The following is a 144179-nucleotide window of genomic DNA, read 5'->3' on the forward strand; positions in this document are numbered from 1 at the left end:
CGGTCTATGGACTTGTCCTTTAGGAATCTATCTAACCCCTTTTTAAACTCCGTCAAGCTAACCGCCCGTACCACGTTCTCCGGCAATGAATTCCAGAGTCTAATTACACGTTGGGTGAAGAAAAATTTTCTCCAATTCGTTTTAAATTTACCACACTGTAGCTTCAACTCATGCCCTCTAGTCCTAGTATTTTTGGATAGCGTGAACAGTCGCTTCACATCCACCCGATCCATTCCACTCATTATTTTATACACTTCTATCATATCTCCCCTCAGCCGTCTCTTCTCCAAGCTGAAAAGCCCTAGCCTTCTCAGCCTCTCTTCATAGGAAAGTCGTCCCATCCCCACTATCATTTTCGTCGCCCTTCGCTGTACCTTTTCCAATTCTACTATATCTTTTTTGAGATACGGAGACCAGTACTGAACACAATACTCCAGGTGCGGTCGCACCATGGAGCGATACAACGGCATTATAACATCCGCACACCTGGACTCCATACCCTTCTTAATAACACCCAACATTCTATTCGCTTTCCTAGCCGCAGCAGCACACTGAGCAGAAGGTTTCAGCGTATCATCGACGACGACACCCAGATCCCTTTCTTGATCCGTAACTCCTAACGCGGAACCTTGCAAGACGTAGCTATAATTCGGGTTCCTCTTACCCACATGCATCACTTTGCACTTGTCAACATTGAACTTCATCTGCCACTTGCACGCCCATTCTCCCAGTCTCGCAAGGTCCTCCTGTAATCGTTCACATTCCTCCTGCGACTTGACGACCCTGAATAATTTTGTGTCATCGGCGAATTTAATTACCTCACTAGTTATTCCCATCTCTAGGTCATTTATAAATACATTAAAAAGCAACGGACCCAGCACAGACCCCTGCGGGACCCCACTAACTACCCTCCTCCACTGAGAATACTGGCCACGCAATCCTACTCTCTGCTTCCTATCTTTCAACCAGTTCTTAATCCATAATAATACCCTACCTCCGATTCCATGACTCTGCAATTTCTTCAGGAGTCTTTCGTGCGGCACTTTGTCAAACGCCTTCTGAAAATCCAGATATACAATATCAACCGGCTCCCCATTGTCCACATGTTTGCTTACCCCCTCAAAAAAATGCATTAGATTGGTGAGGCAAGACTTCCCTTCACTAAATCCGTGCTGACTTTGTCTCATCAGTCCATGTTTTTGTATATGCTCTGCAATTTTATTCTTAATAATAGCCTCCACCATCTTGCCCGGCACCGACGTCAGACTCACCGGTCTATAATTTCCCGGATCTCCTCTGGAACCTTTCTTAAAAATCGGAGTAACATTGGCTACCCTCCAGTCTTCCGGTATTACACTCGATTTTAGGGACAGATTGCATATTTCTAACAGTAGCTCCGCAAGTTCATTTTTTAGTTCTATTAATACTCTGGGATGAATACCATCAGGTCCCGGTGATTTACTACTCTTCAGCTTGCTGAACTGACCCATTACATCCTCCAAGGTTACAGAGAATTTGTTTAGTTTCTCCGACTCCCCCGCTTCAAATATTCTTTCCGGCACCGGTGTCCCCCCCAAATCCTCCTCGGTGAAGACCGAAGCAAAGAATTCATTTAATTTCTCCGCTACGGCTTTGTCCTCCTTGATCGCCCCTTTAACACCATTTTCGTCCAGCGGCCCAACCGACTCTTTGGCCGGTTTCCTGCTTTTAATGTATCTAAAAAGTTTTTACTATGTATTTTTGCTTCCAACGCTAATTTCTTCTCAAAGTCCTTTTTTGCCCTCCTTATCTCCGCTTTGCATTTGGCTTGGCATTCCTTATGATCTATCCTGTTACTTTCAGTTGGTTCTCTTCTCCACTTTCTGAAGGATTGTTTTTTGGCTCTAATGATTTCCTTTATCTTACTGTTTAGCCACGCCGGCTGACGTTTAGTCTTTTTTCCCTTTTTTCTAATACGTGGAATATATTTGTCCTGAACCTCCAGGATGGTGTTTTTAAACAGCATCCACGCCTGATGCAAGTTTTTTACTCTGCGAGCTGCTCCTTTCAGTCTTTTTTTCACCATTTTTCTCATTTTGTCGTAATCACCCTTTCTATAGTTAAACGCTAGCGTACTTGATTTCCTAGTTTCACTTCCTTCAATGCCAATATCAAAACCGATCATATTATGATCACTGTTATCAAGCGGCCCTCGTATCGTTACCCCCTGCACTAGATCATGAGCACCACTAAGGACTAAGTCTAGTATTTTTCCTTCTCTTGTCGGCTCCTGAACTAGCTGTTCCATGAAGCTGTCCTTGATTTCATCAAGAAATCTTATGTCCCTTGCGTGTACAGATGTTACATTACCCCAGTCTATATGCGGGTAATTGAAATCCCCCATTATTATTGTGTTGCCCAGTTTGTTTGCGTCCCTGATTTCCTTTAACATTTCCGCATCCGTCTGTTCGTCCTGGCCAGGCGGACGGTAGTACACTCCTATCACTATCCTTTTCCCCTTTGCACATGGAATTTCAATCCACAGTGATTCCAAGGAGTGTTTTGCTTCCTGCAGAATTTTCAATCTATTTGATTCAAGGCTCTCGTTAATATACAATGCTACCCCTCCACCATGGGCCATGGGTTGGATAAGACTGCCTTACATGGTAAGACTGCCCCCCCCCCCCCCCCCGGTACATCCCAGGATTTACTGCATGGGGTAGGGCACCACCATTTTGAAGATGGCAGTGCTGGAGGCAGGAGCAAGTGGGCCTTGCTCCTGCCTCTTTTGAGGTATGGGTCTGGGGGGCTCAGGTGGGCTTGGGGAAGGGTTAAGGGGTGCCTGTAGACACCAGGCATTTTTCTCTTTTAAAATTGGGGATAGGGTGTGGTCAAGGTGGGGGAGGGAGCCCACTGGACCACCAGAGGTATTTTTGTACTGTTGACAGCTAGAGGATGTCATCGCATTGGGTCCTGTTCAGGAGAAGGATGGAGGGAGGTCACTAGACTCGAGGTAGAATGGTCAGGTTGGATGCTGCTAAACACCCACTCCTCTCAACCAACCCTTGTAGGCTGCCCTATACCTGGTGCAGTTTCCCTGCACAATTGGGAATTTTTTTTTTTTTTAGCATGGCTGCAGGATAGTTATTAACTGCCATTAACATGCATTTAAATGCGGTCTGTGGTAAGGGTTTCCATGCGAGTTAACACTCTAAAACCCTTCCTGCATTGCTATCCCATGGTAAAACTATATTACACCCACTTTAACTGCATAGGAAGTTTTCTGTATGGGCTCCTCACTGTCTCTCAAGATGACGTAATAAGGTGAAAGTCCCTGCTTATTAAGTAAAGTGCTGTCTCTGTTTCCCTTTGCAACTTGTTCTTGAGTATCTGAGAACAAATGTATTCTGTAAAACTAAGGACACCAATTTTACTGGGGAACTTTAAGAAGTGTCTATGTAATCATTCAAACACATGGTCATTTCCTGTATTGGTCATTTAAGGTTCCTAGAAGTCTCCTACCCAGGCAATGGGAATAGCCATGGTGAGCCTGGGTGGGCTCAGGCCCACCCGATAGCAGCGCACCTCTGATGCGAGTGGCGGGGATCCCTATGCCCTGCCAGCCGAAAACTCCCAACAACTCTTCATGCTATGTACCTTTTAAATAGCAGATCTTTGCTGGCAGCAAGCAGCGACTGATACACAGTACTTGTGCTCTCCCCACAGCCTTCCCTCTGATGAATTCCTGCCTATGTGGAAACATGAAGTGGTGTCAAAGAATAGGCTGTGGGACCAGCTCGAGCAATGTGTATCAGTCACTGCATGCTGCTGGTGAAGAAGATCTGCTATTTAAAAGGTAGGGGGGAGCAGACCGTATGGCATGCATGTTGGTGGGAGAGCATGAAACCAAATCACCTGTGGGGCAGTGGCAGAGTTCTGCCCACCCACCTTGGGCCCAGGCACACCCAAAATTGGGTGTCTGGCTACACCCTTGGATCAGGCTGAGTGAGTGCTGGTTCTACTTTGATTGTATTCAGTGGGGATAATACCAGGCTTTTCTTAGCCTGTCCCTGATGCTTGGGAGCCATCTGGAAGCCCTATGTTCATTCCATCTGGACATCTGCTCTGACATTGCTTCCAAGCAGTTTCAGTAGTGAACTATACTGTCAAACAGTCCTGGCCTTATTAGTATGGATAATCTCACTACACCAGAAATTTCATCAAGAATCTAGGCCCAAGTTTTACCCTGCCTTTTTGATATTGTTGCCTGGCTGTCCCACTACCATCTGAAACAGAATATGGCCAAGACTGAACTTCTATTGTCCCCTAACCCCCTCCATTACCTTCCTCCATTCTTTATGTGGATAACACTGTCATCCTCCTTGTCTCCTTAGCTCCTATCCTTGAAATAATCTTCAACTTCTCTCTCTTTCTCTGCACCTATCTAACAGACTGTTAAAACCTGTCATTGCTTTGTATCTGAACACACTATCAAAACTCTTATCTGCATTCTCATCACCTCTTGCTTAGACTACTGCAACCTGCTCCTCCGAGATCTACCACTGAACCATCTCTCTCCCTTCAATCTATTCAAAATTCTGCTGCATCATTTACGCAGATGATGTTACAATCTACATCCCCTTCAGACATGACCTGAAAGAAATAACCAATAAAATGAACGATGGCCTGAACATTATGGACTCCTGGGCAAACGCATTCCAACTGAAACTGAACACTGAAAAACCACTGCCTCATCCTCACTTCTCAACATAACAAATACAAACCCACAACTATAACTACCCCAGGACACACCCTCCCTACCTCAGACCGCTTGAAAATACTCAGTGTCACACTCAACTGCAATCTTACTCTCGAGAGCCAAGTAAACTCTGTAATAAAGATAATATTCTATGCAATGTGGAAACTCAAACGACTAAGACCTTTCTCCCAAGGGAAACCTTTTGAAACCTAATACAATCAATGGTCCTAAGCAGTGGCGTTCCTGGGGGGGGGGGGGGTGCAGTCCGCCCCGGGTGCATGCCGCTGGGGGGGGGGGGGGGGTGCCGCGCGCGCCTGTCCTTCCTTCGTTCCATGCTCCCTCTGCCCCGGAACAGGTTGCAGAGGGAGCATGGCACGAAGGAAGGACAGGCACTCGTGGCACCCCCCCCCCCCAGCGGCGTGCACCCGGGGGGGGGGGGGTCGCATCAGCGATCCGCCCTGGGTGTCAGCCCCCCAAGGAACGCCACTGGTCCTAAGTCATGCAGATTATTGTAACAGAATCTACATGGGATGCAAAGAACAACTAACAAAAAAACTCCAGACCGCCCAAAATACAGCAGCCAGGTTGATATTCAGCAAAACACGCTTCGAAAGTTTCAAACCCCTTCGAGAAAAATTGCATTGGCTCCCAATCAAAGAACGGATCATCTTCAAAATCATATATGGCATAGTCCCAGGATACATGACAGACCTTATAGACCTACCAACAAGAAACAGAGTCGGGTCTGCAAGATCATACCTAAACCTACACTACCCAAATTGCAAAGGACTGAAATACAAAACAACCTACGCATCCGGCTTCTCCTACATAAGCGTACAACTATGGAATGGCCTCCCAAAAGCTGTGAAAACAATCTATGCCACCTGAACTTCAGGAAATCAATAAAAACCAACCTCTTCAAAAAGGCCTACCCCAACGACCCTACATAAACCTCTTCACCCAAAACCCAGCATGCCTAATGATCGTACTGGACAACACACAACCTTCATCCCTTCTGACCCTCCACATATACCTCATTCGATCACTATACAACCTGGAGAAGTGGCCCACATGTGTGTGACTTGGCATGTCTGCAAATAGGAGAAGTATTTATTGTGGTACATAAGATAATAAAATCATAGGGCTGATATTCCTGGATAAGTCCCGCTGAATATCCAACCAGACAGACCGCCTCAGCAATGTCCAGGTAGTGCTGGGGAGTCTGAGGGTGGAGCTAGGAGTTAGCCAATTAGTAGTGATTTTCAGTCCGCTAATCAGATAAAGTTAGGACAGTAAAAAGAATGCCCAGACTTTATCCAGGTAGTACCTGGGGTCTGGTCTGAATAACACCAGTACCTGGAAAAGACGTGGCTGTTTTATGCTCTGGATATTCAGTGCTGGTATCCAACGTTTAAAAAGCCCATGGCGGCCGATGTTTAAAAAACAAATACTGACCACCGCAGGCTGAATATTGTCCTAATAATATAAAGCCACTGTTAAAACTGACTAAACATCTACTTACCTGTGTGCACAGTGCAATCTCCCTCTCTTCAAATGCATTTGAATCACTTTCTAAAGAGTTTTGTGGATTGTGAGCACTCATACAGAAAGTCTGAGGTGCCAGACAGCAGGTCTGCTATCAACCAGCAGAGGGCACAGAGGAGCCACTGATTCCAGGCTCTGGCTCTTCAGTACCCTACATTCTCCCAGTGGCTGAAGCTCCTGCCAGTTGTTCAACGAGTTATAAAAAAATATATAAAGGGGGGAAAAAACCCACAAAAGACAATATCAAACAACAAATAGGGGTAGTGTAAATGTGGTAACAAAAACAGCTAATGAGTGCTCAAACAACACTCGACATTCAATGCTAATATAACTGCTACTATAGCTACATCCTTATGGTAGTTTATTTATATTGATACAAACACTAAATATATGTAGAACAAGGAGGCATCGGATGGTTAAAAATGTGAGCTATCTGTCCTCTTATAGCTCCAGCTATTCCAGATCCAAGCTCCTTAGGACTTCATCAATCATTTGCCTCACCATATCATATTTATTTTCACCTTTCTTTAATAAAACACACACTTACTAAAAAGCAAAAATGCTGTTGCAAACCAAATTCTTGAAACACCACAAAGACAGCAAAGAGTCAACAATATAAAGCAAAATCTGAAAACCTTGGGGATCTTAATTGATCAGAGGAGTAGCCTAGTGGTTAGTGCAGTGGACTTTGATCCTGGGAAACTGAGATTGATTCCCACTGCAGCTCCTTATGACTCCGGGCAAGTCACTTAACCCTCCATTGCCCCTGGTACAAAATAAGTACCTGACTATATGTAAACTGCTTTGAATGTAGTTGCAAAAACCTCAGAAAGGTGCTATATCAAGTCCCCTTTCCCTTCCCTTTTGATTGCCAGATTTCCAACCTAGTCTCAAATGTCTTTAATTCATTGTGGAAACTTAAAAGATTAAGACCTTTCTTTTCAAGAGCAGTCTTTTGCACTTTAGTTCAGTCGTTAGTCTTAACTAAATTTGACTATTGCAATTCAATTTATGCAGGTATTAAGCGGAGTCTCCTAAGAAAACTACAAACTGCACAAAACATGGCTGCCCGCCTTATATATAGATTGCAGCATTATGTTAAAGCATCTCTTCTTATTGGTTACCTATCAATGAAAGAATTTCATTTAAGCTCTGTGTTCTTGTTCATCAGATTCTTTATGGTATCTTACCATCTTATATGATAGATCTCATTAAGTTATCACCACAAAATTCCACCTCATCATCTAGAGAATATCTCATATTACATTTCCCAAGTTGTAAAAACTTTAACCTACAAAACTATCCATAATGCTAATTTTTCTTACCAAAGTACCAAACTCTGGAACTCATTACCCAAATATATATCAGACACTCCATCAATAATATGTCGTTTAGAAGTTTACTTAGTCCATTTCTTTAGATCTATGTTCAGCTAATTTGAATTTTTTTTTAAGTAGTTGCATTCTTGTATTAGTATTGTCTTGTAATGCTTCTTTTTAATTTGTTATGTAAACCGCATAAAATCTGAGCTTTTGGGAAAATGCGGGGTAGAAATGTCAATCTATATAATAAAAATCACACTCAACGTTCTGAAGACACTGACGTCACTGAAGCCAAGCCACTGACGTCACTTCCTGAATGAAGGGTTCGTGGTGGTGAAGCCACCGAAATCACCAAGTCTCTGGGCCCCGCCCTCGTGTCAAACGTGATGACGTTGAGGGCGGAGCAATGGCATCACACATCGAGGGCGGAGCAATGGCGTCAGTGGCTTCAGAACGAAGGTGAGGAAGGTGCGTTGACAAGGTGCGGAGCAATGGCGTCAGTGGCTTCACAACGATGAAGGGGTAGGGAGGGGGGGTTGGGGAGGAAAACCTTGCTAGCGCCCGTTTCATTTGCTCCAGAAACGGGCCTTTTTTACTAGTAAATAAATAAAAGCAAGAAAGTGACTACTTAGCTTATCCATATGTGTGCAGTATAGCACTGTGAAGCTCATTGCACAGATAAGTTAAGTAGTCACTTTCTTGCTTTTGCGTTAAATTGTTGACTTTTTGCTGACTTCTTGGTGTGTCAAGAATTTGATCTACAACAGCATTTTTGCGGATCTGTGAAGCCTCTTCTTTCTGGTACCTACCAAAGCAGTTTACATGTATTATATGCAGGTACTTTCTCTGTCCCTAGTGGGCTCACAATCTAAGTTTTAGAATTGTAACCATGGATGCTCTATACAGGTGATGCTAGCCTTCCTGATACTAGGGTGAGGACTCTGATAGATCAGCAGTATACCATTTAATAGAATCAGAATTATTGTATTGTAATTATTGTAATAATAATACTAGGACTAGGGGGCATGCAATGAAGCTACAATGTAGTAAATTTAAAACAAATCGGAGAAACTTTTTCTTCACTCAACGTGTAATTAAACTCTGGAATTCGTTGCCAGAGAATGTGGTAATAGCGTTTAGCTTAACAGAGTTTAAAACATGTTTGGATAGCTTCCAAAAGAAAAAGTCCATAGACCATTATTAAATGGACTTGGGGAAAATCCACTATTTCTGGGATAAGCAGTATAGAATGTTTTGCACTTTTTTGGGATCTTGCCAGGTATTTATGACCTGGATTGGCCACTGTTTGAAACACGATGCTGGGCTTGATGGACCTTTGGTCTTTCCCAGTATGGCAATACTTATGTTCTTATGTAATTCTGTGAATCAGGACAATCTTTTATAGTAGCCCAGTGGTTAGTGCAGCAGGCTTTAATCATGGAGAACTAGGTTCTATTCCCACTGCAGCTCCTTGTGACTCTGGTCATGTCACTTAACCCTCCATTACCCCAGGTACAAAATAAGTACCTCTATATAATGTATAAACAGCTTTGATTGTAACTACAGAAAGGCAGTATATTAAGTCTTAACCCCTTATCAGTTCTTGCCTGTAGTGTCAATTCTTCTGATATTGCCACTGTCTCCAAGAGATCTGGGATAGAAATTATTCCACACTCTACCAGTACCTTCTTATTTTTATTTATGTATGTAGGGACTTTTCTGGATCTTCAAAGCGTGTACATTATTTTGGAAAATTACCCCAGGAATGCTGCACATGCCATTTGAAGCACATTGTTGTTCTGTGAAAATTGTGCAAATGCACTTGAATTTTTAAAAAGTATGCACAGAATAATCCCCCTTCCTAACCCTGTCCTCAGGGATACCTCATCTCCAGGAATGTATATTTGTTTCATATTGCTTTCTAAACAAAATAATAGGAAATCCTTTGAAATTGTATCTGTTTCCCATATTGTTAATATTGCACAATATTGATCAATAGGTATATGCTATTGAGGGATAACCACATGAAAATTATTTTTTTGTAAAAATCCCACAAATGATATGGGAAGCTAAACAAAATGAACATTCTTTTTCACTGTGAGCAGATCTACATGCATGCAGCTGGGGACAAGGTGGCGGCTTGAACGGGCGTGAGGCAGGCAGCTCCTTGGTTTACTCTTGTTTTGTGGGACCAACATGGTGAAATGCAAGGGGAAGAGCTGTACTTACCCAGCAGAACCATCTGTTTCCCCGGGCTTGACCCAGCAGACATTAAAGAGCTTCATGTGTCTGCTTGCAGAACAAGTATCTCGGGAGCCGAAGCTTGCTGGAGGAGCTACTCCAAGCACTTTGAGGCTGAGTCCTGAGAACTGCGTGACTCCACCTCAACCCGGAAGTATTTCCCCTGTACTGGCTCTGGTGAGAGTCTTGGATGCCGATGGCGCTTCCAGTTCTCTTCTTGAGGCTGGGAGAACGTTCAGTTGTTGGGAGACCGCCAGACCAAGTATAACCAAGTGTGTCTGCAGGGGAGGTAGAGGGTAACCCCAGTGTGTCATCAGGGGATGCTAGGAGACCTGGGCCATCTGGTGCTGGTTTTAGAATGCTATCTAGGTTGAAGAAGAAACCTGGAAACATAACATTGGAGAAAATGTGGGAAGTGGTATGTGGCTTGAAAAGGTCTTTGAAGATTCGTCTAGACTCTGTTTTTGTCTGTTCCTGAGCAGGTTCTTACATATATTAAGCAAAGTGGGGACTCTGTTACTGGTTTAGATAAAAGGCTTAAAGAAATTGAGAAATAAGTGGGTGACACTTGTGAAGGATGATATGAGCATTCATCATAAATTGGAAGCCTTGGAAAATTATGATCGTAGGTTGAATTTGAGATTTATAAATGTCTCTATATCACCAGTTTTCTCTCCTTTGGAGATGATTAAGAAATCCCCACTGATAATTTACCACCAGTTAAGAAGGCTTTTTATACTGACTCAGGAACTCCAGGGATTAAAGGTGCAACAGGTCCTAAAGCAGAAGCCAGTTTTGATCTTACAGACTTCGGATCCGGTTGTAAGAAAGGTGACTTTAATAGCTACCTTTGCCCTCGAATATGACCGTAATTGGATTCTTTGATTGTATTTTTGATTTAAAGGTGTTGAGTTTCTGGGACAAAATGTGTTAATATTTCCTGACCTTTGCTGAGCTACTCAGATGCAATGAAGAGCTTTTTTAGCAATGAAGTCTCAACTGGTGGCCTTGGGAGGGACTTTTTTCCTTCAATTTCCATGTCAATGTATGGAAATATTTGCTGATAAAAACCATGAGGTTCTTTTACTAAGGTGTGCTGAAAAATGGCCTGTACTGGTGTAGACGGGTGTAATGGACACGCGCAGGTCCATTTTTCAGCCCACATGCAAAAAAGGCCTCTTTTTTGGGGGGTTGAAAATGGACGTGCGGCAAAATAAAAATTGGTGCACGTCCATTTTGGGCCTGAGACCTTACCGCCAGGGGCGTAGCCAGACACCCAATTTTGGGTGGGCCTGGGCCCAAGATCGGTGGGCAGAAGAACCCCACCCAGTCCTACAGGTGATTTGGTCTCTCCTTCTCTTGCCTGCATGCCATATGGTTTCAAACATCCCTCCTCTCCCGCATACCTTTTAAATAGCAGATTTTCACTGGCAGTGAGAAGCAACTAATACACACTGGTCATGTTGGCCCTACAGCCTTCCCACTGCTGCAACTTCCTGTTTCCGCATAGGCGGGAATACGTCAGAGGGAAGGCTATGGGGCCGGTGTGCGCAGTAAGTAGCAGTTGCTGCAGGTGAAGATCTGTTATTTATAAGGTATGCAGGAGGGACAGTTGGGAGTTTTCAGCTAGTGGAGCTTTGGAATCCCTGCCCACCACATCATAGATGTGCTACTACTGGGTGGGCCTAGGCCCACCCAGGCTCACCCTTGGCTACGCCACTGCTTACCGCTACCCGTTGACTTCACATTAAAGCCTCACGTGTTAACCGGGCGGTAATTGTCAGTGCGCATACACTGCTGATTACCGTCCGGTTAGTGCCATGTGCCAGAAATTTTCTGGCACATGTAGTGGATGCGCGTTAACAAATTAAATTACCATCCGGGCCTTATGGTAGCCAGGTGGTAGTTTCAAATTGGAGTGCATTGGGCGCGCGTAGGTGCCTACGCGGCTTAGTAAAAGGGCCCCTATATTTTTTCTGAGCCCAGAACTTTTGAAAAATTTTATAACATCCATACATGCATGCTGCTTTTCCAAAGGAGTGGCTGTGTTAGTCTAGTCCTAGGGACACACCTAGCCAGTCAGGTTTTCAGGATATCCACAATGAATAAAGCGGCTATGCAGTAGGGCTGTATGTGTATTCTTTTACCAGCATATTGGGTCGGCAGTTTTGGAAAAGCCCACTTCTACAGGTAAAGTACTGTTTCTTCCCCACACTCTTAGCTCCCCTTTTACCCTCCCTATTATATATGAATTACAGAGGTGAAACAATGATTCATAATCATGAATTCACAACTTAATAAATATACATATCTGTTCTCCTCATAACAACACATATGTCCATGGGTTCCTAGATAACTCTAGGCTGAAGTAGTCTTGCTTTTGGTCAGATCCACTCCATATGCTTGTAGATTGTTTTTTTTCCCTATGAAATCCTGTTCCTGCTGACATGGATTGGAACTATTTGTCACAGATAAACCAAGCTACAGGCAGCAGACCAAGACATCAGAAAATGGCAGGAGTGTGCAGGTCATTAAAATCATGTGATGTTGCTGCTAAAATCTGTCTTACAAAAGTTCAGTTAGATGTGGAAAAATCTCTCTGTTTTTGCACCTGTCCTAGGGATGCTGTTCCCCACTGGTTCAATTCGGTGCTGTAAAAAATGCATTTTCTAGTAATAACCATAAGCAATTCACAATTCAGGCAGAATCGCTGATAAGAAGATTAATTTAATGTATGCAGCTCAGAGAGCTCCTGACAGAAATCTCATTATTAATTCAGTTGCTGTACTATTTTTGGCTCATCCCAGTAAATCCTCCGCTAACCTGTGGCTCCTAGGTTATCTGAGCTCCTTGGTGCCAGCTCTGGAGTGCTCAGAATGGAATGAGGGAGATGCTTGGATTCTTCACTTCCCACTAGGGCTTGCAGAAATCATTTTTCTCAAGCGTGGCAGTGCCTGTAAGCTTGCTGAGGTGTGTATATTAATTCATGCATCCTGGAGTCCTTGCAGGCTCGGGGCTGAGGGTTTGAATTTTCAGCAAGGCATAAGAATAATTTGAAAGCCCACACAGGACAAGGCATGTTTCAAGCATAAGGTACCTGTGTATTATACTGGGCTTGAAAATAAATGAATTACAGGAAATATAAGAACATAAGTATTGCCATACTGGGAGGTCCATCAAGCCCAGCATCCTGTTTCCAACAGTGGCCAATCCAGATCACAAATACCAGGCAAGATCCCAAAGTACAAAACATTCTATACTGATTATCCCAGAAATAGTGGATTTTCCCCAAGTCCATTTAATAATGGTCTATGGACTTTTACTTTAGGAAGCCGTCCAAACCTTTCTAAAACTCTGCTAAGCTAATTGCCTCTACCACATTCTCTGGCAACGAATTCCAGAGTCCAATTACACGTCGAGTGAAGAAAAACCTTTTCCGATTCATTTTAAATTTACTACATTGTAGCTTTATCGCATGCCCCCTAGTCCTAGTATTTTCGGAAAGCGTAAACAGACGCTTCACATCTACCCGTTCCACTCCACTCATTATCTTATAGACCTCTATCATATCTCCCCTCAGCCGCCTTTTCTCCAAGCTTAAGAGCCCTAGGCACTTCAGCCTTTCCTCATAGAGAAGTCGTTCCATCTCCTTTATCATTTTCGTTGCCCTTCTCTGCACCTTTTCTAATTCCACTATGTCTTTTTTGAGATACGGCGACCAGAATTGAACACAATATTCGAGGTGCGTTCACACCATGGTGCGATACAAAGGCATTATAGCATCCTCATTTTTGTTTTCCATTCCTTTCCTAATAATACCTAACATTCTATTTGCTTTCTTAGCCGCAGCAGCACACTGAGCAGAAGGTTTCAACGTATCATCAACGACGACATCTAGGTCCCTTTCTTGGTCCGTGACTCCTAACGTGGAACCTTGCATGATATGAGTGTGTGTGTGCATTTAGGCACAGTAAAACAGGGGCATACAGGCCATGCCAGAGATGCCATGTTACCTAGTTCCAGGCTGGAGATTTTGGACAATCTTGCTTATGAACTTACATCCCAAAGCAGTGTGGGATTTGTAGTGCCTGATGCTGCCCATTGAAATCAGTGCTGCAAGTCCCATAATGCAACATTGTAACTTCTCCTAAACCTGCTAATGGTAAGCCACATTGAACCAAAACTTGTTTTTGGATAATTGTGGGATATAAGAATGGATAAAATAAATAAAAATAAAAAGGATGGGATGCTTAGAAATCCAGGACCATTCCAAAATCTCCAGCCTGGAACTGGGTAACTTGGCATCTCTGCTATGCATGGACCTTTTAGAAATGCAAATCCAGCGCCTATTTTTATGTGGACAAATTTGGCCATGCTCTTAAGGCCCAATTTTTGATGACTAAAAATTCAATCACCTGCCTACATCTGACTTCCACAGTTCTTTTTCCTTTTGCATGGACAACAAATAACTAATACTTGAAAATGCATCCACCATGACGCACATCCATTTTCAGCATACCCATAATGAATACCCATGAGATACATTTGCATGCACTGCCCCCATTGTATGCTAATCTATCTCATGCATATTCATTGAGGATATCTTGAAAAGCAGACTGGCTTGGTGTGCCCTGAGGACTGGGTTAAGAACCCTTGCTCTAGACCAGGGGTTCTCAACCCAGTCCTGGGGATACACCTAGCCAGTGAGGTTTTCAGGATACCCAAATGAATTTGCATGAGATAGATCTGCATACAATGGGGGCAGTGATTGCAAATTTACCTCATGGATATTCCTTATGGGTATCCTGAAAACCTGACTGGCTGAGTATGTCCTGAGGACTGGGTTGAGAACCCCTGGTCTAGAGGGATGTGCCTCATGGTGGGTAAATTTGCCAGGTTTGCCAAGATATCCAGTTCGAGGGTGGAAACTTTTTTTTGCCAGTGTTGGGTTTGAACTCACAGCCCAAAACAGGAACATACTTGTAGTCCCTGATTCTACCCATTGAGATCAGTGCTGCAAGTCCCAGAACACATCAGGAAGGGGGTTGTCAGAAATCCAGGACTGGCCTAAAATTTCCCTCCTGGCAACGTGGCAGCTCTGCGTGCAGAGAGGAACCTCAAACCATTTGTGTTCTTTTAGTCTGAGAGACTGCAATGCTGTACTGAACCTAACTCTGGCATTAGAGGCAATTAGCGCTTCGCGCCAGCGTTAAGCTGAGCAGAATGTTCAGAGGGCTGTACTGCCACTGAGAATGTGCACATCAACGATGTGTGCAGTTTGTATTATAATGTATTCAAACCCCTCCCCCCAGTGGAGAAATAGCACGCAGAAAAATTATTAAATTATTGCCAGGTTCAGGGGTTTGTTGAGAGGATTTCCTCAAGATTGAAACATTTGATTGCCGGTTGTGCCTGTTTTTCTGTGCTTAAATATGAGCTTTTAAAAATTTGAATTTTTGAAAAGTATATTTAAGGGTGCAGAAGGCCAGCAACAATATGTACTTGCACTTCCTGTTTTGCCTGAGCAGGTGCACAAGAGTTGTAAAATTGCCAATTCAATGGTAAACTCGCGGAATCGGGCTATTTCTCACTCCTCCGTGTTTTGGTTGTTGGTTTTTTTTTTTTTTTGAAAGCCCGCGGGTCACAGCTTTTTGGGCTATTTTTCATAAGTGTTGGGCGATTTTTTCATTGTCGCATCTGCGAGTTGGTTGCTTCTTAACTGCTTGCCTTCCTACTGTTCCTAATTGAACCAATGAGGTGAGATCTGACCCTATTTAAAATGCTGCCCATGCGTGCCTTTTTTTTTTTCTTTTTCCCTCGACTCTAAACTCTCTCTGAGATTGACTGATGTGGCCTGCGCCCTGTGGTGGCCGAACTTCTCAGCTGGAGTTGAGGTAACTGCCAGGCCTGAAGCAGGAGACAGACATCGGTTATGGACAGTGTTGACTCTGGTGGCGCATCTCCTCCTGTTCTGCTTTCTGAGTCAGAGAGCAGATCATCAGGACAGGGGGACCTGCAGCCACCACCAGACAGGAGGAAGCAGAAGACAGTGCAGTGAGTGACCCCTGGAGGGGGAGGGAGCCCAGCCATGTCATGCTTCATAGCTGGTATCATTTTTATTTAATCTTACTTATATTTTCAAACATGCCAGCTTGTGCAGCACATGGATGTACACAGAGGAAGTATAATAATCAGGGCTTTTTTTGAGAGGGTACTTGGGGGTACTGAGTACCAGCAACTTTTCCATTGTCTGCTAAAATTGATCCATGGTCCCCAAGTTCTAATGAAAGAACTCAAGCTCTACACACCAATTCTGCCTTGTCATGGATTCTGTGACTGGTTGCAGGGGTCCTGGCTATTGTGGGGTGGGTTTCTCAGTGATCGCTCACATTTGAGTACCAGCACCTTTTTTGCTAGAAAAAAAAAAAACACACTGATAATAATGGAATAACTTTTCATAGGTAGAGTAATAATTTGTTATAAATTGCAATCAGTGTGTCATTTGGAGGGGCTGGTTATAGGGACACCCTACCATACACTGTATTCGTGAAGAGATTTTCTCCTGGTAAAGGGGCACTAAAACAGACATCATGTTATGCGAATCAGTGTTTATATTTATTTACTCATTTTTATCCCACATTAAACATGATTTAGGTTGAAACCTGGGAGCATATAAGATCTTATTTTCCTGTGCCTAGATCAAAAGAGAGAGATGGTTCGTAGTGGGAACTTGCTCCTTTTGTTTTGTGGGTGGATGGATTATGAATTTGTGCTAATTATGATTATGCTGCTGATTGTGCTAATTATGCTGATGGTGATTACAATTACAATATTAATATTAATATTCACCTTATTCATATTAATATTGTACTATTTTTGGACTACTTTTGAGTTGGAAAAATTTTCACCATCTGGCAACCCTGAAGAGCTGCACTTACCCCGAAACTCTTGTGTTCATGCACCAGGCACTTTCCTCCCCCTTAACTTTCCAATGCTCAACGCTAACAACAGGCATATAATTTGCATGCTATATAGTGTTGATCATATGGACGGGTTTGTTTTCTGTGCTGTTCCCGTGGTATTTCTCTGAGATCGGTCCCCCATTTAGCAGTGCCAGAGCTGGCAAGGTGAAAATCGTTGGTTTAGAAGAACTACAATGTGTGATCTGGAGGTGTGGGGCATAAAGCAGAAATGAAAGAGGCTGAACCACCATTTCTGGCTGGACGCCTTGCAGTGCGGTACTGATTATGTCTATGCTGACTCATTGGTTTCCCTGATGTATCACTGCAGACATGCTAAATCTACTCTTTTCCTTAGGATTCTTCAGAGCATCTCCTGGACTGACCTGTACAGCAGCAGCTCTGATCTATTGCTGAACAGAGACTCCTTAAAAGGCAGTAAATGACATCTGTCCAAGAAGAGAACAGGAGGAGAGCCAGAAGCCAGCCCTACTCACACACAAAAAGATCACACACAGTGTGATACCTCTGGGGGATGTATGCAGCAATCCAGGGCCCTGCCTCCACACTTGTGCAGTACTCTTAAAGCAGGACTCAGTTCAGAACAGAAAAAGATTTAATGCCAACTCCCTCCTCAAACAAAACAAAATCCTCTCGCTATTGGGGAAACAGTTCCAATTATCCACACCATCCCCTTGGTTTGGTAGCAAAGTTCTGCTTTCCCTTATTTACTCGGGCTTATCTTTAGCCCAGTTCCCCTCAGTCTTCAGCACAGTTCAGTTCTACTTTTAGCAGAATTTCACCCAGCATTTAGCCAAGTGCAGTTCAGTCTTTTAGCCAAAATTCAGTTCCACAAAAACAAACCCTCCCAAAAGTAAGAGAAAAAAATTATATGAACTAGGAACATCATACCTTTCCTTCTCCAGCACTTCCACCAGCTTTGTCCCAAGCAAGCTGGTAGCACACCTCCCTCTACACAGTACAAACCAGGGGCGTAGCCAGACACCCAATTTTGGGTGGGCCTGGGCCCAAGATGGGTGGGCAGAAGAACCTCGTCCCGTCCCACAGGTGATTTGGTCTCTCCTTCTCTCGCCTGCATGCCATATGGTCTCTCAAACATCCCCCCTCTCCCGTATACCTTTTAAATAGCAGATTTTCACCAGCAGCGAGCAGCAACTAATACACACTGCTCATGCTGGCCCCACACACTTCCCTCTGATGCAGCTTCCTGTTTCCGCCTAGGCAGAAACACATCAGAGGGAGGCTGTGGGGCCGGTGTGAACAGTATGTATGTCACTGCTCACTGCAGGCGAAGACCTGCTACTTACAAGGTATGCAGGAGGGACACTTGTTGGGAGTTTTTGGCTGGTGGGGCTTGGGGATCCCTGCCAGCTACATCATAGGTATGCTGCTACTGGGTGGGCCTGGGCCCACCCAAGCCCACCCTTGGCTACGCCACTGGTACAAACACCTGTGGCCTCCCACGTGCTCTTGTGCTGGAGAGGTTAACCTTGAGTATTTTCCCAGTCCATACTGGCTGGCTGTCTCCTCTTGAGCTAGCACTTCAGCCAGCATATCCAGCTGCTCCTCCTCCTCCTTGTAATCCACCAGTTCCAGCAACTCAGCTTCCTCCTCTCAGCCTTGCTCTCTCCCCTCCCCCTGCTTCAGAGCCTTCAGAAAATCGCCCCGCCTCCCTTCACAGCTGGCAGGAATCTGGTATTGATTACGTAGCCATGGGAACTGGGCATCCTCATAGCTCTTCCTCCCCCTACTGGTAACTGGGGAAAATAGCTCCCTATTCCCTGGGCTGCCTTCCCTGCCGCTTTTGCTGAGAATCCCTCCTGAGTTTTTTGGACCGCCCCTTTCTCCCCATCCCCCAGGGAATTCTGGACATTGTAGTTTTTGGATGTCCTGCTCTTTGCTATATCCCTGCTTACCTGCCTTATCACAACAGAAAGATTTTAGTAGAGTAGCGTGTTGGCACCTCAGTCACAGGTGAGGGTAGTGGACCTTAGCACTTCCTTTAAAAAGTAGGTGGCTCTTATTCAGGATAACTTTCAGGCAGGACAGGGTGACCCTCAGGAAGTGGTTTTGCTGGAAGGAACTATACCAGGGGCTGAATGAATACATGAATTTATCTCACCAAATTGCATTTGATCAAGACTGGCTTTAATTGACATATCATGCAAAGATGGAACTTTTCCCATGTAAGGAAAGGCTAAAGAGGTTAGGGCTCTTCAGCTTGGAAAAGAGATGGCTGAGGGGAAATATGATTGAGGTCTATAAAATCCTGAGTGGTGTAGAATGAGTAGAAGTGAATCGATTTTTTATTCTTTCAAAAAGTACAAAGACTAGGAAACACTCAATGAAGTTATATGGAAATACTTTTGAAACAAATAGGAGGAAATATTTTTTCACTCAACGATTAGTTAAGCTCTGCAACTCTTTGCCAGAAAACGTAGTGACAGCGGTTAGTGTATCTGGGTTTACAAAAGGTTTGGACAAGTTCCTGGAGAAAAAGTCCATGGTCTGCTATTGAAACAGACATGCAGAAGCCACTGCTTGCCCTGGAATATTACTATTTGGGTTTCTGCCAGGTACTTGTTACCTAGATTGGCCACTTTTGGAAACAGGATACTGGGCTAGATGTACCATTGGTCTGACTCAGTATGGCTATTCTTATGATCTTATGATTATACTAATCTGTAGATCAAACCTCAATGAAATGTTTTTTACACACTAGTTTTTTGCGCAGGTGGGCTTAAATGTACTTTGCAGTCTTGTAAGTCTATATTTTGCTGTTTGGGACCTACGTCAATGGGTCTTTTTATTTATTTATTGGGATTTGTTAACCGCCTTTATGAAGAGATTCACCCAAGGCGGTATACAGCAGGTACAGTTTAACATAAAACTTACAATTTTGTTAACAGAATATCAATAGTAAAATAACCAAGAATAAACATAAATATAATGGAGGTAGACTTGAAAAACAGTAAATTGAAACCTAATAACAGAACTACCGTGAAATAGTATAAAAATATACATATTTAACAGCAGTGGAATGTTAAAGGGATGCTCAGAGATGGTGGTTCCTTTATTGGGGAAGATTGTAACTCTTTGCTGCAGCCTTGCCTTCCACCTAGCTTAAAACAAGGGACAGGAACAAGACATTGTACGTAAGTATTGCCATACTGGGAAAGACCAAAGGTCCATCAAGCCCAGCATCCTGTTTCCAATCACAAGTACCTGGCAAGATCCCAAAAAAGTACAAAACATTCTATACTGCTTATCCCAGAAATAGTGGATTTTCTCCAAATCCATTTAATAAGGGTCTATGGACTTTTACTTTAGGAAGCCGTCCAAACCTTTTAAAAACTCTGCTAACTGCCTCTACCACATTCTCTGGCAACGAATTCCAGAGTCCAATTACACGTCGAGTGAAGAAAAATCTTCTCCGATTCGTTTTAAATTTACTACATTGTAGCTTCATCGCATGCCCCCTAGTCCTAGTATTTTCGGAAAGCATAAACAGACGCTTCACATCTACCCGTTCCACTCCACTCATTATTTTATAGACCTCTATCATATCTCCCCTCAGCCGCCTTTTCTCCAAGCTGAAGAGCCCTAGCCACCAGTAGCACCACACCTATGATGTGGCTGACAGGGATCCCCAAGCCCCACCAGCCAAAAACTCCCAACAACTGTCCCTCCTGCATACCTTGTAAATAGCAGATCTTCGCCTGCAGCCAGCAACAATTGATACATACTGCTTGCACCAGCCCCACAGCCTTCCCTCTGATGTATTCCCACCTAGGCGGAAACAGGAAGTTGCATCAGAGGGAAGACTGTGGGGCCAACATGAGCAGTGTGTATTAGTTGCTGCTCGTTGCTGGTGAAAATCTGCTATTTAAAAGGTATGTGGGGGAAGGGGGATGTTTGAGAGACCATATGGCATGCAGGCAAAAGAGGGAGAGACAAAATCACTTGTGGGACAGGGCGAGGCTCTTCTGCCCACCCATCTTGGGCCCAGGCCCATCCAAAATTAGGTGTCTCCCTGGGAGGAATAAACGAAGCAGGAAAGGAAGGCCTGCCGGGGGTGTCAAGGGAAAGAGCTGTGGGAGTGAGTCTGGTTTCCATGTTGGGGCTTTCAGTGGGAGCCGCAGTTTATGGGGGGGGGGGGGGATGTGTATCCCTATTGCTGCTATACAGCCTGAGCCCCTGGTGGCCCCACAGAATCTCTCCTGGGAGGCTGTGTGCACTTGTCGAGCTTCCCTTTTCTGGAGCTGGAGTCCGGTTTTCATTTGTTGTCAGCAAGGCCTGCCATGAAGCCTCAGCTCTTGGACTGGCTTAGTTGGATTTATTACTTTTTATTCCACTTTGGTAATAACAAATAGTATAACAACACTGCCTACAATCCAAAAGCACATAATCTAAAAAAACATTAATTAAAACATATTGCTAAAACAGCCAAGTTTTAAAAATGCTTTCTATAACTAAAATAAGAAGCAGCATTCTGCAATTCATCTGGCAAAGAGTTCCAGAACAAAGCTCTTTTCCTTGTTGTTCAAAGCTTGATTGCATTGAAACCAGGTAGCTGAAGACAGCTTCTTTGGAACAAACGCAGCCCTTTTCGGAATTACTTTGTCAATTTATTAGAAAAGAATATAGGAAAATTCAAATGAAATGGTTTGAACACTAAGCACAGTGTTTTAAAAGTAATTCTAGCATCGACTGGGAGGTCATGTAATTGACAGAGAACAGGCATAATTCTTTTAGGTCCCAGTTATCATCCTAGCTGCTGTATTTTGCACCAACTACAAGCAATGCAGGCTGGTCTTACTCAAGCCATTAAAAAGAGATTTGCTGTAATCCAGCCTGCTAGTAACGAATGCATGAACTGCACCTGTTTTCAGCAAATAGCATTTAGTCATGACTGGTTTTAGTTGGCCTATGATGTAACTTGCTCCATGTGACCCTGGGCAAGTTATTTAGCTCTCCATTGCCCCAGGTACCATAAGAACCAACTTCTTAAAATGATTGGGGATGCTAAACCCAGTGGAAATCACCCCTCCTTGGACACAAATAATTTGCTCAATATTAGGGGCATTCAAGCACCCACAGAGCTGGCTCGTCTGCCAGGTACATACTACTTAGATTGTGAGCCTATTAGGGACAGTACTAGTACTTGTTAACTGCTGTTTGCCTATGTGAAGGCTCAGCGTTATATCAAAGGTGTTAAATAAATAAATTATGATTTTATCAATCTGTAGATCAAACTTCAATGCCTTGTTGCAATGAAAACTTAAAGAAGCAAAATCATTCAGCATCAATACAGGCTTGCCACAAATTTCAGGATACATTCGTAAGACCCGCTGATTATGGGAAAGCCACATAGATTATTGCAACTCTTTATATGCTGGTTTACATTTAACAACCCTTAAATGCTTTCAACTTTGCTCAATCCATCATCGCTAAACTTGTCCATAACACCCATCATTTCAAATGTCACACCTTATCTGATCTCTGAACACTGGCTCCCTCTCTCAGCCAGAATTGAATTCAGAATCCTGGTCTTTAAGGGCCTGACCCTGACTGCACTTGATTACCTTTCCAATCTCCTAATCCCTTACAATCCTTAGCAATCTGTGCGATCAGTCACAACAAGCCCTTCTCTCCCTTAATCAGATACATCTGGATTCAACTTGCTATTCTATGTTCAGTCGATTGCCTTTAGAATTCTCTTCTTGTGGACATCAGGTCTGTACCTGGTTATCCAACCAAACTTAGTCACCACCTTACTCCATTCACTCACTACTTTTGTCCTCTATCTCTTCTACTTTTCCTCTATTTTTTTAAAGGCTATTTTAATTGTAAAGGGTAACGGGTCATGGATTTGATATACTGCTTTTCTGTGGGTACAACCAAAGTGGTTTACATATATTATATGCAGGTAGTTTTTCTATACCTAGTGGGCTTTTTTTTGTACCTGGGGCAACAGAGTTAAGTGACTTCTCCAAGGTCTCAGCTGTAGTGGGAATCAAAACCCATGTTCCCAAAGTTCTCTCAGTCCACTACACTAACCATTAGGCTACTCCACTTTTGTGCGACGAGCGGTGTATCAAGGTGTATGTAATAAAATAGTGACTGTTAGGGGGTAGTTTTATAAAGTAGGTGCTAAATCCTCACTTTAACTGTTTTTTTCCCCCCAGGGTGCAAACTCCTCTGCTTCCTGCTTGCAAAGGGAGAAGCTGGGGCCAAAGGCAGGGAGTGCACCTTAATATACAGTCTGCCAGCCTGTTGTTAGTTGCTGATCCGCCTGTCAGGAAGAAAGGTTGTCCTTTTAAATGTGGTAATGTGTGATGCCTTATAATCTGTGGGTTGTATTAGTGGCCACCCTAGAACCAGGGTGAATACCTGCTACAGGCATGACTACTGTTAATTCTGTTGCTATGAGGACCACTTACCTTGGTGGGAGCCAGCTGCACAAGGACACAAGTGGCAGTCTTCAGGTCCAAGCAAGCAGCACAGCACATGGAGACACCAGACCACCTTTTTACAAGCTACCTGGAAGGACAAATACCCTGTTGCTCTCACTCCATGCAATGTTATACTTTTAACTCATATGAAGGAGGGAGTGTACTGAACAACGGTTTTCTATATTTTATAGAGCAATTATATATATTTTTAAAACTATTTTTGTTATAAGGTGTTTCCAAATTTACAATCTACAGCTCTCAGTGCTCAATAAGCCATTTTTGTTAGATGAGGGCACCAAATCCTCTTCCTTTCCAAAAATCAAACTGTGATTCTTGTTCCCCGTTGAGGCACTGGCCAGGCAGGCTTCCCTCTGCTGCGTTCCGCCAGTAAGGAAACAGGAAATGATGTCAGTGAGGGCAGGATATTATAAAGGAAAATTTGCATGGCTGGCACAGGCAGAGAAAATGAACTTGCTGCAGCTGCCTCTGAGGTACACTGAGGAGAGGGGGTAGAAACAGGGGCAGATACCCGGCTGCTGGTGGAGAAGGAGAGAGCGGTGCTGATGCTGGGTGGGCCTGTGACCACCCATAGCTATGCCACTGGTATGGTCCATCTAGTCTGCCCAACAAGATACATCACATCATCCCATATGAATGAGTTTAACATATGCATACTTGAGCTTGATCTGTCCTTGCCATTTTCAAGGCACAGACTGTAGAAGTCTACCCAGCACTGGTCTTATTCCCCAACTACTACAGTTGCTGTTGAAGCCCCATTCCAGCCCATCTAGATCTGTCTAGCCATAATTGGGACACAGACCACAGAAGTTTACCCAGCTCTGTCCTTATTTCCTAGTTACTGGAGTTGCTGACTAAATGCCACCAAGTTTGGTTTCAAAACATTCTCTTTCCATATAGGAATCTTTTTGTGGTATTTGTAGTTCTTGATTCTACCCACTGAAATCAGTGCCGCATATCCCCTAATGCACCATGAAGGGGGTTGTCAAAAAATCCAGGACTGGCCTAGAATCTCCCTCCTGGAAACTGTTTACTTGGCAGGTCTGACATTTAAACATTCACCATAAGAGATATAGAGTTCAATGAAGAGAAATATTCCTGAAGGAAAAGGAAAATAACACTCCTAATTCACGAGCTCAAAAGAAGCCCCGATACAGATTCTAAATCAATCAAATAAAGAGAGACAGGGGGGAAGGATATTCCATCACACCCAATTTTCTAGGTACTAGATAAAAACACAGTTCTCATTTACTCTTACAATCTGGGAGCAAAGCAGTCTTCACCACTCTCCCCCACCCCACCATATGCTCCCGCTCATGTGCTAATACACTGCAGAAACGTGAGATTGGTACAACTAGTGGCGAGAGTTAAGCTGCCCTTTCGCATGGTTACGTTTGGCATAGGGATGCACCGCACAAGGTCAGGCTTCCAAATAAGGGAACTTTTCCCTTTTTTCTAGTCTGGGCAGAGACTACTAAATAAAGGGAATATTCAGTACATACCGCACTATGCAGGGTCAGGCACCACCATTTTGGAAGATGGCAGCAGAGAGGCAGGAGTGAGAGAGCATTGCTTCTGCCTCTTCAAGGTACTCTGGGGCAGTGCCAGTAGACACCAAATATTTTTTAGGGGATTAGGGAGTCTAGGTTCGTAGGATTGGGGATTTCTTGGGGGGGAGGGGGGGGGGGGAGGCAACCCCTTGCAAAGCAACAGGTATATTTTTTTTTAATGTCTCCCTTCCTGTCACTGCTCACACACTGACAGGAAAGCAGACTCTTCTGTACTAAATGGCTGCATATTACCACCGTGATGTGTTCTGTTTTTCAATGCGGCGGTTATTTGCATGTCATTAGTTTACTGCATTGGACAGCAAAACTTCTGCGTTAGATTCATGTTTGAAGCCATATGTTTGCCCATGGCTCTAACTCGCTAATGAGCTACACTGTAGCTTCTGTCCTTTGGAGGAACTGGCAAACAGTAGGATGAGACACAAATCAGGCACCATGCCTCCCCCTCAAGAGGATGAATGAGGAAAGGGGAACAAGGTATATAATATACCTTGCTGGTCCAACTGACATTTCTCAGCCTATTCAAGCTGAAGCAAAGAGGATCTCTGCTCTTCAATACATAGTAAAAGTAAAGCTAGAGAAGGCTAAATTCAGTGGATTAGAAACAGGAGTCTCTTTATCTAGTCTCTGCTGAGGCCACACCTGGCCCTGCTCGGAGGGAACTGAATGTATGCTCCAACAGTAATCTCTGCTGACTAACAAGCAGTATCTCTTAATACTTAGTTCATCTGAAAAATACTCAAGGTGTACCAAGCGATCCCAAACTATAGCCTGCAGACCTTGATTAGCTTTCCATGATTTTCCTGCCCGTGGTTGAAGTCTTACTTTCATGTGTGGCAGTGGTGAAGACAGCAAGACTGGAGGGGTCCAGATCCCACTAGCTGAAGCAGCAAATGGTACCACAGCATAGCAGCAAATTCAGCAAACTCCAAGGGGTGTTCACTCACCTTCAAACATTCTCATGTGTCTCCCCCCCCCCCCCCCCCCCCACCGGTTTGAAATGCTCTAAACTTTGAGGACCTGGACCTGTCCAATGAAGGGGTGGGGGGTCATTCACCTTCAGACATTCTCACATGCCCCACCCCCAGGTTTGAAATGCCCTGTAACTTTGGGGACCTGTGGCATAAAGTAAAATTTTACATAACATAAATAGACCTACATCTGTCTGGGACCGACTCCTCTTCTAAGCCACCCACAGAACATATTGGGGATGGGGAAAGAGAGAGGAAATTCACAAATTAAAGACATTTTAAAAAGGGATTTGTTTTGTTGATAGCTGAGGAGGCTCAATGGCGACACCTAGTGGCCACATCAGACTTATGATTCATGTTAACAGGGTTCTGGGAAGAGTCATGATTTTTGGCCCCTGGGTGAGGACTGTATTTGTGGCAGCCTTAGTCAGCAGGGACCATATAAATATACAACAAAATCCCCAGGCAGTTGTGAATAAAGGTCCCAACAGAGGCTGGATCCAACTGAGCTGAAGGACAAAGGAGAAGGGGGAAACCACCAGGCCAAAAAACATAGTACTGCTAACAGTTACCAGCTAGAAGGTATCTGTTTGCTGACTGGAAGCTCTGGGTTGCATAGTCTTTTGGATGGATTGTTTCACAGCACATGAAGAGGCTCTTACTAGAAGCCATTTCTTTCTGCTCTAGTTTCCCCACCACCATTCAGTCACTTGATTCACACTTACCAGAAGAATCATAAAATATTTTAAGCTAGCAGGATACGCTACTTTCAGTACCATTTCTTTTTAAGGGGCTCTTTTACTAAGCTGTGGCAAGAATTGGCTTTAGTGTCTTTCCCGCTTGCTAAGGCCATTTTTATCATGGCCATAAAAAACCCCCGTCTTCTATTTCTTTCATTTATGGCTGTGTGCTAATATTACCATTCATGCATGGCCACTGGGACCTATTAAGGAGGTGGTAAGGGCTCCTGCATTAACCGTGTGCTAACCAATTACGCACAGTAACGCAGAACTGCTAACTGGTTAGTGCAGGAATGCCCACTCTCCACCCCTGTATATGTATTAGCCCATTGTTAGTGCATGCCCATCCCAAAACTAGCACAGAAGGCATTAATGCATCCCGTGTTAGGCTTTTTTGAGGCATTAGGCACATGTCAGCACCTAATGTAGCTTAGTAAAAGGACCCCTAAAAATATACTTCACATTTTTCTCTCTCTTTCTTTTGTTGTAACATAGTAAATGACGGCAGATAAAGACCTGTACGGTCCATCCAGTCTGCCCAACGTTTTGGTATATCAAAGTAAACACGTAGGTCCAAGTAGGATGCTGGGAACAGAAGGGGTTCTGACACCACAGTCCAGTGCTAACATAAAATATATTATTAGAAACAGCAGCAAGAATAAAGAAATCCTCAAAATGCAAACACACTTTTCGTATAAATATAAAGAAACCAACAGCTTTTAGGGAGAATTCTCCACTGGCAAAGTTTTGCATGTTGCAGTCATTTCTACAATGCTGATGACCAAAAAGTAACTTCATGTTGGGGAGATTTCAGCTTGGTCTTGCTGTTCCAGCTCCTGTTCCAAAACATTCTAGCCCCTGTCACCCTGCTAACGCTGAGAGAACAGATGCCAACAACTGGAAGCTCTTAAGAAGGACATATACGGTAAGGAAGGAGGGACATGGCATCTCCTACAGGCACTGGAACAGGGGAGCTTTTTAAAAGGAGCAAACTTGAAAAATACATCATAGTTTCAGATTAAGAGGGAGGATGAGTAGCTGTACTCCAAACGCAAGGTGACAAGAGGCAGGGCAATGGCATGGAGGGAAGAACAGACAAGGCCAAGAGTGGAATGAAATCTCAGAATAGCCAGACTGGATCCCAATCCTGTGGACAGCTGACATTTAAAACCTGCCTCGGAAAATCTCCATAACTGTGCTCCAATAAAGGGCAGAGGGCAAAATATGTAACTGTCTCAGGGAGCATTTGTGTCACCAGGACAAAGCTGCAGCTCCCACGGAAAGGGCCAACCAAATGAAGAGGAAAGTATGGGGGGGGGGGGGGGGGGGACCAACAACACAACCCAAAAACTCCAGCATGGAGGAGATGTGAGAAAAATGGATTGTCTGACCTTCAAAGTCATTTTTTTTCTGTTTCTTATTTTTTTCTTCTTTTGTAGCACCCGTACAATAAAACTGTACCATTTACAATAATAATAAAAAAAATATCAGTTCAAAAAAAGAAGTTAAAGTGTCACCATATTTACTTCTTAAACACATTGCTAGTCTTCTGACAAAGGGGCTTCTCACTCCTTTCTGAAGATGACTTGCTTATTCTCTCTCTCGCTGTTAGAATGCCTTCAAAATTAGTATTTTTGCTTACAAAAGTAAAAAATAATGGAAGAGGGGCAACGAGGCCCCATTCCACTTCGTCTCTCCCAGCATGCAATGCTCCCGATACCCAGCATTCTCCGGTGACAGGGTTTTTTTGCAACCAAAGCATTTCCATGCTCCATAAGGTAGCTCCGCCTCTCCAAGTTCTGTGTGTGATGCAGCAAAGGAGATTCTGGGAATCTCAGCTCTCAGCCACAATCTCTGCCTGAGGGGAAAGAGTAGGTGGGGAAAGGGGAAGGGGGGGGAGGAGGGGAGACTAGATGGTGATGAACAAAACTATTATCAACAGATACTTTATCCTTTGGAGGAAATCTGGCACCTCTCTACCCTGTCCCCACCCCTTTTGTGTTTCTTAATGATCCTTCTTTACAGAGAGGGTGAAAAGCTAGTCCTTTCCCCTCCCAAACCCAGCTGACACAGTTCTCACCCTCTTTATGCACAGAAAGAGCACTGACACACCCCTGTAGCTGCCAACTTCACAACTGCAGGATACCTCAACACTACCTCAAACTCTGTGGCTGCAACTTCTGGCTGCCACTGTTACCCTATCTGTTCTGCACTTGTTTGGGGGAAGCTAAGAAAACCCCCTTTTTCTCTTAATCACTTCTTTTTTGCCTCCTGCATGCTGACTTCCTTCAGCTCTCTGGGCACAAAAGTCTGTCTCCATTAGCTGGGAGGAGAAATTGGGTGTATAGTGGGTAAGGTGGTGAGCCAGACTGCCATTGTGCTTCTGTTTTCCTGAGACTCACTATGCCACCAGGAGGCACTCAATAATTATTAGGCAGACACCGTGGAAAAGGAAGATGAGCACAGACAATTCAACAGGGCAGAGCAGGCGAGAAATGTGGTTCAGTTTCGGAAGGGGGTGGCGACATTACAGGATGAAAAAGGGAGAGAGTGAGAGAGCAAGCAGCATGTTTTCCCTGCACAGTAAATCCCAGCTTTGGCCAGCACAGTCCCACCTCTCCAAGAGGATTCACTCTTTTGAGACCCTACATGGGGCCTACACATCCTGTCAGCAGGGGCACTGACCTAGTATAGGGTAGAGGGCACTTTCCTTCCCCTCAGTGCCTCTGCTACTTTCTTCCTCCTCCTCTGATACAGAAGTTCAGACAAAATTTAACTCTTCAGAGGACGCTTCCTGGAGAGTCGAAGACAAGATGCAGTAGTAGCTTCCTCAGGCCTCACATGCACAGCTGCCTGTATCACAAGGCTCCTTAGATCACCTCCAGCATAGACTGTGTGCATCTCTGTCTCTTCACGTCTTCTTCACCAGTCAATGACAAGTCAATGTGAAAAGGTGGAGAGAGAATTAAAGTAAGGAAAGACTCCAGTCACCACTGCTGGCGTTTGTAAGGCTGCCTCCCATTGGTCCACATTATTGCCTCATGATGCAGTCAGATGCAGCAGGTGCCAACCTGAAGTCCGTTCCCCCGTCAGCTGCTGTCAGCATGGAACTCCACATCTGACCCCAGAAGCTTCAGCAGCTCCGGTTCATATCTCACCAGCTCCACAGTCTCTCCACCTTCCTGTGGCCACAACTCGAGGCCCTCGGGCTGGGACAGCAGCTGGCTCGAGGACACCTGTCGATAGAACTCCTTCTTAGACAAGCTGGCAATTTCAAACTGGGGGAAGCGTGCCTGGAATATCCGGGAAGAAATTTTCAGCCTCTTGAGGACATCAGAGAACAGGAACCAGTTAGTAGGCCTGCAGAAATGGATTAAGAAACAGTTATTTTTGTGGAAAACATACACAAAATATAATCCCTTGGCGAACCCCTCATTCTTTTTTTTTAAATGTTATTTATTCAAAGGCAAGTCAATACAATGCAACAAAAAACATCAAGATGCCATGTACATGCTATAATGCTTACCTTATATAATCATCATAGTTTAATATTCCCTCCCCCCTCCCCAAGCAGACTTTAATGTCCACAGTAAAGTCAAGGTCATGTAGACCTACATAAGGACAGAAAAAAAAGTAAACAAACTTGGGAATATAGTCTAAGAGGTATGGATAGCTGCCCTCCAAGTCCTATAGATATCCCATATATTATGATAAGATATAATACGACTATGTTTACAAGCCCACCCCACATTCTCAATTATTTTGTTTACAATGTTATAAGACACACGAACAGGTCTCGGCCTCACTCCTGTTCTCTCAGATCCACAAACTGCACCATCTAGAAAGCATACCTATTACCTCACAAGGCTAAGTATACAACACCCATGGATATTATTCTTAGAAAACTAAATAATTTCATGAAAAGTAGAGGTATTCATGACAATGGTGATTAACCAGGGTAGGTTACTATGACAACCACAAAAAGGTTGAACTCAGAAAAATTTGGTTTACTTAATCCTGTGTTATTATTTTCAGCTTCCAAAGCCTTCCTTGTTTTCTTCACTGCTGGCATGACAAACACTTCACATGCAGCATCTGATAAAATGACCTTCCAACACTACTGCATATTCAAGCCCTCAATTTCCTTCTGCCCCGAATCCTCCAATAGTTCTACTACTGCCGTTTCAGAATTCCACAGGCTGTTTTGTACAACTGACTTTTAAGATAGTAAATGGCTGATTTAAATTTTCCTTACATTTGGTGAGTTTCTAAGTGGGAATGAAAAAAGGCAAATGCTTGAGACTTCCTATACCCCAAACCATGCCTGAGGAAGATGTGGCCTACCTAATATGTCTGCCACTGAAGGACTCGGTCCCAGAGGCCATTTCCTGCCTGGACCTCTGCCAGCTAGACAGACCTCGAACACTGGTCATGCAAATACAACAAGAAAAAGCACAGGCTAAAAGTGTCCCAGTCTTTCCCAGAATTCATGAACTGTGTGTACTATATGTTACAATTCTCAAGAAAGAGAAGGTACTGTGTGGTCGACAGCAGTGTCATGAATGTTTGGAAAGGACTCAGAATGAATGAATCCTTTAATGGAATATGACAGCGGTTCCCAATTGTGCACGGCGACATCCTGGTGCACTACAACGAATTCTCAGGGGTGCTGCTGTCACACAAACTGGTACTGCTCCGCCCAATCCACTGTCTGCCTCCTCTCTGTCCCTGCACACCCATCCCTGCTGCTTCTCTAGATGAGCACCGACAGCCGGAACAGCAAAACAAGCTGCAGCCATGAGGCGCCAGACTCTTCATACATGAGGCTGATGATTCTGCCCCCTCGAACGTCACTTCCTGTTCCGGAGCACAGCTGGTAGCTGCGTATACGGAGAGTCTGGTCCTGCCTGGCTGCAGCTCATCTACAAAAGCAGCAGTGGCAGGGATGGGTGTGTGAGGGGAGGAGGGACAGAGAGGAGGCAGACGCTGGACTGAAGGGAGAGACAGAGAGGGGGCTTAGGCTGGATGGAAGGGGACGCGCGAGGAAGGGCAGAGGCTGGATGAAAGTGGCGAGAAAGGGAGGGATGGAACGGAGAGGGAAGAAGGACTGCGTATGCCTTGTAGCGCTATAGAAATGATAAGTAGTAGTAATGAGAGAGAGGAGAGCAAACGCTGGATGGAAAGAGGAGAGGAGGAGGGCAGATGCTGGATGGAAGGGGGAGAGAAGGAGGGCAGACGCTGGATGGAAGAGGGGAGAGAAGGAGGGCATGCAAGTGTTGGTGGCTGAAGCATGCTACTGATTTGCAAGCGCAAGCAACATACAGCTTGGACCTCAGGCAGTGGACCTCTTCAGCTAGTGAGACTTGGGCATCCCCAACAGCAAAGGTAGGACTCAATGCTGCCGGGGGTGGGGCCTGGGGTGGGGTGGGGGAGACTTGAGAAGAAACATGTAGCCTAGGTGTGCTGTGACCCAAGAAAGTTTGGGAACCACTGGAATATGACAAAATACGCAATTTGCTTATATTGAGATATTATCCATATCAAAGATACAATACTAACTTCTTATGCAACAACACAAACCAGCTGACCTTAACTTGAAATCCAGATTAAAAATGCACCAAAACTGAGCAAATGACAGATAAAGACCATACAGCCTATCCAGTCTGCTCATCCATACTAACCGCTAAGCTCTACCATTCTCCCTTACAGATCCTCTGTGTCTGTCCAATGCTTTCTTGAATTCAGATATAATTCTTGACTCCAGCAGAAGTTCCACAGAGAGGCTGTTCTAAGTATCCAGCACCCTTTCCATAAAGAAATATTTCATTGTATTACTCCTGAGTCTGTCTCCTTTTACCTTAATCCTATGCCCCCTCATTCCAAAGTTTTCTTTCAATTGAGACTCGCCTCCTGTACATTTATGCCATGGAGGTATTTAAATGCCTCTATCATATCTCCCCCTCTCTCACTTTTCTTCGAAAGTATATGTATTGAGATCTTTAAGTGCCCCCATATGCTTCATGATGAAGACAACTAACCATTTTAGGAGCCACCCTCTGGACTAACGCCATCCTGGTTACATCATTTTGAAGGTGCAGTCTCCAGAACCGTAAACAGTACACATCACAGGCTTATACTATCATCTCCTTTTTTCTGCTGGCTGTTCCTCTCCCTGTGTACCCAAGTATCTTTCTGGCTTTTGCATTTGCCTGTTCTACCTGTTTAACCATCTTAAGGTCATACTGGAGTCCTGCCCCTCTTTCAGGCATAGAAGTACTTCATCCCCTAAACCAGTCCTTAGGGACACCCAGCTAGTCAGGTTTTCAGGATATCCACATTGAATATGCATGAGGTAGATTTGCATACCAAGGAGGCAGTGCATGCAAATCTATCTCATGCATATTCAGTGTAGATATTCTTAAAACCTGACTGGCTGGTTGTGCCCTGAGGACTTGGTTGAGAAGCACCAGTGGCGTAGGTACATGGGGCCAGGGCCCCCGTAGATTTCACCCTGGACCCCCCTGCCGACGACCCGCCCGACTCCCCTCCCGCCACCAACCCGCCGTCGCCTGCCTTTGCTGGCGGGGGACCCCAACCCCCGCCAGCCGAGGTCCTCTTCTTCTCGCAAAAGGCTTCCTTCTGTTTCTGACATCCTGCACGTTGTACGTGGGATCCCCCGCCAGCAAAGGTAGGCGACGGCGGGTTGACGGCGGGGGGGTCGAGAGGGTCGGCGGCAAGGGGGGGGCTAAAATGTGCCCCCTCACCTCGGGCTCTGGATCCCCCCTCCCACCGGTCTGGCTACGCCCGAGAAGCACAGCCCTAAACTGTACCACTCCCTCACGGTTTTGCAGTCGAAATGCATGATTGTGAATTTTGCCAAAATTCTAGACCATTCTTCAAGCTTTGCTAGACCCCCCCTTATATTATTCATACCTTCTAGGGTGTCTACCCTATTGCAGATTTTGGTATCATCAGTAAAAAGTCAAACATTTCCCAATAGTCCTTCCACAAATCTAAGTAAATGATAAAGGTCAAGAAACCAGTATGCACTGACTTTTAATCTCTCTCCACTTCCTCTCCCATTGATAGAATGATCCTTAAAACAATGTGCATCTGTTAATCCCCTTTCACAACCTCTGGCCTGCGACTGAAGCTGACCTCATCCTTAGTATCAGGGTCCTAATGATTCTTACTTTCTCCTGTTCTTTGGCTCCTGTTAGTTATTCAGTTAACTATATGGTAGACATGGAAAGCAGCCACAAAATATCCAGCAGCACTCTCGCATCATACGTTGAGAAAGAGAATGCTGTTTGAATTGAGACAGGCTAACCTCAGGTAGTTCTGGTTCCACAGAGACATGCTACTCACCAGCGAGATACAGAGACTTGGATGTTATAACAGGGTAGAAAAGGTTTGTCTGAGAATTCAAACAAAAAGTTGTCCGATTCAGAGGGCTCTTCAGCCTCGTCGGAGCTCTCTGGGGGGTTTAGGAAAATGTCAGCACCAATCTCTTCTTTCCCCTCTGAAACACAAAAAGAACACTTGTTTCCCTTTCTTCCTTCATTGTTAAAATCCAAGGGAACTGGGGATGACAGTGCAGAGTAGAACTTCTCAGCCCAGTCCTTGGAACACACCCAGCCGATCGGGTTTTCAGAAAATCCACAACCTCCACTCTATACAAACTATCTTATGCAAATTCACTGTAGATAGCATGAAGACTTGACTGGTTGGGTGTGCCCCAAGGACCACAAACATAGGTGACCTAAACAAGACAGAGCATGTGAAGAGTGGCCCATTCCCTGTCAGTCTTCCAACCTAAGAAGATTAACCTGGCTCTTAAATCAATACAGCCAGCTTGGTGAGCACTGCCATACTGAAGGTACCCAATTCAACCCTAGGGTCAACTGCGGCAGAGAATGAGAAGGTTGTAGAGGTGGTGTTAGGAGGGAGGAAGGCTGATGATTATTGCTTAAGGGTGATACCTAGTGGACAAAGTCCATGACTGTAAAGTTTTGGAAGTGTCCTGATGTATGTGTCCCCGTGCAGGAGAATCGGTGCCAGCACCAGACATGGTGTATTTTGAGGATGTGAGGGGGAAAAGGGGTATTAAATAGATAGAAAAATCCCAGGGTAGTTGCTAATGAAAAATCATAGCCCTGATTCAGATTGAGCTGAAGTCCAAAAGGGACAGGAGGAAACAGGAAAGTCAAAATCAAAAATGTACAAACCAACAGGTATACCTCACTGGCACCCTGATGCTCAGAACTCCCGTGGTAAGCCAACAGTGCTGAAAAAATACCGCCAGAACAGCGCAGAAAATTAACTTGCCAATGCTCAAATGAAATGGTATGCAAATTTTATGAGTGCTGTTAAAGTGAAAGCAAGGAGGGGAGACTTGCTTGGCGCACGCTAAAGGAAAATTAACATGGTAAATGAAGCTCCTGTGCAAATGAGCCAGAAAAACCCAAACGTGACGCGTACACTGGTGTCTGTTTTCTGCGCCTTTAAATGTAAACTTTTCAATTTTTTTACGTTTGCTCAGACTCACGCATATTTGTTTCTTACTACTGGCGCTTAGGGGTATGCACATGCTTCCTTCTGCGTCCAAACTGTATAAAACCAGCAGATTTTAGAGAAGTCATGAGAAATTCTCTATTCAAACCCGCTAATGCGGTTTTGTTTTGTGCGCTGTTCTCTTGAGCATTGTGAAGGAATGGGAAATGACCTCATTAACTTGAGTTTGACTACATTAGCATGTTATTTGCGCTAATCTTTGGCGCGCTCATCGTTTCCCACGTTAGAGCGTCTGAGCTTTCTGCAATGCGGGCACTGGTTTGGTGCTAATGGCCCCTTGCGCTTCTGAGCATTGGAGCACGGGAATGGCCTGAACATCAACCCTGCTTGGAGACCAGACTGGAGAGTTACTGCTCTAGGGACAACAATTAAACTGTCCATTAGTCAAAGACAATTAATTGTTGTGTGATTATTTATCAGCAGATTAACTTTGATACTGAGCGTTAAATAAACGGCAGGAGGGAGAGCACCATCTATGCTAAAATGACAGGAGTAATGCAAGTACTTCAGTGAAGTTTTGCCAGGGCAAAGGTTAAGTGATGTTCACTGTGTATTTCATTAATTTGCTTTTATCAGTCTCTTGGTGGGGGTGGGACATTGCAGAATTCTATTTTATTGGGATATTGATTTTATACTGTAAACCATAATAAATGGAAGTCAGGACCAGCAGCAGAACATGTCTAATAAATAAATACATAATCACACTGCAAATAACATGGAGATACTGAGGACAGGTGTTGAGAAGAGGTTGACATTTGAGCTCTCTAGGTTATCTGGCTTGCCTGTTTTGGTTTTGATGAAGGGTGGGGGACGGAGGAGTACTAGAATGTCATGGTGTGTTTTGGAGTGTATTAGGGGACTAACTGATATTAGACATAGGCCCTCACTTATGTCCCTGCAGCCTGGAGATCGAGGCCCAGCTGCAAAGTGCAGAGCCTAAACTGGGCTCCTGGCTGAGCCGAAACCACCAGCACAGAATGAACGCTCTTCGGCTCTGTAGAGACCATTTCAGCTTCCCTCAGGTAAGGCAGCAGAAAGTGTGGGAGGAATGTAGCTGAACTCACCAAATATAGAGCTGCTGTAGAAATCCCAGGATGTGCGAGGATCCCCTTCAGAGCGCCCTCGAAGGTCGGACAGGTAATCTGGCAAAGAGAAATCATAAAATTGCACATGATAAGGGTGGGGGCAGAGAAAGAAAACTACAGAAGAAAAGGGAATTCTAGAGAGGATGAGGAAATAAGCAAATGCTACTACTGAACACTGAGGTCAAAGGGGAAAAGACACTGTACAGCAGCAGCCTGGGAAGTACTTACCACTGAGAAACCCCCTCATCACCTCGCTGCTGGCAAGCTTCAGGGCTGTTTGTCCTGAATATGTGGCTAGGGTGGGGTCAGCACCATACGACAGCAGAAGCCAGACTGTCTCGAGGTTGTCATTCACCACTGCATCATGAATGGGTCTGTCCAAGGAGAGACGGGCACGAATACAGGATTATGAAAATGCTTTGCAGACACCACAATGGCTCCAATCTACTTTGTCCTTTGCAGGTATCTGCAGACTTTAGTATGAAGCAGAAGGCCTTGTGCAATGATGCCACTGTCTTGGGCAGGAAGAGACTAGTGAGGAGTGGGAACACTTGGGCCTGTTGAAGCTGCACCCCCAGTGTTCTTAGCAGAAGATCTGGGGCCTGATATTCAAGGTGATTTAAATGGTCAGGAGAGGTTCCTGGGTGGTTAAATCGCCTGGCTAGGGCTATCTGGGGATATTCAGTGGCACTTAACCAGTTAGTGCAGCTGAAAATGCCCAGATAGTGCCCAAGCTGAAACTGGCTATTTAGTGGGTATTCCAAGGGCAGAGTCGGCATAAAAGTCAGTCCTATCTTTATGTGGTTCTTCACAGCTGGTTAAGTGCTAAATATTGCACTTAACCAGCTATGTTTTAGCTGGCTCCCTATACCCGGAAGTTCAATGCTGGAGCCCAGACATGGCCTGGCATTCAATTTCTGGGTATAATGCCGGCAGTGGGCAGCAAAACGCTGACTGCCGCTGGCTGAATATCGGGCCTGGTTAGAATTGGCGAGGGGCTGGAACTCACTGGGATGCACAGCACCCCAGGGGACAAGTACAGCAAAGGGGAAGCATATGGCAGAGACTTTGGGGGTGTGCTTTTTTTTCTCTCTCTCTCTCCTAAAGATATTATTAAGGATGCTGCCTAGAAGTGAACAGCATCACTGGCAAGACTGAACAAGAACTTTCTATGAAAAATTGATTTTTCATTCAACAGAGAAACAATTGTCCTGGTGGTCTAGTGGTTCCTCAGCCAAAATGGCTGCTGAGACTGCCGTGAGAGGTCCCAGTAGCCATCTTGGAATTGGAAGCAGCATAAGCAGGAGCAAACCGGAGATTAGGCCGGGGAGGGCCTTCAGGTGGTGGGAGGGTGGAGAAGTTGGGTGGCAGGCTGCCTGGCCAGCCCTCTTCCAGGGGCAGGGGTGTGTGGCGGTGGCGGCTGGCCCAGAAAGACCTGCGAGGTGCTGTTTTCGGTTCAAATTCTGGCTGAAACCAAGCAATGAATTTCAGCCACGGATTCAGTTTCGGCCGGTCTCTACCGTCCTGTGCATTCTTCCTCCTTGAAGTCAGAATCAAAGCACATAATGGTGCCAGCCCTTGCTCAGTCTCCCCCTGCCCTGCTGGAAATGTCTTCACTCTCCTTACCTTGTACCATCCTGGGCGCTGCAGTTCACGTTTGCCCCATGGTCCAGCAGGATCTGTAGGATGTCCGTCCACCCTCGAGAGCAGGCCTCATGCAGGGCCGTGTAGCCAGCATTGTCCCTGTGATTCACATCGCCCAGGTCACGCTGCAGGCAGTACAACACCACATCCTAGAAGCCAACACACCCATGCAGGGAGAGATAAGTGACAGCACAGCAATGTCCTTTGGGGAGAAATGCTTTCAATGCACAATCTTCTGCAGACGAGCCTGTGAGCACAATGGCCCACCTCCTCATTCCTTTTCTGTGTTAGCACAGCTATGATGTGCCAACGTCCACATGAGCAGAACTTAACAGGAGATGCTCCTGGGTTTAACCATATGACTAGACAGGTGTCATATGTACACTTCTCTTTCTGCATTTTAGATTTTTGCAGATTGGGTTTCAGAAGGTAATCTTTAAACCTACCCGTCCTGGCACACAGTCTGTGCATACTTCCCCCCACCCCACCCCATGTACCTCACACCAGTTTTCAAAGGGAAAGAATGATTGTACTTTAGCTTTGAAAAATGTCAAAAGAAAAAAAGTTACCTGCAGAGATCTCTGTTTCTCTTTAAAATGTGCGTGGCTTTGGAAAATGCAAAATTACACTTCCTATTCCCTCCACAGGTCTAAGTCCTTAACAGGGACACCCCCACAATCTGCCAAGAGGACAGGCAATTTTTAAAAAGCCATTTTATTTGGCTTGTATCCTAAGGAACTGCTCTGAAATTGCAATCTATTAGGGTAATTTTGAATTGCTCACATCATATTCACTTTTCACTATGTGGAATCTGCTGGATTTTCAGAGCAAAGGTACGTGCAGACTGTCACTTTTGCACGACATACTTTTGCCGATCGGACGGCTATTGTACCACCTATTAAGGATACTGCAGAAATTCTATAGCTAGAACCTTGACTACATTGTACTTTGTTGTTAAACATTTCCAACATTACGACAAAGATCTACTTGACCCCTGAGGCAGGCCTTTGTGCCGAAACACGGCCGTGTTGGGTCATCTTTTAGCTGTTACCAATAAAGACTGTTTGATATCCTCCTTGTTTGTGCCTCACTTTTTTTGTTTGCCTCTCACAGTTACGTGAGGTTTGCTCCTCCTTTTTGCTTGCCTTACTTTAAAACTTACCCCAGGATAACCTCGCCCACCCATTTACACCTGCCATTTGGTGTGGATAATTTTTCTGAGATTAAACACATGTATGCTGTCGAATTTAAAAGTTCATAAATTGAAGAACCCAGCGATTTAAATCATAATGTCTGTTTAAAACACAAACACGAGGAAAAGACCTCAAACACCCAAACGTTTACTATTATTTCAGCGTCTTACACTGGGGTTGTGTCTTATCGATCAGAAAAACCTCTTGATTATTTAATTTTTATTTCTATTTTTTCTTTTAATTAATATTTTTTTGAAAATGCATCAGCAGCAAGCTCAATCGCCAGTTTTCATTTGAAAGAATGAAACCTCTGGTTGTTATCAAGTTGTCGAGGCACAACCCCTGAGGAAGTCGTTAAAGTGAAACGGGTCTGGCCACCGTCTGGTGTCAGTTAAGTGCTCGACTCTTTAATTCATTTGAGTTGGAAATGTTGCTCAAAAGGAGTTAAATACAGCACGGGTTATACTACTCCTGAAACTGGGAAGAGAACCACAGTTCCCTGGCTCATATAGACCGATATCTCTTTTGAATGCGGAGCTAAACCTTCTCGCTAAAATTCTAGTAAATAGGCTGGCACGGGTTCTGCTGCATCTGATCCACGATTCCCAGGTGGGCTTTATAAAGGGATGCACAATAACTAAAAATGTTCGAAGGATCTTGACATCCCAGGAGTACCATAGTAACTGGGATATTTACTCCTTATTGATCAGCTTTGACACCGAAAAGGCCTTTGACTGAGTGACTTGGGAATTTCTTTTTGCCACCTTGCAGGCGTATGGGTTCACAGGTAGATTTGTGTCATCAATGAAGGCCTATCCCTCACCTCGTGCAAAACTTCTGGTCAATGGGTTGGAGTCTGCTTTCTAATTTTGAGAGGCATAAGGCAGGGGTGCCCCTTGTCCCCCCTACTATTTATTTTAACTCTGGATCCTCTTCGTAGAGATATACAAAACTCACCAGATGTCCAGGGGGTGAGAGTGGGTCCCCATCAGTTTTAATTAGCGGCATTTGCAGATGACATTTTGGTCCATCTTTCCAAACCACATCACCCTCTGGCATCCCTGCTAGAACTTATGAGTGAGTTTGGAAACTATGCAGGATTCCGTCTGAATTTAGATAAATCTGAGGCACTCACTTCATCAGTGCAAGTCTGTCAATTATGGGGAGGACCAGTTTCCTTTGAAGTGGGCGGGGCTTCACATCAAATACTTAGGAATTAGGCTAGCAATGGATGCATCTTCCCTTTATAGCATCAATGTGTCTCACTTGTTGGGATGCGCGCGCACCTGCTTGGAGGGATGGAGAGATCTGCCCTTATCATTAATGGGACGTATTAGTCTTTTGCAAATGGTTATCCTGCCAAGGTTCTTTAGACATTGCCGCTTTGTTTCTTGAGTAGGGACCACAGGACTCTACATTGGCTTTTTTTCAAATTCTGTTGGGCTTCCAAAAACCTAAATTAAAATTTAATCTGCTGTTGGGAGGTTGGGTCCAAGGGGGGCTGGGAATGCTGAAAATAAAATTATATAATCAGGCTTGTTGCCTTCATCACTTGCAAGACTGGTTGTATGGGAAGTCCTGTTTTATCCCTGTGGACACATTACTTTCTTCCTTTGTTGCACTGCACCAGGTGTCTAACACCTACACAGTTTCAAAGGGGACTGTTGTTTCCCTCGATGTGGGCGATATGGAGGATATTCGTGAGGGATTTGGGCGGGGTTCCCCGAGTAACTGATCAGCTTCCGCTTAGAGGGAATGTTTCTTTTCAGCCAGGGCAAGACCATTTTATTTTCCGATCTTAGGAAAGTAAGGGGGTGATGCATCTGGAACACTTCTTGGGAGAGACGGGAGATCTTCTTGACTATGAAAAACTTCAGCAGAAAGTTGGGGGCAGGGTCTGGGGGGACCAAGTTCGCGTACTGTCAGATCCAACATTATATAGCTTCATTGGTGGCAGAGCCGCTTTGCATGCATTTGGGGAGGAAATTGCGGGCCTTTTTTGATACCATCTCTGAGAGGGAAATTAGTGTTTCGGGACCACATAAGGCTTTACTTCAGCCGAAACCTCCTAAAATCTGAAGAGATATTCGGGAGCGCTGGGCTTGTGACACAGGGAGAGACCTCATGGGCTGGGATATGTTAATTAATCTTAGGAGAATACCTGTCCTGGTGCGGTGTGTCTGGCTGCAGGAGAGCTATTATCATATACTTCTACGGGCTTATTGTGCCCAAAAGCAGTTGTATCACGCAAGGGGAACACTCTCGCCTCTCTGCGTGAAGTGCACCTCCGAAGACAGTTCTTATATACATACTCTTTGTAAGAGTCTTTTGGTGCAGAGTTTTTGGAAAGACCTGGTGCATTCTTTTGCAAGCCAGCTGTGAGAATTTACTCCAGCTCTACGGCTGCGTTATTGGCCACATGCACTAGAATTCTACATAGAAAAGCAGATGTCTACATTTTTATTTACGTATTTTTTTTTAATAGAATAGCCTTCGAATAGGCACTTTCCTAGAACTTAAATCTAGACATCCTGTTATAGAATTAATCCTCATGTTGCTACTGAACATTTAAGGAATCAAGTCTAAGGACTCCTAAGACACTTCTCTTTTAAAGCTATTATTATCGCAATTTGGATGGGCAGGTTAGGGTAGGCAAGGGCTGAGATGGAAGACTGTGGGAAGGAGGATGGAGGGTATGGTTCAAGGAAAGAATGGCTAGAGGAGTCAGGCTGTTTTTCCTAAGTTATTTGGTTGCTACAGTTGCTTCATGATAAAAAATGTAAAATTATGTTTGGATATTGGATGTTACTGTAATGCAGCAACTTTCTTTTTTTTTTTTTTTACTATTTTCAAAATGTCTGTTTGTGTTGCTGTTCTGTGACGACAAAAAAAAAAGAATTTTTATAAAGCTATTATCTCTAACATGTTTTTTTCAGCCTTTTTTAAATTTAACTTACAAACTAAACTTGAATAAATGATTCACAAGATTGTATCAGAGAATCTGCTGGAATTTACACATCTTAAGTCTGATGGAATGTCTGCTACAGTGCTGGTTCCATTTTTCTGTAAAGCTGATGGGACCTTGACAACTATAATGTTATTTTTTTTTTTTTTGGGGGGGGGGGGAAGAGGTGCGATTTTTATTACAGTTTTGTGAGTTGGTTTTCCAAGGCTATGCTACATTTGGGGCAATTTGGAACCATGCGTTAACTGTTAGTAAATGACCCTCATTATGTTGTTTCCTATATTTATTGTTACTATGCACTTGAGCTATGTTGACTGTGTTCAAAAATAGTAGTACACAACGGGTAAAAATGAATCGATTTTTCATTCTTTCAAAAAGTACAACGACCAGGGAACAACTCAATGAAATTACATGGAAATATTTTTAAAACAAACAGGAGGAAATATTTTTTCACTCAAAGAACAGTTAAGCTCTGGAACTCGCTGCCAGAGGATGTGGTAATGGCAGTTAGCATATCTGGATTTAAAAAAGGTTTGGACAAGTTCCTGAAGGAAAAGTCCAAAGTCTACTATTGAGACAGGCATGGAGAAGCCACTGTTTGCCCCGGGATTGGTAGCATGGAATGTTGCTACTAATTGGGTTTCTGCCAGGTACTTGTGACCTGGATTGGCCACTGTTGGAAGCAGGATTCTGGGCTAGATGGACCATTGATCTGACCCAGTATGGCTATTCTTATGTTCTGTTCTGTAACATTAGCATAAAACCCAGGAAAAAATCTTTTAGTCAAGGGGTGAACACAGTGAGTCATTCCTAGTCCAGATATCACTGCCTTTCCGATAACAGTGTAAAGATATAGGCATGGTGTCTGCCTCAGGCTGGAACTTGTAACTTTTATCTTATCCTTATGTGTCCTTCTGTCTGTCCTTCCCTTCTCCTTTTTGGTCCTGTCTGATTTAGATTGTAAGCTCTTTTGAGCAGGGACTGTCTTCTTCATGTTCAATTGTAAAGCGCTGCGTACAACTGATAGCGATATAGAAGTGATTTTATTATTAACTACAGTAGTTCCTCATCATACCACCACACTTACTGAAAAAAGGGTTTGCAGAAAAAAAGCCTAGTTTATTTTACTGTTTCTTACAATGTTGCTGGGCTTTGCAGCTTAGAGGCCTTTCAGTTGCTGTGAGCTAGAGAGATTTGCTTTTTTCTATGCTATGTTCCATCCTGGTCCCCTCTCCCAACATACCACAATCTCATCAGGCAATGGCAAAAAGGGTCCTTGCCCAAGAGGAGCAGACTGTAGCTCGTTTTTATCAATGGAGCATGTGCATATAAGCTCTACAGTAAGCTCTGACCTGGATTTAGATATAGGCAAACATAGGCAACTACCTAGGGTGTCAAATTTTGAGGCAACCCAAAACAGAGGCTAAAGAGAGACCCGCTCCTCTTTGCTTTAGGAAGCACCATAGTGATATTCTAACCTTTTTCACCTCCACTGTTTCTAGTCCTTTCTATGGGCACCAGAATCTGAAATCCAGCCATGAGAGGGCTGTAGGCGTTGCTCCTTCCACCTCCCTTCCCTCCCAGGAGAGCACACAAACCTGCGGACTGTTCTCTCACCTTGTAGCCTAGGCGGGCAGCACGCTGGAGCAGAGTCTCACCGGCATTCTTGTTCACAATCAGTCTCCGAGCCTCTGGAGGGATGTGTTTTGTAGGGCTGCCCGGAGAGCTGAGCACACTATTCCGCTTCCCCTTGCACAGAGGCCATGTGTCACGGGACTTCCTGGGAGATGAAGATTTCGGAGCACGGCTCCTAGGCGACTGACCACACCGCTGTGCCTTTCCCTGGATAAGCAACAGAAAATCATTTGTTTACACCACAAGAAAAAAAAAAGGGGGGGGGGGGGGAGGTAGCAAGAAACAACCCTTGTACTCAGGGCAAAAGCAAAGAAAGAGCTTAAGGCTGGCACATGCCCCTTCGCCCAGGGACAGAAAAAGTGGTAGAGAGAGATCTAGAAATTAAACAATTAAGAAAATCAACCTATTACAGGAGCATTAAGATGCTGCAGGTGGGTTAATCTGTACAGCGCTTTCTGCTGGTCTGAATGACTTTCTGCTCAGACTTCACACAACCAGATATCAGGCTTTGAGTGTGACACAATTATAATACTCTGTAGGTATATGCCATTATCCTAATGATTTCCATGCGTAATTAATGTTAGTGGGTACTTGATAAAATTACCCCCAAATTCTCGACAGACAGGAAGACTTTACTAGCAGACACTCTGTGAAATTCAAGGAAGGATGCTCTTACTCCTACCCTAGAACTCTCCCTTGTCCCTCTCCATTTGGACCCCGTTGCTTCTGTCCATTTCAGGCCCATTTCACTGGAACAGTTATTTTCTCCACCCTCTGTGAGGCCCATTCTGCCCCCTTCTGTCTGAAGTTTCTGGTGCTCCACACTGATTACTGACAGACAGGCTCTACTGCTGAAGTGTATTATATTTTTATTTATATTCATTTATATAAAGTAGGGCAAGTCTATAAACAGGGCTCTTATATTTATGTTCCACTCAATGTGGAAACTTAAACGTATAAAACCTTTCTTCCCGCTAGATGTATTTCGCAACCTAATACAATCAATGGTATTAAGCCATTTAGATTACTGCAACGGAATCTATGCAGGTTGTAAAGAACAACTAATTAAGAAACTTCAGTCCGCCCAGAATACAGCAGCTAGACTGATGTTCGGAAAATCAAAATTTGAAAGTGCCAAACCCCTTCGTGAAAAATTGCATTGGCTTCCCATCAAACAACGCATTGCCTTCAACGTTTGCACTCTGGTCCACAGGATTATTTACAGCGTAGTTCCTGAATACATGTTGAGCCTAATAAATCTGCCACCCAGAAACCGTACCAGTCTATCCCGAACTTACTTAAATTTACATTATCCAGACTGCAATGGTCTTAGATACAAATCAACTTACGCATCCAACTTCTCTTACATACGTACACAACTGTGGAACGCACTGCCTAAAACCGTGAAATCAATTCATAACCATCTTAACTTCAGGAAGTCACTGAAAACTACCTTGTTTAAGAAGGCCTACCCCTCAGACCCAACTTAATTTTCTACTTCCTGTGATACAGCAAAACTATGGACCGTATGGACTTTTTATCATATCTTTGTTGCTATTTATAGGTTTACTACTATTTTGTGTATTTGTATTTTACCGAACCGGAGCCTGCCTCTACGGTATTATGTAAGCCACATTGATCCTGCAACTAAGTGGGAAAATGTGGGGTATAAATGTGTTAAATAAAATAAATGCATTACTTGTGCACAAAATACTGGCATGTATGTGCATCATTGGCAGCAAAGCAGCTAAGCGCTATTCGGTAAGTGCATGTGAAAGTGGCATAGAGCATGGCAGGGGCTTGGCAGGGCTCCCACCCATATGCCTTTTACAGAATACAGTAACTTACGCATGTCCTTGGTGCAGTTAAGCATCTGAAATTATGCCAGATCTATGTAAGGTGTGCTGATGCCAGCTTATACTAGTATTTTATATGATGGAATCTGGATGCCATTATACAACAGGCATTCCCTGCCCAGCACTGGGGCAATTAAAAGCAAGTGCCCAGAAGTAGTGCTCTACACAGGGCATGACACGAAAAATCACTAATATGCACAATAAATTTCTAACCTGGAGGGTGTACAATTCCAAGGGAGCACCTCAGATAATGGGCAAGTCAGTGGCACTGGCAGACCCAGGATTTGAACCCATTCCAAGCACATGAACCTTTCTCAATTGTTCTGCTGTTTACACACACTACTGCCACCATGTATGGCCATAACAGGGCATTCTCCAGATTTTGAATCTGAGCTTTAGGGCATAGACAATTTAAAAAAACAAAACAAAACAAAACAAAACAAAAAAAAGCCAAAATAAAGCACTGCAGCAGTGCAGTCATATACAAAAAGCACCATGGGACAGGAAGAGGCCTCTCTCCTGTTTATGAGTTTAGAGGGTGTGAGGGAGAGGAGAGAGATGGAAAGAAATAGAAGAAGGTGTCAAAGAAGCACAAGAAAGGAGAAGAAAAGGGAAGAGAAGGACAGCGGGTACAGAGAGAAAGAGGATACAGACAGCAGGGCCTGGGGGAGAGGAGAGAAGCAGGACACACAAGAGGAAAGAGAGGGGGCATAGAGTAGGACAGTATAACACAGTATGACAAGGAAAGGACAGGGGCACCAGTAAGGGAGCAAGAGTGAGCAAGGAGAGGGCACATGGACCTCTGGAAGGAGGAGTGAAGAGAAGGGCAGAGGTCAACAGTGAAAGAGGTGGAAGAGGGGTACAAGCAGACCTAAGGGAAATATCAATGAGATGTGGTGTGGTGAGGTGAAAGTGAGGAGAAAGAGAAAAAAGAAGCAGGGTGCTGGTGTCTTCAGGACTATGAAATGGTGTAGGTACAGATCTGCCACTCTTGCATTAGTGATGACATGGCAAGTTCAAGCACTATTATATAATGCTACAAAATGATAAGGGAATTCCCTCTTCCACCCAAGGAATCCTAGGGTGAGCAGGTTTCACACATTCCCACAATATGTGCCTCACCCTGGAAAATGGAATAAAATCAGTATAAGCACATCAACTGAAGAACCAGGATGAACAGGCCAGGCTTCCACTGTCCCTAGTCTGAAACAACTCTCACACAGGCGTGAGAATAAGCTCCCCCTACATCTATGGCAATGCCCAAGCAGCCAGAGCTGTAACTTTGGACAGCTTGTAAACTCTACTAACCATCACCAATTCAAATCACAGCACAGTGACTCAGCCTGAAAAACTGAAACGAAGGCCTTTTTCAGTATCTACCTTCTGAATTCAAGGCTCCCCTGAATCTGCTTCGGTTCGAGTTGCTCGGCTATGACAGCCCCAACAGGTGTATAAATTAAGCTACATTAAGGATTAGATTTAGTAAATTGCACCCAATTTTGGATGCCGAATAAAAATTACAGCACAGTGCTATTCAATAAAGGCCATTCCGAGTTGGGTACCGTTTATAGAATGGCGCTCGGTGCGGAGATCCGCGTCCAACTTTTGGGCTCAAGGATTTACACCAACTGAAACCTGGTGTAAATCCTCACACTTAAGTTAGGTGCGGATCCCCCGAATTCTATAATACTGCACACATCTTTACTGAACACCCCTGACCCGCCCATGCCCCTCCAAAGGCCACGCACCCTTTTGAGTTGCACACTAAATAATTTATGCACGCATCTTTATAGAAGAGCACTTAGTAAGATGTGTGCGTATATCCAAATGGTTGCCAATTAGCACCAATAACTGTTAGCGCCCAACTATTGGTGCTAATTGGTTCGTTATGCAATATGGGCATGCACCCAATTTTCAGCACCATTTATAGAATTTGGGGGGTAAGTACTTAAGACAGGTTTTAACATACAGTAATTGTTTATATATGCTAATTGCTGGGTTAAACTAACGTGAGATTCGTACAAAGGGGTAAAGAATGTGTGGGGACTGCACCGTGCAGTTAATGTTTATTTATTTATTTGTTTGTTACGTTTTTATCCCACATTTTCCCACCTATTTGCAGGCTCAATGTGGCTTACATGGTACCGTGAAGGCATTCGCCTAGACCGGTAGAAACAAATACAAGGTGATATAATGGTTGAATAATGGTACATGTGTTTTAGGTACAATGGGATCCAGGGGAGGAAGGTTATATCTTGTCCATTACGAGCTTTGGTTTTACTGTGTTGCAGGATGTAGGTATTTATGTTGGATCGGTGGGGTATGCCTTTTTGAACAGGTTGGTTTTTAGTAATTTCCTGAAGTTTATTATTATTATCGCTTCGGCCCCCCGGGACTCTCAGTCAAGAGCATCGGGGAGGTGCCGAGAGGCAGGGGCTGGGACAGGCCGTAGCTCGCCGCCTGTGGGAGTTGTCACCATGTATCAACTGCTAATGCGGCAGATAATATGATGCAGTTAACCACACTCCAAAGTGGTGACTCTCAATCAGTGTGTCAGGGAACACTAGTGTGCCACTAAATGCCAGGAGGTGTGTTAACCAAAAGTCTGATATGCACAGGAAGTCCAGGCTTTCCTTTACAATTATGTGTGCCTGCAAGCTGGGAAGTTCACAAAACAGAGCGCGGGATACTTGACATCCCCATAACCGCTCCCTAATTCTACTTTTGCCCACTCTCAGTGATCACTGTTGGCACTAGCCTGAGCTGTAAATGTCGAAAGTCTGTTTCCCCTCCTCATACTGGCAATTAGCACCACTGCACTGCTAGGGCTCTTCAGCTTGGAGAAAAGACGGCTGAGGGGAGATATGATAGAGGTCTATCAAATAATGAGTGGAGTGGAACGAGTAGATGTGAATCGCTTGTTTACTCTTTCCAAAAATACTAGGACTAAGGGGCATGCAATGAAGCTACAACATAGTAAATTTAAAACGAATCAGAGAAAATCTTTCTTCGCTCAATGTGTAATTTTGGAATTAGTTGCCAGATAATGTAGTAAAAGCAGTTAGCTTAGCGGGGTTTTTAAAAGGTTTGGACAGTTTCCTGAAAGAAAAGTCCATAAGCAGTTATTAAAATGGACTTGGGGAAAATCCACTGCTTATTTCTAGAATAAGCAGCATAAAATGTACTGTACTGTTTTGGGATCTTACCAGGTACTTGTAACCTGGATTGGCCACTGTTGGAAACAGGATGCTGGGCTTGATGAACTTTCAGTCTGTCCCAGTATGGCAATACTTATGTAACCAATCTGTGCTTCCACTGCAATCAGACTAGAAATGCTGCATCTTGCTCCCTTCCCTGTGGTCAGGATCATTGCTGCCAGCCTGGCCCAGAAATGTGGGAAATCTGGGCACCCAGATTCCATTATACAAAGTAATAGTGTAAGCTGGCATCGGCACACCTTACATAGACCTGGTATAACTTCAGGCGCCTAACTGCAGCAAGGACATGCCCCCACCCTGTGGCCACAAGCACTGCTATTGTTGGTGGCAAAGGAGGGGATGAACTGAGGAACCCCCCCCCCCCCCCCCCCCCGCTTTCGTTCTCCTTCTACCAATTCTGAACATTGGATGGAGAGGGTGAATTTTAAAGGGTGGGCTGGTAGGGGTGAGATATTGAAAGAGGCAAGAGACAGAGGATACATATAGGCATGGGGAACATTGGGGTGTAGCGATGGGTGCTACTCTAGCACCCTCAGTGGCTAATCTATTCATGTCAGTCTTTGAGGAGAAATTTGTATACACGTCCACCTTCTGGTCCCACATTAGGATGTGGTGCAGATTTATTGATGATGTATTTTTTATTTGGGAGGCTGATATACACACTTTGGAACTGTTTATTGAGTTTTTAAATCAATGCCATCCCAGGATTAAATTTACAGGACATCATGAACTACATACCATCAGTTATTTAGATATGCAGATCAGTAAAGCCGAAATGTCTTTTGTTACTACAATTTATCGGAAAGAGACTGATGTTAACAGCTTGTTACAATATACAAGCTGTCACCCTAGGTGTCTCAAAGATAGTCTCCCCTTTTCTCAGATGCTGAGATATCGTCGCTTGTGCTCAGAAACTGTAGATTTTCAAGCACAGGCAAGGATACTGAGCAAGCGTCTATATTGTAGGGGATATCCGAAGAACATCGTGAGACAAGCATATCGAAGAGCTAAATTTAACCATCGAGATACACTACTATGCCCGAATGATAATAATGCAATTTCTAGTGATGAAACAGACTTTATCACATGTGTTTTACGTTTTGATAAAGATGTGTATAGGGTCAGGAGAATCCTCAATAATCATTGGGGGATATTACAGACCCTCCCAGCATTTACCAATAAGAGGATTCGTTTTGCCTATAGTAGATCCAAAAACCTGAAGGAATTACTGTGTCCGTCAGTATTACCATTAAATGGGGATATGCTCCCTATTTATGCGGGGCATAAAAAATGTGGCTCATGCTGTATGTGTGAGATAATGCTGGAGAAGGAGACTTTTATTCATCCCAAGTCTGCTCGAGAATTTGATTTGAGAGTGAATACTAATTGTAAATCTGACTATGTTGTCTATTGTCTAGTGTGCCCATGTGATTTACTGTATGTGGGTCAGACTTCTAGGACTTTGTATGTTAGATTAATAGAGCACCGGAGTGTGTTAAATACACAAAGAATGCTCACTCCTCTGGTGCTCCATTGCAACACAGCAGGACACTCCTTTGCGGAATTGAGATGCTTCGTTTTACAACAGATAGAGGCATCCCGAGTCCGCATTGGAGTTGATAGAAAAAGAATTCTGTTTCAATGTGAACAAAGGTGGATATACCGTTTGAACTCATTAACCCCTATGGGTTTAAATGCTAGAATTGAATGGGGACATTTTTTCTAATGTGAATATCCTTTGCTGAGAGCTTGGGATATTCTGCATAGTTGATAACACTATTTGGAAACAAGGTTTTTAGATAGAATGCTCAGATCAGTGATAAAATAGCTGCTTGACAAATCGTGTTCCGTGTAAGTAGAAGGTAGAGAGAAAAACACAAGCTGATTGGTCTATGTGATCATTGGCGTCTGACGTAACAAAATCTTTAAATGAGTGGAGCCATCTTTATTATGTGCTGGTCCGTTATAGATAGTAGATCCTTCAACGGAGGTGGTTAAGTAAATATATTGAGGGAAATAAGTAATGCAGCGCTGGATAGCGGTCCGTAGACTTTAACATTTGTATCTTTTTCCTCTTCAGTTGGGCGCAGACCATTTGACCCTGACGCAGGCGACGAAACGCTGGCCATTGTTGGTCTTGGTCGCGTCATGGATGTAACTCACTGTAAGAAGGATTGGACCGTGTAAAAGCTAAGTAGCCGTTACATATTAACTATATAAATGCCCATCATAAGCTAAAAATAGAAAAAAAGAAAAAAGAATTTAATATATGCTGGGTAGAGGCTGCTTTATATGTGGTATTGTTGCCGATGATGAAGCAATCCTGCCCCTATGAGCTCTATATATATTAGAGCCAGGGGCTTCTTGAGGCAACAATTCCCTTAATTAATCGAGTGTATTTTTTGGTCAGTAAATTGAGCTGATGATATTTTTCTATACATCTCCTCCTTTTTTGTATATATTATTGAACATTGGGGAGTTGACAGAGATAGGATGAACCCTGGGGTATGAAAGAGAAGTTGATCCTGGTGAAACAGTATTGCTATAGGAGGGGAATCCCAGAGTTGGAAGTACTCCCTACTCCTCATAAAATGGATTCAGGATTGAAATTAGGTGGGAATGAGGGACATCAGGGACTAAGGGAACTGGGCAGGAGTCTGAGGACTTTGTGACCAAATGGGAACCTGTAAGAAGTGGGTAATGAGAAACGGAGCAGAGATTCTGGAACTGTAAACCAGTGAGGGCAAAGCAATTGAGTGCGAATATGTGTAAGAGTATGTTAGAATGGCCGAGATATTTGAGATAAAGCTAGGTGAGGTGGAATGGAAAGACAGGGTAAAACGGTGATGGATGTGGAGGCAACAGGGAAGAGGTTAAGAGACAGGAAAGAGATGGATCTGTGAGATGATAGAAAGAGCAGGAGGGGAAGTAAAAGGGAGTATGGAAAGCTCAGGAGGGGACGGAGACAGGATAAAGGGCTGGAGCCAGAGAGGAGGGATGAGTTATAGAGAAGCTGGGACTGGTGATGAGACAAGAGACAGAGGAAGGTTTATGAGAGCTGGAGAGGTGATCCGAGTACAGCAGTTCAGAAACAGGGTTTCAGGGATTGAGTAAAAGACAGGGGAAACAGAAGGCTAGGGAAGGAGTGTGAGACAGAAAAAGAAACAGATTGACTGAGGGAGAGTGGAAGATGAAAAGTTAGTAGGTAGCTACAAGGTGGAATAGGGAGATTGAGGACTGAAGGGTAGAGACAGGGAGTGAAAGAAGATGTGAAATCTAGCTATGAATGATAGAGAAGCAAAGAAGAAAGAAAGGGAGAAAAAGGATGAAAGGGAAAGATCAATATCAGAGACAGATGTAGGGAAAAAAAGGGGGGAACTTTGTTAAACGATTTAGAAGACCAACAAAAGAAGATTGGAAAAGGATTTAGGAGAAAACCAACAAAAGGAGAATGGAAAGAGACAGCGACAACTTGGGATTATCTGATATATGAAGAGAAGGGGACAAATTTCACATTTTGATGTTTTATTATACTCTTGAGAATGCTGTAATTATTATGCTTATCTCCATCTGCTTGGTTTAAATAGAAAGTTAAAAAATAGTAAATGACTATTTTCAATTTTTGATGTTTGGAAAATTATCAATTTGGGGAATGTGCATTTTTTACATCTTTGTATTTTGCGTGTGTGTGTGGTGAGAGATTCTGCTAGTAAATATAGAAGTGTAACTTGTTCAGCTTCTCTGATTAAGTCGTATATTGATGCTCTATATTTTCAGTGCTACCTTTTCAAATATACTGTTCTTGCAGTTTGTGTCCTGAAAGTTAATGATATTATGGTATGGCAGATCTACTACATAGATAGCTTCTGAGCACTTTATTTACAAGATTTTCTGCTACTTGCACCCTTCTCCTCCATCGCTAACTCCAGACTCCGCTCCTTCTATCTCGCCGCACCTTATGCCTGGAATAGGCTTCCTGAGCCATTACGTCTAGCTCCATCCCTCGCAGCCTTCAAATCCGGGCTAAAGGCCTACCTGTTTGATGCTGCTTTCAACTCCTGACTTGTAACTTTTATCTTATCCTTGTGTCCTTCTGTCTGTCCTTCCCTTATCCTTTTCGGTCCTGTCTGTTTGTCCTGATTTAGATTGTAAGCTCTTTTGAGCAGGGACTGTCTTTCTTCTTCATGTTCAATTGTAAAGTGCTGCGTACGACTGGTAGCGCTATAAAAGTGATTTATAGTAGTAGTAGTACTACTTCATAACATATTTGGCACTGGAGGGATTTTGTGTTGCTGTCCCTGAAGTAATACTAAAAGTTAAATATATATATATTAGCTTGTCTCACCTTCACAATCTGCATGTTAACTCACAAGATTATCTATGGGGAAACCCCTGCCTACATGAAAGATTTGATTGATCTGCCATCCAGAAATGCTTCCTTGACTGCTCAATCTTACCTCAACTTACGCTTTCCACATTATAAATCTGTTCGATATAAATTGCTCCTTTCCTCATCCTTCACCTATGTCAGCCCTAAGTTTTGGAACAGTCTACCAAGGTCCTTAAAGGAGATAGACGATCATCAAATTTTCAAGAAATCCTTAAAAACTTTCTTGTTTGAGAAGGCATATCCCAACTACATCACTCAGCCCACACCTTCTTCCTCTTGACTGAACCTGTTTCCAACAGTTATTACCATTTTTGATATGTAACTTTTGTAATTTTGTAAGCCGCATTGTGCCCGCTTTTGTGGGAAAATGCGGGATATAAATGTACTAAAATAAATAAATAAATATTACTTTACACTATTTATACCGTTGCTGTCACTGAAGTAATACTAAAAATTTGGAAAAAAAATTGATTATTCGCCTTACTAAAAGCAGCCTGAATTACAATTTAACAATTTAAAATATGCATAAATTAACCTTCAGTAAAATTCAAACCTAAAGTAGTATGTCTTAATCTTATCCTGGCAAGCTGTAAGGGGAAACGTCATACCCAGAATATTTATCTATTTTATTGTATTTATTTAACATATTTATAGTCCACCCATCCAAACATCTGGGCGGAATACAATAAACATGCATAAAGGAAACATCACAAACAATAAAACCCAACAGGCATTCAAAACCACTCCAAAAGACATCAAGAAAAGGCCTTACAAAACAAAAACGTTTTCAACTAAAGACAATGGTGAGCTCTGACGCAAGCAAAGGGAAGAGCATTCCACAAACAAGGTCCAACAACAAAAACACATGAGAGCGAATGTCCTTTAAGCGGATCTGATGAAGTGAAGGAACAACTAACAACCCCTTACCCTGAGATCTCAAAACCCTGTTTGGACAATTCTATCAAACGTAGAAACATGACGGCAGATAAGGGCCAAATGGCCCATCCAGTCTGCCCTTCCTCAGTAACCACTAACTCCTCCTTTTCCTCAGGGATTCCACTTGACTGTCCCACACTTCCTTAAATTCTGACACAGTCTTCGTCTCCATAACCGCCATCGGGAGGCCATGCCACGCATCCGCCACCCTTTCCATGAAGGAGTATTTTCTTAGATTCCTCACAAGCATATTTCCTCTCAACTTCTTCCTATGGCCTCTCATTCCTATACCCCGTGCTAAGCTTGGCAATCGCAACAGTGTGCAAAGAAATACAGACCTGAATTGTGATCAGGCTGATAATGTGCCATACAAAACGGAAGGGAAAAAAAAAAAGCTAGTGAACATATCTAGGACTGTTAACTCAGTTAATCTGGCATGGTGACAAGTTACGTATGCTTAAGTGACATTCAAATGGAACCTGGACATCTGCCTTCAGATGGGGGAGACAAAGGTTTAGAAGCAAATATTCAGACCACAGGAGAGAGCGCGGTTAACTCCCGCGGTTGGCGGTCAGCCCAGATAGTCAATGCCACATTTCCGGTTTTCCTTCATTTGAAAAAGGCTCACCTCCAGTACACATTAATGCCACTGAGCAATTTAAACATCTCCATCATATCCTCTCTTTCCTGCCTCTCTTCCAGCGTATACATGTTGAGGTTTATAAGCCTGTCCCCATATGTTTTATGACGGAGACCATTTACCAATTTTGTAGCTGCCCTATGTATCAACTCCATCCTGTTTACATCTTTCTGTAGGTGCGGTCTCCAGAATTGCACGCAGTACTCTAAATGGGTTCTCACCAGAGACTTATACAGGGGTACTTTTTTCCTGCTGGTCATCCCTCTCCTTATTCACCCAAGCATCCTTCTGGCTTTGACCGTCGCCTTTTCTACCTGTTTGGCCACCATAAGGTCATCAGACACAATCACCCCCAAGTCCCGCTCTTCTTTCATACACAAAAGCACTTCACCCCTGATATGGTACCGTGTCCTTAGATTCTTGTAACCCAAATGCATGACCTTGCATTTCTTAGCATTAAATTTTAGTTGCCCATTCAGCCAATACACTGTGTAGGACCTCAGCCCCAGATTTCTTACTGATAAGCGAAGATTAAAACTTTTGTGAGAAAAATTACAATTTAACAATGTTGATTTCAATAACAATTTATACACAAGTAAATTTTGTTAAGAATAGCTTTAATTTCTCTTGCGTTATTTAACTGTAATAAAATCAGCCAAAAATTTTAGTGTTTAATGTGTCACGCACAGGAACACCATAGAACCACTGTTCCAGAGGTATAGCTAGCCACATTCCACATTAGCAGCTATGCCATTAATGCAAGGCAGCAATCACTGCTCTGAATCAACTACACAGCTGTCTTCTCCAAAGTGCTGGGAAGACCCTTAACAGTTAATGCAGAGGTTTTGCAGTTACTGGGCATTAACCTTTAGCTGTTAATGTAGTTAACTGCAAACCTTACTGCAACTTAGTAAACAGGCTCCCAAGTAATTCTCAGCTTGCACACTTTGAGCTGCTGAATGTATCTCCCTGTTCCCCTCTAACTGGACCCCTCAACCAAAACCACCCCTTTTATCTGACACACTGAAATGGTGATCATACCTTCGCTTCCTCCTCTGGTTTGCCTCCGAGGTGTTTGGTTTTGCACTTGCGTTTTCCAGAAGGTTTCTCTGAACTTGTGTGTCCTGGTGAGACCTCCACGCAGTCCCTGGAGAAGGTGTTTTTGAAGTCAGAGTGCCTCCGTGAGTCCTGAGGAGAGGTTCTGCCTCTTGCCCATATCTCCAAGGCTCTGCCCACTGGAGATTGTTTCCTCTTTCGAACCCTGAAATCTGATGTGTGGGAATCAGGTGAGTAGGCAGGCCATCAATGAGAGACACAACAAAGAAACCTGAAAACCAACAGTTCCTAACCACTAAAGGTCCCTGGCTTGCACTGAGTACTTTTAAAATGAGACCTTATACCACAATGCCAACCAACCTCAAAATGTTAAGTCTCCCGCCCTGTCTCAGCTCTCTGAACACATAGCAGGACCCCGAGTTCAATGCTGCACTTCAGTGGACTGTGAGAATGAGGGTCTCCCTAACCAGGACACAAGCAGGCCACGTACAGATGATATCCAAATTCTGATCCAGTGTTTCAACAGTTGGAAGAACACAATAGAACGCTCCTGCTTTTAGACAATATAACTGTTGACTCATAAGCATGTTCCACAACTGAATGAACAGTCAGAGGTATTCTGGGTGAGTAAAAAAACCCAAACAAAAAAAACCTGGGAAGACGAATAGTGAAATATATTTTTGTAGCGCCGGATATGACGGTGCACTAGGTGTGAGAAGCAATCCCGGGCTGCTGCAGTAGCCCAGCGGTACTTCCTAATTAGCAAGCAGTAAGCCTGCGTTGGGCTTACCGCCGTTTAGTAAAAGGGGCCCTAAGTGACTTGCCCAGAGTCATAAGGAGCTACAATAGGAATCAAACCCAGTTTCCCAGGAACAAAGTCTGCTGCTGCTGGGGAACTGGGTTTGGTTCTCGCCCAGGATCACAAGGAACCACAGTAAGTCAATTAACCCTCCAATGCTCCAGATACAAAGACTGTGAGCCCATTAGGGACAGAGAAAGTATCTGCACATAATTAAGTGCAAACCAGTTACGTTGTAACACAGAAAGGTAGTATGAAGAAACAATGAGTTCTGTAAAATGTATTAGATATTTTCCTGTTTTAATTTATGTCCTGAAGTGTATTTCTCCTATTTGGCCAGCATGTGGTGTTTCTTTGCTGTAAAGCTGTTATAGGGAACTGAATGTTCTTTTTCTTTAACACAAGCAAGAAGCAAGTACCAGTATACTTTTAAAACTTGTTGACTGGGCTCTGATTGGCCAGGAGTTTGAAAAATGACTCAATAGTACTGGCTGCTGCTTCAGTCTTAGCCTGGGAGAAAAAAAAGAGACAGATGTCTTTGCTGAGGCTCTGTGAACAGATATATGCCCTGATCTCTCCAGGTACTTTCTACGATGTAAGCAAATGTCTAGTTAATGTTATAATTGATCCATATTTCAGTTACCTGTTATTGTTTACTGACTGCACATTTTTTTTATTCATTGTTCCAGTGTGACAATAAACCTGTTTAGTTTGTTGACTCTGCCTGTCTGGATTGATAAAGAATCCTGGTGGTTTGTGTGTTGGGTCTGAGAGTGCTTTCTGGGAACTGTGAGACCACTGGGAGTGTGGCCCCGGTAACCTAGAAATCACTGGGGATAATTTGAGAGTGAGAGACCCACCCAGATGTGGTTGTGACCCAGTCGGTGGGATGAGGGTACTAGTGTAGAGCACAAGCGGCAGGTGGACCTGAGCTGTGCTGGGGACAGACCCTCTAAGTGGCCGCGGGGTAACGCCAGGTGAGTGGCTAGGTGTTTCGTGACAGGCAGTATACAGAATCTATGACATGGCATCTCCGTAAATCCCTGAGAACCTTTGGGAAAACTTCCTTGTAGCCCAAGTCACAGATCTGATATACTGCCTTTCTGTGATACAACCAACCGAGCTAGTGGAGGCTTCAGAAATAATTCAAAGGGAAAAACCCCACCATACATCTTAAGTGCTGCAGGCAAAGGGAAAGGAAATCCCTTTCAACCTTCCCCCATTATTCTGGTGTATATTTTTTTCAGTCTAGTAACAGCACAGGTAAACAGAGCTAGCACTCTCTATTTTTTTTTGTCAAATCCCCGTCTAAATAACCAGTGTTAAAGCTAAGTAGGGCAGGATTTAGTGGCTACTTAATTTATTGGGATTTCTTAAACTGCTTTTATGAACAGATCCACCCCAATCTGAGTGCACAAATGGTGCTGCACTTCCACCCAGGGGCGTAGCTGCTATGGCCCTGGACCCCCCTGCCGAAGCCCCTCTCAACCCCCCCCCCCCCACCAACGCCGTCTGTATCTGGACTTCAGCGGTAGGGGGGGGGCCAGAGCGGAGATGAGGGGACACATTTTAGCCCCCCCCCCCGCCGCCATTGCTGACACATCGCCATCGCCGACACCCCCCCTGCCGCCGCCAGCACCACCTCCAACAAGTTTGACCCCCCCCCTGACCCGCCCGCCATCCGTCGCCGTCTGTACCTTTGCTGGTGGGGGACCCCAACCCCCGCCAGCCGGTCTTCTTCCTGCGCTTGGTTTCTTCTGAGTCTGACGTCCTGCTGCACGTACAACATGCAGGACGTCAGACTCACAGAAACAGAACGAAGCCCTGCAGATCGCAAGGCTTCGTTCTGTTTCTGTGAGTCTGACGTCCTGCACGTTGTACGTGCAGCAGGATGTCAGACTCAGAAGAAACCAAACGCAGGAAGAAGACTTCGGCTGGCGGGGGTTGGGGTCCCCCGCCAGCAAAGGTACAGACGGCGACGGATGGCGGGCGGGTCAAGGGGGGGGGGGGTCAAACTTGTTGGAGGTGGTGCTGGCGGCGGCAGGGGGGGTGTCGGCGATGGCGATGTGTCAGCAATGGCGGCGGGGGGGGGGGGCTAAAATGTGTCCCCTCACCTCGGCTCTGGCCCCCCCCCTACCGCTGAAGTCCAGATACGTCCCTGCTTCCACCATGAAGTCTGACATAGTACAGTAAAGCTCTGTTCTTCCCAAATTTCCCGGGCTTAGATGAATGTAAGAAGTGATAACAGTATCAGAGGAAGAGAAAGAATGTGTAAATACCCCATGCTAAGCTTGGCAATTACAACAGTGCAAAGAAATACAGACCTGAATTGTGATCAGGTAGATAATGTGCCATACAAAATGCAAGGGGGAAAAAAAAAAGCTGGTGAACATATCTATGACTGTTCCACAGCAAACTTGGTTAATCTGGCATGGTGACAAGTCACTTATGTTTAAGAGACATTCAAATGGGACCTGGACAGCTGCCTTCAGATAGGGGAGACAAAGGTTTAGGAGCAGATATTCAGACCACAGGAGAGAGCGCGGTTAACTCCCGCGGTTGGCCCAGGTATTCAATGCCCCGTTTCCAGTGACCAGCACTAAAATATCTGGTTTATTTTTGGCTGGTTTAAACTTAACTGGCTAAGTTGATATTCAGAGATAGCCAATTTACTTTAAACCAGCCAAAGATATTCCAGCTATTTAAACAGTCCAATGTGGCTGCTTATAATAGCTGGCTATGTGGCAAATATTTGGAGATAGCTGTCTATATCGTGCGATACAGCCAGTTATCTCCTAGCTGCTAACCGAGAATATTCAGCAGGAGATAGACGGCTATCCCCTGCTGAATATCGCCGTATAGCTGGTTAAATGCCACTTAACCAAAATGGTTTTCAATATCAGGGAGTGTGGCTACAGGAAGTAGTTTGTTAGCAGTGGGCTGCTTGTATCCATGATCAGTCTCACATCGCTACCTGCTTTGGCTCTCCGTCTTTGATAGCAGTAGGCCACTTCCTTCTCTTCTGCTCGTTCAGTCAGATACTCCCCAGTCTGATACTTCCTGTTTTTCTGCCGTCTCCTCTTCCTTCTTTTAACATGGCCTTCCTCCTCCTCATCTTCATCTTCAAAGATGCCCCAGAGCTTTCCTGATGCCCCTGTTCTCCGAGAGCCCCTAAGGTGGTGGGAACGTCTCTCGAACACAGGCCCATCTTTTGCTTTTCGCTCACGATACCGAGACACTCGGTATCCCTTCCTCAGCCTCCGCCTCTTTGACAGAACTGCTTTCTCATCATCTTGCTCCAATCTTGGTAAAACATCATGTAAGGAGGAGTCACACAGTCCCGATACACCACCAAAATGACTGCCGACACTTCCTGTGAGGAAAGGAGAGAGAAACCAAACCTAATTAAACCAGCTAAAATGTACAGACCAAACCAAGATTGTAAACCAATAGGACATTCAACTTGCTGAATTGTAGCAAATTTATCTTCTCCCATTCTCCTTCTCATTAATAAATAAACAATTCAGGGAGAAAGGCCCTTCTCTTCTCCAGCTCAGCACAGAAAAAAGGGGTTCTTCAGGTAAATGTTCATAGTTATGTTATGGTGCACACCCATAAATTCAGGTGCTTCACTACTGAACGCTTCACTTTCAAAGCCTAGAGGTGCAGAGCTATACACTCCTGCTGAAGTGGGATACAATTTAAGTCCACTATCACTGAGAACTACAGGAAAGTACTAGTCACTCGTGTAAAGAAAAAAGATTACGTTTTCTATATTTTGATCAATACTACAGTCAAAAGAACTCATACTTGCTCTACTGAGGTAACAGCACTGTCTATGGGCCTTGAAAATCAAACCTCGCTTGGTCCTTTGATCCATTTCTTTGTCTTTGGTCTTAATCCTACCAAAGGTGTTTTATATTCAGTATTTTCACACTGTTTAGAATAGACACCAAGCTGACTATGATCACATCTTGTTAAAATAAAGTTCTTTGTAAATCTCTTAACTCCTTCACACATTTTTCACATTCTGCTGTCTGAAAAATACGATTCAAAATACATTAAAGCAGGAGTTTGTTTCACTAGTTTTATACAACATATTCAACCATTTCAAGCTGAAAGAATAATCACAGAAAAATGCAAAGAGTAATTAAGAATAAGAAACCAAAAAGTCTTGATTGCTTAAGCCTTTACACTCTTAATCAAAGCAAACTCCAATTACCTCCATTTCAAAAAAACTGCCTTAACAAGGCCCAGAAAAAGTTAAATAGAGCCCACCTGTGTCCACTGACAGTAGTTAAGCTGATCTGAATACTGAATGAAGAATCAAACCATTTCAGCTGTGTGAAGTGAATTTGAAGCAAAGGTCTAAACATGCCAAATGTGAAGCTGCTGAAAGTATTCTGGGATAGAATTATTCAAAAGTACATAATGGGAGAAGGCTAAATGCAAATTTCAATATTTCTGAATGTACCTTGAGGCACTGGTCAGATCTATCACTGTAAAGTGGAATCAATTTGACACTATCAAGATACTGCCTCAGGGGTCGATGCAGAAAGCTTGTATTAGAGCCACGAACTAATGACTTGGTGCAAAGCTTCTAACACAAGCATAACATCCTATTTTTGCTCGTTAATGCAGTAAACAAATTGTATACAAACAACAGAAGCTATGCATTAGGAGAGGAAGGTTAGAAAGTGGCATACTTGCTGCCGAGCCCCAGGAATATAGCTGAGGGGGAAACTGGCTGTGTGCACAGGTCATGCTTGATGACTCAGTGTAATGACCTAACAGCTAAAAAGTATACAAGACTGCAATCAGCGGGGAGAGAGGAAGGTATCATAACCAACTACTGTTAAGCCCCAGCGTGCAGGTCACACTTAGATGCGTATTTTCAAAGCACTTAAACTTACAAAGTTCCATAAGTTGCTATGGAACTTTATAAGTCTAAGTGCTTTGAAAATGAGCCCCTTGGTGACATCAGTGAGGCAACCTGCTAAGATCTCAAAAGCATGTTGAGTCTTTGGCATGTGCTTGAAAGAGAGTGGCCAAAGGGGGGCATACCAGGCCCCTTTGGAGCATCTGAGGAAGAAACAAGTGGTACAGAAGGACTGAAGAGTTTCTCCCAGCCTGTAGCTTGAAATATTTTTCAAGCAGAATGGGCAAATGACAAATTAAGACTAAATCAATGACCTCTAGTTCTAAGTTATGGATAAACATGTTATTGCAGGTCCTGCAGTGGATTCTGTAGGGGAAGTTCAGCTTTGTCTACATCTGAAGGTACTTCCCTTAGCTCTGATGAAGTGACCATATCTAGAACTACTGCCTCGGATCAGCTGATGGTGACTAGTATAGCTCCCCTCACAGTTCTGCCCAAACAAATCCCTTTTCCTAAGGCAGTTGTCATGCTGTCTCTTGATTTTTTTGCCTGTTCTTTCTACACTGGAAGTGACATCAACCGGTTTGGAAAATTGTTATCTCGAACTGAGACTTTCCTACAGCAAACAGTAACATATTTGTTTCACTGTTGAGGCTGAGAGAAAATTTCAAGATTTGGATAAGAAGTTTGATGATTTGGAGATTAAAGGGGTCAGACTGGATCCTAAGGTCCAGTCTGTCCGCTCAGTAGAAGTGTCTGCTATAAAAGATAGCTTGAATTTACATTTAAAGCTGGAGAACTTGGAATATGCTTCTAGGTGTAGGAATCTTTTATTTCTTAATTTTCCAGATACAATATATTTGTCTCCCAGTGCTCTCCTATAAAATTATTTTTACAATACATATTATGTTTCTGGTAGGACAAATGCCGTGACTGAACAGGATACAGATCGTGAGGAAGAGGTCAATTCCTTTGATATAACTAAATTTTTAGAAGATTCACAGGATACTATTTCCATTTGTTCCACCCGCTTTGTCTCATTTTTCTCCCATATGGATAAAAATTTGGGTATTAAGATAATTTCTTAAGAAAAAAAAAAGTAATCTTTTGTGGGAAAACATTCTGTATTTCTTGACAATTCACATACTACTTAAATGTGGTGAAATAACTATCTTAGGGCCAACGTTTTGGCTATAGGAGCTACTTATTTTCTAAAGTTGCCTTGTAAATATATAGTCCTTTATCAGGAAAGCACTCATGTGCTTTTGGACTCATCTCAATTAGAGAAGTTTCTAGAGGATAAAATATGAGGTCTAAATGTCAGATTTGGGGGTTTTATTGAGTTTTGTAGGCACTAAGTATGAAGTGGTTTGAAATTCCAATTGACTGTTGTTTTTTCCATGTACTGTTTCTTACTTTGTGCCTTGTAAATATATAGTCCTTTATCAGAAAAGCACTCGTGTTTCTGGACTCATCTCAATTAGAGAAGTTTCTAGAGGATAAAATATGAGGTCTAAATGTCAGGAGATTTGGGGGTTCTATTGAGTTTTGTAGGCACTAAGTATGAAGTGGTTTGAAATTCCAATTGACTATTGTTTTTTTCATGTACTGTTTCTTACTTTGTTTCCTTAATGTGGACTGAGTATTTTTCTTTATTACTTCTTTTGCTAATATGGAAGTTTTCCTTGTGAAGCATACTCTTGTCTTCCATTGAGAGGGAAAAGCCTGTCCTAATTTAACCAGATACTACCACTGAATATCAGTGGCTGCCTTGTGCCTGGATATAGGAGCTGGCACCAAAGACCTAGGTCTGGCATCATATGGTGCAACCATCATACAATGTTTCTCTGTTTGCAGAGTTATGGATACTACAAATGGACCCTGTAAGTAGTTTGTCGACTTCAGATACTATGCTGCTGTGGAATTCTTCTCTGTGTGAGACTTTTAAAAGAACTGTACCAGTACAGGAAGTGGTGTGCTGTACACATCCTCAGAATTGTCTATGGTACAACACTGCACTGAGAGTATAAAGATGTGGATTGAGGAAACCCAAGCGGTGAGGAACGAAATCTTGTGATTAGGAATCTCAAGAACCTTTTTAACTAAAATTATATGAATACAGCGAAATGGTTTGTTATGTTACAAATGCATATTTTTAAAAGAAATTTGCTAAGGCTATTAATTGCCTATGAGAATTATTTCAAACTGTTAAATTTTTGATTAACATCCTCTTCCAGTATCTGTTATTTTTCCTCCCTCTGACTTTAATCAGCTTTTTGTTAGTAAAGTTTCCAGTGTGTTAAGTAGAGCAATAGCATATATTTTACTATTTGGCTGAATATAAATTATGAAAAACATTATTCAGCCAAGTACGAATAAAGGGCACTGAGCTCAAACATAACAAATAACAAAAGAAGCTACGTGAAATCAGAAATGAAGTGTTGTAGGATTTAGCACAGTACAGCCCTGGATTATTCGTATTCAAATTTAAATCACTATTCGACCGAATACGAATAATGTATTCGGGGCCAAATTGAATACGAATATTCGGTACAGCCCTAGTGTTATTAGGTACAGTTACATAGTAGATGATAGCAGATAAAGACCTGTACAGTTCATCCAGTCTGCCAACCAAGATAAACTCATTCCATGAGCTACTTTATATGTATACCTGACCTTGATTTGTCCTTGCCATTTTCAGGGTACAGACTGCAGAAGTCTGTCCAGCACTAGTTTTGCTTCTCAATTACTGGTGTTGCCACCCAATCTCCACTAAGCTTCTGTGAATCCATTCCTTCTGAACAGGATTCCTTTGTCTTTATCCCACACATTTTTGAATTCTGTTACTGTTTTCATCTCCACCACCTCCCACAGGAGGTCATTCCAAGTATCCACCACCCTCTCCGTGAAAAAATACTTCCTGACATTTTTCCTGAGTCTGGTTTGACAATGATTCTTGGATTTTCAAGAGTATCAGCAGCAAAATGATTATATTTGGGATGTGCTTGAATAGCGGGTTAAAGGGGAATAGCTAGGCATGAAACTCTTTAAAGCCTACCCAAGCATCCTTTGAATACTGCTAACCATTGATAGGTACAAAATGATCCGTCATTTGTTGCACTTTTTTTATATTTTATTGAACTCCTCCCTACAATCAGGTCAATTTCCAGATGAGTTAAAATTAGCTACAGTAAATCCTTTAATGAAAAAGAGGATGTTAGATCCAGTAGTTTGGGGTAATTATTGACCTGTTTCATCTTTCCCAGTTCTCAAGTAACTGAATGAGTCATTCTGAGGCAATTAGATGACTTTATAGTTAGGTGTAACGCCTTAGATCCATGTCAATATGGATTTAGAAGAGTTCACAGTATTGAATCTTCACAATTATTCACTATGGAAGTTGAAATTGTTAGGCTCAAAAAGAAGCAGAAAAACAAACCTCAAAACAAAACCTGTCTGTACTTTTTATTTTCCACCATAAACAGGGGAGGGGGAGAAATAGGAGGCTGTGTATTTATCGATCATACTGAGTGTGTGATCATCTCTGTGAGAGAAAAGCAAGGATGTAACTGGGGGTGGTGGTATTTGATGTACAAGGTTGTATAATAGTGCTTCTGACTGCAAGAGTGTATGTTTGGACTTGTATAAGGGAGACTGTAGCTATAGGTGTATCTAAGACTGTAAGTGTGCATGCCCGAGTATATATATTTGTGGTTATAGGTATGCATGTGTGTGTGGTTGCCCTTCCACACCACCTGCTCCTTTACAATCCCGTCCATCCTCTTCCTCAGAGATCCATCCTATGCTTTCTTGAATTAAGGTACTCCCCTAATTCTTTACCACTTCAGTCTTAAGGACAAATACCATTACAAAAAAGTAAGTAAGTCTTTAATTATTGAGATAAGGTTTATGCTTTTACAGTCTTTGATTTGTCACTCAGCATCTCAGAGCAATGAACTGGAGTCCTCTGTGCAGCTCACTCTGTCCTCTGCATTAGCAGCCCTGCCATTTACTTCTGCTGATTTGCTCTGTGATGAAATCTCAGGTGTCTGATCATGCAGTGACAAAATTGACTCCTAACAGTTTGAGAGGCCCCACTAGGAAAGAAAATACTACAATCAGTGGCACTAAGAACATATTCCACTGGGCCAGAGACTATCCATGCCTATGATCAAAGAGAGAGAGAGTAAAAATATCAAAACAAAAGGTAATGAGAAAAGCAGTAAGACGGAGGGCAAAACATTTCAAAAGATGGTAATACGGAGAGAAAGAAACAAAAGGAAGACAGCTGCAGTTGAATAAAGAGAAATGAAATAAAACCAAGAAAGGCCTGAAAACCTCTATTTACTGTTGTAACTACTCTTTGCATGCTAGCTATAGTCATGTGGTCTCTACTAAACCAATCAGAAGTCCTGCTACAAGTCCAAGGATTCATCAGTAATTTGGCTGGGAGTTTTGCCCCATAGACTTGTGAACATGCAGCAAAGATTGGGTGGTTTCCTGCAACCCGCCGCGGGATTTCTTTTTTGAAAGTCACGGGTTACAGCTAATTGGGCGTTTTTTTACCACCACGGTCGCAGGTTGGGTGGTTTTCCCGCGTTCACTCTGGTCATCCTCCTATTGGTCCTGTGCTTTGGGGAGGGAAGGCACTTCTGCAGCGATCCCGCAGGACCTGGGTCCATCCCACCAGGATCTCCGCTCCCGTGAAGTTCTCTAGTTAGGAGTATGCATGAGCATGTGAAATGGGGGTAAGAAAAAAGAGGATGAAGTGTATAGGGAGAGGCAGAGATATAGTGTGAATGACCTGGAGGACTGGAGTGAGGATGAGACATCTTGAAAAGGTACGGGGATACTGTGGAGGGGTGAGTCTTTGAAAGAACCGAATAAGGATGGAAATGAGATTTACAAGATGGTGAAAGAGAGGCAATAGGAGATAGAAGAATGGCCTGGAGGCAAGGGAAGGAAGGAAGGAGAGACAGAGATGGAGCTGAGGCTGGTGAGAATATTAGAGGTAGTGGAGGGTAGATGAGGGCAGTGAGGGTGAGAACAGAGGACGGAAATGGCGGTCTAGGAGTGGGTGAAAGAGAGGAAATAGGAAATTGGGGAAGGAGAGAGACAGAGGGGGCAATGGGAGTCCTGCAGCTTGGATGAGGGAGACAGGAAAAGCTGGTAGAGAGATGAGGATGAAAAAAACTGAGACTACGGACTAGATGGTGAGAAAAAAGGAAGAATGAGGGGTAAAATCAGAAAGGAGCATATATATTCGCAAAGAAGAGAAAAGCAAAGGGGGGGGGGGGGCGAAACATAAAGATCAGTGCCAGACAGATGTAGAGATTAATACCTTTCTATCTGAAAGGTATTAATCCGCAAACGAACCTTTTCCGGAGATGGGAAGATGGTAGAACGAGAGGACATGAAATGAGATTGAAGGGGGGCAGACTCAAGAAAAATGTCAGGAAATATTTTTTCACGGAGAGAGTAGTGGATGCTTGGAATGCCCTACCGCGGGAGGTGGTGGAAATGAAAACAGTAACAGAATTCAAACATGCGTGGGATAAGCATAAAGGAATCCTGTGCCGAATGAATGGATCCTCAGGAGCTTAGTCAAGATCGGGAGGCAGGGCTGGTGGTTGGGAGGCGGGGATAGTGCTGGGCAGACTTATACGGTCTGTGCCAGAGCCGGTGGTGGGAAGCGGGACTGGTGGTTGGGAGGCAGGGATAGTGCTGGACAGACTTGTACGGTCTGTGCCAGAGCCGGTGGTTGGGAGGCAGGGCTGGTGGTTGGGAGGTGAGGATAGTGCTGGGCAGACTTATACGGTCTGTGCCAGAGCCGGTGGTTGGGAGGAGGGGCTGGTGGTTGGGAGACGGGAATAGTGGTGGGCAGACTTATACGGTCTGTGCCCTGAAGAGCACAGGTACAAATCAAAGTAGGGTATACACAAAAAGCAGCAAATATGAGTTATCTTGTTGGGCAGACTGGATGGACCGTGCAGGTCTTTTTCTGCCGTCATCTACTATGTTACAACAAAAAGAGAGAGAAAAAATAGAAAAGGCCAATGTGGAAAAATGAATAGAGGAAAACACTGATACTTGGAAAGTGGAAGAGATACTGGGACTAGCCCAATTTATAAAATGATATAGACAACAAAGGTACAAAATAAGAAATTTATTTTTATTTAATACTTTTTAAGGATTGAAATGTGTCCATTTTAAGACATGTACATCTTTTCTATTTTTGCATTTAGCAGAATACAGGAGAAAAGTATTTCTGTTTCTCTTTATCCATATTTTCATTGCTTAGAGTCTGGCTTTCTTTTGGGTGGGGTGGGCTCACCATTTAAATTTTTGTCTAAATGGTCTTTTTTGTGGTTCCTCTATTTTGTATAAAGGAAGTTTCTGTCCATGTTCTGAATGTATGACTGAGGTGAACAATTCTGCTAGCATGTAATGTCTGTGTAGGAATCTGCAAAAGTCCAGCTTGTTCTAGTTTTCCAGTAGTAAGTATACTGGTGCTCTGGAGCCTCAGTGTAATATTTATTTTATAGCACTGTCTTTTCATAGGTGTTAGGGATGTTATGGTATGATAAGTTTCCTATATAGGATTGGAGTGTCTTTTTTCAGGGTCTTGTGTTATTTTGGATAGTGCCTGGCCCTTTCTGAAAGCAGGCTATGGGGCAAAGGCCACCAAAGGATGGATTCTGAATAAAATGGCGCCTATGCGGATCAGTCCTTCAGCCTCGCACTGCCATCTATTTTACAAAAGGTCTGCTCCCCTGATGCCAAAACCTGCTACACTTCTGGTCTCCATATCTTGTAGAGTCACCCTCAAACAACAACATGCTTTAAAGAAAGTGTCTGGCAGTGGAAGGAGCATGTGCTTTCCCTGAGGTGATAATTACAGTTTGAAAATATTTTGTATGGTATGTTGTATGGGGTATAAGCTCCATTGTTGAGGAATATTTTTATACAAAAACAGAGGTGCAGGGATTATATTGAAATTATCTCCAATTCTGGAGAGAATCTAGACTTCACTTCCACAAAGAAGAATTTGTTGAATGATGGGGGTCGTATCAGTTATAACTGTGTTTTTACCGTGTAGCTAAAATTGGCTGGGGGGTGGGGGGGGGGGAGGGTTCTTTATGTAGAGAAGGCCATGGTGTCTTAAATTACTAATTTAAAAGTGGGGGGAACAGGGGTATGATGTGCAAAAATATCATTTTGGCTTGCCCCCTGTTACTACCACAGTTTTTTCTGTCACAGCTTCCCTGTTATATCCACCTTAGAGGCCAACCAAATTTTGTTTTCAGTTTCACCACCGAACCTGGCCCAAAATACAGATTTTCGGTTTCAGCCAAAAAATCCCTCTCCCCAACAAAAAGCCTTTCCTCCCGGGCCACCCACCAACTCCACCCATACCCGTAGGCTCTTCCCTGGATAGCAAAAGCTCTGGTAATCTAGTGGCCTCCGGAGAAGGAGCAGCTCTGAGTGGCTCCTGCTCCCACCCGCTGCGTAGCAAAAATGGCAGCTGCTACTTCCTAGGCAGCCGTGGGAAGTCATGGCCGCCATTTTGAGATTGGAAATTGCAAGAGCAAAAGTGACTGGGGATTGCTTCAGCCCATGCCGGTTCCAATCCCAAAATGGTGGCTGTGACTTCCCGCAGAAGACTCACAAGGCTGCTGTAGGAAGTCACAGCCACCATTTTCACTATAGAGCGGGTGGGAGCAGGAGCAACTTAAGATCACTCCTGCTCCGAAGTGGCCACTAGATCACCAGGGCTTTTAGAAGGTAGGCCTGGAGAGGGCCTATCGGTGAGGGGTGGGTGGAGTTGGTGGGCGGTTTGGGAGGATGGGGTTTAATTGTTGGGGGGGGGGGTGATGGCCCAGGCTTTCAGCAACAACAGGGGGGACGCCTGGAGAGGGCCTACTGGTGGTAGGTGGAGCTGGTGGGCAGTCTGGGAGGATGGGGCTTTATTGTTTGGGGGGGGGGGGTGATGGCCCAGGATTGCAGCAACAAGGTGGGGGGAGGCTAAGGTTTTGGTTCCAGCAAAAACCGAGTGGTGAATTTCAGCCCCAGATTTGCATTTGGCCAGAACCAAAAGCCCTAGTTTTGGTCACCCTCTAGTCCACATGTGCACACACTTCGGTGTCATGTTCAGTTACTGCCATTCATGTCCAGCTTAACCATTAAGCAAACTATGAGATCAGGGCCCCTGCAGTCGAAGCCACACAATGGATCCTGTCTACAGACTCAAAAACCCATCAGCACTGGCTTTTAGCTGCAGCAAGGGTGAGAAGTTCTGAAATACCTATTTGGAAACTGCCTCACTGAGGAAAATCTTCTAAAGTATTTTCATACATGTAAAAGACTCTTTACATATGGAAAAGGCTGTTATAAAATGTGCAAGGGTATACGTGTGTATTCCTATAAAATTAGGGTATGCTTAAAATTACGTGCAGTGAAAGCTGGCAGATGTTTGTGCAGTAGGCTGCTCAGGGAATGAGCATGGGTAATCATATCTTACATACATATTTTATAAAAGACACAAGTACTTGTATACTTTATGTGCTAAGGACATAAGAATAAGAATATAAGCGTTGCCATATTAGGACAGACCAAAGGTTCACCAAGTCCAGTATCCTGTTTCCAACGCGCCATAAGTACCTGGCAATATATCAAAAAGTAAAACAGATTTTATGCTGCTTATCCTAAAAATAAGCAGCAGATTTTCCAAAATTGATCTTAATAATGCCTCCACTGCATGCAAATCTCTCTCTTGAATATTCATTCTGGAAATCCTGAAAACTTGACTGGCTGAGGTGCCTCCAGGATCAGGTTTGGGAACCAGTGGTGTATACCATTATTCTAATCATTTAAATGCCTACTTGCCTCATAAATGTTAGCAGTCACTTTACAGAATTACACCCAGTGTGCCTGCATTTCTGCGAACTGTGTGTAAGCATGCCTGGGCGTGCACACAGAGAGGGAGAAATTCTATAAATGGTGCTCAAAAATGGGTGCTAAGCACTATTCTATAGAGAGTATGCGCCCTTTACAGGACAGCACCTAACGCTCACTTCCAGTGCCTATCTTTAGGCGCCAGACTTATGCCTGCTGGTGCCCAAGTTAGGTGTGCTGAGACTGTTTTCTATAACTACACACGCAACTTTCTGGAATGTTCCATTTTAGGTTACACACTAGTCGAGTTAGGCGCCAAGCCTTACAGAACAGTGAACAGCCAGATGCACGTGCAAATTTTAATGAGTGCCAATTAACTTAAATAAGTGGTTAGCACCCAATTATTGATAGTTAATTTGCATGTGCATCTTGGGCACACACAAAATTTGGGCCCATATATAGAATCCAGAGGATCGAGTACACTCATTTATGCCTTTTCTGGAGCCCAGGTAAACTTGTGCAAGGACTTTTCTGTGCTTTTCTGGGAGCCCGTTTTAAATAAGATTAAATTAACTATCTTTTCTCAATTCTGACATAGGTACCGTATTATAAAAAAAATGGTGGGCACTATTTTGCATTCCTTTTTGGAGTGCGCGTCTCTCTCGCAGCTATGGACTCAGTCATTGGCAATTATTGAACGCACTTTAAAAAAGCCCTTTGAGTGGTCCAATAGTGTACTACTCCTATGTGATGAGGTACAGTTACGAGGGGAAGGATTTAATGAGACCCAATGTCACTTTGTTTTATTAGCCACTTTATTGGTCAAAAAGTGTATCTTACAGTCTTGGGCGGACTCAGTACCCCCATCTATAGTTCAATGGCTCCGCCTTATGAAAGAAATGGCAGAATGGGTAGCCTTACAATATGTCTCAGCTGCATCTAGGCGGCAAAGGTTGGTTAGAGACATATGGAACACTTATCTACGACTAGATCCGGAAGGGGTCAGTGATGAGCCTCGGACTGTATGAGGGAGACACCCATTATTGTTGCTGCTGTTATGTGTGTGTTTGTAAGGGAGACCTGGGGGGGGGGTGGGAAGAGAGAGAAAAGGGGAGGGGATAGTTGGGTAAGGGGCTAAGACTTAAAATGATGAGGGGAGCAGAGGTCAACTGTGCTTTCTTGATTACCTTGAGTCCTTTTGTTTCATATTTCTTTTTTTGTATTCACTTGGATTATTGTTCATGTACAATGGATACAGAAAGTTTTTCTGTAGTTGATTCAGTGGATTCACATTATTGTTGTCAATATGTGACCCTGTTCATCTCTTCAACCCAATAAAGATATTTTAAAAAATGGTATCCATGGGCCTCATCTTCTAAGGTTGCCTGGGCAGGAAAGTCAAATAGGTGCCTATATTAAGCCTATTTCATAAAGGTGCACAGACGCTTAAGTACCTCTATAAAATGCCCCCTTCCAAGTAGCTGAAATGGTGGGAAAAATGAAGCCAGGGACATTTATACTAGTCAGGTATAAATGTACCTATATATTTTAGAAATGACGTATCAATCATATTCTGCTTGCACTCTGCCCAAAATCTACCCCCAAACATGCTTACATGCAAAAAGAATGTGTAAAATTAGTTCTAAAAGGGGGGAGGGGGTGACAATGCAATATCTTAGTGGCAAGATGTAGGTGCCACAATGAGGTACACTTAGTACCAATCAAGAACATGATAGAGAGGTGGGAAAATGTGGGATACAAATGCAATAAATACAATAAATAGCCATACTGGGTCAGACCAATGGTCCATCTAGCCCAGTATCCTGCTTCCAACAGTGGCCAATCAGGTCACAAGTACCTGGCAGAAACCCAAACAGCAGCAAAATTCATGCTGCCAATCCCAGGGCAAGCAGCAACTTCCCCCATGTCTATCCCAATAGCAGACTATGGACTTTTCCTCCAGGAACTTATCCAAATCATTTTTAATCCCAGATACGCAACTGCCATGACCATATCCTCTGGCAGCAAGTTCCAGAGCTTAACTATTCAATTGAATAATATTTTCTCCTATTTGTTTTAAAAGTATTCCCATGTAATTTCATTGAGTATCCCCCTAGTCTTTGTACTTTCTGAAAGAGTGAAAAATCAATTCACGATTACCTATTCTACAGCACTAAGGATTTTGTAGACCTCAATCATATCCCCCCTCAGCCGTCTCTTTTCTAAGCTGACGAGTCCTAAACTCATTAGCCTTTCCTCATACGGGAGGAGTTCCAACCCCTTTATCATTTTGGTCACTCTTCTTTGAACCTTTAATAATTCTGTTATATCTTTTTTGAGATCCGGCGACCAGAACTAAATGCAATAATCAAGGTGAAGTCGCATCATGGAGCGATACAGAGGCATTATAATATTCTTGGTCTTATTTACCATCCCTTTCCTAATAATTCCTAGCACCTTGTTTGCTTTTTTGATCACCATTATACAGTATTAGTGCAGAACTGCGATGGTGTGACAAGACAATGGCTGACATTACATTGGCGTGCCTAAGCGTGTTGTGCAATGCGTGTGACTGATAGTATTCTATAAGCTGCTTGGCCTGCTCACATGCATGCCCCCTCAGTTATGCATTGGGCAACTCTGGCACATACTTATGTGCGTAACTGCTAATTACTGGTGCCTCCTGATGTATACAAAGTGCTGGCATTCTACAAACTACGTGCACACTTGACACCTAATAGTAGCGACCAAGTTATAGAATGAGGATAAAGTCTAGGGTTACCATATGTCCAGTTTTACCCGGACATGTCCTCTTCTTGAGGAGCAGCGCAGGAGAGGTCTGCGGCAGTGACAGGCAGGAAAGAGGGGGCTCTTTTCTGCCCCGAAGAGGCCACTAGACCACTGGAGCACAATCATAAGGTACAGGAGGGGAGGGGATGTGAATGGAGTCGTGTGGGTGGAGGGAGGCTGGAAAAAAGATTGGGGATGGAACATACATGGGGGGAGAGAGAGAGAGAGAATCTGGCTTTCTTGGGGCAGGGAGGGGGTGTGGCAGGGGGCGTGGCTGAATTATATTTTGTGTCCTCTTTCTGTCACACCAAACATGGTAACCTTAATAAAGTCCAACTATGCATGTTTGCAGGATCATTCTGGAAAGTCTGATGATGGGTTGATCATAACTGTTGAGTTTAATTATCAAAATCTGAGCTGGAGAGCCTAGGTGCATGATAGCTAATTAAGGAGAATGCTAGACTACAGTTCAACCTAGGGTGGCCAATCCCCTTGCACCAGCCCTGCTGATATTCTACCACCGAATATGCAGATAAGGAAGCTTTTTCAATCCTGTTCAGAAGGAATGGATCCACAGAAGCTTAGCGGAGATTGGGTGGCAACACTGGTAATTGTGAAACAAAGCTAGTGCTGGGCAGACTTCTACGGTCTGTGCCCTGAAAATAGCAAGGACAAATCAAGGTCAGGTATACATATAAAGTAGCTCATAGAATGAGTTTATCTTGTTTGGCAGACTGGATGGACCGTACAGGTCTTTATCTGCTATCATCTACTATGTTACTATGTTAATACAGTGACTTAGGATGCGGGTGTGGGCTTGATAACAGCTTACCTGACTGACTGCGAGTTCTGCTGGTCAGGACCACAGGGATAAAGTCTTGGAAACTGTTCTTTGATTTCTTCTCAGGGTAGTCTAGAGAAGGAAAGACACATTTAAGAAAATGTCAGCACAGGCAGACAGCAGAAAACTACAAAGCTTGTTCAGACTGAAGTGGTTGCACAGCCCTTAAAAAACACTGTAAACATCTTTGTGATGTCTGCCTCAGCCTCTGTACATTTTCCAGCTAGAGTATTTTCCCCCCCAATCCTTTTCTGTTTAACATGAGAAATGTCTGTACCTGTGGAGGGTTCCACAAAGCACAGGCCTGCAGCTACTGGCCTAAACTCTTGGGCTCCTGGTAACAGCAGCTGCCCCATGATTGGATTAGTGTCATACACAGGAAATGTGTCTAGAGCCATTTCCCACGCATCTTCTGCTCCCTGCTCACAGTGCATGCTGCCATCTCCTGGACTCTCACGTTATTGCAAGGCTCCTAAATGCCAGGACATTGAATTCTCACCATTCTCCCTCCCAGCCGGCAAACAGTTGCCTAATTAGTTTGGGGAGGGGGGAAGCAAGGGGTAGAAAGGTCACCCTGACAGTTCAGAGGGGGAGGAGCCAATTCACCACCAGCACCTAAAACATTTGGGGGCATTGTCACAAAGGAGCCAGCTCTGTGGGTGCTGAGCACCTCCAATACTAAGCAAGCTTTTTCTTTTATGTTGGGGGGGGGGGGGATTTGTATTGTGTTTAGCACACCCAAAATGTTGGCACCTATAACTGCCACCTCATATACTTTCTCCACCCCCAAATTATGCCTATATCACAAACAAATGAATTTGTCCCTTCATATCTGTGCTGAAAAAAAAAGTCTGTTACTCCTTATGTCGGACCCTTTGCTTCCTCCGGGCAGATTTAACTCCCGTCTCTCTGACCTGTTGAGGAAACTGTTTACATGAAGGAAATAACAAGCAGCACTGGAATGTAACTTACACTCTAAGACCCAGACTGGTTACAGGGGATCTGCAACCAAGTAACAACAGGAAGCGAGAGTGGGGACACAGGAAGTGCTGCAGCCTGAGTTTTTGTGATTACGCAATGGCCTTCAGGCATTGGACACACACAACTTGTGTTTTCAAATATTTTGAAAACTCTCAAGAGGCAGTAGCTCTTCTTAGACAACTACCAACAACAAGAAAGGAAACACAAACTACTCTGAAGTAACATGCCGTGACATTGTAATGGAGAGCAGCACAGCAATGCAACTACTTCAGCTGCAAAGGGCATGCTCATAAAGCCAAATAATTTGCACTGGATGCCAAAGCGAGATGGGAAAGCTACTCAAAGTTCAATTTTTTGAAAAAGCTCCTGGATCCCCATTGGCTAAGTGAACTAAATAGCACCACCACTCAGGGGAGGCCTGTGGGATACGTGACTACTTGCGAGGCCTCATTTGGCTAAGTCAGAAGGGGATGAAAAGAATGATCATGTTGCTCAATGGTAGGGCTGGCCCTGCTCTCACATGTAATATAGTCAGGTGAGGGAGTCAGCCTCGGATTTCAAATTTAGTATTTTCCAACTCTAACTCATGGTGAGCTTTGTTATTTGGTGTTCACACAACGCTGGAAAGGACTGAAGTATGTTAAGAAACATATACAGCTCCCATATAGTGGGAACTGCATAGAAGGGGATCCTATGCTAATGCCTGGATAGTTACAAGCAGCACAAGAGATAATAGCCCTAAAAAACAAACTGATTGCTTAGCTGGACAATCAACTACTCATGTTCAAACTGGTGCAAGCATAACAACATAGGCGACAAGACCATGCATCTCAAAATTTAAAAGGGTCATGCCTGGAAGGTCTCCATGAGGCCTAAATACTATAGAAAGTACTACTGGTGACTCAGCAGGGGGGCGCTATTCTCTCTGATCCAGTGTTGAACCAGTGTGCATAAATAATATATATTTTGTCAGTCCAGTGGTGGTGGTGGTGGTGGGGGGGGGGGGGGGGCGGGGGGGGGGGAATTCTTCTGTGCAGAAAAAGAGTAGGATCTAGAGGGTGTGGTGGGGGTGATCACATCTGATGATCTTGAAGTAGCCAAACAGGTGAATAAGGTCACAGCAAAGCAGATGCTTGAGTGCACAGGGAGAGGCATGGCTAGCAGAAGTACAGAGCAGCTACTAACACGGTCAGCAGTCTTCCCTATAAAGTATATGGAGAGAGACTAAAAGATTTCAATATGTATATCCTGGAGGAAAGGTGTGGTAGGGAAGATATGACAGACACATTTAAATTCTTCCATGATATAAATGCAAAGAAGGCACAGCCTCATTTGATGGAAAGGAAGCTCTGAAGTGAAGAGGCAGAGGATGAAGGTGAAAGGGGGATAGACTCAGGCATAATCGAAGGAAATGTTTCTTTAAGGAAAGGGTGCCTGGATGCACGGACAGGCCTCCCAGTTGAAGTGGCAGAGACAAGAATTGTATATGAATTCAAGAAAGCATGGAACAAGCCCCAAGGATCTTGGAGAGAGGAGGGCTGCGTGCGCCTTGTAGCGCTATAAAAATGCTAAATAGTAGTAGTAGTAGTAGGTTGTAGAACGGAGTAGCTGATGTGGATAGGCTGTGTGCTCATTCTTGTTCTATGTGACACCCCTAACCCCCCCCCCCCCCACTCCTACACACACACACACACACACATACAATAAAAAAATTAAAAAAGAAATTCATGCTGATGCAGTAGACTAGTGGCACTACCATATGAGCAGGATTGTCTGGTCAGTAAATAGGTAGACTGGTCAATTATCTGCAAGGAAAACCAGCTGTCAGCAGAACGAGAAAACAGGCCAAAACAGGTACCAGTTTTCGGACAACTGCTGGTTCCAGATTAAAACAACCTTTTTATTTTTCAGTTAGGGGCAGTTTCCTCAAGGAGTGGCCTGGTGTGTGCAAATCTTTTTTCGTATGAGCAACAAATTTTAAAAAACAATAATTTTGAGTGCCAGAACTAGCAATGCATTTCTGTATATAGCACAAAAAATTTTTATTTTTGTAAGCAACCGTGTAAAATCTGTGAGCAACGCTCCTAAAATGTATGAGCAATTGCTAATGTGCTCCGCTTAGAGGGAACATAGATTAGGGGTCATTTGAAGCCTGACTTCAGCAGCACCAGGAATAGGTTATGAAGGCCTGTGGGGCCAGTCAGCGTGCGCTATGCTCCACTCCGAGGTAGAAGCAGGCCTCTGAGAAGAGTTTACGCTCTATCCCTGTCTGTTGACACCTCTGTAACCTAATTTTGCTTCCACCTCTACAAATGGCTCCTATTTAAAAAAAGATTACTGGGTGAGGAGACGTTGTAGCAGAACAAGTCATTTTATTTTTAAACTGGTAGCTCTACATGTCAGCAACCTGAGTTTGATTTGCAAGCCAGCTACTGCTGCAAAGGCACTATTCACAGCCCCCTGATGAGGAGGGCATCTCAGCCATTGCACAACAGTGACACCTATAGGTAGGATTCAGAGTATAAGCAAACTGGGGTCCAAAGGAGGTTGCAGTCTTTAATCTTCTGGAGAGGAGGAGGAGAGAAAATGAAAATGGGGGAAAAACTCAAACACGTGTGAATGAAGGCTTACAGTGCTATAGGCCCAGCTGGGTAGATTCTAATTAAGAAACTCAAGAGTAGCTAAAAGCCACCAGCAATAAACTAGCGTTTGATGTGACATAACTGCCAATCTACTGTTGTAGACAGTACAGCACAAATAGGGAAAACAAAACTGGGAGCAGTGGGATAACGTTTGGTTCTTTTCCTTCCTCTGTGCACTTTACCTTCTTCCTGCTGGAAATATTCAGGCTCAGCCTTTATGGCCTTCCTCCGCCGGCGCTTCTGTCGAACAACAGCAAACCCCTTCCCGCTCTCAGGCTGCTGCTTCCTCCACTGTGGGAAAGAGAAGAAGCATCTCTTTGAAAACTTTACTCAAATTTTCAAAGGGAAACCACACAGGCATGGTAAAGTATGTGAGTTAAAACTACCCAGATAGTTTAGACCTGATCTTTTGAAAATGTCATCTGCACATGGTTTTACAAACCCCACGTGCACTTTTCAGCTGCTCCAAGCGGGCAATTTTCAGACAGGATAATTTACCCGAGTGGTCAAAAAACTTCCCCACACTTCCAAAGACAGGGGTTAGTCTGTCCACAAGATCTTTCTGGTTTTCACAATTTTTCTATTTTCCCTGTCCCAGATGACTTGACTAGGAGAATACAAGTTCAGTCACTGGCTGAATACTGGAGGAGGGACGTTTCCTCGGAGATGAAGCTCCCCGGCATTCCTCTGAAACCAGCTGGGGTTGCAATGGAAGCAGCTGTCACTTTGCTTTGCATGTGACGTCCGCAAGCTCTCAAACCTGGGTCTACTGCAGAATCACAGGGCCAGCTCCATGATACATCTTTTATACAAACCCAATTTTGAAGCTTTGTGTTTTCAGAGAGATATTATAATGTTTGCAGAAACTACATTTTTTTTTGGGGGGGGGGGGGGGGAGGCTTTTTTAGTACTCTCAGTTACTTGTGCAAAACAATTTCAAAATGAGTCCCTCTTTGCTAGAATGTGCTAGAATACAACCAGGAAAGAAACCAGTAACATTATTTATTCAGCAACAGAAATGTATACTCCAATAAATATAAGCCATTTCAAAGTACACTGGAATTCTCATTAGTGATCAAGGTGTATAGTGATGTGTTTTGTTCTTCCACACACACAGTCCCTCTCTGGAGGTAATTCTATAACTGAGTGCCTGATTGGTGCATATTATGTAAAGGAAAGTAGAAGTCTATGGGCCCTGTTTACTAAGCCGCATTAGCATTTTTAATGTGCGTTAACCATGTATGAGCCTACAATATCCCTATAGGCGCCTACACGGTTAGCGCATTAATTGTAGGCAAGTTAAAAATGCTAACGCACCTTAGTAAACAGGGCTCTATATCTCTTTATAGAATACTAGCAGAATCAGCTATATGTGCCTAGGTGTGAGAAATTAACACCAGTCACAGAAAAATACATGCATAACTTATAGTATTCTTTAAGTTACACGTGTAAATATGCGGCCCGAAACTCTGCCCAGATGTCACCCATGTTTATGCCTACCTGAAAACTATGCGCTACCAATGATATAACACTTAGGTGCACGTTTGACATGTACGCTAGTATTCTGAACAGTTATGTGCATAACTGGTGCACAAACCTCGTTTCTAGAACCGCCCCATCTAAATGGCTCTGATGGTATTTAGGAGGCAGATTTTAAAATGATGTAGCCGCTTAACTGTTGAGACTTGGACAGCTAGATTAAAATTGAGGGGCCCTTTTACTAAAGCTTAGCATGTGTTAACGGACATCAGCATGTGTTAAGTGCAATATGGCCCATAGGTAAAAAATAGGACACACAGCATTTATCATGCAGTAAGATTTAGTAAAAGGGCCCCAACTGGAAATGAACTGCTACAACTGCCCAGAAAGGTGGGCAACCAGTGGGTAGAGTTAGAATAGGTGGCAATAATTAGGCATGCAGTTAATTTACAGTGGCAAAAGATAGGGAAGTAACTGATTGTCGGTGTTATGTGACTAATTTAGACACTTGCACCTAGCTTCTGCAGTAGAAGGCCTAACTCTAAGAGGCTCAATTTTGACAATGGAGATTCAGGAAAATATTCAGGGGAAGGCCCAGTCCTATAGGTTGGGCTGAAAATTCTACACGGCCAACACCAGGCTGCCTACATCAGGAGCTTAGCTACAGCAGACAATCAGCCCCAATGTGAAGTCAAGAGAGACTACCAAAAGCAACCAATATGACAAGATTTCGCAAAGATTACCAACATAAAGCTGATCTTGTGTGATGGCAGGGGATTAGCAGCCTCATTTTACTTAATCCAGAGAGGCTTATCATTTGCCTAGGAAGGTCATAAGCCAAATTTCCCATTTCCCAACTCACCTTCCTTTTGCAAAGACCTTTCCCCACTCTGCTGGAAGACTCATCTGCTTCCTTGGTTTTGCATTTCATTTTCTTCTGAATCCCCCTGGCCAGAAGCTCTTCCTGACATCTGGACTTGCATCTACTGCCACCCTCCTTTTTAATTCGGGTCTTCACCTTGATTTTCATATCTGTGTGTGCTCCTGGCATCTCTGCTGGGGACCAGCCTGCTCTGCTGTACGAAGCAGAGCAGGCAAAGTCCTCATAGTCGTCCTTCTCAATTTTCACTTTACTTAAGTCCACCTCTTGAACACAAGGAAAAGTGTTGACTCCAGAATTCTTCCGAAGGCTGCCAAAGACCTTACCACCACACACATCTGATTCAGAATCCTTCCTGTTGATAATTGGGCTCAGCCTAGGAAGGTCCTGCATCTTTTTGTGTCTCTGCTGATCATGGGATAAATATGTTCCTAACACTTTGTTTTTAGGTTTAGATTTCTGACTGCAAGTCGTCTTAGGTCCATCAGCCTGTATCAGGGTATCCCTAGGGCAGGGATCACAGGTGAGTGCTTCAGAAGTGGAGTTCGCAGTAGGGATCTCTTTTCTCCCTTTCGCATTCCCACCAAGTTGTCCTCCTGCCTCTGCTGTATTTGTCTGATGGAATAAGGCAGAACCCTGTGATACTGGAGCCAAGAAGGGATGACTGGTGGAGTCTTTAGGGGACTTCAGCAGTGGGTCACAGCCTTGGCCTTTTGCTGGTAGATCCAGTTCCAGAGACTGGGGTCTCGTCATTCTCTGCTGACCTTCAAGCTTCTTTTCAGCAGTGGATTTCTGAGGAGGTATACTAGTTTCAGGGGGATGGATATTGGGACATGAGCTGTACTTGTTCACTGGAACAGCCACTTTGGGAGGAGTACCTTGATTTACATGTAGCTGCCCAGTAGCCGAGGCTCCAATCGACAGCAGAGAGGTTTGATGACATGGAGGCCAAGCTACTGGCAGAACCTGGGGACTAGAGGGTTTTCCATTGACCGGACATTTGGGGTAAACAGCCCCATGTCCATGTGCATTCCACAAGGAAAATTCTTTTGAAGAACACACTGTGGTTCCAGAAGGGATTCGTCCATGAAGGTATCGCCTGGCTGTGTGCGGTCCCTCTAAGTTGGTCTGACTGCCTTTCTTCCCACAGACTCCTGGATTCTTTAGCTCCCCTTGGTCAACAATAGAAATAGGTTCCTGCTTAGCGAGATGTTGCAAGTTACTACTCAGTCCCGTATTAGCATCCTTGTTGAGCAACAGGGAGGCAGGTACTGGGTTGGCTACCCCCACATAGGTGCCAGGGATAGTGCTGATCAAGGCAGCAGAATTTTTAACCCAAGAGCCTGATGTACTCAGTAGCTGTGAGGACCCTTGCTCACCATTTCTTAGTAATTCTGGGAACATTACGTAGGGGGAAGGCGCATGGAGACCTGGTGTAACACTGCTGCTAGTGTAGCTGTTCTGTATGGCACGCAGTGAACTGCAGTCAGACTTTGACAGTACTGTGGAGAGAATGGCTTTCCCACTGGTGTGGACAGGTGTTAATATTGGCATAGGAGGTGTTTTGCGTTGGTTGGGTGGCATAAGCTTTTGGCGTTTGGATTTGGAGGACAGGTCAAGGGGCATTTCACTACAGTCCTGAGGTGAAACCATCTCTCGTTCAAGCTGTGGAGGGGACTTCAAGGGAGAAAAGGAACCAGGAGCGCCATCGGTGTGCTGATCAGAGTGGCATGGTGGCCTGCCATATGAGTTGAGGCTTAGGAGAGGAACCGGACTCCCACAAGACACTGGCAGAGCAGGATGGGGAGATGACATCTGCTTGGTACCTGAAACTAGAGAGACATCTGCACAAGAGAGATTGCTCACAGTAGATGTGACATTATTACTGCAGCTGGGTGGATGGGCTGGCGTAGTGCCAGCAAGTCTGTTTATTTCCATGGAAACCATCTTGTGATCTGAAGTCAAGGGTCTGCCCACTGAAGAGGTGTAAGGGTAGGATCGCAATTCTTGAGGTGCAATGATGCCAGAAAGACACCTCTCCTGCAGGTAGGAGGGCAACACTGAGAGAGTGAAAGTGGGTGTAACCCCAAGTGTGGTTGGAAGGGTGGTCCCACTGAGAGGCTGTCTACAGCTTGTAGGCGGTATGTACACCAGAGGTTGGCTCTGTGTTAAAACTGTTCCAGGCTGAAAAGACAGAGGCAATTTTTGCACAGCAGGGCCCTGAGAGGTGGAGTAACAGACTCTGCTCATGCTGAAAGAGGTCAAAGTGCTGAAACTGGAAGACACCACAGGGTGCACACCTTCCAGTGCTTGCCCTGAAACTTGTAGCCCGGCATTCAGGGCTGTTTTTTGTTTCCCAGAGTTCTCCGTTTCTGCACACTGAAGGCAAGCAGGTGAAATCTCCATCGGTTTCTCCGTGACCAGGGTCGGCGTCCTGCTGTTCTCTGGATCTGGAACTCCTAAGAGCAAAGAGTCGAGCATCCTGAGATCTCTCCTGTCTGTCAACGGTGCAGCTGTCTCATTGGTCTCTGGTGTTACTAGTTTCTCTGTAGGCTCTAAAGTCTGAGGATCCGGAGGTGTCATGTCTGACCTACGCCCAGCTCTCTCTTCCACGCTTTCATCTTCATCTTGCATCCGGGCATCAGCACAATTCTTCACTGGTGTGAGCTCCACCTGTAACAGATGAAAGAGGCTGAGTTTCTGAAAACAATGGCAAGTTTTCCTTGCACAATTCTGCTAGCTCAAGCCACATCTACTACTTTCTACTTTGACATGAGTTTTCTCAGAAAGAAACACAGCTGGTAAAAAGGATCCATTTTTGGGCCTAGCTGGCATTGAATAGTGCTCTGAATTGTCAAATGGGAGATGTCAGTTCATTGGAAGCTCCTGCATTTCAGGCTTGTCCACGTTCTAAGAGCTGAAAAAGCAGCAGTGAAAGTTCACTTTTCAATTCTGGGAATATTTGTTGAGCTTAATTAACAAAAAAAGTGTTTGGCATGCAGAATTACCATGCTGTTGGACACTAACATCAAAGAGAGTGGAGAAGTAGCCCAGGGGTTAGAGCACCAGGCTGACAACCAGGGAAGCCTAGTTCAAATCCTGCTACTGCTCCTTGTGACCTTGGGCAAGTGACTTTAACCTCTATTGCCTCAGAGGGCAACTAAAACCGGGGCTGAAATTTGCTGCTTGGTTTTGGCCAAAATCGTAATCCCGCCCCTCCCCCCACACAGAAAGCCAATCTCCTGGGCCAGCCTACCCATCCCCACCCATAGGCCCCTCCTAGGCCTTTGAAGCCTTGGTGGTTTAGTGGCTTCTTTGGGACAGGGACAATCCCGAGTTGCTCCTGCCCCGGCCGGCTCTGCAGTCAAAATGGCTGTCGCAATTTCCGGTGGGCAGGAGCAACTGCTGGTTCCAATCTCAAAATGGCTGCCACGACCTTCTGTGGCAGTCTCACAAGGCTGCCATGGGAAGTCACAGCAGCCATTTTGATTGTGGAGCCAGGAGCAACTCAGGATTGCTCCTGCCCCGAAAAGTCCATTAGACCACTGGAGCTTTGAAGGCAAGCCCAAGACGGGCCTATATGAGGTGGGAGGGCAACACAGAGTGACTGCAGGGAGTTTTGATTTCCGCTGAAAATGGACTTGCATTTTTGGCTAAAACCGAAGCATGGCTCAATCCAGATTTTGGGCTGATTTTGGCACTGAAGCCGAAATTCGGTCGGCCTCTATTTAGATTGTAAGCCCTCCAGGGACAGGAAAAAACCTAGTGTACTTGAATGTAACTCACCTTGAACTACTACTGAATAAGATGTAAACTAAATCCAAACAAATAAATACATAAAATTAATTTTCAGCAGAGGCTGTGATTCTTAAACATCAGTACAACTAGCCTTGAATATCATTTTAGGCATCTGTGTCTCAAATTCTCAAGACAGATGAGTAAATAAGTATTAAGGAAAGGAAAACTCTCAAGGCACTGGGTTGTATTAAGGTCTCGTGATAGCTGATAGCTACTCAGAACCACAAAAGGTCTTTAATACCCAGCCAGGAGAGGGAACCTGGAAGATGGCTATATAGGCTTTGTCACAGGTCCACCTACTTAAATAGCAAGTCCTGTCAATATTAACGAGGAGTCCCAGCAGAAATGCAGGCGCTTATATAGTTGGGTTGATCAGTTGCTAGTGGCAGGAAAGCCACGGGAGACCTTAAGACAGATAGCCACTGAAACTAGTGTGGCTATTTAGTACAACAAGCTCTGTGGTTAGACATTTGAAGAGGGGAGGGGTTGAGTGTGAACTAAATAGTGGACCTTGCACGCTCATTTACTCAAGAATCTGGAGTACATAGGAGATAGATGCAACACTGCTTTGGATAAGGAATGTTATCGTATACCCTACCAGCAGTCATGCTGTAAGGCTAGATTCTGGGATGGAGAAATTAGGTCTTACCTGATAATTTTCTTTCCATTAGTTCTTCAGGACGTGTGGGTAGTCATGTCCAATCAACCAGAGGATGGAGCTAGAGAACACTGAACTGAGTACCAGTACATAGCTCCCTGCTAGCAGCCCAGTTCCTCAGTATCAGTCCTCAAGCAAGGAAGAAAGAACACCCAACCAGGAGCATGGTCAGCAACCAATACAGCCAGCCCCAAGAACAACCTGAAGATAAAGTCCCTGGAAAACAGGATAAAAAGACAGTGCATAGAGCCACCAAGGAGGGTGTCAAACCATGGGAGGGCTCCTGGAATAGTGTGAAGAACTACTGTAGTGGAAAGAAAATGATCAGGTAAGACCTAATTTCTCCTTCCATTACATTACTTCCCACTATTCCAGAACGTGTAGGATGTTCAAAAGCTATCTCTATGAGGGTGGGAAGCTGAACCTGCCGCACGCAGAACTGACGCCCCAAACGCAGCCTCAGTCCATGTGGCAACGTCCACTCTATAATGCTTACAGAAGGTATGCAGCGATGCACACATAAGAACATAAGAGTATATTGGGTCAGACCAATGGTCCATCTAGCCCAGTATCCTGTTTACCAAACAGTGGCCAAGCCAGGTCACAAGTACCTGGCAGAAACCCAAATCATGGCAACACTCCATACTACAAATCCCAGGGCAAGCAGTTGCTTCTCATGTCTGGCTCAATAGCAGACTATGGACTTTTCCTCCAGGAACTTGTCCAAACCTTTTTTAAACTCAGATACGCTTACCGCAGTTCCCACATCCTCCGGCAAAAAGTGCCAGAGCTTAACTATTAGTTGAGTGAAAACATATTTCCTCCTATTTGTTTTAAAAGTATTTCCATGTAACTTCCTCGTGTCCCCCCTATTCTTTGTACTTTTGGAATGAGTAAAAAATCCATTTACTTCTACTTGTTCTACAACACTCAGGATTTTGTAGACCTCAATCATATCTCCCCTCACCCGTTGCCTTTCCAAGCTGAAGAGCCCTAACCTCTTTAGCCTTTCCTCAAACGAAAGGAGTTACATCCCCTTTATCATTCTGGTTGCTCTTCTCTGAACCTTTTCTAATTCCACTATATTTTTTTGAGACACGTTGCTGCCCTACAGATATCCGAAGACAACAAGGCCTCCGCCCAAGACATAGCTGTATGCATTGTAGAGTGCGTCTTCAAAACCTGTGGGGGGAGATTTTCCTTGCAGGATATAAGCCAAAGCCACGGCCTCCTTCATCCACTGGGCAATGGACACCTTGAACGCCATGAGACCCAACTTCTGCTTACTGAACAGCACAAAAAGTCTATCCGAACAGCAAAAGTCATTGGTAACCACCAGAGAATGCATGAGTGCCCTCAGAATGTCCAGAAGCCTCAAAGAGGCATACTGGTCCCCACCTCCTCTCGACGAAAGTAAGGGAGGTCGAAAGATTGAAACCACCTTGGGCAAGAAGGAAGGAACTGTTTGAAACAAGACCCTTGCCTCCAAAAAAACAGAGCTAAGGAACAGAGAAAAGGATCCTACAAGAGAGTGCCTGAAGTTCCGAAACGCGATGGGCTGAAGTAATCACCACCAGAACACTGTCTTCAGCATGAGATCTTTCAGGGTCATCTTGCAAAAGGGCTCAAACAGAGAGCGCTGAAGCGCATGAAGGACCAGATTAAGATCCCATTCTGGAAAAGGCGCCCAAAAGAAAGGCGACCCATGCCTCTCAGAAAACATCCAGATGTGCCGCCAAAGAAGAGTTCTAAAAGCAGTCCCAAAAGCAAGCCAGGGCTGCCACTTGAAAGTTCAAGGAACCCAGGGCACTCCCTCCTGCAAAAACGCCAGGATGTGCCATATGGAAGAAGCAAAGGGGTCTTAGCCCCTCTCAGTGCACCAGACTTCGAGAACATGTCACACTCGGGCATACGCCGAGCACTTCCTGGCCTGAAGCAGGATAGCAGTGACTGAATCTGAATAACTCTTCTTCCTCAGCTGAGCCCTCTCAAAGGCCAGGCTGTAAGACCAAACCCTGACAGAGAAGACCTCAATCCTGCAGGAATCGCAGTGGCTCCCCATCCAGGAGCCACATGAGATCTGAATACCACGGGCGTTGTGGCCAGTCTGGAGCCACAAGGATCACCCTGTCCTGATGGTCCGCCACTCTCTTCAACAATCAGCCAATCATCGGCCACAGGAGAAAGGCATACAGAAGGCCCTCGCTCAGCCAAGACTGCAGCAGGGCAAACAGACCTAGAGAGTCCCTTTCCCTGCAACGGTTGAAAAACCTTGGCATTGTCCTTTGTGGCCATGAGATCCAAGCATGGGGTGCCCCAGCGACTCACCACAACCTGAAATGCCTCTTCTGACAGCTCCCACTCACTGGGATCCAGAGTATGCCGACTGAGAAAGTCGGCCTCCATGTTGGGACCCTGCAATGTCAGCAGCCGAAAGGCACAGCAGATGTCTCCCAGGCCATTAACAAGCTGGACTCCACCACCAACTGACTGCTGTGAGTCCCGCCTTGCTTGTTGATATAAGCCACCGCTGTCGTATTGTCCGAAAAGACCCAAACTGGGGCTCTCCAACAGTGGGACAAAGGCATCCAGAGCTCGGCGCACCGTCCGCAGCTCCAGTTGATTTATGGGCCAATGCGTCTCCTCCAGAGACCAAGAGCCCTGTGCTAGATGACACTTGCAATGGGCCCCCCAGCCTGCCAAACTGCCATTCATAGTCACCACCTCCCAATGCAGGATCGGGAAGGGCATTCCCAGGCTCAGCAACTGGGGAAGCAGCCACCACCTCTTGCTCTGTCTGGCTGCCAACGTCCAGGGAAGCCCGACACTGTAGTCCTCCGAAACCGGAGACCAGCGGCTGAGCAGAGACCTGGTATGCCTGGTAGAGCAGGAGAACAAACTCCATAGAGAAAAGCAGGGTAGGACCTGACCCAGAGCTCCCCCCCCCCCCCCCCCCCCAAAGGGACCACCATCTCTTCAGCTGCCTGTGCGGGAGCCTCATGTTCTGCAGAAAATAAAATGGCCGCCGTTCCCACCTCCTGCTGAGGCAAGGTGCCGAGATGCTGTACCAGGGACTCGGAGCTGGAAGAATCCAGCTGCTGTGAAATATTTCGCCCCGCGAGCGCTATCCCTGAATTACCCCCTCCCTTCATAGTAACCGGCCTGCACACCTTGCAGAGGCCCGAGGAGGAACACCATCCCCCACAAGAGCACTGTTTTACATCCTCGGCAGGGGCTGAGCGGGAAAACACTTGCCACACCGTGCTACACACCCACTCCCACTAGACCTGTACTCTCCCATAAAGGTTTTTTTGTTTTTTTTAACCGGACAGCAATACCAACAAAGAGTGAAAAGTTATTAATATCTCTCTTTATTTATTTATTTATTTTTGCAGCACCGATGCGCAGCACTCCTAACGACGTCCAGATGCCCAACAAACACCAAGGATGACTCACAGCACCGGGTCCACGCTCCAAGGGCCATAGCCACCCCCCTGCAACGGCAGGGCACAGAGCCATGATGGGCCCGCCCAAACTCATTGTGTTATTCCTTTTTTTTTTTCCGGCTTCTGCTGAGCAGGGTATCACACAGAGGAGAGACAGACAGACAGACAGGGCGAAAGCACAGAACACCCCAAGTGGAAAGCATGACAGGGACCTAGCACCACTAAGTATGTCAGCCCAACTGCTCACTATGCTCAACTGGGAACCAGCTGACCAACTAGACCAGGAGCCAAGGACTCAGAACCAGAGACAGAGATAGTCTGTCTATCCAACTGCTGGAGATAGAAGATACAGAGGAACAGGGCTGCCAGCAGGGAGCTATGTAGTGGTGCTCAGTTCTGTATTCTCCATCTCCACCTGCTGGTCGATAGACATGACTACTCACACGGCCTGGAATAGTGGGAAGTAACATAATGGAAATACTCTTTCCAGTTTGGAGAGAAATAACTGGACACATGAACTGGGTCAGTGCTGACCTCACTGCTACATCCCCAGTCCCCCCCCCCCCCCCCCCTCAACCAATCTTGCAAACTCACCTTAGAAAGGCCACTGCTTACACAACATTCCTGAGACCCAAGGTGCTCGGAGCTGCCAGTCTTGGACTCTTCATCAGACAAAGGTGTTCTTCTAGAACACAGAATAAACAATATTAACAATACACACAGACATTATATATACAGAGCTCACATACAACTCTTAAGTATCAAGTTTGGTTTTTGAATTTTGATTCCTGCTCTGGAACTCGACAGGGTGATGAGGCAGCCACTTCCGACTGATGTCATAAAGGCGAAGCATGACATCACAGAGGCCTAAAACAGCCACAACAGGCGTCCAATGTTACTTCTTGATATACAGCAAAAGGTAAAAAGACGCCTATTTGTAAAAGCCAAATAAGTATCTATTTTAAGCCAATTTTTACAAAGACACAAAGGTGCCTACATATCTTTATAAAAATGCTGGTGGATAAAAGGCAGAAATCAGGCTTACTTTGAACTCACAGACTTTTATGCCACTCAGGAGAGGGCATAAATGTTCCCTCGCAAAGTACATAAGTATTTTATAAACTATTCCCCAAACTCTATAAAGTTGGGTGCCTAACTTTATGCTTAACACGCAAAAATGTGCATGCAATTTATTGAATATGGTCAGTTACGTGCCTAACTTGTTTAATTGCCAATTGGTGCTAATTGGCTCTAATTGGAAGTTAGGCACAAAACTGATCTTAATGGGTATTCTATAAACTGAGCGTGCAATTTCCATAGCGCACAAATGCAAGGGGGTCTGGACCTGGGAGGGGGCAGGGGTGGGTCAGAGGATGCCTAGGAGTTACACGCGTGGATTATAGAATACTAACAGTACTGCGGCTTTACGCTAGTATTCTATAATGGAAGTTCCATGTGGAACTGCTGTTACAAAATTTCTGCTTAATGCGACCTTTTGAAAATTTACCCCTATGTGCTCGAACACACCTATACCAGGTAATGAAAAGTATGTACCTTCTCCACATGTACTTTTACACACATAACAACTAGCCTAATGGTTAGTGCTGCGGGCTTTGATCCTGGCAACCTGGGTTTGATTCCCACTGCAGCTCTTTGTGACCTTGGGCAAGTCACTTAACCCACCATTGCCCCAGGTACAAAAAAAAAAACAACATACATACACACACACACACACAAAAAAACTTTGACTGTGAGCCCCCTAGAGACAGAGAAAGTACCTGTATATAATGTGTACAGTGCTGCGTACATCTAGTAGCGCTAAAGAAATGATTAGTAGTAGTAACAACTGGGGCAATTTTATAAAAGCCCATATACACTTGCAAAAAAAAGAGCTTTAATATGTGAGAAAATCCTTTAAAAAATTACCCCCAAAATGAAAGTTATATATAGCAAGAACATAAGTACATAAGTACATAAGTAGTGCCATACTGGGAAAGACCAAAGGTCCATCTAGCCCAGCATCCTGTCACCGACAGTGGCCAATCCAGGTCAAGGGCACCTGGCACGCTCCCCAAACGTAAAACATTCCAGACAAGTTATACCTAAAAATGAGGAATTTTTCCAGTCCATTTAATAGCGGTCTATGGACTTGTCCTTTAGGAATCTATCTAACCCCTTTTTAAACTCCGTCAAGCTAACCGCCCGTACCACGTTCTCCGGCAATGAATTCCAGAGTCTAATTACACGTTGGGTGAAGAAAAATTTTCTCCGATTCGTTTTAAATTTACCACACTGTAGCTTCAACTCATGCCCTCTAGTCCTAGTATTTTTGGATAGCGTGAACAGTCGCTTCACATCCACCCGATCCATTCCACTCATTATTTTATACACTTCTATCATATCTCCCCTCAGCCGTCTCTTCTCCAAGCTGAAAAGCCCTAGCCTTCTCAGCCTCTCTTCATAGGACTTCATAGGAAAGTCGTCCATTGTAGCAGTACTAGCAAAATCACTTTTCAATAATTCTGCCAGCAGTTAAAACAAGTCACTAAGATTTACCCCCCCCCCCCCCCAATCCTCCCACACGTTCAGCCTACTCGGTGTTTCTTTCCTGAGAAGCTATTTGTGTCTCAAACAGCAATACTAACTAGAGTCTTCAAAATATTAACTTGCCTATTTCTTGGCTCTGTTCCTTCCTCTTTGGATCTAATTTATGGGTCTCCTTTATATTTTGCCATTTTTTTTCCTCATGGCCATGCTGCCTGTTATTCATCTCCACCCTTCCTTCACTCTTGGAATAAAAGCATTCTTTATACGTATTGGTGTGAGGCTTGCAAAGGGGTCTGATAAAGATCAGTACAATGCCACCCTAGGTATATATGTCAGGGCTACTGAAACCTATCCGGATGAGCCCCACAGCCAGTTCAGGGTCTTCAACTATCCATACTGAATAAGAATGAGGCGCATCTGCAGACACTGGAGACACAGAATATGCAAATGTTTCTTGTGCATATTTGGTGTAGATTGCCTGAAAAATGGGCAGGCTATGGACTTGTCAGGCCAGATTTAAGAAGTTTAATTTACATTCCTAATGCATAGGAGTTGTTGAAAATTTAAGCAATGTCATCTCCTCAGGAACAGAATCCAAACTAGAACAATGAGGGTACTTAAAGAAATGTTTCTTTTAACTGACAAAGTAGGTAAAAGCTTTTTTAGCACTGTTCCTTTAAAGTTTTTGACCGTTCCTCCCATTTGCCTCCACAGCCACTCCCACCACTATGAATCATAGGTTTTGGTGCCAGGTTGAGATCGGTATCAGAGCCTCCATGCTGGTTATCAGGTGTAAAGCATAAATGCAAAGAAGAAACAGAAGGGCTCACTCAGAGGATTTTTAAAAATCAAGAGGACCACAGGAAAAATGTGCACCTTTTATAAAAAAAAATAATAATAAAATTAAATTAAGCAGGTTGTCAAAAAAAAACAAAAACTAACAACCCCTTCCCCCCCCCAAACCAGATAAGTGAAAATAAAACCATGAGAATAAAACTCAATAAAGTATCTAACCAGCACTGGCGCCAGTGGCGTTCCTGGCCTGGATGGCACCCGGGCGGAGCGCCGATGCGCCTCCCCTGGGTGCAGCGCGCCCCCCCCCCCCCGCTAGATGACACCGGGTGCGCCTCCCCCGGGTGCACGCTGCTGGAGGGGGGGCCGCGGCACGCGCCTGCTCCTCCGAGTTCGCTAAACTTTGTTCGTTCGCTGCAGCTCCCTCTGCCCTGGAACAGGAAGTAACCTGTTCCGGGGCAGAGGGAGCTGCAGTGAACGAACGAAGTTTAGCGAACTCAGAGGAGCAGGCGCGCGCCGTGGCACCCCCCAGCGGCGTGCACCCGGGGCGGGCCGCCCCCACCGCCCCCCCCCCTTGGTACGCCACTGACTAGCGCTTCAAACTCACACTTTATTCTCTTTGTTCTTTTTCAGAAGGCATTTACAAAACTAGGGCCCTGTTAAATAAGCCACGCTGTAGGCGTGCTAATGATAGAGACACCCATAATATTCATATGTATGTTTCTAGCGTTAACACGCACTAATTTTTAATGTGTGCTAAAAAGTTTGCATGCCTACAGTGTGGCTTAGTTAGCGGGGCCCCTAGTTTTTAGGCTTTGCAACTCATGAGTTACAAAGCGCCATTCTTAAGCTATTATCAGGCAAAAATCGAAGGGCCATCATTCCACATTCTCTACATATCTACATCTAAGCATCTAATCCGCATCTCTCTCTCTCTCTGTAACCTTTAAAGGACATATTACCAAATGATGAATGCTAAGCGCGAATTCTATAACAGCAGTTCCACATTATAGAATACTAACCTAAGGGACTCATTTTCAAAGCACTTAGATTTACAAAGTTCCATAGGTTACTATGGAATTTTGTAAGTCTACGTGCTTTGAAAATACGCCTCCATGTCTGTACATTCACGCCCAACTTAGGCACGAGCATTTAGGCCAGCTCAAAGGCTGGTGTAAATGCTCATGTCTAAGTACTTGATAAATCTAATACTTGGGCAACAATTACTTTTTTGCAGAGAATAAGTAAATCCAAATTAAAAAAAAACAAACAAAGAAAAAAAACGTCACTCTTCAATCTTAGTGAAGATTTCAGAAAAGGACACATTATTATTGGACTACTTCCCTGACACAGAGTTCAAAATACTGGCCGTGTTAGCAGTTGATCCGTGCACATATAAGTTAAGTGCTATCATAATTTTAAAGTTGCTAACAGCATAAGAAAGGTGCAAATGTAAGAAAGGAGTATGAAACACACAATTGAAAAAATAATGAAATACAAAAATTTTGTTAACTAAGTTTTAAAAAAGGCAAAAATTGTAAAAGCTGGACCGATGACAATGTTAGTGAACTGCATATCTGATGTTATTTTGTGACTTGCCTGAAATCATCACTTCCGATGGTCCACTATCATTTCAAGTATGTTTATAATCAGTTGCATAGCTAGGTGGGGTGCAAGGAAAGCAACTGCTCCCCCAAACGGACTTCCAACAGCACCAGCGCCTATTTTTCATGCGGTCTATCATGCCTATGCAGTCTGCTCTCTGCCCCCCCCCCCCCCCCAATGTCATAACCTGGTTATGCTTCTGTTTTTTAGTGCAAGTTATTATTGCAGACTGTGATAGTAATTACAAGCTACTATAGGATTAAAGATTACTTGTTTGTTTGTTTTTTTTGCATCTAAGTACTGGCAGTGAGGCACAGGAATGACCCTATTGGATAACATTGTGACTAATTGATTGGCACACTCCTGACCTGCCCTTGCCCCTCCCAGGTCCATAACCCCTTTGGAGTTGCACGTCATAGAAATTAAGCACTTGGTTTATAGAATAGAGGCATAAGTCATTTATACCAGCAACTACAGATTATTAACAATTAGTGCTTGTTAAGGCCAATTATTGATGCTTAAGTGCAAATTTACTGCTAATTAGCAAATTAAGTTACCCACGTAACTGACTCTATTCTATAACCTTGTGCCCAACTGTACGCCATTATAGAATCTGGGGGTAAGTGACACACTGGGACTCGAGTTGCACCATCACAACCAATGAAGCTTTGGAACTAGAAGGAATAAGGCAGTTGTCCATGAAGGTACCTTGTATTCACCAGAGGAGAGGCCTAGCAATTACAGCAATCTGAAAACCAGGAAATTAGAAATCAAATCTCACTTCTATCACTGACACTCCTTGTGACACTGGGCAAGTTATTTCATCTCCTACTGCCTCAGGTACCCACTTAGATTGTAAGTTCTTGGGGACAGGGGGATTATTATACCCAACAACGTCATGAGTTGCCTTGAACATTATTTGAAAACGCAGATTAAAAATTAAAAATAAAATCCAAAAGTTATCAAGTCAAGTGGCTAGTGCAACAGCATCATTACCTTTACTGTATGACAGGTTCATGTTGTTTCACTAGCAAAATGCAATAAAAACATGTCTGACTGAAAACCAGCAAACATTTGGACTTTAGAAGTTGCCCAGCACGTCCGTGCATTAATTTCAGAGGACGTGTGCATTAGCACGCATAGAACCTGGTCACAACGCAGCTACACTTAGAACTAGATTCTATATATCACACCTAAAAAAATCAGCACTCAAACAAAATACGCCAAAGAATATTCTATAAAGTACACCTAAATTTAGACATACTTTATAGAAGCCTAAATTTCCACATGGTTTGTAGAATAAGCCGAGCGTCCGTCCACATGACTAAATTAGGTCGCAGGCAGTTACACCAAGTAAAACTTGGTATAAATGCCAACATCTAAATTATACTCAGACAGTGTATATTCTAAAACCACGCACATAGATTTTAGAAATGCCCACGACCCGCCCATTCCATGCCCACGGCCATGCCCCCTTTTCAACTATACAACTTATAATTTACACGCATCACACTATAGAATATGCTTAGACTGTTCGGCACGTAAATTCTAATGAATGCCAATTAGTGCCAATAATTGATTGTTAAGTGGCAATTATCAGCACTGATTAGCTTGTTAACTAATTAAGTTGCGCGTGCAAATCCAGAATACGGCTAGATTTGCGCACACAACTTAAGTCACGCTATATAGAATCCAGACATTAGTGCCTCTTACTGAATAAGTGTTAAGTGAAGCTTCAATAAGCATGCAAATGAAAGTTAATCTGCATTAAGTACCACGCACTCACCACATTAACAGGTCCTTGGCCAGTCTCCACCCATGACCCACCTAACACAATATGCAGTTAAAGCGTGAATTACCATGTGCAAACCATCATGCCACTGTTGCCATACTTCTGCGGTAGCACCTAACAGGCCCTAATCTGTGCATCAACAGCATAACACACTTTAGTAAAAGAGCCCTTTTGTTAAACTAACCATAATTCCTTATAAAAGCCACAAATGAATGCTTATCTAGGTATAATTGGACATGACAGGGTATTTAATTATTTTAGTATTTAGGTATCTTTCCAGGGGTACTTCACATCGAGTTAACATTTAGATAGGTCTTTCCCTGTCCCCAGAGGGCTCACAATCTAACGCCCCTGTTTACAGAGCCACACTAGCGACTGGCACTTAAGTAATGCCAACACAGCCCATTCACTTTGAATGGACTGTGCTGGCATTGCCGCACAGCTCTGTAAACAAGGGAGTAAGTCTGTACCTGACAAAATAGAGGGTTAAGTGACTTGCCGAAGGCCACAAGGAGTGTCAGTGGGATTCAAACCCTAGTCTCTCTGGTTCACAGCCTGCTGCTATAGCCTTATATTACTCCCACTGTATCTGTGCTTGTACTGGCAGCTAAGCTGTTTTAGTAGTTCCTGTTTAAAAATGGCCAATCACGTACTGGCCAATCACGTACTATCTGTGCAGGGGTAAAATAATACTCATATGCTGGGAAATGCCAAGTGCATGCATTGTTTTAATTTGTCACCCTCTCCCCACATGCCTCCTTTTTAACCTGGTTAGAAATATACACACTGTAGAGCTTCAAGCATGATTTCAGCTACACTAACTGAGAACAATTTTCAGATAGTCAATTTTACCCAGGCTTTCAGAAGTGTCATCACATCACATTGGATGGATTTCACTGAAAGGGAATTACGATGCCATCAACCTCTGCCGAAAGTTGTAGGTAACCCAACAGGTATCAGTGTTCAGTGACACATGATCACAATGTCATGCAATATTCCAAAATGGCTCTTAGCCAATCAGCACATCCCCTGTAATCCACATATTGTAAAATACATCACAAAGATGATGATGGACTAAAATGTGAAATTCATAAATAATTAGCTGTGCCAAAGAAAAAGCAGCAAAGCAGCTCATTAAAAAGCTGTCAAACCTGTCACTGACCTTGTTGTTTGTGCGCTTTGAAATTTTGCGTTTTTGCTACTGTGGTTTGTAGCTCTTTTTGGCAATGACTTTAATGACAATAAAGATATTTAAACATAATATAAGTTTGTGGTTGGTTTTCATAAAAAGAAAACTGTCAATGAGATGTAGTTATCTTTTTCAGGTAGATCCCACAAGGTTTCTCAAGCAGGTTTGCTATGCAGCTCGTCTGCATATGTGGCACTCCTTGCACAAGAAAGATGGCGCTAGCCCACAGGTTAGATCAGGCCTCTAAAATTTTCTCTGTCTATAAGCCATACCCAAGCTAAACAGGATTTAGAGACTCATTTGCAATGGCTTCACTCCAGCTATATGGGTACAGAACGTATTTGGATAGTGAAGCAACTGCATGGAGGAGATGCATCTTCTGTACCACGGCATCTGGGTGATTTCTCTTCAAATGTTTGGTAGGTAAATGTGGGTATAAAACGTACCTGTGGACACTGTCCCTGCTGTTTCTGTGGACTGGGATAGGCAGGGAAAATGGTTCACATATACTGGAATATTCAATAAGCACATGCAACTTTTTGCCCCAGGCACACCTAGGTTTCAAGAGGCTAAATCTAATGAAGCTAGGAAGCTCAGTTTAGATGTACCGTGTGGGGTAATTTTCAAACAAAGGATCTAGCCGCCTAACTCTGTTTTTGAAGATTGCTTTACTAATGGTTCCTTGGCAGCTGTATGCCTCACAGATACCTTTCTATGGTGCCTACATTTTACAAGGACATTTTGACCTTTCATAAAGCTTCAAGTAAAATTTGTTAACCAAAGGGTTGAAGCCAAAAATGGTCTCAAAAGAAGCTTGTTAGTAAGTGTGATCATGTTTTTCTGCTACTGAGTCACTGACAGGCCCAAAGGCTAACAAAATTTCAAGCATTGTGTTAAAAAAAACATCTACTTCAATTTAAAAGGCCTTTATGTTTTTAACTGTACAATGAAAAGTTGCATTCAGAAATGAATGTATCTAAAACAGCCAACATCTCTATTGGAGATTTAGATATGCATCACTATGGGCAATAGACTGATTAAAAGACCCCATTTCCAACTTTCTACCACCATGGAACATCTTCCTTGTTTTGCAACTAGAATCATTGGTTCATGCCACACTGATCCCTGCTACCCCTATCTGCAGAGAGATTTATCTGCCCTTAAGTTACAAAAGAGCTGAGTTAACCCATCACAAATAGGATAAACAGCCATCATGACAAACTTCCCTCTACTCCATGACTTTGTTGGTCTCTTAGCTACATATTGGGAGGTCCTATTAGTTCTTTGCTCTGAAAGCACCAGAGCCCTCCTGAAAGGGGCACCTCCACTGCTGCCAGAGGGACAGTAGGCTATTTCTAGACCTCTCAAATTGCCTGCTTTTCCCACCATGTTTGGAATCTGACAGCCATGAAATGTGGCCAGCTCAAACAAGGAAAACAGACCAGCTCCAGTGGCTGACCAGTGTGGCAATCTAATTGGCACGGGACTATCTTTCAAGCATTCTATTTATGTTGTAATGCAAAGTAATAAGAACTGCTGTGACTTCTAGAACCTCTTACCAAGCAAGACAGCTTGAGAGACACTGCTTTATATACAAACATTGGCAGCTCAGGTAGACTGTGGAACACAGTCATTCTGAAGCCAAGAAGAGATTAAATGTACTAGAGACCTAACAAAACCAACCCGAAATCAAGGTTCAGGTTTTGGCTAAAAATGCCTGTGCATTTTCAGCTGAAATCAAACCTCCCCCTCACCACCACCCCAGGCCTACCTTACTGAAACCCTGGAAGTCTAAGAGGTCTCTGCCCCGTTTTCTGATTGGAACCAACATGGGCAGAGAATTCACTTTTGGGCATGGGAGAGTGATCGCGGTGGGGGGGGCTTTTATGGTCAAGGGGATAGAAGGGTGGGGGGGAAGAGTTTTGTTTATGGCTTTGGTTTCTGCTGAAACCAAGTGGCCAATTTCAGTTGCAGATTTGGGTTCGGTCAGGCTCTACAATGTACCGCTAAACAACTGCCTTGAACTGTTTTACTGGATTAGTATATAGCTTTCTGAAATACTGGTAACTCTGAAAAGTAGGCTTTTTCATACCTATCAGTTAAGCAAGACTCAAAAATTCTTCCCCACCCCCTCTTTAATCCAGATGTTTAGTTCTCGATAATATACTCAGTAGGACTTTGAATTAAAAATGACAGCACTTAGAGAGACTTTTTTTTACAATCAAGACAAATCTTGCCCTGTTGCACCTAGTCACTGGAACTCTTGCCATCTAGCTTTGTACCTCCCGACATATTGAAGGGGTGCTATAATAGCTAATAAAGCATTCCCTACCAAATCTACATATTCAAATACAGGAGTCAAACCTTTTCATGAATTACAATGTTTCAGCAATATACATGAAAATAATCACAACTACACTAAACAGTACCTCATGTCACTCTAGCTAACTTTCTGTCTTCATCAGTACTAAATATCACTTGGGGGTCATTCTGTACATTTGGAGGTCAGTTTTAAAGGCATTTCCACAGGAAACACAGTGTCTCACCTGCAGAAACAGAGCTGTATACAATTTTGTAAAATTCAGCCAGACTATACATGAGGTAACTTATGTGCACTAAGCCCGTATGGGTGTAAGTTTATCTTGGGTGGGATTTGCATTTATGCACATCCTATATAATAAAACGCACCTCCAACGTTCTGAAGCAGGCTGCATGGCTGAGGCATTCCTGCTCTCTGTATCCATCTCCTGAATTGATATCACGTACTTCCGGGTTCATCACAAGCAGAAGTGACCAACCACACGAGGTTTCTCGGCTTCGGAATGTTGGAGGTGTATTCTATTAAATAGGATTGGTCAGTTCCTTGAAGCACAGCCAGAGCTCATCGTCCTGCACAGTAAGGCTCAGACACCAGAGAGAGAGGGGGGGGGGGGGCTGACACCAGAGAGAGGGAGGGAGGGGGGCCTGACACCAGAGAGGGGGGGCGAGGTATCTCTGCCTCACATACACACACTCTCTCTCACAGTCAATGTCTTTCTCTCTCTCACACACTCAATGTCTCACACTGTATCACATTCACTCTCTATGTGTCACACAGTCACTCACACACTCTCTTGGTCTCATATACTCAGTCTCACAGAGAGTCTGTGTCTCACACACACTCTCTCGCACACACTGTATCTGTGTGAAACACACTCTCTCACACTGTGTCTCACATACGCACTTGCACACACTCTCATTCTCACACACACACTCTCTCTCTCTCTCACAGACACACTCGCACGCAGACTCACTCTCTCTCTCACACACACACACACTCGCACATTCACTCTCTCTCTCACACACAGTCACTCTCACATACACTCTCTCAAACATACACACTTCGAGGACAACCTTGCTAGCGCCCGTTTCATTTGTGTCAGAAACGGGCCTTTTTTACTAGTATTTTATAAAATATATGTGTTTGCCTACAAAGTAAAACAGGAGAGTTGTGCACACTAAACACCATAGGGTAATTTTCAAAGCGAATGTATGTGCACACTTCCCTGTTGAAAACTGGGATGGGTATGCATATAGCTGCCATACAAGTTTGCACCCTTTTGTTATTTGCTCTGCTTTAGACTACAGCAATCCTCTCCAGACCATGCAAGGTACATGACCTCTAGGTGTCCATCTGCAAAGCCATGTCAGAGGCAGCAGGGACTGTCTGCAAGGATCACCATCTACACATACTCAAACCTATGTTCCTGTAAGAAAGAGAATCAGTTGAACATGTTGGGTTCTTTCTTTGGCCTATTTATAAACACGTGCAAGTTGATTTCCACTGCAGGTTCTGGCCAAGGTATGCCACAATTCTCACCTGTCCTCATTGATGCCACACATCCGGATACAATCTCCACTGGTCCAGTTGTGTACACCACTATAGAGTGGAGCTGCTGAGATCATGACAGACGCTTACTAGCAAGGAGCCCCTGCAGTTGTACTAGGCCCCAGCTCCGCCTGACTGCACTTCAGTGACTCCGCCTGCAAAATGGACATAAACATGAAGAAGAACTTTTAATTTTTGTTCATTTTATCCTTCTCGCTTAATCACAACTACTAAAAAAAAGAAGCAACAATGTCTCCCTGTATTGGTTGTTGGAAACACCTCACCTGAACTGTGCATCCAGTCCTGGAGACCGTACCTCAAAAAGATATAGACAAGGCTGAGGTAATCCAGAAAAAGGGTACCAAAATGAGCTAGGGTCTATATCAAAAGCCACATGAAATGAAACGCAAGGGCTTAAATATTATACTCGGCAGGAGAAATGGGGTGATAATAATAGCATTCAAACATTTCAAAGTTAAATGAAGACAGTTTTCAAATGAAAGAGCGTTCTAAAGCAAAAGGCCATGGCATCAGACAAATGCAGTCACAGAAAGGTGGTGGATGCATGGCCTCCCCATAGAGGTGGTGGATTTCAAGAAAGTAAAAGGAGGGGAGAAGTTAGACATCAGCTGGACTGAATTGTCTTTATCTGCCCTCATTATTTGGTGTTTCTATGTTTAGAACAATCAGCTTTGCTACCAGCTACTTGGAGAGACAATTCTGCGAGACATTATCCAGAACAGGATTTATAAACGCAATCTCCCTCTAGGCAAAAGTAAGGTTACAATACAACCCTTGTAGTCACTTAAAATTTAGTTTTGGGGAGTCAATAAATGTCATGTATACAAGTCTAGAGATATTCTCATTAAGTAAAAAAAAAAATGCTTAGATGTTAAATTATTTTCAACCTCTTATGTTTGAGACTTTTTTGAAAATAATATTTAAGTTAAAAATAATCTAAATGAAAGTAAATGTAATGCTTATTCGTTCCAGCAAAAACAAACAATGGAAGGATACTGACATCAAGAATCTGCAGGTCATGATGTTGCATTTTAATACCACCAAAATATGTAAATTCAAACCCCAATGCATTCATCTTAAAGCCCTTTTTGCCATAATCTTAAAAGTTTCTTGCTAAGAAAGCAGCAATGTTTGGTACTTCTTGACATCTGCACACTTTAAACCTTACTCCCAATGCGGGGGGGGGGGGGGGGGGGGGGGCATTTTGCAATAAAAACTAGATCAAAAACTATCTTTTCCTACCGTGCAAAGCAGCTACATTTCCGAACTATCACATCACATACATATTCTGCACATGATGATCACCGTAATAAGTAAAAAAAAATAACTTATAAGTTGAGGTCCACGGGCATTAGCCGCATCTTGCATCTCAACCAGTTCTCCGCAAACTGCTGAATTTCTTACTGCACGTTAAAGTAACACACGTGCATGTTCCAGGTTTCAGGATTAAAAGTTTCCATAATAAGGAGACATCGAAACAGATCAGCTGAAGGCACGGCACGAACTGGTAACAGACAATAACGTTAGTCCGGAGCAACCGAAACACAAATTCCCAAAGATCTCAGAACCAAAAATATTTTTAAAACCCACGAAAACTTGCGTGCACAGAGAAGCGAAAGCTCGGCGCTGGCTCGGGAAGTCAGGGCGGCAGAAAGTGGGTAAACAGCACCCGGTGGAGATCTGCCAGCACGTCCGGAAGCAGCGAGCCCTCCGGGGGGTCGGGGTCAGCACACGTGCCCCCACCCTGCCGCATGTGACAAGGGAGGGCCAGAAAAAGCAGCCAAAAAGCCAGACTACAGAGCATCACCCCTCCCTCGCCTCCCTAAGAGCGAAACCTCCCTCTCCACACCCCACCACCCCAGACGATGTCCGGACAAGTGATTCGCAGCAACTGCACCAAGGCGATATAAATATACTCCCCCCCCCCCCAAAAAAAAAAAAAGTCAGAGTGGGTATGGGCACATACCTCCCTTCCTCAGGTGAGGAAGGAGATGCTGCAGTCTGTGGGCACTACCTTTCCCGGACATCCCCTTCCTGATCCTAGGCTCATCCCCCCTCCCCCCAGGAGAGAGACGGACGGATCTAGTCGTGATTCGGGCAATACAGCTGATAGCGCCCGGTTTGCAAGATGGGTAAGAGCACACGTCCCCCTCCCGTTTCCATGGAGACCCCCCGCCCGAGGGTGGAAGGCAACGGGGAGTGGGGGCGGCGGAGAAGCAACGAGTCCTTCACCCAATTCCCCCTCCCCCCCTAAAAAAAAACATAAACCGAGAGAGATCGACACCTAAACTGGTGGAGAGAGAGACCCTGCTCTCCCCCAGCACCCGAAAGGCAAAGCCAGGGCCGAGGGTCCCTCCCCCAGGGCAGCAACGGCGCTCGGTGAGTCGCGGCCGGCCAGCCAGTCCGGAGGTTTAAATGTCCGGAGCGAGCGGGCGGCGCGGACACGGAGAGGACGGGGGATCGAAGGGGCTCTGGGAGGAGGAGGAAAGGGGGGCTGGGACACGCACCTGTTCTCGGTCCGCTTCGGCCGGCTGGGGAGGGCTCGGGCCGCCCCTTCCCTGCCCGCCGCGGGTCGGACTCTCTGAGCTGCGAGAGGAGGTTCGGCGGAGACACTGGGAAAGAGGAGAGAGAGAGCGAGAGAGGAGGGGGAGAGTGGAGGGGGGGAAGAGAGAGAGAGAGAGGGCGAGCGAGCCAGTGTCGCTCTGGGGGCGTGACGGGAAGTGTAGTCCCGCAGCTGCGACACCCCTGCGGCCGCAGAGGCAGGGCGAGGCCGGCAGAACACTACGACTCCCACCGTGCATCGCGCACGCGAAAAGAGTGTTAAAAAAAAAAAAGCCAGCCCAGGGAGAGACCCAGAGGGGGAGGGAGAGAGAAGGACAGGGGATCGCTGCTGAGCTGGTGATGCCTCAGTTCCGTAAGGAGTAGATTCGGAGGAGTGGAAGGGGAAAGGTGAATAAAAATAACCCCAAACTCCTGCCTGCCCACTTACAAGAGGTGAAAAACATACCAGCAACTGGGAAAGCATGTAAAGAAGGATCTCTCAAATACTGACTCAAACTAGTTTGTTTTTTTAATCAGTTGGAATGAGTTGGGGTACTCATACCACCCCTCACCCCACCCCCAATCATTTCGTCTCCGAAATAGACTCGAGCAGGTGGCAGGCACCGGACAGAGCAGTAGGTTCAGTATTAAGCTCATCAGAGGGAGACGATTTTCTGAATCGAAAACGCAGAGAGGTAAATTGTCAGGTCTCCCCGCTCGCCCTCAAAGTTCATCACTCTTCCCGTAACTCTGACGAATAGAGGTGATGGCAAAACGGATCGCGATTCCTTGAAAAGCCATGGAATATGTGCGAAGCGACGGAATCCCAGGCAGGCAGGCACTAATCCAGGTGCCGAGTGGACCTAACACGCAGCAAAGCGGAATACCCTCACTTCCAAGAACAGATAACACACAGACACACATCCCGATCTCCCAGGCCTCGGCAGGGTTTGGCCCCATCTCACCAACTCTAGATCTGTCCCTGCTGCTTGGCCTTCGTATGCCAGAGGGCGAGCTGGCATGATGGTCAAATGGCTGACGAGTTTATTAGGGGGGGGGGAGGGTCCTCTACACACCTAAAGCTTATAGTATTCTGTCTTTACAAAAGCACTAATAAGCAAAAGTATTTTCCCTGACCCCTTCTTTGCTTCATGAAAAAAAAACACAACCTTCAGGCAGATGCCCTGCCATGTGCTGATCTGAAATGTAACCCACTCCTGTAGGGAGGGCAATGTCCTAGCTCTGTTCCCCCCCCCCCCCCTCTCCCCACTGCACACATGGAGATAGAACCAGGACAGAGTAGATATGAACAGTAGACCTTCGCCTGCCCGTCACCCTTTTAATTAGCGAATGCCCCCTAGATCTCTCTGCAGCCCCGGGCAGCAGAAGCCCTTTCTCGGCTGTAACAAAGTCTAGTCTCGGCTCCTGTCCTGCCCGAGGCCTCAGGAACCTGCCAAGTCAGAGAAAGGGAAGAAACCAGCTCAAAGCGGATGTGCAGCCAGGGACTGAAGCATTTTCACGTCCCAGCCCCAGAGGGCCTGTATGGAAGAGGGGGCAAGCCAGGGGTGATGATACCAAGGGTCCAGAGACTCCAAGGGAGATCAGCCTGTGCCAGAATGCAGAAGGAGAAATGAGTGTGATTGGTGCCGAGAAGAAAGGAGGTGAACAGTACCAAAAGTAAAGCGGGGGGGGGGGGGGGGGGGGGGGGGGGGGGAAGAAAGGCAATGTAAAAGGGAGGAAGCACTCCCAGGTACAAAGGAGGAGCGAGGACACCACCAGGTAGAAAGGGAATAAAAGGAAGAGCGCTATTGAAAAGGTTAAAAGAGTGTACAGAAGGCTGAGAAGCAGTGCCAGGGAGAAAGAGATTTGAAGGGCAAACGAAGAGGGGCAGTCCAGCACCTAGTGGCAAAGGGCATATCTGGACATAGGTAGAACTGTTGAAGGGAAAGGGTGCTGTCTGATGGGCTTAATTGTCTAAAGGGCTTTGAAAGATGGTGCTGTCAGGTACAAGGGCACCGTTTTGTACTACCGAGCACAGTATGAAGTAAAAAGGGAGGACTGCAAGCGAAATGGGAGACCGGGACTGCTGGGTGCAGAGAGATGGAAACTCGCAGAGTCTAAAGGGAGGAAGCACTGCAGAAGAGCAGAGGGAAGAAACATTGTAGAGCCCAAAGGGAGCAGGCAGAGAGTTTGAGAGAATACTGTAGGGTGCAATGGAAGGGGCACCTCTAGAAGCAAACAGAAGGGTACTGCAAGTACCCAGAAGAAGGGGGCAGTACAGCATTGGAGCCAGCTGAGTGGGTGCTTGAGTACCTCCAATATTTAACAAATTCCTTGAATGTGTCCCGAGAGAGAGAGAGAATTTCTGTTGGATATAGCACCCCCAATAATTTTGAAAAGTTGGCTCCCATGCACTAGGGGGTGCAGAGAGATTAAACACTGCAGGGCTTTAAGCGAGCTAGCACTGCATGATTCAGAGGGAGGAAGCACTGCAAAGGTGGAGGAGAGGGAGAGAAACACTGCAGAGTTCCAATGGAGCAGGCACTGCAAAGTGACTAAACCGCAGGGCTCAATGGGAGGAGACATTGCAAAGATGCAGAGACAGAGACAAAATGGTAGGTGTAAAGGAAGGAGGCACTGCTAGGAGCAGATGGAGGAGTACTGCAAGTGCCCAGAGGAAGGGGGGAGGAGGCACTGCACAGGTGGTAAGAGAGAGAGAGACTGCAGTGTTCAAATGGAGTTGACACTGCAAAGGGACGAAATAGCAGGGTTAAAAAGGAGATTGCACTGCAAAGCTGTAGAGAGAGAACATGGTAGGGTGTGATAGAAGGGGGCACTGCCAGGAGCAGATGGAGGAGTACTGCATGTGCCCAGAGGAAAGGGGGGACACTTCAGATGTACAAAAAAAAAAAAAAAGAAACAGTGGTCCAAAAGCAGCAGGCACTGCAACTGTGCAGAAAAAGGGAACTGCAGGGTCTAAAGGTAGAAAGTACTGCAGAACCGAAAGACAAACAGGCATTGCCAAAGTGCGGGGAGAAAATACTACAGGGTGCAGTGGAAGGGGGCATCACTAGAACGCTAAAGAAGAGAAACCTGCAAGGATGAGTGAGGAGGGCATGGCTGCATGCAGGAGGACTTATTACAAGATACACGAGGAGGGGACACTGCAATGTTGCTGAGCCAGGAAACGCTGCAAGGTTGCAGGGGAAAGGGGTATTGCTAGGGGCATAGGCCCGGACACTGCATGGTACTAATCCAGACAGTAAATGCATTAAACCCTGCACTGTCAAACTAGATAGGATTTGGTGCACTTCGAATTTGAAACTTCAGAATCAGAGATGGAGTGGGCACAAGTGGCGTAAAAAGGAAGGTGCAGATGGAGGGGCACTTCAGGGTTAGAGGGGGAAGGGCGCAGCTGAACTTAGAAGGTAGGTCGCAGCTGTGTGCACACAGAGGAACTGGGCACATCAGGGTGCAGAAAGAGGGAAGAGCAGAGCTGCGGACGCTTTGTCCGGAGGGAGGGGGCACTGAAGGGCGTAGACGTCAAGTGAAGGAGAGGCGCTCCGGAAAGGAGGGGGGTGCTGTCTCCACCCTGCTGTCGGAGGCAGAGATCTGGGACACTGTGGCTGACGGGCTCGTTTAGAAGAAAAAAAAAAAGAGGAACTGGGCGGGCGGTGCAGGGCCTCCTCACCGGCCCGGTGCCGTCCGCGAGTCCCCCACGGTCATTTATTCGCTCAAGAGGCGAAACCGGCCGCATCTACTCGGACCCTTGAATACGCTAATACCAAAAAAAACAAAAACAACTCCGATCAGACAGATTCACCTTGATCGAGCAACATAAAGAAATAGTACAAAAAAATAAAGTAAACAGCCTTGGTGTGCAAGATAGGTGACCCGACCACAGCAAATGCATGCCTTAAAGACCTGATTCTCCGCTGAGGTGGAAGGCCGGCCGGGGTCTGGCGATCGGAAGGTGCAGGAGGAGATCGCTGCGGGGATCTGGGAAGAGGGAGGTCACGGGGAGGAGGAGGAGGAAAGGCGGAACTCGTCGGAGGTGGGGGGGGGGGGGGGGACACTGCGGGGCCCTGGGATCCGCTCCGAAAGACCCCCCTTCTCCCGCCCTTTTCCTGGGACGAGGAGCCGCAGCTAGTAACTCTCCTCCGTTGCACTCACGGAAGCTTTCTGTCTCCTCTTTACCCGGAATCAGTGCGAAGAAAATGAGGAAATCCTCACCTCATGACAGCCCCCTTCCAATGTTGGAACATTTCTTCTCCAAAAGTCTACTGTAGTCTAAACCACGTCCCGAGAGGAAAGCACGATGGAACCAGTGCCCCCCCCCCCAAACCCATTACCACAATCTTTAAACAGTACCCCGACCAGACACACCCTTAACCTGACACCCTAAATTTTACACTGCCCTAGGATCCATTCATTTCCTCCTTTGCTCAGCCTCCTAAACACTGTGGCCTTGAACCTGCCTTAGCATGCTTAAAGCTGTCCTACCCCCACTCCATACTACACCCTGGAACAAAACACAACCTAAGCGCTGCTCTCAGTCCAAGACCCAGCTCCAGTCCCATTCCAGCATGACTCTCCCAGTGTGAGCCTCTCAGCCACTGATCTGCTGTACCCCAAGTCTGGGGCCTTTCAGTAGCAGGTGGCATCTGCACTGTCTTTCCTCCCATCACCCCACCAAGAAGTTGTGCAGGGCCATTCCTGTGGGTGCTAGACATGCTGAGAACCAGGGAAGACATTTGGGAGGGGGCTCCAAAGCTTACTAGCAGTCAACTTCCTTCAGCTTTAGGCAGGCTTGGAGCCCCTGTGGCATGGGGGCCAGGGCAGTTATCCTGCTTACACCCCTCCCCTCCTCCCCCCCTGCCCTGTCCATGCCTCTGCTGCTACTGCTGTTCTACTTGCAGCCTATGGTATCACCAACTGCTTGAGCTCAGCCTTTTTATACAGCAGATCTGGAGATGCCCTGCCATTATTATTATTAGCATTTGTATAGCGCTACCAGACGCACGCAGCGCTGAACACCTGACACAGAGAGACAGTCCCTGCTCAATAGAGCTTACAATCTAAAAATACAGACAGACAAGACAATTAAGGGCAAGGGAAGTGCTGGGTGAGAAGGAACAAGGGGAGGGCAAATTGAGTAGTGGCTAGGAGCCAAAAGCAGTGGTGAAAAGGTGGGTTTTCAGCATAGATTTGAAAACAGGTAGAGATGGAGCTAGACGTACAGGCTCAGGAAGTCTACTCCAGGCATAAGGTGCAGCGAGGGAAAAGGAACGAAGTCGAGTTAGCAGTAGAGGAGAAGGGGGACGACAAGAGAGATTTGTCCGGTGAGCGGAGTTCACGGGGAGGAATGTAGGGAGAGATGAGAGTGGAGAGGTAATGGGGGGCTGCAGAATGGATGCATTTAAAGGTCAGTAAGAGAAGTTTGAACTGTATGCGGAAGCGGACAGGGAACCAGTGAAGTGACTTGAGGAGTGGGCTAGTGTGGGTATAACGATTTTGGCGGAAAATAAGTCGTGCTGCAGAATTTTGGACAGACTGGAGAGGAGAGAGATGGCTGAGTGGAAGACCAGTGAGAAGCAAATTGCAATAATCCAAGCGAGAGGTGACAAGGGTTTGGATAAGGGTTCTGGTGGCGTATTCAGAAAGGAAGGGGCGAATTTTGCTAATGTTGTAGATAAAGAAACGACAGGTTTTGGCGATCTGTTGAATATGCACAGAGAAGAGGAGAGAGGAATCAAAGATGACTCCAAGGTTATGAGCCGAGGAGACAGGGAGGATGTGAGAGCCATTAACGGAGATAGAGAATGGGGGAAGAGGGGAAGTGGGTTTAGGGGGAAAAATGAGAAGTTCAGTTTCAGTCATGTTTAGCTTCAGATGGCGTTGAGACACCCAAGCGGCAATGTCAGACAAGGAAGATGAAATTTTGTCCTGGATTACGGTTGAGATTTCAGGGGTGGAGATGTAGATCTGAGAGTCATCTGCATAAAGATGGCATTGAAAGCCATGGGATGAAATCAGGGTACCAAGAGAAGAGGTATAGATGGAAAAAAGGAGGGATCCAAGGACAGAACCCTGTGGGACACCAACTGAAAGCGGGATGGAAGTTGAAGAGGAACCGCCATTCCACACTATGGGCTGCCAATTGCTTCTGTTTCTGCTGGTTAGGTTAATGCTGTCTTGGGCTTGTAGTTCTGATTTCTATAAGAAAAACAGGACAGGTGTGGAGGAGTAGCCTAATGGTTAGTAGAGCGGGCTTTGATCCTGGTGAACTGGCTCGATTCCCACTGTAGCTCCTTGTGACCTTAGGCAAGTCACTTATTGCCCCAGGTACAAACCTTAGATTGTGAGCCTAATAGGGACAGAGAAAATACCTGCATATAATTTGTTCAGTGCTGCATACATCTAGTAGTGCTATAGAAATGATTAGTTGTAGTAGTAAATTAAATAAAATAATCACTGGATCAACCTGAGCATTAGAAATGGAGTTAGCTGTAGATGTTAAATAGGGTGACTGGGTCCTCCCGGAACCTGTGTTTAACAAAACGGGGGTGAGTGGCGGGTGCAATGCCTGACAGCTCACGTTGGCGTCAGGTGGGCAGGGGAGGAGGAGTGATGACGTATGCCTTGGAACTGGGCAGAATTGGTCAGTGTATTTTTAAACAGGTTTAGGCACGAGCCGCTAACCAATCAGCGGTTGTTTGTGCCTAAAGAGGGGAGGAGTGAAGGAAGGAAGGAGAGTCGGAGAGTTGTGGAGGTGGAAGAAGTCTTCCTGCTGGTGCAAGGAAGGAAAATCCCACCCTGCCCTCCCTTAAAAAGGGAGTTAGTAAGCAGTTTGTCGCAGCGGAGGGGGGGGGGGGGGTACCCAAGCTTATGCCCTTCAAGGAGGTCCTTGAAGGAGGCCTTTACCTTTCACCCGGTGGTGAAAGGTAGGCCTTTGGCATCAAGTTAAGCCTAGAGGTTTAGGCTTGGGGAGTTTAGTCAACTTGCCCTTGCTGTATGGCGGGACAAGGGGAAGAGGTATTTGCAAAGGCTTTCTGTGGTCACCTTGCTGCAGATGGCAGGTGGCCCAGTTTCCTTTCTTTGGTTGAATGTTAGCTCGGGAAACTGGCTTAGACCACCAATAAATGAAGCTGCGGCCATGTTAAATCCAATAAATGTTTTGACGTTTTAAAAAAGGTTGTTTTGGTATCTTATTGTTGAGTGAGGGGGGGACAAGTCTCACATCTCTTGTTATATCTATGTTTCAGCAGCAGATTGGTCAGGTCATTCACATTCACTACAGGATCCATCCCCAGCAATAACCAGCAAACAACATGCTTCTTAGAAAGATTAACAGGTAATTTCTTAATTGGCCCTAGGGCTCAGGCTGTGGCATGTTGTGCCATAGTGCAAGAGACTCGTATTGGAGCCTCTTGTAGCTTTGAGCAAGTCATGTAACCCTCTATTACCTTGGGTACAAACTTAGGTTGTGAGCCCTCTAGGGACAGGGAAAGCAGAATACTAAATACAGTGGGGGAAATAAGTATTTGATCCCTTGCTGATTTTGTAAGTTTGCCCACTGACAAAGACATGAGCAGCCCATAATTGAAGGGTAGGTTATTGGTAACAGTGAGAGATAGCACATCACAAATTAAATCCGGAAAATCACATTGTGGAAAGTATATGAATTTATTTGCATTCTGCAGAGGGAAATAAGTATTTGATCCCTCTGGCAAACAAGACCTAATACTTGGTGGCAAAACCCTTGTTGGCAAGCACAGCGGTCAGACGTCTTCTGTAGTTGATGATGAGGTTTGCACACATGTCAGGGGGAATTTTGGTCCACTCCTCTTTGCAGATCATCTCTAAATCATTAAGAGTTCTGGGCTGTCGCTTGGCAACTCGCAGCTTCAGCTCCCTCCATAAGTTTTCAATGGGATTAAGGTCTGGTGACTGGCTAGGCCACTCCATGACCCTAATGTGCTTCTTCCTGAGCCACTCCTTTGTTGCCTTGGCTGTATGTTTTGGGTCATTGTCGTGCTGGAAGACCCAGCCACGACCCATTTTTAAGGCCCTGGCGGAGGGAAGGAGGTTGTCACTCAGAATTGTACGGTACATGGCCCCATCCATTCTCCCATTGATGCGGTGAAGTAGTCCTGTGCCCTTAGCAGAGAAACACCCCCAAAACATAACATTTCCACCTCCATGCTTGACAGTGGGGACGGTGTTCTTTGGGTCATAGGCAGCATTTCTCTTCCTCCAAACACGGCGAGTTGAGTTCATGCCAAAGAGCTCAATTTTTGTCTCATCTGACCACAGCACCTTCTCCCAATCACTCTCGGCATCATCCAGGTGTTCACTGGCAAACTTCAGACGGGCCGTCACATGTGCCTTCCGGAGCAGGGGGACCTTGCGGGCACTGCAGGATTGCAATCCGTTATGTCGTAATGTGTTACCAATGGTTTTCGTGGTGACAGTGGTCCCAGCTGCCTTGAGATCATTGACAAGTTCCCCCCTTGTAGTTGTAGGCTGATTTCTAACCTTCCTCATGATCAAGGATACCCCACGAGGTGAGATTTTGCGTGGAGCCCCAGATCTTTGTCGATTGACAGTCATTTTGTACTTCTTCCATTTTCTTACTATGGCACCAACAGTTGTCTCCTTCTCGCCCAGCGTCTTACTGATGGTTTTGTAGCCCATTCCAGCCTTGTGCAGGTGTATGATCTTGTCCCTGACATCCTTAGACAGCTCCTTGCTCTTGGCCATTTTGTAGAGGTTAGAGTCTGACTGATTCATTGAGTCTGTGAACAGGTGTCTTTCATACAGGTGACCATTGCCGACAGCTGTCTGTCATGCAGGTAACGAGTTGATTTGGAGCATCTACCTGGTCTGTAGGGGCCAGCTCTCTTACTGGTTGGTGGGGGATCAAATACTTATTTCCCTCTGCAGAATGCAAATAAATTCATATACTTTCCACAATGTGATTTTCCGGATTTAATTTGTGATGTGCTATCTCTCACTGTTACCAATAACCTACCCTTCAATTATGGGCTGCTCATGTCTTTGTCAGTGGGCAAACTTACAAAATCAGCAAGGGATCAAATACTTATTTCCCCCACTGTATATGTTTTCTTTAATTCTTGGGGCTGCTAAATGTACTTGTACCATCTAACCATGCCATTAAAGAGGGTATTAAAAAACATGTAAGCCAGGACCTATTACACATTAGTCACTCACATTGGTTCTTTCCATTCTTAGCCTGTCATTGTGTTACTCTATACAACTCCTTCTCCTCTGTCCCCCTGCCCCCCCAAAAAAAGATTATGTTTATTGTAAATAATTTTCACCATCTTCTACACAGATGGGGTCTCAGTGAGGATGCTAGCAGATCTATACGACGACTTCTTCAGATAGGGTTGGCGTTAGGAGTGTGAAGCCTGTGTGGTACCACAGAGCATCACTGCTTCAGGATGTTGCAGCTTAAAATGAGCACTGCCAACCGCAGCACTTGGGAGGCGGGGGGGGAGGTGGAGGGGTTGGACTACCATGGGTTTAAAAGGGTGCTGAGAAACAGCAAGGCAAACGATCCGCAAACTCCAAGATGGAAAACAGAAAAGCAGATCAGTAGTAGATATAAATAAATTTTATTGATGATGTAAGGAAATTGCCCAACACAGGCCATGTTTCGCCCAGAAGGGCTGCGTCAGGGGCTATTGAATGGACTGTAATATAGGATACTTATGAAAAAGTCATGTATTCCAACAGTAGATGTTGATCAATTTTACCAAAATCGTGAAAAAACCAGCATGGGTCGTACTTCTACAATTGAGGAATGACAGAGTACTACTACATCGATGGTGCTGCTGCGTCACGTCTCGTGCCATGCCTCGTCAACTCCGTTGCACTCCCCTCTGACACAACTTTCTGTTTCCGGCAAGGTGAGATGCTGAAGGGGAGAACTCGAGAAGTTGTGTCTGTGTGTATATCATAGAGGACGGGTTGTTGCTGGTGCTAAAGCTGGCACTCACTTTGGAAGAGTTCTGGGATCATGAGTGAAACATGAGAAGTCAGAGACCATGCTGTTTGGAAAGTGGAATCCAGTTTCTGACCTGTTCTCTTTCTCTGCCAGGATACATTTGATCAAAATCCTGGGAATGTAGTTGAGGGAAGCAGAGCAGCCTAGAAATGCTGTGATGAACAGCTTGTAAATGTGACTCAGAAACTAGGACTATGGAAACAGAAAACTGACCATTGAGAGGAAAGATCCTGTGCTCTAGAAAAATGCTCTCCCCACGCTCCACTAGCTTTGCATCCTCCAGCAGCGATGACCACAGCCATCACCAGGACAGTCTTCTTCACCTGGAGCTCTGAGATGGATCCTGTGAAACATGCAGTTTTTTTCAAGGAACCTAACCTCACCACCATATTTTGTCTTCAACTGTATCAGAAACAGGGTGTTTGGCTACCACCAGCCTGCCAGTACCAATACTGTTGGTTTCTGGGAAGTGATAGCCTATTGGTATCAACTCTGCTACCTGTGGCCTACAGCTTGACTAGCTTAAAGCAGTTCTGCTGTTGGCTTCCTTCTTCATCTTTCTTCTTGGGCCCATTGATGACCCTCTACACTAGGAATGCACATTCATTTAAAATTACTTGGGAAATGTCAAATAACGTTTCCAATGTAGAGTCATATCATCTTAACCCGAATTGACAGGAAAGAACCTGAAATTTTTTTTCCATTGTCATAAATATTTTATTCAAAAATGTATAGTCTACAATCTTTGGTGGATTACAATAAAAACATACACAATCAGGAGCTCTGTGCTGAATATGCCTTGCCACCCTCCGATGAGTTCTATTATGCACAGCTAAAGCATTATATACATTCCTTGTCCTGGGAGGCGCTGGCGGAGGATGTCCAGGAAGAGTTGGCAACCGCATTCTCTTTAGAGGCACAGCAAAAAGTGCCCCTCACGTTCCATCACAGGCACATCAGGGACACAGTTACCGAACTAGACTAGGCCAAGTTACTGGCTGCCTGGAAACGAGATATCCCCATGGCCCTTACATTGCCTCAGTTCAAGTCCCATGTGCTTTCAATGCGCAAAACAATGAACATGACGCAGCACTGGGAGCTACAATACAAATTTGCTCTTCGACTCTACATTTCTCCCAGAAGAGCCTTTCACATGGGACTCTCGCCTTGGGGAGAGTGCCTCAAATGCAGGGATCCAGGGCCACCCTCGGGCACATGTTTTGGTCCTGCAAGGGCATAGTCCGATTTTGGAAGGAGCTAGTACAATATGTTTCTGAGATGTGGAACGCGGGCTGGAAGTATGACTCGGCGCTGCTCCTGGGCCATCCTGTTCTCATACACCCTGTCCCATCAGGATTTACCGCTTTTGTACGCAAAGCTATTGTAGTGGCTAAACAAGCAATACTCTCAGAATGGCTTACATACAACTACCCTACAGTATCGCAGTGGCGTGTGCGTATGATAACATTACTGCGGGTAGAGAGGATGGGAATTACAGATTTTAAGACGAAGACTGGAGTGCGTTTCCAACTCACTTGGACTCCCTTTTGGAATACTCTGACTCCAACTGCCAGGAGTAGACTGTTAAACTTCTAAATATTGCCCTGTACCCTGCGTTATTATGTTCATTTGATGCCATAGCAAAGGAAAGAGGGGGGTGGGAGGGGAAGGGAAGGGGAGGGAAGGTTAAGTTCTATTTGTTGGGGTAGAAGTACTATGTGTTAGTTTAGCCACATGGGGGGAAAATATCAGACGTTCATACATGATGATGTTAACTTTTCTTCTTAAGTTTTGAATAAAAATGATTGAAACATAAAAACATACACAATAGTAAAGTAGCATTACAAAAAAAACAAAACATATAAGATCATAAGTATTGCCATACTGGGACAGACCAAAGGTCCATCAAGCCCAGCATCCTGTTTCCAACAGTGGCCAATCCAGGTCACAAATACCTGGCAAGATCCCCAAAAAAGTACAAAACATTTTATGCTGCTTATCCCAGAAATAGTGGATTTTCCCCAAGTCCAATTTAATAATGGTCTATGGACTTTTCCTTTAGGAAGCCGTCCAAACCTTTTTTAAACTCTGCTAAGCTAACTGCCTTTACCACATTTTCTGGAAACAAATTCCAGAGTTGAATTACACGTTGAAAGAAGAAAAATGTTCTCCGATTCGTTTTAAATTTACTACTTTGTAGCTTCATCGCATGCCCCCTAGTCCTAGTATTTTTGGAAGGCATAAACAGACACTTCAAGTCTACCCATTCCACTCCACTCATTATTTTATAGGCCTCTATCATATCTCACCTCAGCCGTCTTTTCTCCAAGCTGAAGAGCCCCAGCCGCTTTAGCCTTTCCTCTTAGGAAAGTCATCCAATCCCCTTTATTATTTTCATCACCCTTCTCTGCACCTTTTCTAATTCCACTATATCTTTTTTGAGATGTGGAGATACCTAAACACTATAATCATACACTACTATAGACACTATAATCATACACTTTAGTACATTTGAATACTGTCAGAAATACCGTCATAATAAACAAGTTCAGGTATTTTCTCATTTCTCACCAAATGCATGCTAAAATAGCAGTGTTCAAAGCCTTCTTAAATGTTTCCAGATTTCTCAAAGATCTTACAGAAACAGGCAATGTGTTCCAAAATTTTGGTCCTGCTATATAAAAGATAGAAGACCTCTATTCTTCTAAATGAATTGAATGAAAGGAAGGGACATCTAATAAATTTGATGATGCAGATCATAATGTTCTGGATGGTTGTTACAGATGTAAGCTTGGAGAGATTAGCGTTAGAACACTTTTAGTCAACACCTTAAAAACTATCAACAGAAATTTGTATTGAACACTATATTCAATTGGCAACCAGTGTGACTGCATCAATATTGGAGAAATATGATCAAATTTTGATAAACCACATAATAGACGCGCTGTAGCGTCTTGTGTAACTTTTAAAGACTTCAACATTTTTATCGGTGATCTTAATAATAAATTGTTATAGTAAAATGTGGTATGATAAAAGTCTTCAGAAAGAATATGCACATGCGAAAGAGTGTACACTATTTTTGACATTCATCCTGAAAGAGAGAAAAAAATTAAAATTCCCCATAAATGATACAGGAAACTAAACAGAATGATAATTTTTGGGCTGCACATCCCTAATCCACACTACTAAATTGCTATTGGTATTATGTGTCTTAAATTTGTTATTATTATTGCTTTGGTGTTCCCTAGTGAGAGGGGATTAAGTAAACTAATAAGCTAAACAAAACTACTACTGTATTAATCTATATTCTGTAAATACACTGTAGACACAATATTTTTTATTTTATTTATTTATTGCATTTGTATCCCACATTTTCCCACCTTTTTGCGGGTTCAGTGTGGCTTACAATAAGAAATGAATGATGGAAGTACAATTTGTTACAGATTGGCTATGGATTACATTGTGCAGAATTATGCGAGACAATCGAAGTGTCGTTAAGGAGTGCAACAATGGAACACAAACATTGAACATTGGAAGGAGACAATGGGACCCTGAAGCAGGTGGTGTTACCGCCGCAATATAATATTGATGTTGGGTTCCAAGATATTTGATTGTATTATAAGTGAATCCTTGTACTATTGTGTTCACCCATATATACCGTAATTGCATGCAGTGGCAGTTGACATCATCAAGTTACCAGTCAGAAATGATATTGCCTGAGCAGCCAGTCCATTGACCAGCAGAATTACTCCATCCAAATCAAAAACCTGAACTGAAGGCCTCCACAAACAGCCAGGCATTCAGCTGCTTGCAAAAAACTCTAAAGTCCTGATCTTCCATTGGGGGCATAGGCAGTGAGTTCCTTAAGCCCAGCTGAACCTCCTTAACTGAAGAAGCATACAACAAATTTGCATCCAGTGACCATAACACTGGACTGGAAAGATAAGGCATCAAACAATCTTTCAAATGGGCCTATCCCTTAAAAACCAAGTGTTAAACTTAGACCATTGTGCAATAGGCAGTCAACGTAATGCCTGAAACTTCAGGTGAATGTGCCCATACAAATTACAGTCCATAATTAGGTGGGCTGCAGCATCGTATCAAGCTTCCTAATATCAGGTCTATCTATAATCTAATAATAGCCTAAATTAGGGGACACTATTATTAACTGTATAAATCACTCTCCAGAATTTCATGTATAATTATATCAAATGCTTACCTTTATTATGCTATAATTTAAATATAATACATGCCTTACCACTATTCATTCACCATCATTCATACTCACTACTATGTCACATCACACTTCATATTATTCTACTTATCACTACTAGTGCTTCATGGGACTGTTGCTGTTAAATTTCAATAGTTTCAATTCTCATGTCAGCAGTTAACATAAAGTGGTTTCACCCACTTTCTCTTAATCACGATGTTATCAAGGTCATCAAAGTTCACAGTTCTTCAACTCCTTAGACTCAGTCTTTCAGAGAGGCACATAAATGTGCTGTCCTTAATATGTTACTCAAAAGTAACATAGTAACATAGTAGATGACGGCAGAAAAAGACCTGCGTGGTCCATCCAGTCTGCCCAACAAGATAAACTCATGTGTATACCTTACCTTGATTTGTACTTGCCTTTTTCAGGGCACAGACCGTACAAGTCTGCCCAGCAGTATTTCCCGCCTCCCAACCACCAGTCCCGCCTCCCATCACCGGCTCTGGCACGGACTGTATAAGTCTGCCCTCCACTATCCTCGCCTCCCAACCACCAACCTCTCTTCCCCCACCTGCTCCGCCACCCAATTTCGGCTAAGCTTCTGAGGATCCATTCCTGCTGCACAGGATTCCTTTATGCACATCCCACGCATGTTTGAATTCCGTTACCGTTTTCATCTCCACCACCTCCCGTGGGAGGGCATTCCAAGCATCCACCACCCTCTCCGTGAAAAAATACTTCCTGACATCTTTTTTGAGTCTGCCCCCCTTCAATCTCATTTCATGTCCTCTCGTTCTACCGCCTTCCCATCTCCGGAAAAGATTTTTTTGCGGATTAATACCTCTCAAGTATTTGAACGTCTGTATCATATCACCCCTGTTCCTCCTTTCCTCCAGGGTATACATGTTCAGGTCAGCAAGTCTCTGCTCATACGTCTTGGAACACAAGTCCCATACCATTCTCGTAGCTTTTCTTTGCACCGCTTCCATTTTTTTAACATCCTTCGCAAGGTACGGCCTCCAAAACTGAACACAATACTCCAGGTGGGGCCTCACCAATGACTTGTACAGAGGCATCAACACTTCCTTTCTTCTGCTGATCACACTTCTCTCTATACAGCCTAGCAACCTTCTCGCTATGGCCACCGCCTTGTCACACTGTTTTGTCGCCTTCAGATCCTATCACCCCAAGATCCCTCTCCCCCTCAGTACCTATCAGACTCTCACCGCCTAACACATACGTCTCTCGTGGGTTTTTACTCCCTAAATGCATCACTTTGCATTTCTTCGCATTGAATTTTAATTGCCAAACCTTAGACCATTCTTCTAGCTTCCTCAGATCCCTTTTCATGCTTTCTACTCCCTCCCGGGTGTCTACTCTGTTGCAAATCTTAGTATCATCCGCAAATAGGCAAACTTTACCTTCTAACCCTTCGGCAATGTCACTCACAAATATATTGAACAGAATCGGCCCCCAGCACCGATCCCTGAGGCACTCCGCTACTCACCTTTCCCTCCTCCGAGCGAACTCCATTTACCACCACCCTCTGTCGTCTGTCCGTCAACCAGTTCCTAATCCAGTTCACCACTTCGGGACCTATCTTCAGCCCATCTAGTTTATTTAAGAGCCTCCTGTGAGGAACCGTGTCAAAAGCTTTGCTAAAATCTAAGTAGATTACGTCTATAGCACGTCGATGATTCAATTCTCCAGTTACCCAATCAAAGAATTCAATGAGATTCGTTTGGCACGATTTCCCTCTGGTAAAACCATGTTGTCTCGGATCTTGCAGCTTGTTGGCTTCTAGGAAATTCACTATCCTTTCCTTCAGCATGGCTTCCATTACTTTTCCAATAACCGAAGTGAGGCTTACCGGCCTGTAGTTTCCAGCTTCTTCCCTATCACCACTTTTGTGAAGAGGTACCACCTCCGCCATTCTCCAGTCCCTCGGAACCTCTCCTGTCTCCAAGGATTTATTAAACAAATCTTTAAGAGGACCCGCCAGGACCTCTCTGAGCTCCCTCAATATTCTGGGGTGGATCCCGTCCGGTCCCATGGCTTTGTCCACCTTTAGCTTTCCAAGTTGTTGATACACACTCTCTTCCGTGAACGGTGCTATATCCATTCCATTCTCAGGTGTATTTTTGCCAGTCCCTCGTGGTCCTTCTCCAGGATTTTCTTCAGTGAAAACCGAACAAAAGTATCTATTTAGCAAATTGGCTTTTTCTTCATCATTATCTACATAGCAGTTCACTGTATCTTTTAGTCTCACAATTCCCTTTTTAGTCATTCTTCTTTCACTAATATACCTGAAGAAATTTTTGTCGCCCCTCCTTATATTTCTAGCCATTTGTTCTTCCGCTTGCGCCTTCGCCAGACGTACCTCTCTCTTGGCTTCTTTCAGTTTCATCCGGTATTCCTCCCCGTGTTCCTCTTCTTGAGATTTTCTATATTTCTGGAACGCCAACTCTTTAGCCTTTATTTTCTCAGCTACTTGCTTGGAGAACCATATCGGTTTCCTTTTCCTCTTGCTTTTATTTACTCTCCTTACATAAAGGTCTGTGGCCCTATTTATTGTTTCTTTCAGCCTGGACCACAGACCTTCCACTTCATGTTCGTCCTCCCAGCCCATCATCTCCTTCCTCAGGTATTCCCCCATTTTACTAAAGTCAGCACGCTTGAAATCCAGGACTTTGAGTTTAGAGTGGCTGCCCTCCACTTCAGCCGTTATATCAAACCAAACCGTTTGATGGTCACTGCTTCCCAGGTGTGCACACACTCGCACATTTGACACACTATCCCCATTTGTGAGCACCAGATCCAGCATCGCTCCCTCCGTGGGTTCCGTCACCATCTGTCTGAGCAGAGCACTTTGGAAAGCATCCACGATCTCTCTACTTCTTTCCGATTTGGCAGACGGAACCTTCCAATCTACATCCGGCAGATTGAAATCTCCCATCAACAGAACCTCTTTTTTCTTTCCTAATTTTTGAATATCTGCAATCAGATCTTTATCTAGTTCCTCTAATTGTGTGGGGGGTCTGTAGACAACACCCACGTGGACAGAGGTTCTATCCTCTCTTTTTAAGGTGATCCATATCGCTTCTTCTTTTCCCCAGGTCCCTGTCATTTCAGTCGCCATGATATCATTCCTCACATACAGAGCTACTCCTCCACCTTTACGACCCTCTCTAACCTTCCTAAATAGATTCAAACACTGTGATGATTTCTTTACTGTCATATATATATATCATCGATGAACGCACGTCACTATGATAAAAACAATCCACTTTCAACTGATGATCACGCAATCCACGTCTTAATGAAAGCCATAGGAATAAATATGCGTTCCCAAACAATTATCTTTTTTGTCATGCAAAACAAATATGTAATTTGTTTTTCTCCAACTGCAGTGTATCTGGTACTATGATACTGAATGCTAAGAGTTGCTTAACGTTGTAGTTCAACTCTTTCAGAATGGAAGTTCTTTATGTGACTTGCCTATTATAAAGAAAATGTGTTATTATTTTTAGTTGCAAGGTATTCAGTATTTCAATTATGATTAATTTTGTAACATTTATAATATTGTAATCAACCAATTTTCCCCCGCTCCCTTTTAGAAAGTCGTGCTAGCGGCAGCCGGTGCAATAACGCTGACAAAGCCTATTTGAAGTGAATGGGATATGTCGGCACCGCAAGTGTGGCTTTGTGTAAAGGGGGGGGGGTATTTCTTTTAGACTACAAAAAGGAACAACAGACTTGTATTGGAGTCAGTGGCATAGCCACAGGTAGTCTTGGGTGGGCCAGGGCCCACCCTTTTATGGCTCAGGCCCACCCAACAGTAGCACATGTTTAGTGGTAACTGGTGGGAATCCCAAGCTCCACCAGCTGAAGATTTCCCCCTGATGGTAACAAAAACGCTACTCTGCACGACACTGGCACCTGCTCAGTTTTCAGTGCATTCCTGTTGCCAAGGTGGAAAGAAGCGTTTTCCCACCAGCTGAGATTTTTTTTTGTTTGTTTTTGGAGGGAGGAAGAACACTTGGTGCCTGTGTCACCTCTCAAACTGGGTGTTAAAAGTCCATTTTTTTTTGTCTGCTGCCAGCAATCCAATGCTGGGCCCTGTTTGGGCTTCAGCATTGAAGTTCTGTTTTTCTTGTTGTTGTTAAAGTCAGCTACATCTGAATATCAGTACATAACTGGACTCTGTCCCTGGAATGCCACCATAATGCCCCTGACGTTGCCATCCTGAAGTTGGGCTAACCAGTCATTTTCAGTGGGGCAAACCATTTAAGTGCTGCTGAAAATGACAGGATAGCCACATACAAGTTAACTGGTCAGTGTCCATTCCTAACTGGTTAACTTGCTTTGAATATTATTATTTATTTATTTATTGCATTTGTATCCCACATTTTCCCACCTCTTTGTAGGCTCAATGTGGCTTACAATACATCATGAATAGTGGAAGCATATAAGAAAATATACATTGAGTATTATGGAAGGATCTTGGGTAACATGATAATGATAAGACATAATAGTAATTTAACAAGCAAACATAAAAATGATAAAACAAACTAGTAGTTTAACAAGCAAATATTGTAAGGCAGTTCTGGATATTTGTATTGGAGTTCAAATTTGTTGGTCTTTGCAGTATGTCTTGCTAAAGAGATGGGTCTTCAGAATATCGGTCAGAACAACTTCTAAGTCATATGACATGTGAGTCTTTCCATGCCCGGCCTGCCATCATGCTGCTCCGGAAACCCCTCATTTTTTCTCTGTGCCACACCCCAAAATGTCCCAATCTTCGAGTCATATTCATCTTTCTCCAAAGATCTCAGCATATTATTCAGTTGTCACACTCACTGAGAAACCTTAGCCATATCTCATAGATGCCCCAGCTCTGACAGCTTTATCAATACCTATCTTTTCTACCACTTAAAATGGTTCATCTCTGCCCAGGTGATTTCAAGTTTTGCTACACTATTCTGTTAGCTAGTTCTTTCCTGGCAATGATGGTCATACCTAGATCTTATCAGCGCCTTTAATTTCAACTAGTTCTCACCCCAAAATCAAATCCAACTCTCTAATTCCTGTGTTCATACCCAGTCCACCTATATACCTTTATGTTAAATTAATTTAATTTATTTCTGACTAGTTTTCAGGAGCTAGTCTGACCTGAGGAAAGGGGTGATATCTCCCAAAAGTATCCAATACAATAGTAAATTTATTACTAAAACCTTTTAGCATACTTACCGAAAGAAAATTTAAAAAAAAGGCCTGACTTCATCTTAATCTGTATTTCCCTGTTATTTTTCATCCAAATAGGATCCATCCCAATACATTTTACAGATTCATACTTCAGAAACTATGAGGACGTTTATGGCACCCCAACAGGGAGGAAGGAGTATTAACTAAACACAGTCCTGTACACTAAGGCACAACAACAAGAAGGCCGGCGAGGTGCCTAGCGAGCAACCACACATAACATGGCGGCTGCCACACGGTAGCTCCCAGCTCACACTGTCTTCCTCTTCTGGCTTCCCTCCTCCTTGGGCAGGAGTGACATCATGGGAACTCCAGCAGGCATTAGGGAGGCTGGAAAGGGGCAAGACTACAGTGCTGCGGCACGAAAAAAGAAATAAAGAGCCACTGAGGAGGCAGGGGGAGCCTCTTTGGCGATGAACAGTGGATCCGTTTCCCACCCCTCCCTCCCTTCACACCCACCGGGGTTCCATGAGGAAATGGTTTATTTCTAGGTAGTCCAAACTGTTAAGATAGGCTTATCATACATGTACCATACAAACCTTTAGGGATTTATACTATTCTGTGGTTATAGTAATTGCTGATGTTCTTATGTTACAAAAAGCACAAGGGGACTCCTTGTTAGTTTAGTTCCTATGAGATTGCTGTACATAGTTCCTGAATATTATCACAGCTACGGAGGTACCCAAGCCTAGGAATTGCTGGAGGTGCTGGAACAGAGGACAAAAGGGAGTTTGGACGTTTGAGGCAAGGGACCAGAACACTCACTGGAGACAGACTAATCATAAGAACATAAGAATAGCCATACTGGGTCAGACCAATGGTCCATCTAGCCCAGTATCCTGCTTCCAACAGTGGCCAATCCAGGTCACAAGTACCTGGCAGAAACCCAAACAGTAGTACCATCCTATGCTACCAATCCCAAGGCAAGCAGTGGCTTCCCCCATCCAATAACAGACTATGGACTTTTCCTCTAGGAACTTGTTCAAACCTTTCTTAAACCCAGATATGCTAACTGCACTTACCACATCCTCCGGCAACGAGTTCCAGAGCTATTCTTTCAGTGAAAAAATATTTCATCTTATTTGTTTTAAAAGTATCTCCATGCAATTTCATTGAGCGTCCCCTGCTCTTTGTACTTCTTGAATGAGTGAAAAATTGATTCACCTCCACCCGCTCCACACCACTCAGGATTTTGTACTTCTCAATCATATCCCCCCTCCCAGCTGTCTCTTTTCCAGGCTGAAGAGCCCTAGCCTCTTTAGCCTTTCCGCATACGGGAGCAGTTCCATCCCATCATTTTGGTCGTTCTGCTTTGAACCTTTTATAATTCTACTATATCTTTTTTCAGACACAGGGCCAGAAGTGAAAGCACTACTCAAGGTGAGGTCGCACCATGGAGCGATACAGAGGCATTATAATATTCTTGGTCTTATTTTGCATCTCTTTCCTAACAATTCCTAGCATCCTGTTTGCTTTTTGGCTGCTGCTGCACACTTGGCAGTAGATTTCAGCATATTATCTGCAATGACACCTAGATCTTTCTTCTTGAGTGCCGACTCCTAAGGTGGACCCCAACATCAAGTAACTATGGTTCAGATTATTCTTCAAAAAAAAATAATAAAGTGAGAAAAGTGTTCTCTGTGATTAACACTGTATAGAAAAATGGGGGGGGGGGGGGAGGAGGGAAGACCTCAGACGCCTGTGACACCTCCTGCGCTGTTACAGTATTCGACACCAGCATTTTAGTCACAGTGTCTTCCCAATCGCCTAGCTGGCTCTACACAGCAAATGGAGCGCTGGTCTGGGGTGCAGTCCAAAGCAGATGGGCACGGGGCCATGCTGGAGGCAGAGTTATGGCTGGCTCCCATGTGGAACAGCCAGTCATGCTCCCTAACTGGAAGACATGGTGGGGAGCGGAAGCTTCTACAACATAGAACTCAAGGCTCGGGTGCTTCCTAGGGTGTCTAATGTGGTTTAATAAAGCTGTGGCCATATATTCCCAAAAAGAAAAAAAAAGTTGCCTCATGCTCTGTCACTGTGTGTGCCTTAAATGTGTGATCGGGAACGTGAGTGTGTGCAGCCTGCCTATGTTAAATATGATAATCCAGTGGCAAAACGGTTACCCAAACTCACCTCCCAAGAGTTCCTGCTCTGGTTCCTTGATTGTGGCTTGTTACCCAGACTAAAGTTGCACCTCCTGTTTATATACCGATGTATTTGTGGTGGCTGTGTGATTAGTGTGAACGTGTGAGACTGTTGTAACTACCAAAGTGTGAATGACTTTGTTTGCACTTATGTGAGGTGTACCTGTGTCTGGATTATTTGTCAGCATCCGAAATTCTGCGTTAGTGTGTGTGTCTGCGAAGGTGTCTAAACTGTGCATATGATTATATCCGTGGAAACCTAAGATATCCGTGTGATACTACTACTACTTAACATTTCTAAAGCGCTACTAGGGTTACGCAGCGCTGTACAATTTAACATGGAAGGACAGTCCCTGCTCAGTGCAGTTGAGTGCCATATTTGACTGACCGATGACGCTCGGAAGCGTGTGAGGTCAAAAGAGAGCTCTCATATACTTTTTTTTTTTTTTTTCTCAGAGGAGGGACGCTCTTCTTAAAGAAGTCGCTTGTCTTGTGAAACTGCTATGGAGCTCCTGAATTCATCCATCTTGTATCCAGCGGTGGAAGTGCTGATGTGTTTTCTGCACAGGGCGCGCGAACTGTGATGTTACAGGTCGTTGGCGCTGCCGGGATCATGTGTGCGCTCAGCAGCCCCGATCAAAGATTTTCATGCAGATTTACTACCACCCACACTTTTCTACAGTAACTGTAAAGGTCTAGCTAGGGATTTGTGTGTTGCTGACGTTGTGTGCAGCAGCAGCTTGAGTTGCGAGTATTTTCAATAAGGGATGGAAATGGGGCGAGGCTTGGCATGCGTGTGAGTTAATGAATCAATGCTATTGTGCAGCTGAGAGGGAGGGGGGCAGGGGGAATTTGCAACAGGCTGGGTTTGTGTTTTGTGTTTGGGGCTGTGCTGGGCTCTGGACGGAGCATGCGTCTTCGGTTGTGAATACCACAGTGACTGTAATGTGTTGTTGCATTGGGGGCTGTGTTTGCGTGTATGAAGCGGAGGGCGTGCGATGCAGAGACTGAATATTTGATGCCTTGTAAGATTGGTTCGTTTTCCTGAGACTCTGTGGAGTTGCATTTTTTTGTTTCTAAGGTTATGGAATGACTGCACCTTTATCTGTACCTATACAGGCTGTACCGTATGCTCGCGTTTAAGGGTTTACACAGTTGTAAAGGTGTGTGGTGTATTCTTTGTTTGTGGTTATGTGAGGTACCGTGTAGGAGTGGGAGCTTCAGCTGCCTGTCTGACTTTCGTTATGACAGTGAAAGAGCTGATGAGAGCATGATGAATGCCAGGTTGTGGTGCTGTGTGTGTTTGGTTTGTGAGGTTATTTCTTTATGGGTTTTTTGTGGGCGTATGAAATCTTTTTTTGATTCTCGTATCGGATTCTATAGCAGGTAGGTTCTATGTATCCAGGCTTGAGGATACTTTTGCGTGTTATATGTATGCATCAGGCTCTCTGTGTGTGAACTAAATTTAAAGGTGAAGTAAGTTGCCCGAGGTCAGAGGGAGCAACAGGGGGATTTGAGCCCTCAGCATCTCTGATTCTAGCCTGTTGTCCTAGGCACTAGGCTACCCCTCCCTGCAGCTTGGTATCGTATATTATCTTTCCTGTAAGATCGGATGAATTATTATTCCGTTCACTGTCATAGGATCCATTTAGCTTCAGACACGTAAAGAATACCATGTGCTCCCAGTATATATGGTAGTTTTATGAGACTCTAGTTTTAGCCATTCAAAAAGCCTGAAAAGTCTTTTATCATGGTCCAACTTCTGTCCATGCTACGTGTACACACTAAGACCAGGTCCGTTCTCAGATCTGGTTGCCACCACCAGTCATTCAACCGTAGAAATCCCAGTCACCCTCCCCAGCTGTAAGACTGGTTCTCTCCAACTACAACCCTCAGACTGAAGATCCTCGTACATGCCCTGTGTGTGGCGTCTGCTGTTTGGCACGCCTTGAAGGATAGCAGCAGTGTTCCTGCTATCGCTTCAGTGTGTGGTTAGGTTACCTTTCTAGTAAGCTAAGTTTACAGGACCAGGACACTGTACCAGTGACTTCACAGTGAGAATCCTGAAAGGTAACTTTAAAACTATACAAGAACGTAAGACCTTTGAAGTTAGAATGATTGGATATTTTAACACCCAACAGAAATGACTTAACAAGGATCTGGGGTTCCTAGCCCATTATAAACCATAAAAGCTGTATTTCTCTGTAGATCACTCCACCCCTCACCTATCCACACCCATCCTGTTAGAATATCAATGATATGCTTTGATGTCCCCAGGCATACCTCCGACCCACCCCCATCCTCCCATCCTGTCAGACTGTCATAGTAATGCTTGAATGTTTTCACTTATATACACAGTCAGCTAGCACATTTGCTTATTTCCGATCTGAGGAAGAAGGGCTACCTTCGAAAGCTAATCAAGAAAGTTATGTCCATTAAAAAAAGGTATCATCTTATTTTCTTTTCCATGTTTTATTTTGTTTGATTTCTATTGATAATAGTAAGCTACTGAAATCTGCCTTTGATGAGCATGTGAAAGTAGATAGACCCTTCAAAGCAAACTCCTACTTATTGCATCCGGTCTGCTGTTTAAAGGTAGGATGTACTAAGGAGTTTTGCTTTTTTTTTTTTTTTCTGCTCTATTACAGCATATATGAAAATAGTTCTATAATGAATGGCAATGGCTACCGAAGGGAAGATTAATTTATTTCTCTGTGTTATTTACTCTGTACTTACTAATACTTTGTTTCCCACAAAGCTAATGTAAAGAATTAATCCTACTCCTTGAAAGTCAGCTCCTTCTGTTCGTCAGAAACGATGGAAAAAAAGGTGTGTTGTTCTTTGCCACAATTTTGGAAGTATTGTTTTTGGCTGAACGACTCATTATGGGAAAACATCAAAATGTCTAGCATGAAGAATGCATCCCATATAGAGATTTTGTGGTTCTAAGGTAGGGAAGGGGGCAAGTCCATGTTAGTTAGTTTAATTTCGTTCACACCTTCTCATTGGTAGGTTACATTCAGTACGGTAGGTATTTCAAGAAGACATTGGGGGGGTTCTAGAACAGGGTCCCACTCGCAGACCATATTGGGTCAGATTTAGTAAATGGTACCCAAAGTTAGGTGCTGAAGATCTGGGCTAAGCGCCAAGTCTATAAATGCTAAGCAACCTTTATAGAATAGCGCTTAGTGCAGATTCCTGCATCCGACTTTGGATGTGAGGACTTACGTCTGCTGAAACCTTGTGCAATTGCTGTCACGCAACTAATGGCAATTGGGCATGCGCATAACCCTATTCTATAGCACTGTGCCTAAATTTTGGGAATGCTCCTGACCCACCCATACCCCTCCCCTGGCCATGACCCCTTTTGAGTTGCATGTGAGACAATTTAGACACACAGCATTATAGAATAGCGCATAGGCAAATCCACATAAAAGTCCTAATTAATGCCAATTAACATCAATAATTTATTTATTTATTGGGATTTATTAACTGCCTTTATGAAGAGATTCACCAAAGGTAGTGTACAGTAGGGACAGTTTAACATGAAAACTTATAATTTTGTTAACAGCATAACAAAAGTTAAAAAAAAAAACAAAAAAAAACCTTAAATACAATAAAGGAGATAAACTTGAAAACAGTACATTGAAACCTAATATTAGAACTACTGTGAAACAGTATCAAAAATGTACACGTTTAACAGCACTGGAATTCAAATGTTAGCGATATAATACAATGTTAGTATAATACCAACGATATACCTAATAAGCATGCATTAAAACATTCAACTAACATAGATATGATGCTAAAGGTTTTCTACAATATGGCTTACCATATAGCTGAGGGAACAAGATGCATGGTACAGAGTCAATTGGAATAATTTGATGGTAGTTAAAGTCAAGGCAAGTTTGTTGTATAGTTAAGCAAGAGATAAGGAACTGATCCAAGTTACAGTGTGTATAGCAAGCTAGTACAGGCACAGAATGAGTGTGTAGTCAGTCACCCTATGTATTAAAGGCATGGGAGAAGAGCCAGGCTTTTACCTGCTTCCTGAAGTAGAGGTAGTTGAGTTATATGCAGGGCTTTTTTTTCAGGGGGTACTTGGGGGTACTGAGTACCGGCACCTTTTTCATTGTCTGCTAAAATTGACTCATGGTCCCCAAGTTAGAGTAAAAGAGCTCAGGCTCTACAAACCAATTCTGCCTTTTCATAGATTCTGTGACTGGTTGCAGGGGGCCTGGCTATTGTGGGGTGGGTCCCTCAGTGATCACCCCACCCCTGAAGGGTGGTCTGGCATATGAGTACTGGCTCCTTTTTTGCTAGAAAACACGCACTGGTTATATGTAGCCCCTCTGGGAGTAAACTCCAGAGTATGGGGCTACTCCTGAGAAGCCTCCTCTCCTCTCCCACTTCTCCTCTCCCTCCACTCTCTATCTCGGTTGATAACACCCTCATCGTTCCCGTCTCATCTGCCCGCAACCTCGGTGTCTTCTTCGACTCCTCCCTCTCCTTCTCTGCGCATATCCAGCAGATAGCCAAGACCTGTCGCTTCTTCCTCTATAACATTAGCAAAATTCACCCTTTCCTCTCTGAGCACATCACCCGAACTCTCATCCACTCTCTCATTACCTCTCGCCTTGACTACTGCAACCTACTCCTCACTGGTCTCCCACTTAGCCACCTATCCCCCCTTCAGTCCGTTCAGAACTCTGCTGCACGCCTTATCTTCCGCCTGGACCGATACACTCATATCACCCCTCTCCTCAAGTCACTTCATTGGCTTCCAATCAGGAGTGGAGGAGTGGCCTAGTGGTTAGGGTGGTGGACTTTGGTCCTGAGGAACTGAGTTTGATTCCCACTTCAGGCACAGGCAGCTCCTTGTGACTCTGGGCAAGTCACTTAACCCTCCATTGCTGCATTGAGCCTGCCATGAGTGGGAAAGTGCGGGGTACAAATGTAACAAAAAAATACCGCATTCAGTTCAAGCTTTTGCTACTAACCTACAAATGCACTCGATCTGCAGCCCCTCCTTACCTCTCAACCCTCATCTCCCCTTATGTTCCTACCCGTCACCTCCGCTCTCAGGACAAATCCCTCCTTTCAGTACCCTTCTCCACCACCGCCAACTCCAGGCTCCGCCCTTTCTGCCTCGCCTCACTCCATGCGTGGAACGGACTCCCTGAGCCCATACGCCAGGCCCCCTCCCTGCCCATCTTCAAATCATTGCTCAAAGCCCACCTCTTCAATGTCGCCTTTGGCACCTAACCACTACACCTCTACTCAGGAAATCTAGACTGCCCCAACTTGACATTTCGTTCTTTAGATTGTAAGCTCCTTTGAGCTGGGACCGTCCTTCTTTGTTAACTTGTACAGCGCTGCATAACCCTAGTAGCGCTCTAGAAATGTTAAGTAGTAGTAGTAGAAGGCTCGCTAGTGGGTAGCACATCATACAATTTCTTTTGATGAAGGTACAGATAGTGATGATGCTTGAGAGGACCTTAGAGGTCTTAAAGGTGTGTAAAGGCTAACTTATTCTTTAAGTACTCTGGTCCATTTTGTCTGAGGACCATGAAAGTCAAACATAGAGTTTTAAATTTAGCCCTGTAAGGTACTGGTAGCCAGTGTAGCTTTTGCAGGAAGGGTGTGATGTAGTCACGCCACTTGCAGCCTTCTATCAGTCGTGCTGCAGCATTCAGAATTAGTTGGAGCTGATACAAACTCTTTTTGGTTTGGTCAGTGTACAGGGCATTACAGTAGTCTAATCATGATGTTTATCATGGCATGGACCACTGTGGTCAGACTCATCTTTTCAATATATGGAGAGCGATTTTGTAGCTGCTGTAGATAATAGAGACAATTTTTGAAGGTTGTTTGAATTTGTGGGATTAGAGTGAGTGATAATTGAATGATTGATAATTGATTGATGCTTGATAATTGATAACTGATTGATAATTGAGTAATTGATAATTGATTGTTAACAACTCATTAGCTAATTAGTTTGCATGCAGATCTGAGATCTGCACCCATATTTGGGTGACCTTTATAGAATCCAGGGGATTTTGCCCAGAATGAAAAGTTCCAGTAAGAAAAGACGATTTGGTGTTTCAGAATAAATTGGTCTGTCTGGAAGTTAACAGAATGAAATATTTTGTAGATTTCCTCTGCAGGTTTTATTTAAACTTTTTCTCAATTTGTTATATGCCATGGATAGGGTTCAGCAAGAGGCCTTGGAAGCTATTCTCGTGAGTTTTATATTGAAAAGGTCTTTGACTTCCTGTCCTATCTTTGGGAGTCCTTGCAACATTTTGGCTTTTTAGGTAATTCTTGATTGGATTAAATTGTTATATGTTGACCCAACAGCTCAAGTATTAGTTAATGAAGTACTTTCATCTTCTTTCCAGATTTGCAGATACAGAAAGCAAGGTTTCTCTCTATCTCCACTTCTACTTGTTCTTAGTATTGAACCCATGGCCTTAAAATTGTTGCAAGATCCTGGGATATGGAGTATACCTATTGGCGCACGGGATTTTTGCAGATGATTTGTTTGGCCATGCTCACCTATCCTCTGCTTTCCATTCCCCGAGTTCTTCAGTTGTTGCAGGATTTTGGTCATCTTTCTGGCTTATGGAGTAATTCTGAGAAGTCTGTGGCCCTTTCTTTAACAGAGGGTTTAGAGAAGTGGTGGCCTAGAGTCTTTCCCTTGTATTGGGCAGGGGATACTATGAAATATCTTTGCTTATACCTTCCTCGCTGCTTGTCGCAACTTTATAATGTAACTCCCTTGTTGCAGGCATGCAAGATGCTTTTTGATAATTGGAGAGCTCTGCCGCTTTCCTTATGTGGCAGGGTGAAGTGGATAAAAATGATTGTGTTGCCTAAATGGCTCTACCCTTTGCAGCATCTACCACTCATAAAGCCAGTAGACCTCCAAAAATGGAACAGAATGGTTTGAGTTTTTTTTTTATGGGGATCAACCCCCCCCCCCAAAAAAAAAAAAAAAAAAAAACCAAAAACAAAACCCTAGCATAGGTCTCTGTCAGTTGCAGCTTTTGAGGGAGAAGGGAGTTTGGGTCTTCCAAACCTGTGAGCTTATTGTTTGGCCTGTCAGCTCTGATATGCTCAGGATTGGGTTTTTGGCACCTCTGAATTTTGCGATGAGCCTTTGGAGCATGCCCTTGGTGGAGACTTAGCCCTTTCTTAACTTTTATGTGCTAGGGCATGTGCTTTACCTTGGACTTTGAAACAACATGTTCTCATTAACCTCATTCGATGAGCCTGGGGCTCCATATGAAAAAATTTTGGATTGCTTCCACATTGTTCCAGGTATTTACCAATAATTGGTAATGCAGATTTCTTGCCAGGATTGTCCAATTCTCGCTTCAAGAGTTGGGGGCAAATAGGTCTCACTATGTTGTCTCATCTCTCAGAGGAAGAAGAAGTGACCCTTTTGAATTACGAGACAGTTAGGCATCTTTATGGTCTGCAAAGTAAAGATTGGTATTTGTATTTACAACTCCATCATTATGCACGTTCTCTGATATCCAAATATAGATCTAGTTTTGAAGAGTCTGCTTTTGACGAGAACTGGCCCCTCCCAGCAGTTCAGAAGAACTTGATTGGTAGATATGATGAAGGGATTAAGAAAACTATTGGTTTGTCTTGATTTCAATATGTGGTAGAGAAATGGGCCCAGAATTTTGGTCCCTACTACACTGTGGAGAATCTCCAAAGGAACTTATGAACTGTCCCTGCTTTGGTGGAGAGCGATCAACTTCGTGAGCTCCATCATACATTTCTTCTCTGAATGTATATATATTCACCCTTCTAGAACAAAAAAGATAGGGTATCCCACCAATGGGAATTGTCCTAAATGTAAGGAAATGGAGGGTGCCCTTAAGCACTACATATGGGACTGTCCGATGATTCAGGACTTTTGGAAAGCAATATGGTCACATCTGGGCCATATATATATAGCTGGACTTTTACAGTTACACCCCATCAAAGTTTGCTGGACATTACAGATGATATTGTACAGGGTGTATGGGTGTCCTCCTTAATTCTATGTAAAGCCTGCTTAATGGCTAAATGCTTCATTTTGCTGCAGTGGATACAGGACTCACCCACAACTTTATGGCAATGGCATGTACAAATGCGTGAACTGTTGCATATGGAGAGACTGTCTGTTGATGTGGCAAGTTTGCATTTCAAAAATTATTTTTTTTAAAGCTTTGGGATCTTTATTTGAGTACTTTATTGATACATGTGCGCTCCTCAATATTAAATGATTTGGAGGTATAATTTTTTCTATTGGGACATGACCTTGAATAGTTTTACAAAATAGGGGGAGGGGTTATCTAGTGGGGAATGCTGGGATGGGACGGTTGGGATTGTATAGGAAAAATAATTTGTCAGATCTAAATTGTTTATTTTAGTGATGCTAGATATATGATGCCACCTTTTGTGCTATTTTGCATTGTTGTAGTGCCTTCATATGATTTAATAAATACAAGTTTTCATAAACCTTTTCTTAAGGTCACACGCTGTACTCCTCATCTGGATCTCTCAAACATGTTACTGTATATAGACTTAGCCTTCATTACTTGAACATTTCATCTGTCATTCCTTTCCTTGTACAGACCAAGTTTAGCCTGCTACAGATATGCATCCAAGTCCTCTCTTCAGACATCCACTGTTATTGCAAGAGCAGTTTGGTCCACGCCCAGGATATTAGATGCCTCAGGTGAACCTTTAATCTTGTGATCCCCCCTCAGTTAACTTTCCCCCTTGGAGACTGCTAGTTAACCTCAACATCACTCCACCCAGAGAAATCCTATAAAAACGCATAATTTGACATCATACTTTCTAATATTAAACTTTGTTTCATGTATGTGTACATCATGAGATCAATTTTGAAAGGCTGTTTACCTCGGTATATGGCTCTTTACCTGTTTAAATGGGCTATTTGAAAGTTGACTCACCTTCTCTGTGAGTAAAAGTATGCACTGATGGTTCTTTCAGTTTGGTTTTCAGGACCTCTGGGGTTTGGCTTTGCAGCTCAATAGAAGTTGCTGCCCAGTGTGACTGCCTGGTTTGCCTAATGGTTAAAGCCAGCCCTGCCTCTGCCCTTAGTGGCTGCTGATTCTCCTCTGTTGTTAGTGCATGTAAGTGACCATCTTCCATGGTAATGAAGGTATGGTACGGTGTCCATATGATTATACAGTATACATGAGAAACAAACATTTTCAGAATCATTAATTAGCTAGTTTGAAGGCTGTGATATTTATTTAATAGATTTATGTATCACCGTCCCAAAAAACTGACTCTGTGCCAATGTGTTTTCAACATAGACTCTGAATACAATATAATACAATAAAACAAGCAGTAATTACATCAAAATAATATTGTAAAAACACATAATTTAAAAGTTACAAAATAAAAAAAAATAATAACCGGTAGCTAATAATCATGTAGCACAGTATCTTTTTTCAACTGGGATATAATTATCTATTTCTATATCTATCTATCCATAGATAGATAGATAGATAGATAGATTGTTGCCAAGTTAAAGCAATGGTTTATGTTACACCTTAGACAAATATTCAGTGAAAGGTGAGGAAACCTGATCATGACATGAAGTTGTAGGGCTCTGACTAAGTGTGATTATTAGAGATATGTTAAGGAAGGGTAATGTTCATTGTATACTCCAGAAGGACAGCATTTTCCTGGAAAAAATTATTTGCTGAGTTTGTAGAATAAACAAAAAAGTGTAAATTCATATATGTGATTACCAAAAATAAAAATACTCAATCTTATCTACAAAGGATAAACGTCTGAGCAACTTGGGTTATCTCTCTCTATTTGAAAGCCAATAAAGAGCTGGTGATAAATCTAGTTAAAAAGGGGAAACTGTTAACATACATTGAGCTTTGTTTGCATCTCTAGTGTTCACAGTTTCTCAAGACTAACCTAAATCTGAGGAAAGAGGATTTCTGAAGAATAACATACAAAGGGGCTGATGCAGAAAAGTACACTAGACTTTGTTCACCAGTTAACTTGGCTTTGGTGCACAATTTTCTGGGTATTCTGAGGCCAGTGCTCAAAGCTACTGCCAGCATTAACAAGTGGTTAACGTTGGGTTTGTGCACACGTCATTGTGTGCCAAATATTCAGAGGGCTCGAGAACAGGTGTTAATGTGCATGCTACAGATGGGTGCAAATTGTTTTAAAATTAGAGGCCAACCAAAACTGTTTTTTTCAGTTTCTACTACAACCGAAACTGCTACCGAAACTGTCTAAAATCTTTTGGATTTGAATCAGGTCTTAAATTACCAACTGGATCACTCTGGAGGTCGTGCAGCTCCAGAGGAGCACAGTTAGACATGGGGGTGGGGTCTGTTTTTTGTACTCTACATTGGATTTGATTGATCCCTGGCACCTTTTGCACCCAACTGAAAGGGATTATAGACATTTATCCCGAGCCCATGGTGCCTCAGAAACTGGTGGGCAGTCTTGGTGCAATCACAGGGGCAACACATCACCATGTGCAGCACCTCCAGACACAACGCCTGCTGCTCCTGATGGGGGAAGAGGTGCAAAGAGCTTAATGGAACTCCTTGATGAATCCGAATGGATGAGGAAGCTTGTATCTCACAAGATGAAATACAGGCCTTTATGGTGAGTAACCAGTCGTTTTACAGCAACAGAGAACAATGCCGATTGCATCTGAAGGAGAAGTTTAATAAGTTTTGATCTCAAGATCTCTGTTCCATGCAATTCACCAGGCTGTGATTGGTCCCCGGGAAGTATCAGACCACTCTTATGTTCGAGTGAAATTGAATATGGGCTTATCTGGCCCAGTGCATGCCCAAAAGACACACTTGCAGTGCCGTAGACCACTTTTTGCTGTGGCTCAGTAAAAGGGCCCCATACTCTTCCCATAAATGAGTTTGTAAACTATCTGCTGAGAATTTCTCATGCTTCTGTTTCTACCTAAATATGTTCTGCGATCTGGAACATCTTGCTCTAACCTTTCTTCTTATTAATGTAATATGTCAATTTTGTTGTCATGGCAGGGGCCATTTATAACATGATGGCAATTAATCTTTGATAAACCAGTAAGAAATGTGAACTGCTAAGCTGATGCTGTGAAATGGAAGCATTCAGCAATTTAAAAAGTGTCAAAAACATTGAAACAATGGGTGTTGTGTTAAATGTTTGGATGACCCCGTTTATTTGTGTTAGCTAGCTCTAAAGAGAAGTTTTAAGTGTGGAACACAAAGGTATAGTACAAATAAGTAGAAGCAGGCAAATGGAGACCAACACGGGTAAGCAGACATTAATTTATAACAAGTATTTGTGACCTGAATTGGCCACTGCTGGAAGCAAAATACTGGGCTAGCTGGACCATTGGTATGACCCATATGACTATTCTTATGTTCTTATGCACCACCTTCTGGGAATTGTTTGCGGATCCGTCAATCCAGACCTATCTTTCTGAGAAGTGGCAGTCTTATGAGACTTTTAATTCTCAGGATACAAGTGACCTGCAACTTTTTTGGGCCACAGACAAGATGGTTCTCAGAGGTGATATACTGGCTTATGTGGTTGCACATAACAATTATTTGGAGGGCTTGGGTTTGCCTAGATTATCTCCTGAGCAGCAAGAGGGTTTACTCTTGCCATTGCAAGCTAAAGAAATACAACTGTGTATTAGGCAGTTGAAGCACCATACAGCACCGGGGCCTGATGGTTTCTCCACAGAATTTTAAAAAATGTTAGCTCCTCAGATTATCCAATCAGTAACAACATTCCATTCTTTTTTTTTTAATATCTTTATTGGTGCATAGAGACAAATACAATAAAACATTTATAGAACATATCAAGCCCCTCCAAAACAACATATCAAATCACAATTTTACAACTGTCTATGTGCCAAATGAAAACCTTTGCCTCCACAACTTTTCTATTTCCTCCCCCACCCCAAAAACCTCTAAATAAACCAAAACCCACCCAAAAACAACCCCCCTCCCTCTTGAACCCCCCCCTTTCTTACTGTCCGCCCATCATGGGATCATCAACTTAGTCCATTAAGCCAACTAGTGGAAGCAAAGAGAGTGCCCTACCCCATAAATCACGATACTGGCGCTGCCCCAAGGAAGTTGAAAACTTGAGTGAGGTGAGCACCCAACTGGCCATTTCCCTCATAACTCCCTGCCATAGGGCCAAAGAAGGGGGAGAAGGATCCACCCAAGCCCTTAGGACACATTTCTTTACCAACAAAGTTGCCAACAGAATGATTACATTGGGCATCACCCAACCCCTGCTCACGAAGTGAGGCTGCACACCCCATTAGCACAACTGAGTAGTGCCATTCTATTGTACACTGCAAGACGTCTTCAATGGCACCCAGCGCACCTGTCCAAAGTGCTCGCAACGACACTCCATAAAAGAGTGTAAAAAAGTACCCATACTAATCTTGCACTTGTTACATGTATCATCTTCCCATAAGCCCATTACCCTCCCCTTCTCCTTGGTGATGTGCACTCTATGTAAATTCCTATACTGAATATCCTGCAAAGCGGCACTTGGGGTCACCTGATGGAGACCTTCAAATACCTCAGCCAACCTCCCTTCTGAAATGTGCTCAACTGTATCCCCACTCCAAACTTTCATATTCCATACTTCCGCTAACTTAAACAAATAAGGGGCCTTTTTGTTATCCCTAATCAGTTGGTACCACTGTGATAGCCTATTAAGGCTAGGGGGCAATTGCAAAAAAATGATCCAATTGTGTAAAACCCACTGGGGCCCGGTAGCTATGTTCCACACTCAACATATAGTCTCTCGCCTGGAGATATGCAAAAAACTGCAAATTAGGGATCGCCCATGCACGCCTAACTTGTGTAAAAGATGGGAACATTGCTCCCCCCAACTGCCGGAGATGGCCTAAATACCTACATTCCTTTCCCTTCCAGCTGCTGAACACTGAGACACCCAGACCTGCCGGAAAAGCAGTATTACCCACCAGCATCAAAAAAGGGCTAGGTCCACCTGTCGCCCCACCCTGCCTCCTCCACCACCTCCTTGCACGCTGCAAAGCCATCCAATACGGGTTCCCCACATCTCTTCCTACCCTCTTCATCCCCGTAAACTCCAACATAACAAAGGGATCACTTTGGCCACACCAGCTCCCCCCAAAATTCACAGGGGCAAAAAACCACTTCCCGAGTGCAGCTCGTGAATCCAACGCATTAAAGCCGCAATGTTATAGGCCCTCAAGTCAGGCAAGCGAAGACCTCCCTGTGCCCTACCATGCGTTAGCTTCGCAAAAGAAATCCGCGGGTGCTTCGCATGCCAAATGAAAGAGCTGACCAAGCCGCGAAATATCATCCTCCGATTTACAGACTCACAATGGGAGCATCTGCAGTGGATAAAGCAGGTTAGGCAACAAAACCATCTTGACCAAAGCGATCCGGCCCAAAAAGTTCAGCGGGAGGTCCTTCCAATGGTGACAAAGCTTCTTAACCACCTCTAGCCTATCCAGTACATTTTTCTTATAGATCCACACCTGCTCCGCACTAAAATAAACTCCTAGATACTTGATGCCTACTTGAGCCCAAGATAGAGGGAAATCTTGCAGAGCAGCACTCGCTCATGGATAACTTATAGGGAGTGCCTCTGACTTCCCAAAGTTTATGCCTGAAAAAGCCTCAAGCTCCTGAATAATGGCCATGTCCCGCAGCAACATAACAGTTGCATTATCTAACAGAAGAAGCATGTCATTTGCAAATAATTTTATTCAATATTCTTCACCCCCCACTAAAATCCCCTTCAAATCTGCCAAACTCTAGCAGCCAAGGGCTCCAACGTCAAAATGAATAGCAAGAGCGACAAAGGACACCCCTGCTTGGTGCCTCCTTTAAGGAACAAGGGCTCCGTGAGAGAATCATTAATAATAATTTGAGCCGTCGGATTACTGTAAAGGGCTCAAATCCAACCCAGAAACTTACCGTCAATTCCAAAATGCTGTAACACCCAGAACAGATTTATTTTTTCTTACATTTGTACCCCATGCTTTCCCACTCATAGCAGGTTCAATGCGGCTTACATATTATATACAGGTACTTATTTGTACCTGGGGCAATGGAGGGTTAAGTGACTTGCCCAGAGTCACAAGGAGCTGCCTGTGCCTGCAGTGGGAATTGAACCCAGTTCCCCAGGACCAAAGTCCATCACTCTAACCACTAGGCCACTCCTCCACTCCAGATAATCCCATACCACTTTATCAAGTGCTTTTTCAGCATCCAGACTGGCCAGGATTGCTTCTCCTGCCCTTCTCCCCTCGAATAAGATACGACTCACTTTCAGGATATTAGCTGAAGCAAATCTCCCCTGAACAAATCCCACCTGATCCAAATGGACCAAGTGAGGGACCAGAGCACCTAGCCGGGCCGCCAGGACTGCCGCCTAGATCTTAATGTCCTATAAGAGCCCACTAACTCTACATCCTTTCCTGGCTTCGGGAGAACTGTAATATGGCAATGATTTAACGTAGATCCCATTATGCCAGAGGACCCAACCTCCTCGCACATGGACATAAAAAGGGAATTATCAGATCTTGCAAAATTTTATAATATTCCATTCCTAAGCCATCCAGACCTGGGGCCTTAGCTAATTTCAATTTTTTGATAATTTGCTGTATTTCTTTCCCCTGCAACGGCGTATTTAGCACTACTTGCTGTTCACTAGTTAAGGAGGGAAGCCTCGGCTTGTCAAAGAACTCTCTGCACTTCTCCGCAGAAAAAGAGCCCTCTCTATAAAGAGAGGAGTAAAATCATACAAACTCCCGTTGGATATCTCCCAGCCCTGTGCGCACAGAGTCCCCCGCAACCCTGATTTTGTAACTTTTGGCAGACCTCTGCTTCACCAGAGACGCGAGCAGTTTACCCATCTTATTTCCCCATTGGTGAAGCCTGTATTTATAAAACTTTATGTTAGAGAGTGCCCGCTCATCCAAAGTCTCCTGCAGCTGTTTCTTGCAGTCTATATAAGCCTTCCTCGCAGACGCCGAAGGGGAGAAAATGAAAAGCCTACGGGTATCCCTCAACCTAAGCATGAGATCTTTCAGTTGAGATTCACGGCGTTTTGTCAAAGATGCCATGTAAGATATGATTTTTCCCCTCAGCACCTCCTTCGCAGCCTCCCAGTACATTCTAGGTCCTACAGATTGCACATCATTTTCAGCCGCATAATCTAGCCAGCTCTGCCTTAGATAACTGCGGAATGCCCTATATAAGGCTGGATTCATGCGCCATCGGGCTGGCCCCGACCCCACTCCCCACTGCATACCAATCCACACTGGGGCATGGTCCGACACGTCTGACTCCCGTATTCCTCTCTGTACTGTCTTCTGAGTCAAAGAATGGGACACAAGCAAGTAATCAAGGCGTGCATGGACTCTGTGTGGATGCGAGAAAAAAGTATAGTCACGTTCATCCAGATGATGAAGGCGCCAGACATCCACCAACTCCAGCTCTTTAATCACAAAATTCACTCCCCACTCCACATGATCTTTGCCTGCTTTCTTCGGGGGGTCTACAATCTAGCAAGGGATCACTAGTTATTTTAAAGTCGACCCCCCCCCCAGAATGAGCGGGTAGCATGGGCATAGTTTGGGGGGGCGAGAAAATGACAGTCTTACACAGTGCTTTTTTTGTGCTGGTACTGGCGGATGGCGGTAGTAAAAGGAGCAGTCAGGCAGGCTCGACTCTGTCCTTCACTTCCCTGCCCTCTCTGCATCCCGCCTTCCTCTGATGTCATTTCCTTTTGGATGGGCAGGACGCTGAGAGGGCAGGGAAGCGTAGGACAGAGTCAAGCCTGCCTGCTTGCTACTTTTACTACCACCGCCCGCCAGTTCACCGCTGCAACTTCGGTACTAGAGAGTGGAGTGGAAGTGAGCCAGCCTATCTAGTCCACTGTAAGGAAGGAAGCCATTTGGTAAATCTCTGTTTCCACTCCCCCGCGCAGCCATTGCCGTACACTCAAAACACAGCAAGCAAACCTGTGAGCTGCTGCATCCACGTTGTCGTTCTTTATTGTTGGTCCATCTCTAACAAGTCTCACACTGTTTTTGTTGGGTAGGCAGTGCCTTACAAGGTGGAGGAGAAAATAAATAATTGAATATCACTAATACAACTTCAAAAATTATTGTAGCTAGTAGAAACAGCAATTATAAATTCTGTAGTTTGTGCTCATTTTTCTTCACTGTTGTTCTATACAATTCAGATGGCCAGATTTCAGTGAGAATATTCTGTTTCCTGATGGGTTCATCTTAACTGTCTAGTTGTAATCTGCCTTGGGAAGCCTAGTGTTTATAAATACAATGGAATATATTAAAATTAAATGGAAGTAGAATTAAACTCTCATTTCAGTGGGGCACATGGAATCACATCCTCATCTGTTTTGTAGGTTTACCCTGGACATGGATGGGAGGGGACGGCAGGGGAGAGAGGAGAGTTGCTGGACATGGATGGATAGAGGGGAGGGCAGGAGAAATGTTGGAGGGAAGGAAAGACAGAGGAAGGAGATACACACGGATGGAGGGGAAGGGAGAGAGGAGAAATGCTGGACTTGAATGGAGAGGAGGGAAGAGAGAGGAAGTGAGATGAACATGGATGGAGAGGAGGAGGAGAGGAAAAATGCTGTACATGGATGGAGGGGAGGGAAGACAGAGGAGGGAAGCCGGCAGTGGCGCGTGCAGCAGGAGTACGGCCCCGTGCACGTTTGTATTATGCTTTGCCAGGGAGGGGGAGGGAGGGAGTGCGTGAGCGAGCGAGAGAACGAGAGGCAGAGAAGAGCATGTAAGTTCACAGTTCCTCCAGGTTGCCAGTAGGAGAGAGAAAGAGAGAGAGATGGGAGATGCTGTGAAGGGGGAGGGGGAGACGCTGGATAGAATGGGGAAGGGGACGGAAAGAAACAGGATGGGCAGGGGAGAGAGAATTGCTGGACAACAGGGATTGATGGAGGGGACAGGGGAGAGAGGAAATTTGCTGCAGATGGCTGGAGGAGAAGGCAGGGGAGAATGGAGAGTTGCTGGACATGGATGGATGGCGAGGAGGGCAGGGGCGAGAATAGAAATCGCTGGACATGGAGCGGAGGGGCGGGGAAGGAGGAGAATTGCTGGACATGGATGGATGGAGGGGAAAGGCGAGAGAGGAAATTTGCTGAATATGGATGGATGGATGGAGGAGAGGCAGGGGAGAATGGAGAGTTGCTGGACATGGATGGATGGAGGGGAGGGCAGGGGAGAGAGGAGAATTGCTGAACATGGATGAATGGAGGGGGCAGGGGACAGAGGACATTTGCTGGATACGGGTGGATGGAGGAGAGGGCAGGGGAGAATGGAGAGTTGCTGGATGGATGGATGGAGGGGAGAGAAGTCAGGAAGGTGATGCACATGGAAGGAGGGGAGGGAAGAGAGGAGAAGTGCTGGACACGGATGGAGTGGAGGGCAGGGAAGAGAGGAGAAATGTTGGACAAGGATGGAGGGAAGGAAAGACAAAGGAAGGAGATGCACGTGGATGGAGGGGAGGGAAGACAGGAAGTAGATGCACATGGATGGAGGGGAGTGAGGAGAAATGCTAGTGAAACTCGGCAATCACACGCCTAACTTCAGGTGAGAGCACTTGTGTCATGTCAAAGGCTGGTGTAAATGCTTGTGCCTAACTGTTGGCAATTGTGCATTTAATTGATAGCATTCTATAACTTATGTGTGCAACTACAAGACATGTGCATACCCCCTTTCTTGTTGTGTGCTATAGCATTTAGGCACTATGGATTAGATTCTATAAATGGCACCTCAAACATCGGCACCAAAAATCCCCCTGCTTCAGTGGTATTCTATATGCCGTGCCTAAAGTTCGGCGTGGTTTATAGAATAACGCTTAAGCGGAGAGGTCACACTAAATTTAGGTGTGGGCATTTTCACCAATGAAAACATGGTGCAAATGCCCACACCTAAATTTATGTGTGAAGCACTGATATTCTATAATTACGTGCATAACTGAAAACCATGCCCCTGATCTGCTGTGAAATGTACAGGACCCTCCCATTTCTGTGCCCCCTTTTTCAGGCCGCACCTAAATTTATACATGTAGGTCCCAATTAAATCTATTTAGTACCAATAATTCCTTGTTAAAAAGCCAATTATTGGCACTAACTGGCTCATTATTCTATTAAATTGTGCGCACAAATCAGGGGCACGCCTAAATTTGCACACACAATTTTTGGCAACTTTCTTATGTTTATAGTATAGCACCTAAGTGCAGTTATAAATCAGTGGGAAAGGGAAAAGGGAGAGAGGATAGGACTTGATATACTGCCTTTCTGTAGTTACAAAGCAGTTTACATATTATATACAGGTACATATTTTGTAACTGGGGGCAATGGAGGGTTAAGTGACTTGCCCAGAGTCACAAGGAGCTGTACTGGGAATTGAACCCAGTTCACCAGGTTCAAAGCCCACTGCACTAACCACTAGGCTGCTCCTCCACATTAATGCTAATTAAGGGCCATTATTGGTACTTGGCATGAAACGCCTAGCCACCTTGGGGTTACCCCCGCAGCCACTGAGAGAGTCTATCCCTAGCACAGCTCAGGTCCGCCTGCACCTGCCACTCGTGCTCTACACCAGCACCCTCCTCCCACCGACTGGGTCACAATTGCTCTGGGTGAGTCTCCTGCTCTCAAATTATCCCCAGTGATTTCTAGGTTACTGGGGGGCCACATTCCCAGTGGTTCCACAGTTCTCAGAAAGCATTCAAAGACCCAACACACTAACCATCAGGATTCTTTATTAGTCCAGACAGGCAGAACGAACAAATGTGTTTATTCTCAGAACTTGGAACAGTGGACAAAAAATGTGCAATTAGCAAACAGTAACAACTGAAAAATGAATCAATTAGAAAATTAACTAAGCATTTGCATACTTCCTAGAAAGTACCTGGGGAGATGAGGACATATCTAGCTGTTCACCAGTTATCAAATATAACTGTTTTTTTACAAGGCTTCAGCAAAGAGCTCTCTCTCTGTCTTCTCCCAGGCAGAAACTGAACTCAAAACCAGTAAAGTCCAAATGAGATGAGCTCCTGGGCCAATCAGAGCCCAGTCAACAAGGTTTCAAATATATACTGCTTCTTGCTTCCTGTTTGTGTCAAACTAAAGAAAAAAACACTCAGAAGGAATGGATCTATAGAATCTTAGCGGACATTGGGTGGCGACGCCGGTATTTGGAGAATAAAACTGGTGCAGGGCAGACTTCTACGGTCTGTGCCCTGAGAAAGGTAGGAACAAATCAACTCGGATATATATATAAAGTATTACATACCATGTAAAAAGAGTTTATCTTGTTGGGCAGACTGGATGGACCGTTCAGGTCTTTATCTTCCATCATTTACTATGTTACTATGTAAGACAGACTGAGAAGACACACAGATAAAGAGCACATAAGAGGTTTAATGTTAAAATAGGAAGACTGACTGGGAAGAATTAAAGCAGGGCGAGGGTTAATCAAAGTGAGGACAACACAGACTGAATGAGGTTGCAAGGAATTAGGGCAGGGAGAAGTATAAAGCTGCCAGTGGGGTGTTTAATGGTTTACCTTGTATTAGGGCAAAAAAGGTCTGTGGCTTCACATTTTTTTATTGTTGCTGTAGTCATATAAATGTGTTATCTTTAGCAGGTTAGCTAAATCCTAAATAGAATTTTATTGCCAGTGGCACATGACTGTGCAAAAGCTAGATGTAATGAAATGTCAGATATTTCGTGCTTTCAATTAATTCTACCTTCTTAAAGAAGCTGATGCCTTACAGATTTTATGTGCATTGAGTCACACTGTCATAGCATCACTCAGGCCTATTTTACCTGTTATTAGTTAGGCCTGCAATTCTGAGGTTACTGCTTCCTGTAAGGAATACATGATGCAATGCAGCCAGCAGTCCCCTGACCTCTTGCATAGTGATGTTGAAGCAAATGTTTCACAGAAAGATGCATGTGAATCACACACAGGACTAGGGAAAAAGATGATCTAGGAAATCTAGCTAATCTTTAGGAGTTCTCTATTTCTTTGAGCATTGAGCTTTCTAGAAAGTCCTGCGTTTAGGGGTCTTTTTACTAAAGTGTGTTAAGCACTTACCTCCTTCCTAATTTTATAAAATTGGACACCCAATTTTACATTTAGTGTGCAAAGTTGGGCACCCAATTTATAGAATAAGGTCAGTTGCATGTGCAATTAGTGGCTTAAATTGGTGTTAAT

General features: G+C 44.3%; 1 protein-coding gene across 5 annotated transcripts; it reads right to left on the reverse strand.

Moving 5' to 3' along the window:
* Positions 1 to 27193: 27193 nt before the first annotated feature.
* On the reverse strand, positions 27194 to 106197 carry BCORL1 (BCL6 corepressor like 1). 5 transcript variants are annotated; one of them, XM_030209075.1, is made up of 14 exons: positions 106138 to 106197; positions 99643 to 99806; positions 88453 to 88543; positions 79939 to 82629; positions 77780 to 77888; positions 73966 to 74046; positions 59544 to 59942; positions 55756 to 55982; positions 43657 to 43881; positions 37864 to 38030; positions 36466 to 36611; positions 36217 to 36294; positions 33947 to 34100; positions 27194 to 29938 (listed from the first exon to the last, which is right to left on the reverse strand). In XM_030209075.1, exons 2-14 carry the CDS (start codon positions 99726 to 99728, stop codon positions 29668 to 29670), a joined length of 4725 nt encoding a protein of 1574 aa, XP_030064935.1. In that variant the 5' UTR covers positions 99729 to 99806; positions 106138 to 106197; the 3' UTR covers positions 27194 to 29667. The 5 variants fall into 5 exon arrangements, with proteins under 5 accessions (XP_030064935.1, XP_030064933.1, XP_030064936.1 ...); XM_030209073.1 differs by lacking the exon at positions 106138 to 106197 and adding an exon at positions 102180 to 102319; XM_030209076.1 differs by lacking the exon at positions 106138 to 106197 and adding an exon at positions 101639 to 101716.
* Between the last annotated feature and the right edge of the window lie 37982 nt (positions 106198 to 144179).

This window comes from Microcaecilia unicolor, chromosome 7 (genome assembly GCF_901765095.1).
Source record: "Microcaecilia unicolor chromosome 7, aMicUni1.1, whole genome shotgun sequence".
In the NCBI taxonomy this organism is placed as follows: Eukaryota; Metazoa; Chordata; class Amphibia; order Gymnophiona; family Siphonopidae; genus Microcaecilia; species Microcaecilia unicolor.

Excerpts from the sequence above, each read along its gene's own strand:
- BCORL1 (XM_030209075.1), bottom strand. The coding sequence starts at position 99,728 with ATGATCTCAGCAGCTCCACTCTATAGTGGTGTACACAACTGGACCAGT. Across the intron at positions 59,943-73,965 it reads CAGAACTCGCAGTCAGTCAG|GAAGTGTCGGCAGTCATTTT; the intron begins GTAAGCTGTTAT and ends CTTTCCTCACAG. Across the intron at positions 43,882-55,755 it reads AACCAGAGGAGGAAGCGAAG|GGAAAGGCACAGCGGTGTGG; the intron begins GTATGATCACCA and ends TTGCTTATCCAG.